The sequence below is a fragment of the Trichechus manatus genome, unplaced genomic scaffold (genome assembly GCF_000243295.1).
Source record: "Trichechus manatus latirostris isolate Lorelei unplaced genomic scaffold, TriManLat1.0 scaffold00061, whole genome shotgun sequence".
Classification (NCBI taxonomy): Eukaryota; Metazoa; Chordata; class Mammalia; order Sirenia; family Trichechidae; genus Trichechus; species Trichechus manatus.
Window position 1 is genome coordinate 12137554 of NW_004443997.1, and position 122449 is coordinate 12260002.

Below are 122449 nucleotides of genomic sequence, written 5' to 3' on the forward strand. Positions count from 1 at the left end.
TGGCTACTCACAGTATATTCAATCATGGGAGTGATTACATTAAAACACGGAGAATCATGGCCCAGCCAAGTTGACACACAATCTTAACCATCACACATTGCATAGGGCTTTTATGGGCATGACCTTTAGGAAGCAGATCGCCAGTCCTTTCTTCCAAGGTGCCTCTGGGTGGGTTCTAACTTCCAACCTTTCAGTTAATAACTGAGTGCATTAACCATTTGCGCCACCCAGGGACTCCTCTTCAATAAATAAATACTCATTATTTATTTTTGTTGGTTTGGGGCTTGTTCATAAGATTCTGAGGACAGGACCAACTTGTGTGTGATGCTGTAGGCAGCTGTCCACCCAATGGGATTTCAGAGTCCTTTCTCCTCCCTATCCCCAAAATACAGCTCCTGCCACTGTGCATCATGCTGCCTAGACATCCACTGTTAGGAGCCCTAGCTGTGCAACAGTTAAGTGCTTAGCTGCTAACCAAAAGGTTGTCGGTTCAAACCCATCCAGTGGCTCCATGGTAGAAAGACCTGGTGATCTGCTGTCATAAAGATTATAGCCTGGAAGACTCCATTGGGCAGTTCTAATTATCACATGGGGTCACTATTAAGTTGAAATCGATTCAACAGCACCTAACAACAACAGTCAACTCTGTGGATTAAGGCATGGTGGCAGATTGTCTTTTCCAAATACAATCACATCAAGATCTCGTATCTCACATACTCTTCCTACAATGTGACTTTGACACACCTCCCATGGAGAGGTGGGTCTAGGTTCCCTCTCCTTGACGCTGGCTAGGCCTGTGACTGTGGTGGAAGTGATGCTATGTCATATAAGTGTCACTCCCTCAGCTAGTCATAAAAGGCAACACAGCTTCCACATTGTTTCCTGGAGCCCTTGCACTGTGCCTTGAGCCACTGTGTAAACAGTCCTTCTGCCCTGAGGCAGTCATGCTCTAAGGAAGCCCAGAAACCAGCTCTTGCAGAGAAAGCACATGGAAGGGCCTTGTGACTAAGAGAAAAAAAAAAGAAGAAATGTCCAGGCAGCCCCCAGCTGCTCCAGCCCCAGCCACCATTTGACTGCAACCACAGAGAGACTGAGCCAGAACCACCCAGCTGAGCCCTTCCTGAATTCCTGGCCCACAGAAACCCCAATACATGTTGTTGTATCAGAGCTCTAAAGTTTTGGGATGGCTTGTTACACAGTAATAGATAACTGATACAAACACAGAATCCTCCTCTTAAAGGAAAGGAAAATTAACATTTGTACCTACTGTGTGCCAGAAACTGTGCCAGGTCCTTTTACACTTAGCGATAATGATGATCACAACAGTGATAATAGCAGCTTCCATTTATTCAGCTTTTACAAGTACCAGGCATTATGTTACGGGTTTAACACCACAGCCCTGAGGGTCCTACGGGTGCTCTTATTATCCCCATTTTCCAGATGAGGAAACTGAGGCTCAAAAAGATGAAATGGCTTGTCCAAGGTCATTTAGTAAGTGGCAGAGCTAGGATTTGAACCAGGGTCTAAGTGACTTTCAAGACTGCTTCCTAATAACCAAACACCTTAAGGGACTGAGTCATTGGGCTTGAGGACTGGGGACCATAGTCTCAGGGGACATCTAGGTCAATTGGCATTAACATAGTCCATAAAGACAAAGGTCTACATCCTATTTTGGTGAGTAGCAACTGGGGTCTTAAAAGCTTGCAAGTGGCCATCTAAGATAACGACTATTGGTCTCTTCCTGTCCAGAGCACAAAAGAGTAAAGAAAGTCAAAGACTCAAGGAAACAATTAGTCCAATGGACTAATGGACCACAGAACCACAGCCTCCATTAGCCTGAGACCAGAAGAACTAGATGGTGCCCGGCTACCACTACCAACTGCTGTGATCGGGATCACAATAGAAGGTCCTGGGCAGAGTAGGAGAAAAATGTAGAACAAAATTCAAATTAATAAAAAAGACCAGACTTACTGGTCTGATAGAGACTGATGGAACCCCCAAGACTATGGCTCTTAGACACCCTTCAAACCTGGCACTGAGCACACTCCTGGAGATCACCTTACAGCCAAACAATAGACAGGCCTATGAAGTGAACAGTAACACCCATGAGGAACGTGCTTCTCAGAACAATCAGCCACATGAGACCAAAAGGATAGCATCTGCCCAAAAACAAAGTTCAGAAGGCAGGAAGCGGCAGAAAAGATGGGCAAATGGAAACAGGGAACCCAGGGAGGAAGCGGGTAGAGTGCTGCCACATTGAGGGATTGCAACTAATATCACAAAACAAAATGTATATAAGTTGTTGAATGGGAAACTAATTTGCTCTGTAAACTTTCACCCAAACCACAATAAAATGTTCAAAAACAGAAAACACTACGGAGCACATTTCTACTCTGACGCACATGGGGTCACCATGAGTTGGAGTCCACTCACCAGCAACTGGTTTTTAGCTCCCAGAACTGTGAGACAATAACTTTCTGTTCTGATAAAAAGTAAAAAAAAAAAAAAAAAGACTGCTCCCTCGCTAAATAATAGATTGGCTCACAAAATAAAGAATATCACTTGTGAATACTGTGGTCCTTTAAAAAATCATCTATATGAGACAAAAGAGTCAACAATTATTTTAAAACAAAGATGAGAAGGTAAGAGGGCAGGGAAACTAGATTAATGGAAACAGAACAACCAGAAAGGAAATAATGAGAATGTTCACGCATCGTGAAGAATATAACCAATGTCACTGAACAACTTGTGTAGAAATTGTTGAATGGGAACCTAAATTGCTGTGTAAACCTTCACCAAAAACACAGTAAAATATTATTTAAAAAAAAAAAAAAAGACTGCTCCCACAATGTAAAATGACCTTTCCCAGCCTAGAAATAGATCCTAACACTGATCACCGTTCACCAGAGCAGGGGTGAGCCAGGGTCTGCATCCCCAGCTGGTCCCAGGCCCTGTCTGTCTTGCCTCTCTGGTCCCAGTGATTCCTCCCCCTCTGGATCTTTCCAGGGATCCCCCCACCGACACTCCCACCTGCCCCCCAGGCCCTGGGAGACAGAGGTAGTAACCTGCCTGCTGAGCTGACCCAGGATGGATAGAGACATCGAGGCCTCGCCCTGACTGGCCTCTAAGTACCAGGGCCTGGGGGAAAGGAGGACTTTGGCTCCAAAGTCAGCAATTCTGGGTCTGCTTCCCCAGGCAGCAGGTGACCTGGGAAGCAGCTAGCCCCACACACAGACACTAGCTGTGGGCCTGACCCTGTATTGGCTGTCTGGACATGGGGGCCAGCTGGGCCACATCCCTGCTTTGAGACACTCCCAGCCGGTGGGGACACAGGCATATAAGTCACCACATTGCAGTGATAATAATGGAATAATGGCAACAAAAATGCTTCCATTGAGGTAACATTTACGTGGCACCAGGCATGAGACTTGGGACTTTACACACAGTGTCATATTTCATTGTGCAAGGACGTCATGAGGGTAAGTACTACCATCATTTCTATTTTACAGGGAAGGAAACTGAGGCTCAGAGGGTACAAGTGTCTTGCCCAACGTCACACAGAAATCTGATGTGCTGGGATTCTAAACATATCATTGCGTTCTCCACCACGATGTCATACACCCCACAGATGGGACCTACAGTTGTACTCTGAAGGTAAGGAACTCCATGGTTGGGGTTGAGGGGCAGCGAGGAGAGTGCAAGACCTGGCAACATGAGCAGGAGTTTGTCAGGTGGAAAGGGGAGGTGGCACACTGAGGGGAGTCCCTGGGTGGTGCAAATAATTAAGCGCTCAGAGGCTAACCAAAAGGTTGGAGTTTCTATTCCCTCCAGAGGCACCTCAGAAGAAAGGCCTGGAGATCTACTTCTGAAAAATCAGCCACTGAAAACTCTATGAAGCACAGTTCTACTCTGACACACATGGGGTCACCATGAGTCAGAATAGACTCAACAGCAACTGGGGGGCATCCTGGGCAGAGGGCTCAGAAGGAGTAGAGGTGTGCCTCTAAGTCCCCAGTGTGTTCAGGGAATGGGGAGCACTTCCAGGAGCCAGAGGGAGGGGAGTAAAGAGGTGGGGATCAAAGATGAAGGCTGAAAGGAGTCCTGGGGCAGATCGGTGAAGGGCCTTGAAGGCCAGGCTCAGAGCCGGGCCCTGCTCTGCGGATGATAAGGAAGTAGGGCCGACTGAGTAAGAGACGTGATGGGATTAGCTGTGTACAGGTTATGGGGTTCTATGGGAAACGCCCTGGAAGAGCAAGAGAGTAGGGCTGGAGGAGTGGCCTGGGAGGAGATACTTGGCCCCAGGCTCACCACCCCCACTCCCAGCCCCTGCACCCAACCTCACCTTGGCCAGAGGAAAGGCAGATAACCAGAACTTGCCCAGAAGTCTGGGAAAACTATGCAGAGCCGGAAATAGATCCCTCCTCAGGACCTCAGGACGGGTAAATCACTAATTCCCATGGCTTAACCTGCTTACCATATTCTTGTTTGAAAAGCGATACTAAACCCCCCTTTGCCACGTGGAGTCGATTCCGACTCACAGCGACCCTATAGGACAGAATACAACTACCCCATATGATTTCCAAGGCTGTAATCCCTGACTGTCAAATCTTTCTCCCGCGGAGTGGCTGTAGGTTCGAACCGTCAACCTTTCGGTTAGCAGCCAAGCGCTTAATCACTGCGCTACCAGAGATCCTTAAAGCATGCTACTAGACGGAAATGCTTAACTCAATTCGGAGGTCTCTCAAATAGAGGCGTCTCTAGCAGGACAGCCAGAATAGTTGTGGGTGGGCGGGGGCTTCTAGGAGCTTCTCAAATACTCATCATTATCGATTACCAGAAGCATTCTGACACCGTCTCGCCCACCACACTCTCAGGAATAGAGCCCCTAAGTTTCACCCTCTAATTGCTTCTTTCCGACCTCCCCTCGTCTTTACTTATCTAGTTTCATCTCAGCTTCCGCTTTCGCAGCAGAAGCAGAACTAACATGGACCTGGCAAAGAGAAGGGTGCCGTGTGGTTAAGACCCTCGGGGACCTCCCGGAAGACTATGCCTTTAAAGGAAAGGGCGGGGCGAGCATCCGGGGGCGGGGGCGGAGGCGTGGCTGTTGCGGGGGCGGGGGAAGGGGCGGTGCCAGCCGTGGCCAGTGGGTCTAGCGGACTCTGCTGCTGGCTTGGATCACGCAGCGGGCGTTGTCGGGGGCGGAAGGTTGGGCAGCGCGGGAGAGCTGGAGGGACCGGGAAGGCCTCGAGGCCCGACGGAATTCAAGTTTGGAGTCTAGGGGCCGGAACCCGGCCTGAGGTAAGAGGAACCTCCCCTCCTGCCTGGGCACCTACGGAGGATCCAGGCACCCAGAATTCAACTTTTCCGTCCGGATGGGGGCACTGAGCGCGGAGAAGTTCCCGGGGTCTCGCAACTAGAAAGTGTAGCCCCCATTTCCTGCCACCGCCCTTTCCTATCTAGTCTGCAAATCTAACACGGGGCCGGCTCACAGGAGGCGCTCAATAAATGCTCACTGGTGAATGAGTAAAAGAAATTGGCGGGCAGTAGAGACGGATACATGTTCTGATCCTCAGGTTGGGGACACCAGGGGAGTGAGCATTTATTGAGTCCCTGTTGTATACCCCCTGACGGCCAGCATTTATTTCCATTTTACAGATGAGGAATTAAAGGCCCAGAGAGGTGAAGTGACTTGCCTAAGGGGCAAACAGCTAGTAGGTGGCCGAGAGTGAAATGGAAACCGGGGTTTCTGTTCCAAGGTGGTGCCAGGTGGAGTCACAGGACAGGAGAGGGAAGAGTCAGTGTCTTCTAAATAGGAGAGGAAGGAGTGTGGGGACAGGGTCATCTTCCCCCGGTCTGTCTTTCCCTCCTCTCTGTACTATCTTCCTCCCTGTCGTTGTTCTCCTCCCCCACACCCGTTACCCTCAGCTGCCGGGACATTGAGAAACGTCCGTGCAAAGAATTACACCAAACCACCGTTGTTTTCTGTTGTTTCTGCACTGCAAAAATAAAACCTGCTCGTTGTTGAACATGTGGGGACGCCAAGAGAAGAGGGTTAGTGTGCCAAGGACTTTTTTTTTTTAGTTTAATTTCTTTGGAAGAAAAATAAAGCCATTTTTACCCTGACATTGAGGGAAGCGGCAGAGGCTAGCATCCAGCCAGCTCCCCTGCTTGCGGGCCATGTGACTTGGAGAAAGTCATTCCCCTCTGGGCCTCAGTTTCCCCATGGAGGAGCTGTTGACTCTGTGACTTCCTACTATGTCACCTTGGACAGGTTTTGAAAGTCTTCTGAGCTCCACCCTCTCATCTGTAAAAGGGGTGGGACAGTAACACCTCCAAAATTGTCCTGAGGACTAGATAAGGGAGACGTGTTGCGGTGGCTGGGAGACTGGCTTGTGTGCATTACCTGGGGCCAGTAACTTCACCTCTGGCTCAGTTTGCTTATCTGTAAAATGGAAATAATAATAGTACTCCCCTGTCTAGGGGCCCTGGTGGTGCAGTGGTTAAGCATTTGGCTACTAACCAAAAGGCATCCAACAGCCACTCCTTGGAAACCCTACGGGGCAGTTCTACCCTGTCCTATAGGGTCCTTGTGAGTCGGAATTGACTTGATGGCAACAGCTTTGGTTTTTTTTGGTTTTGGTCTGGGTGTTGTGGGGATTAAATGAGGTCTTCTGTGTAAAGTGCTTGGCCCATTGTAAGAATAGCAGCATTGCTTAGTATCCTTACAATGTGATGGGCTAGTCTCCTGGGGTCTCCCAACTGGTGGCCCAGAGGCCAAGCCCACCCCCAGAAGTATGTTTTCTTTGTTTTGAGCATTTTTCTAGTTCGCCTCAGTTCCCGCCACGCCCCCAATGCCCGCCTGGCCCCTGAGACGTGGGTCTCTGGATCCCATCTGAAGTCCCTTTCTAGCCTTGCTATTCTGGTTTCAGGGAGCAGACTGGGGCTGAGGGGAGGACTGGAGGTTTCCACGGAGATACCATTGGAGGCCCATGAAGATGGGAGGTATCTAGTCTGGAATGTGGGTTTCTACATTGGCTTTCCTTTAGTGAGGGCGAGGGGGGCGGTAGTTCCTCCTGAAAACATTCTGACTCCTGGAATCTTCCGTGACGCTTTTCTCCTTCTTACGTCCACCCTGCAGGCCACGGGCCACCAGCTGTTTTGAACTGAAATACTACAGAAGGAGAAGTGGCAAGTGAGGTCTGTGGGGCTGATGGATGGCAGGTGGCTGATGGTGGAGACAGTGTTTGGAGCAGGGCCTGGGGACCCCTCTGCAGAGGCCCCTGTCTGCCCCCTGCTTCCAACTGCAGGTGTGAACAAGACCCCCACGGTGGATGTGAGTATCCAGGCAGGAAGCTGGGGTCAGGTGGGGTGCATTCATCCAATTGAGTATCTACTATGTGCCAGGCACTGTGATGAGCCCGGGACAAAAATCCCTGCCCTCATGGAGCTGACAGTCTCCTGGGAAGAATATAAAGAATAGGATAAAGTGATAATGGTGGTAGGGTCAGCACACTGAGGAGCATATTTCCAACTATTTTAGATTGGGTGGTCACAGATAGCTTCTGTGAGGAAATAACATTTGAACCAAGTCCTGAGTGGTGAAAGGAAGCCACCTCTATATACATCTGGGGGACAAGCATTCCAAGCAGAGAGGACAGCAAGTGCAAAGGCCCTGAGGCAGGAATGTGTTCCTAGAACAATGAGGAGGCCAGCGTGGCTGGACCAGGGTGAGTTAGGGGGAGAGTGTTGAAAAGAGGGTGAAGCAATAGTGGTGGCCAGATTAAAAAAGGCCTTACAGGCTGAGGCAAGGAGGTTAAAACTGTTCTACGATAGTAGGGAACCAATGGAGGGTTTTAAGCAGAGAGATGCCAACATCTGATTTACTTTTTCAAGAGATCTCTCTGGCTGCTCTGAGGGGAATGGATTGAGAGTGGTTGAGATGGTAGCAGGGAGAGCAGTGGGGAGCCCCCTGCAGCCAGGCAGGTGAGTAATGGTGGTTGTGGGAGATGGGAAAAAAGTGGGGTTTGGAGTAAATGTTGGAGGCAGAGCAAGCAGGAGATACTGACGGATTAGATGGAGGGGTGTAGTGGTAGGGGAGGAGAGGAGTCGAGGATAGCTCCAGGTTTCTGGGGATGATGGCACCATTGACTTGGATGGGGAGCACAGAGCAAGAGTAGTTGGGATGTTTCAGTGGGAAGCGAGAAGGCTTCCTCCTGGGGCAGGTACAGGCAGCGCCGTTGAAACAGGCTGCAGGGAACTTGCATCATTCTACCCGGATATCGGAGAGGGGAGGAGAGGTCATAGCGGATCTGGAGTATAAGAGGGCAAGGGATTGCTCCAGATGATGTCTGTTCTCCCTTCCAGCTGCAGGGGGCTGGAGTTCTCCAATGAGAATAACAAACTCCTCCCTTTTCGGAGGCTCAGAAGGTTTAGTGCCCACACCAACTTTATGGGGTTACAAAGTGCTTTCACGCCCGCTTTCTGAATCAGGCAAATGCAATTATGCCCATTTTACAGATGGGAAAGTAGTTTGTGGTCACTGTGATCATAAAATTGGCTGCTGTCTCTTGAGCGAAGCAAAACTGGGGTGATCTGTGGCTCGTGCCAGACAATCTCTCCAAGTTATTGAGTGCTTACGCCAGCCCTGTTTCCATGCCATGACCCCTAACCTCCCAAATATGCTACTTGAATTTGAATTCTAGTCTCTGTGTCAGTTTCTGGAGGAACCTAGCCTAGGATACCTTCTGACTTAGCACTTTCACTTCCTGAATTCTCTCTGACAGAATATTCCCACATGTGTTCAGAGTCATGTGCAAGGAAGCTCAGCTTTGGTAATATTGAAAAACAGACGCATGTAAGTGCCTACAAGCAGGGAAATGATTACCTCAGTTATGTACTGTCCATAGGGTGAAATTCTGTTGTTGTTGTTGTTAGGTGCCATTGAGTCAGTTGTGACTTATAGTGATCCTGTGTACAACAGAATGAAACCCTGCCTGGTCCTGCGCCATCCTCACAATCATTGCTATGCTTCCGCCCATCATTGCAGCCACTGTGTCAGTGCTTCTCATTGAGGGTCTTCCTCTCTTTCTCTGACCCTCCGTGCTGCTGTTAAAAAGATTCTGCAGTGAGACAGGGGATGTGAACAAGGGTTCAGGGGCCTTAAACTACCTGGGTTCAAATCCTGACTCTACCACTGAGTGAGCCCCAGGCCGGTACCTCAGTCTCTTTCTCTGTAAAATGGGGATAATCTCGCCTTCATCACAGGATTGTTGTGCAGATTAATTGAGATACATGTTAAACTCCTAGCACAGTGCTTGGTATTTAGAAATCACTCAGTATCTTTTGGCATTTATTATCTTTCTCATCATTATTTCCATTGATACAGAAAGTTGTCCATGATATGTTGGCAGAGGGCTAAGTGGATGAAGCAAATTTCAGAAACGAGATTTAGGATGGACCCATTTCTGTAAAACAAAATAAACTGTATAATTTCCTGGAAAGGGTTAACACACTAGGCTGCTAAGTGAAAGTTTGGAGGTTCGAGTCCACCTGATGTGCTTCAGAAGAAAGATCTGGCAACCTACTTTTAAAAATTCAGCCATTGAAAACCCTATGGAGCACAGTTCTATTCTGACATACATGGGGTTACCATAAATTGGAATTGATGGCAACTGGTTTTTTAATCAGGAGCCGTGGTGGTGCAGTGGTTAAAGTGATTGACTGCTAACTGAAAGTTGGCTGTTCGAAACGACCAGCCGCTCTGCAGGAGAAAGATGTGGCAGTCTGCTTCCATAGAGATTTACAGCCTAGGAAACCCTGTGGGTCACTATGAGTCAGAATCCACTTGACAGCAGTGGGTTTGGTTTTCTCTTTTTTCTTTGTTTTTTTTGGAAAAAACCAAACCCGTCTCACTACAAGGGAAGTCAGCACAACTGGACTAAACCAAAGCTAAGAAGGTTCCTGAATACAGTCAAACACTTTGAGGGATTGAGTAGCAGGGGTAGGGGTCTGAGGATCATGCTTTCAGGGGACATCAAGGTCAATTGGCATAACAAAGCTTATTAAGAAAATGTTCTGCATCCTGCTTTGGTGAGTGGTGTCTGGGTCTTAGATGCAAGGGGCCATCTAAGATGCATCAATTGGTCCCAACCACCTGGAGTAAAGGAGAATGAAGAACACAAAAGACACAAGGAAAATATTAGCCCAAGAGACAGGGCCACATAAACCAGAGACTTCATCAGCCTGAGACCAGAAGAACTAGATGGTGCCCGGCTACCACCAATGACCGCCCTGACAGGGAACATGACAGAGAGTCCCGCATGAAGCAGGTTCAGAAAGGGGGGGTGCAGAACTCAAATTCTAGTAAGAAGACCAGACTTAATGGTCTGACTGAGACTGGAGGTACCCTGGAAAGCATGGCCCCGGACTCTCTGTCAGCCCAGAACTAAAACAATTTCCGAGGCCAACTCTTTGGACAGGGATTAGACTGGACTGTGGGACATAAAGTGATACTCGTGAGGAATGTGCTTCTTGGCTCAAGTAGATACAAGAGACTAAATGGGCAGCTGCTGTCCGGAGGTGAGATGGGAAGCAGAGAGAGTTAGGAGCTGGTTGCATGGACATGGGGAATCAGGGGTGGAAAGGAGGGGTGTGCTGTCACAGTATGGGGAGAGCAGTTAGGGTCATATAACAGTGTATGTATAAATTTTTGTATGGGAAAAAATTAAAAAAAACAAGCCTGTGCTGTCAGGTCGATTCCGACTCATAGCGACCCTATGGGACAGGGTAGAACTGCCCCCATAGAGTTTCCAAAGAGCGCCTGATGGATTTGAACTGCCAGCCTTTTTGGTTAGCAGCTGTAGCACTTAACCACTATGCCACCAGAGTTTCCTATCAGGTGTAGATATAAATGTAGGGAGCCCTGGTGGTGCCATGGTTAAGCACTTGGCTGCTAACCGAGAGGTGGGCAGTTTGAACCCACCAGCTTCTCTGCAGGAGAAAGATGTGGCAGTCTGCTTCCGTAAAGGTTTACAGCCTTGGAAACCCTATGAGGTAGTTCTACCCTGTCCTGTAGGGTCACTATGAGTCAGAATCGACTCAATGGCAACAGGTTTTTTTTAACATACAAATGTAATGAAACTGAGAAACGTCCATAAGGGTACGCTTCAAACGGATCAAGGAAGGGCCTGTAGTAAGAGGTGGGATTATGCAGGGCAGGGATGCAAGGGAGAATTAAAGAGTCTTTATATATTTTCTGATTTTTTTGAAAACAAATATGTGTTCATGAACTACTTATGTTAATTTCAAACACAAGATTATTTTAAAAAATGTAAGTGCACAGTTGGTGCCCAGAGAGTGTGAGGAGCTTGGAGACCAGGTTGGAAGGGGGTGATCTTCAGCTGCCTAGATGAGCCTGGTCCAGTCACCCACAGAGTCTCTGCCCCTGACGCCTCCCCCCCACCCTTCCCACAGTGCCGAGACGTGTGTGGCCTGAACATCTCTGACCGCTGTGACTTCATCCGGACCAACCCAGACTGCCGCAACAATGGGGGCTACCTGAACTACCTTGAAGGCATCTTCTGCCTCTTTCCCCACAGCCTCCTCCCTCTGGCCATCACCCTTTATGTGAGGCCCTGCCCCTAGGGAGGCTGGTGAGGGGGGCTAGTGGCCCAACTGGACACTCACACTTCCTTCCCTCTGGCCCTCCCACCAGGCTATCTGGCTACTTTACCTGTTTCTGATTCTGGGAGTCACTGCAGCGAATTTGTGAGTTTGGCCTTGTGGGCACACCCATTTTATAGATGGGAAAATAGAGTCCCAGCAGGTTGACATTCAGGTGATCCCCAGGTTTGAGGGAAGGATGGGGCTGTTGTGTTGTTAGCTGCCATTGAGTCAGCCTCCAACTCATGGTGTCCTCATGCACAAAGGAACAAAATGCTGCCTGGTCCTGTGCCATCCCCACGATCGAATGTAAATTGGACCATTGTGCTCCATAGGGTTTTCACGGGCTGATTTTCTGAAGTAGATCACCAGGCCTTTCTTCCTAGTCTGTCTTAGTCTGGAAGCTCCACTGAAACATGTTAAGCATCATAGGAACACACAAGCTCCACTGACAGATGAGTGGTGGCTGCACGTGAGGTGCATTGGCCGGGAATTGAACCTGGGTCCCCTCCTTAGAAGGAGAGAATTCTACCAGTGAACCACCATGCCCCAGGATGGGGTTAGGGAACTGGTAATTGTGGAAGCATTCAACTGTTTGCTTTTTCTCCGCAGTTTCTGCCCTAACTTGTCAGCCATTTCTACCACCCTCAAGCTCTCCCACAATGTGGCAGTATCCTTTTGTCCAGGGAGGGAGAGAGCAGTTTGGAGGGAGGCTGGGGGGCAGAGTGGAAGCCCCTGACAAACAGACAGCCCCAGTTGCCTGCGACCCCTGCACTGACCCTCCTTGACACCCTCCCCCCATGGCGTCACCTTCCTGGCCTTTGGGAACGGTGCCCCTGACATCTTCAGCGCACTGGTGGCTTTCTCGGACCCACGCACAGCCGGCCTGGCCTTTGGGGCACTGTTTGGTAAGAGCAAACCCTGGTGGGGTGGGGGCAGGGGCAGCAGGAGGGGGCACAGGGCAGGCTGAGCTGTGCCCACGTCTCCTCCAGGTGCCGGTGTGCTGGTCACCACGGTGGTGGCTGGCGGCATTGCCATCCTACGACCCTTCACGGCCGCCTCCAGGCCCTTCCTCAGGGACATCATTTTCTACATGGTGGCCGTCTTCCTGACCTTCACCGCACTCTACTTTGGCCGGGTCACGCTGGCCTGGGCCCTGGGTGAGCAACCGTGGGGCTGGCGCATCCTGGGCTGATGGGTAGGAGGCACAGGGACTACCTGGGGACAGGGGGCAGCCAGCAGGACATAGAGTCAGGGTTCATTTGATTCTGAGTGACAGATCTGGATCCAAGTCGGCTGGAGCAAAAAGGGAACGTGTTCAGATAACCGAAGTGGGCAGGGACAGAGGCAGGGTGATGATCAAAGTGTTTAAAAGCAGTACCTCTGGGATGCTGACTGGGAGCAGCAGACTTCTGGCAGCAAGCACACTCCATTCAGATGGCTGAGACATCAGTGGAGAGACTATGCACTGAGGGTTAAGACACCAAAGCACTCAACTACTAACGTAAAGGCTGGCAGTTCGAACCCACTCAGCGGTGCTGTGGAAGAAAGGCCTGACGATCTGCTGCCTTAAAGATTACAACCTAGGAAACCCTATGGGGCAGTTCTACTTTGTCACATGGGGTCACTATGAGTCGGAATTGACTCGATGGCAATGGGTTGGGTTTAGTTTTTTGGTTTAAGGTGACCATCAGGATATGCTGAAACTCACAGGGACCAGCCATGGTGGGAGCTGCAGGGCCTGGGAGTGGGGTGACTGGAGCCCAGTAAAGGCTGGAGCCATGGAGACAGGACTGCCCACTTGAGCTGCAGTCATGAAGGATCACAGACCCTGTGGGAGACACAGCACCACAGCAGGGAGACAGTGGGGAAAAATACCCCAACCTCTCCTCCTGCCTTCTGATTTCTTCCTGGGCCTCCCATTGGCTGATCCCAACTGTAGCCAGGGCTTTGATGATGCAGTCATCAGGGTCAGCCTCCCAGGGCACAGAGCAGGACCCCAAACCATAGCATTTGAATGGGGTCCTGGAGGCCGCTATCTATGCCAGGTGTTACCTCCTTTATTGCTGGATTACTAGGGGCATGGGGACGGGAAGATGGGTCAAGGAAGGCAGGAGGGAGTGTGGGGGGCTCAGGGAACTGGCCATTTACCTACTGGTACTGGGCTGGCCTGAGACAGCCACCGCTAACGGACACCAGCAGTAGAACAGCAAGCCCTTGTTCTCTGGGCCCTTCATCCAGGATGCCACTTGGTGACAGCCCGCACCCTGTCTGCAGGTTACCTGGGTCTCTATGTGTTCTACGTGATCACTGTGGTTCTCTGCACCTGGATCTACCGATGGCAGCAGAGGAAATCCCTGGTTTACTCCATGCCAGGCACTCCAGGTAAGGGTCTGAATCAAACACCTGAGAGAGAGCAGATTAGTGGGCACTAGGGCCCTCTGTGCCCCCCACTACCTCCTTCTCTTCCCACTGGCCCTGCCAAGCCCATCTCCTTGACTTCACACTTCACACCTCTAAGGTCCCACCTCCATGCTTTTGCTTGTGCCTGTGAAGCCTCCTCCTCGCCTTCTTGTCCAAGTTCATTGGTTCTTCTTCCTCCATGTTGTTGCCAGGCAGTCTTTCTAAGCGGGGGGTCTCTGCTCACATCCCTTAATGGCTCCCCGCTACCCTCAGGGGGAAATCCAGACACATCTATGTACACAAACACGTCCACAGTACACACACACACTCACACAAATACATGGGCGCACTCACAAATACACATACAACACACACATATATACACAACTACACACAAAACCCATACACACACTCACACAGACAAGTACATATGCACTCACAAATACATAACACAACACACAAACATACACAAATACGTCACACACACCTGCATAATTTATCACGTGCCTGTAATCTGCTAGGCACGTGTATCACTTCATACATTCCTCTCAATAGCACTTTGAGGCAGACGATTACCGTTTACCTTTTGTGGATAAGAAAACTGATTTAGGAGGTCGGGTCCTCCCAGGCCAGAAGGCTAGAGAGGGACAGAGTTGGAGCTCAAACTCTGTTCTCTCAGACCTCAAAGGCCACCCCCCACTATTAGATAATTTCATGGCACTTGCTAAGAAATCCAGAATGAAGAAGGCCTGGATGGACACATGCACCCTCGAAACTGCCCGTCCCAGAAGTGCCCCCTGCAGCGGTGTGTGTGTGGGTGGTGGGGGGCAGACTCCTTAGCTGGACTCACACAGACGCCCCTCTCGTCTGCAGAGCTGCTCTCAGATGCTGAGGATGAACGGGTGTCTTCTAATACCAACAGCTATGACTATGGTGAGTCTAGCACCTGTGCCCAGGTGGGGCAGGGGTGCCAGGGCAAGGGCTGGGGTGGGAGATGCGGGGATGGGGCCATCCAGGCCTCGGCCCCAGGAATGAGTCTCCAAGCCAGCCCAGGCTGAGCCATGGGCCAGGTCATCTGCCCTCTGCGAGGAACCCGGTTTTTCCTCCTCCCCCAGGGTCGAGAGAACTGGTGGCGGGAGGGGGAGGGTTCCTGGAGGCTAAGGGAGGCATAGCCACATGTCTCCCCCACCCTCTGTCCCTCCCATACACATAGGGGATGAGTACCGGCCGCTGATCCCTTACCAGGAGACCACGGCCCAGATCCTGGCCCGGGCCCTCAACCCGCTGGACTACAGGAAGTGGAGGAACAAGTCTATCTACTGGAGGGCCCTCAAGGTGTTCAAGGTAGGAGAGGGGGACCCTGAGGACAGGCTCACAGTGTCACGACAGTGCAGGACATTGGCCACCCAACCTTCTCTGGCTCAGCGAGAGGGGAGGGGGCCAGGGTCTGCTGTGACCCTCTGAGAATAAATCACCTCGGACTTGATGGGGAACCTGAAGCGTGGAGCATGACTGATGGCTGCAGCTGGGGCTCCGCCCCCATGGAGGAAGGAGAGTGCCTGCCCAGGGACAAAGAGGAGGAGGAGGGGACCACACCTGGCTAGGCTGAGGGTATTAAGGTAGGGACATATGTCAGTCAGGATTCTGTAGAGAAACAGAACCAATAGGGGATGTACATATAATATCACTTAATTACATTAACATATATAATATTGCATAATTACATTTATAACATTACACAATTACATTAATACATATCATAATGTTGTTGCTATCTGGTTGATTCCCACTCGTGGGGACGCATTGTGTGCAGAGTAGAACTGTTCCATAGGGTTTTCAAGGCTGCAGCCTTTGGGGAAGCAGATCGCCAGGACTTTTTCTAAGGCGGCTCTGGGTGGGTTCAAACCGCCAACCTTTCAGCTAGTAGTTGAGCACGTTAATGGTTTGTGCCATCCAGGGATTCCAGTGTAATCACAGGGTCCTTATAAAGGAAAGTGGGAGATAGGAGCATTAGAGAAGGAGATGTGCAGACAGAAGCAGAAGTCAGACTGATGTGGGGCCACGAGCCAAGGAATGCGGGTGGCCTCTAAGAGCTGGAAAAGGCACGGAAACGGATTCTCCCCTAGAGTCTCCAGAAGGAGTGCCTGATTTAGGACTTCTGGCCTCCAAAACCGTAAGAGAAGAAATGCATGTTGGCAGCCGCGAAGTGTGGGGTAATTTGTTACAGCAGCAGTAGGGTCCTCATGCAGATGCTTGCCTGGCGCCTGCTCACAATCAGTACTTCCCCAGCAGCAGCCTTGCTCTGAGTAGCTGAGGTCAGTCTGTGTCCCCCTGGCGACACTCTCCCCTCTGCCCACTCAATAGTTGCCCGTGGAGTTTGTCCTGCTCCTCACGGTACCTGTCGTGGACCCCGACAAGGATGACCACAACTGGAAACGGCCCCTCAACTGCCTGCACCTGGTGACCAGCCCCCTGTTCTGTGTCCTGACCCTGCAGTCGGGGGCCTGTGAGTATCCCCTCCTCCACACCAGCCTGACCTCCTCCTCCCCTCCTTCCAGAGCTTTCTTCTCAACACACCAAGGGTGCCCTGGGCCAGTGGTAGAATCCTGGAGATACCCATACCCGGTGCTGTCGAGTCGATTCCAACTCATAGCGACTCTATAGGACAGAGTAGAACTGCCCCATAGGGTTTCCAAGGAGCAGCTGGTGGATTTGAACCACCGACCTTTCCATTAGCAGCTGAGCATTTTAACCACTGCGCTACCAGGGCTCTTAGCAGAGCCAGTGAGTGAGACAAAAAAAAAAGTCTTGATAGATGTATCTGGGCAGTCAAATCATCATTGCCTTTAAGATCAGTACTAACTCCCTAGTGGTGAAAAAGGTGGGGTATGGAGAATTCTAGAATGTTCTATCTGCCTACAGGTTTTCCTATCCTTAGTGTTTTAGTAGGAATTCTCTAGAACCTTTATAACTTGCTAATAGATTGGCAGAGTCAGTGAGGAAGGGTGTGTCTGACTCACTCTACCTTTCATGGAGCGACGCCCATCCATTAGTACTGCCTGGCTGGAGGGTGCTCCCTTGGAGCACAGTTGGATAAAAGTATCATGGTTGATTAGTGATGCCTGCCATGGGGATGGGAAAGGGTAATGGTGGCGCATCGTTTTAGCCGTTCTCATCCTAGTTTCGTTGCCATGGCAAGAAACAGCAAAAGGCTGGAGAGTCTGTTTTTAACATGTCTTTCTTTTCTGTCAAATGCAACTATAGCTTGAGGGCAGGGGCTGTGTCTTTAATTTCCCTGTGTTCCCCCTAGAGTACCTAGGGCAGGTCTGCGCACATAGGAGGCATTGGTGTTGTATCTAAGCAATGGAGTCTGAGTGGTTTTATCCATGGGTCTTACCCCACGTCTCAGTCATTCTGAGGGACCTCAGAAGGCGGTGCTGAGCTGAGGCTGTGGAGGGTACTAGCACCCTTTCTCGTCCCTCTGCAGATGGCCTCTACGAGATTGGCAACCTCCTTCCCGTCTGGGCCGTGGTGGTGATCGCGGGCACAGGCTTGGCTACAGTGACCTTCTTTGCCACATCCAACTATGAGATCCCTAGGCTTCACTGGGTAAGAATCAGGCTCCCCAAGCTGAAAGAGGGAGACATCCTGGCTGCATCTCTGGGGCCCTTTGGCCAGTAATCACTTTCTCTTATGGCAGGTGTATAAACTTTAAAGCCACTTTGAGGCTTTTTGTATCTGTTCAGAGGCTTTTTTTCTTTTTTTTTTAAACTCATTGCAGAGAATTTTTTTACTTACTATTGGATTCTTTTTTTTTTTAACAGCTTTAATTGAGAGATAAATTTACATACCATACATTTCACCCATTTAAAATATAAAATTCAGTGTTTTTTAGTATAGTCACAGAATTGTACAACCATCATCACAATTTTAGGACATTTTTGTCACCTCAAAAAGAAACCACATACCCTTTAGCCATCACCCACCCCCATCCCCGCCCCAGTTCCCCCAGCCATAATTACCATTAGTAATCTACTTTCTGGAGCCCTGGTGGCACAGTGGTTAAGAGCTCAGCTGCTAACCAAGAAGTCAGCAGTTCGAATCCACCAGCTGCTCCTTGGAAACCCTACGGGGCAGTTCTGCTCTGTCCTGTACAGTCACTATGAGTTGGAATTGACTTGACAGCAGTGGGTTTGTTTTTTGGCTTTTAATCTACTTTCTGTCTCTATGGATTTGCCTATCTTGGAAATTTCATATAAACAGAATCATATAATAGGTGGCCTTTTGTGACTTACTTCTTTCACCTAGCATAATATTTTCAAGGCTCGTCCATGTTTTAGCATGAGTCAGAACATTTCTTTTTATGGCCGAATAAAATCCTGCTGTATGGATGTACTTTCTTTTTTTTAACTGTTGCACTTTAATTGAAAGTTTACAACTCAAGTTAGTCTCTCATACAAAAATGTATACATACATTGTTATGTGATCCTAATTGCTCTCCCTATACTGTGACAGCACACTCCTCCTTTCCACCCTGGATTTCCCGTGTCCATTCAACCAGCTCTTGACCCTCTCTGCCTTCTCATCTCGCCTCTGGACAAGAGCTGCCCATTTAGTCTCATGTATCTACTTGAGCTAAGAAGCACACTCTTCACAAGTATCATTTTACGTCCCATAGTCCAGTCTAATCTTTGTCTGAAGAGTTGGCCTCGGGAATGGTTTTAGTTCTGGGTGGATGCACTACATTTGGTTTATCCATTCATCAGTTGATGGACATTTGGGTTGTTTCCAGTTTTTGGCTACCATGAATAATGCTGTTAAGAACATTCATATGTAAGTCTTCACGTGGACATATGTTTTCATGTCTCTTAGGTAGATCCCTAGGAGTGGAATTGCTGGGTCAAATGGTAACTTTATGTTTTAACTTTTTTAGGAACTGCCAGACTATTTTCTGCTATATTAACGAAGAAGCCTCTCCCCATTTTACAGATGGGAAACTGAGGCTGAGTCTCTATTGGGGGCTGGCCTTGGTCCCATCAGTACACTGTTCCCCCCGCAGCTGTTTGCTTTCCTGGGCTTCCTGACCAGCGCCTTGTGGATCAATGCAGCTGCCACGGAGGTGGTGAACATCTTGCAGTCCCTGGGTGTGGTCTTCCGGCTGAGCAACACGGTCCTCGGGCTCACGCTGCTGGCCTGGGGGAACAGCATTGGAGGTGGGTCGTGCAGGTGCCCCCTTGCCCCCAAGCCCAGACTCAGGGCTGGGTGGGATTCTGGACTGAGTTTGGCCACATCATAGCTTTGTGCTCTGCCACATCATAGCTTTGTGCTCCCCCAGCCAACGTTGCATCTGGACAGGGTTGTCCAGGGCATCCCCCAAGCATGTGCTTGGTGCCCACTGTCATTTGGGCATTGAGGTGAGGTGGCCTGGACTGCACTTGTGCTGGGAGACTCTATAGTGGCCGGAGCCTCTACCCCGCTCTCTGACAGGTGGACACTTGGTGGTTCCCTAGAGTTAACGCAGGGCAGAGGCTCATTGCAGACGACTGAGCTGAGCGTGTACATATGTGTGTGACATGCAGGCATTCACACACACATACATATACCTTTCTGTAGCTAGAGCTGCTGGGTAAGGCTAGCCAGCTTGTGCATTGCACAAGAGCATCCAGACAACAAGGGGGCAGGGGGCTAAAATCCAGCCCTCCTTCCATTCACCTTTTTGGGTACCTTTTTCTAATTCACACAGAGGTGCTGTGGGTGCTAGCAGTAGATGGAATTTAGGGGGAAAATTTACGGCAGAGGGTCACCCAATCCCCACAAAGTTGCCTCTGGTGGGGAGGAGTGGGTTAGGAGTATAGGAGGGCATTGTGTCTTATGGGACGCTGTTGCTCCCCCCAGCACTTAGTGGGGTAGTGCCAGGCTCAGGGCGGGCATCCATTAATATTTATTGACTGAATGACCATGGGCGAGAGGGACAGTGAGTGACCAAGGGCAAGGGGGCAGTCGTACTCCTCTGAAGGCCTTTTCTGGTTTCCTCAGATGCCTTCTTGGATCTCACCTTGGCTCGCCAGGGCTACCCGCGGATGGCGTTCTCGGCCTGTTTTGGTGGCATCATCTTCAGTATCCTTTGAGGGGCTGGCGGCTCGGGCTCTGGGAGCCATGGGTGTGCTCCGTGTCCTACCCTTGGGACCGGCTCTTGCTGTAATACCTCGGGCAAGCAACTGGCTGCTTGAACCTCAGGGTCCTCATCTGTAAAACGGGGATATTGGGAGGACTGAGCTCATGGGCTTGTCGTAAGGATGGAATGAAGAAATGCTTGTACCTGGGAGCACCCAGTAGGTGGCCGTAACCCATTGCCATTGAGTCGGTTCTGACTCATAGCGACCCTTTAGGACAGAGTAGAACTGCCCCATAGGGTTTGCAAGGAGCGGCTGGTGGATTCGAACTTCCGACCTTGGTTAGCAGCTGAATGCTCAACCACAATGCCACCAGGGCTCCAGTAGGTATTATTATTGTTAAGGCATTGGTGTTATTAGTAGATGCCCACGTGGTGAGCTTGTGTGTGTCCTGTGGAAGACTCTCTCCTTCTTGCTTGTAGGGACATGCTATGGTCTATATGAGGTATTGGCAGACTTTTTCTTAAAGGACCAGAGAATAAATATCTTTGGCTTTGGAAGTCATAGTCTTTGTCGCAACCACTTAACTCTGCTGATATAAGCAGCTGTAGACAGTACATGAATGGGTAAGTGTGGCTGTGTTCCAATAAAACTTTATCTATAAAGGCAGGCAGTGGGCCAGATTTGCCTTGCAGGCTATAATTTGCCAACCCCTGGCCTATGGAGAAAATGCAGGTATAGGCAGCATGGGGCTATGGAACCCGACAGTTGTCAGTCCCACTTTCAGCGCTGCCACTTGCCCTGGTGTGACCAGGGGCACATGCCTTCTTCTCTCTGAACCTCTGAAATCTCTGTAAATTACAGATGGGCTGGGGTGAATTGACAGTGAGTTACAGCACCCAGGACAGTGCCCAGCACATGGCAGCATTCAACAAGTGGCAGATGCTGTGGGTTGTTAAAGAAAGTAATATTTGTTAAAAAGCACTACAAATACAGCTCTCCCCATGAGCCGCAATGAAAGGGCCTGCGGTGGAGGCAAAACACAGTTAGAATGGGCAGGGACTGCCTGGGGCCCCTGCTGTAGGTAACCCCCAGGCTGAACAGGGCCCTTGGGACCCTTCCATGCCCCCAGGCCTGCTCCTGGCTTTCGGGCTGTGGCCTCTGCTGGCCTCTCAGATTGGGGATGACAAGGAAGGAACCCTGCCTGGAGCACTGTCCCCTGAATACCTCCTAGAGATGGCCTTGATCCACACACCATCACCAGTTTCCCCAAAGGACCATAGGCAGGGCACTTAACCTCCCCTAGCCGCAGTTTCTCCATCTACTGAGTGCTTACCAGGTGCCATGTATTTCTGTCACCTCATTTGCTTCTTATAAACCGAGTGCAGAATGTACATGCCACACCCACCTTTTAGAGGTGCTAGAACTGGATAGGGTCTCCTCCTCAGTTTGTGGGGTTTTGTGGGGTTTTTTTGAGGGGCAAGGAGGGGGAGACAAGGGGAATAGATGGTAAAGAAAGCTGAGTTCTGGCCTCTCTGGGCATCCCAAGCCCCTGGGGTTGAACTTGGTAGGAAGGGACAGCTGTGTGGTTGGGGTTACGGGGCAGGTTGTTGGGAGAAAGCTTCCTGAGCCGAGCTGCAGATATCCTTGTGGGTGTGGGGCTGGGCTGCCTGCTCCACATCTCCCGCGGCCACGTGGAGGTGAAGGTGAGTGGGCAGACGCTTCTGGAAGGAGCCCTGTTACAATGCTATCTCCTCATCCTCTTCTGGCCCTCTGGCCTGGGAGACCATTCAGATCTTTGCAACTTACACTTCCTGGAGAAGAGAACTTGTCCGCACTGAGGATTTGTAGAATGTTTATAAAATCTTGTGCACATAGGGTTGAAAAAATGTACTCTTTTCAGTACACAGAGTAACCACGAGGCAGCTGCGGAGGAAGGGGCAGGAAGGCCTCCGATTTTGGTCCTAGTCTAACCTGAGTTGCTTATTGTATGACCTCAGGGTGAGTTAGGGCATCTCTGAGCCTCAGTTTCCTCCAGGGCTTCCAACTGGTTCTGTTTGGGTTGGAACCCCTGCTGAGAATTTGCATTTCTAATAAGTTCCCAGGAAGTTATAGGTAAGAATCACCTGGGAATCTTATTAAAGTGTAGATTCTGATTCAGGACACCTGTGGTGGAAATGCAACTTCTCCATAGGGGTTCAAACTGGAATGAACCAGTTCCAAGCCCAGCTTTTCTTATCTGGAAAATGGGGCTAATGACTTCTGCCAAGTTTCCTAGGTAAACATGCATGAAGCAGGGGACAGGCTGAACACCATATTCCCAACACTGCCCATATCGGGGAGACTGGGATGAGAGAGAGAAAAGAGACCCCACCTGTGAAGCCAGCCCACAACTGGGGCGTGTGTGTGTGTTGGGAAGGTGTTGGGAGGGTGGAACCCAACAGATTTGGAGAAGGTTCTGGGAACATATTGAGTGGCAGAGCTTCTCACACTTCAGGGGTGCCTAACAATTTCTTGGAGTGCATGAGACTCACGGACCCCACATTCCAACGGGTGGGAGCTTGGAATCTGCATTTTTAATGAGCTGCTGCAGTAGTACAAGGACTCCCCAGGAAACACTGTTCTAACAAGGGTCAGAAACACCTGGCAGGGCCAGGCAGGTAGTATAAATGAGTGGAGGGAGGCACGTGGCCTTCCTGTGGCCAGCGATTCCAATTTTCCTAAGGAAGGAGAACTCAAGATACACAGGTGACCTTTTTCTATTTGTAAAATATTGCTCAGGGCAAACAAAACCCCCTGCAAGACAGATTTGACAGTTGCCATTATGGTATCTTCTGAGAGACTTTAATTTACAGACCAAACAAGGTTAGAATGGGAAGGCAGATGTAGCCCAGAGGCTGGTTTTCAGCCTCAACCCAGAGCCCCGTGCAGGAAAGCACTTGGAATGTTGTGAGGCTGAAAGTTGGTGCTGTCGATGGGAACAAGGTCACCCTCCTCTGTCTCCCGGAGGTATCTGGTTCTGAATAGACTCTGGTCAGCTGACTTGTAATTAGCTGCTGGCGGGACCAACCTTTATAATGGCTCCACCCATAAGCAAATGTTACTTAAGGGCTTGAAAAGTTTACTTTTCTGAATAGGTATAGTGTTAGTTTCTTCCAGCTGCGGTAACCATTTCTACCAGCTGGATTGCTGAAAACAACAGAAATTCACTCACAGTTCTGGAGGCCAGAACTCCGAAATGAAGACGTCAGCAGGGCCCTGCTCCCTCTGCAGGCCCTAGGGGAGGATCCTTCTTTGCGCTTTCTGCTTCTGGTGGCCGCAGGCATTGCTTGTCTATAGACAGCATCACTCCAATCTCTGCCTCTGTCCTCAGTGGGCTTCCCCTCTGTGTCCTCTCCCCTTCTTATGTGGACACCGGTCGTTGGATTTAGGGTGATCTCATCTCGAGATCCTTAACTAATTACATCTGCAGACCCCATTTCCAAATAAGGTCATATTCTAAGGTTCTGGGTAGACATGATTTTGGGGGGATGCTATGCAACCCACTACATATATAATATAAAAGCCGGACAGCCTAGAATCTACCGACCCATCCTCTTAGCGGCAAGGGATCCAGCCTTAGGATCTGGGAGCTATTGTGAGTTTTCTCCCTCGCCTACAGAGCAGCTGACACTCTGGCCTCATTGGTTCGTTTCTTCTGTCTTTCCTTCATCACTCATTCATCATTTTATTTAGTTCCCAATCTTTTCTTCCCTTCTTTCTGGTGGTGTGATGGTTAAGTGCTCTTGGTTGCTAACCAGAAGGTTGGCAGTTTGAACCCATCCAGTGGCTCCACAGGAGAAAGGCCCGGCGATCTGCTTCTGTAAAAGATCACAGTCAAGAAAACCCTATGGGGGCAGTTCTACTCTGTCACCTGGGGTTGCTATGAGTCGGAATCAACTTGACAGCACCCAACAACAGCAACCCAGCAGAGGGTATCGGCACAGGTTTTGCAGTCAGGCCTGAGTTCCAATCCCAGTACTGATCTGTGCCTTGAGCAAGTTAGCCAGTCTCTTGGAGTCTTAGTTTTCTCATCTGTAAAATAGAGTTAATTATAGTACCTACCTGGTAGTGTTATTGTTAGATCACACAGGTAATGCTTGTAATGGTGCAATGCTGGCATACAGTAAGCACTAAATATATATATATATAAAAAACCGAAACCAGACCCGTTGCTGTAGAGTCAATTCTGACTCACAGCAACCCTACAGAACAGAGTAGAACTGCCCCGTTGGGTTTCCAAGGAGCGGCTGGTGGATTCAAACTGCCAGCCTTTTGATTAGCAGCCAAGCTCTTAACCACTGCACCACCAGGGCTCCATACATACATATATATGTGGAAAAAAATGGACATACATGTCCACCATTTCCTCAAAAACCATGTAAAGATTTCCCCAACATTTTATTAGGAAAATTCAAACACAGAACCATTGGAAGAAATTATTACACAGAGAACATGCAGATTCCCACCAGCCAGGTGCTATTATGAACATCTGCTACATTTGCTTTATCACCTGCCTGTCCATCTACCCACCCATTCATCCATCCAGTTTTTGGATGCATTTCACAGTAAGTGATGGGCATCGGTGCCTGAACGCCGTTAGCTAGAGTTCAATATTAAACACGTGTAAAATTGTAATGACATCAGACTCGAGGCAGGGGAGAAGCACCCAGGAAGGTGGAAAAGAAGGTCCCTTTCCTGGCTGCTTCTGAGTCTAGAAACGTCTGGGATGACGACAGTCTGGGTGACATCAAGGTGGGGCAGCCATCCCTCAGGGCTGGCCCTTCACGGGCACCTGCAAATGTTAGACTGTGGGTGCAGTCTGGAGGGGGTGGACTGTGATGGCAATGACCCAGCCTCTCTATTGCTCTCCCCAGCTGGAGCCAGACGGATTGCTGGTGTGGGTCCTGGCCGGTGCCCTGGGGCTCAGCCTCGTCTTTTCCCTCGTCTTGGTCCCCGTGCAGTGCTTCCAGCTGAACAGAGCCTATGGCGTCTGCCTGCTCGTCTTCTACTTGACCTTCCTTGTCGTGGCTCTACTCACCGAATTCGGAGTGATTCACTTGAAAAGTGTGTGACTGAAGCCGTGTGTCAGAGTCCGCCTGGTGGCCTGGGGTGTCATTGCAGGCAGGCACCCAGCAGCCTCCCATGAGGGGAGAATTGGCGATGGAGACCCCTTCCATAGAACCCAAATGGGCATGCAACGGAGTGGATGGGATCAGGGCTCCTGTGGGGTGGTTGTTGCTGCTAAAGGTTTGAAGTCGCTGCTCTGTGCAGGGAGAACAGCCAAGTCCCTCTTCCTGCTAGCATCCAACAGTGCCGTTTCTGATTTTGGACAACACTGCCCATGGACTTTGGAGACTGGGCTTTGCTGTGGACAGAGTTCCAAAAGAAGCTAGAGGCCTTTCTTGAATGATCTCCAGAGCATGTCTGAGGAGGGTTAGAGTTTAGGGTGGGTGGGATGACTGGGTGCCTTCCAGGCCGCTTTTGAAAGACACCTGAAGTGTCCCTCCCGCAGTTACCCCTGCTGCCTTCTTGTCCCCCTCACTGGGCTTTAGGCCCGCTGGAATCTTCTCAGGGCTGATGGCTGCCACGCCCTGGTTTAGGAACCAAGGTGATTACACTGCTGCTTACTGAGGTGGGCCAGGTCCCTGCGCCATCTGACAGAAACAGGATGTGAGACACACCCATCATTCTGAATTTTCTAGAAGCCACATGAATAAGGCAAAAAGAAACAGGTGAAGTTAATGGGGACAGATTTTTCTCTCCCATACAGAAATTTATACATTGTTATGTGACTAATTGCTCTCCCCATACTGTGACAGCACACTCCTCCTTTCCACCCGATTCCCATGTCCATTCAACCAGCTCCTAACCCTCTCTGCCTTCCCATCTCACCTGTGGACAGAAGCTGCCCGTTTAGTCTCTTGTATCTACTTGAGCTAAGAGGCACACTCCTCACAAGTATCACTTTATGTCCCACAGTCCAGTCCAATCCAAGAGTTGGCCTCAGAAATTGTTTAGTTCTGGGCTGACAAAGAATCCAGGGGCCATGCTTTCCGGGGTTCCTCCGGTCACAGTGAGACATTAAGTTTGGTCTTCTTGCTAGAATTTGAGTTCTGCACTCCACCTTTCTCCTGCTTAATGGGGACAGATTTTATTTAACCCAGCATATCCAAAATACCATCTCAGCGTGTAGCAATGGCCACGTGTGGCTCCACGCTGGATAGCACAGCTCTTGGCGTTCCGTCCAGACTCTGCCCCGGCTGTGGGCAGACTCCCCTGCTCGGAACCGTGGGCTTCCCCAGCTGCAAAACGGGTCACTACTGACTGCCGTGCACCTACCTCAGGGGGAGGCCGGGCTGGGGGCTCAAGTGTCCTCAGACCTCAGGTGGGCAGGCAAGAGCACGCTGAGCCTTCTTGCCACAGCCAGTGACCCCGCCTTTTAAGCAAGCACCTCCTGAATTTGCCCAGTAGCCTTATGCTGGCGGAAGAAAAAAGGGACTCTTTTTTTCCAAATAAAAAGATGATTAAATGTGTCAAATATACCGAGAACATCATATACCCAACTCTTCCCAGTTCGTCCTCCCTGCTCCTAAGGCTGCTGGGGGCTCCTAGGACCTGAAGGCTTCGAGGCCATCTAGGGTGGGACTGAGGTGGGGTGATGCATGGCCAGGGATGGGACCTCCCCCTCCCCACAATTCCTGGCAGAAACCACGCGGCAGCAGCCAGATTTACAAAGCAGAGGCTCCTTTATTAATACACCAGAAGTCCGGAGACAGTGGCTTCTCTAGGTAGCAAACGACCCATGTACAAAACCTTCCAGCATTCTCCCATTATCCTTACAAAATGATTGTCTGCATGGTTTGGAGTAAGGCTGGGGCTGGGGAGAGGGGAACGGGAGGAGGGGCAGAAGGACTTCCCCAAAGCGCCTTCCCAGAGGTAAGGGCGGGGTGTGACCTCCCCGGGCTTCTATTCATTCAGCTCCGATGAGGGGGGTGAGAGGACAGCTGGGCTAAAGGTCATCCCAGGTCCCTCGGGGGGAGTCCACAGCCCAGGCTGACACCTGTACCCTGCTCTGTGGGCTGTCTGCAGACTGGACACTAGTGAACACCTGGATAGGGCTGCAGTCCCCATCCTGGACCAGCCCCCCCTACCTGTGAGGCCCCAGCTCTGTCCCCTGGGGGCAGGGAATAAGACAGGGCCCAGATTCCCAGGGTCAGAACCCATGCCCTCCTGCAGCTGTCCCTCAAACCCTGGTTCCAAAAGGCTCATTGCAACATACAAAAGCTAAAAGGCACCCAGTTGTGGAAACACTTTCTTCTCTGGAGAGGGAGGGGGTTTGGCCTGGGGCTCAACGCCAGGCTCCATGATGGCCACCGACCACCAGAGACAGACGTGGAGGCCATGTCTCCTGATTCCTGCAGGAACCTCGGGGGGCCCTCAGGATTCACCATTTGCAAAGGGCTATACTTTTAAAAAGGAGCCCTGGTGGTACAGTGGTTAAAGCACTTCGCTGCTAACCAAAAGGTTGGGCAGTTCGATCCCCAGGAGAAAGCTGTGGCAGTCTGCTTCTGTAAAGATGACAGACTTGGAAACCCTATGGGGGGGCAGATCTACTCTGTCCTACAGGGTCGCTGTGAGCCGGAATCAAGTACAAGGAGTGGGTTTTTGGTGCTTGAAAAACAAACACCTGCGGTGCTCCCCTGCTGAGGGGGGCCAATCGAACATGAGCAAGGCTTGGCCTTGCAGAGGAGAAGGGACTGCTCCCCTGCCCACCCAGCAGCTGTGAGGAGGATGTGGTGGGCAGGGGGCCTTGGCCCACCCCACTGTTCCAAGTCACGGGGAGCAGTGGAAGTAGCTGGAAGCTGGGGTCAAGGCCAGAATGCCCACCCGTAGCCACTTCTCTGCCCACTCCACACCTCCTCATCTCTGCCTCCGGCTGCGAGCCCCCACATCAGGTTCTGCAGCCCAGAAGAACCCCAGCGAGGCGACCTCCTCTCAGCCCTGCTCTGCCACCACCAGCATTGCTCAGGGAGGCAACCCCAGGGGCCTACTCTGGATTCGGGCACCCGCCCTGCCTCCACCAGGCTTGATCTCATCAGGCACAACTCCCACCAGGCACCAAGGGGTTGGCTAATCGAGGGTTCATCTGAGCCCATCTCTGAATCAACCAGTTTCGCCCACTGCCTGCTGTCGAGTCCCGGGGAAGTGGGAGCGGGGCTGACAGGCTCAGCTGGGGGAAGCTCTCCCATCCGCAGGGGGCGTCTCTGTGTTGTCTGCCTCCCTTCCCATCAGGGGACCCAACCACAACAAGGGAGGGAGGAACGGTTCCTGTCTTTAGCAGAATCCTTCATTAACCCAAATGCCTGTCTGACTGAACAGGTAAATGATAAGGAAAAGGGATTTCATCACGAAAGCTTAATCCAGAGGTGGTCAGGGTCATAGCCTGCTGTCCTCCCGGCTGGGCAGAAAGGCCTGGAATCCCAAGGAGGCCGTTGCAGAAGGATATTCATCCACAAGCGTTGAAGCCAAACCAAGTTTGGGAGCGAAGGCTTACAGAGCCAGGAAAGGAGCTCCGTCAGCGCAGCACGGTTTTGCTGCCAGCAGCCTGAACACATGACACCATCCCCTCCATCAGTCTCCACCGGGCCAGGCCTGTCCCTCTCGGGACCTCCTGCCACATTATCCCACATAGAGAAATGCAGGCCTTGGGGATGTACGTTCTTCCTTCCTAAGTGGTTTTGTCCCTAAGCCAAACCCGGAAACCCTGGGACCGGAGGCTGCCGGCTGGGGGAGTCTGAAAGCAGCATTGAGAAGCCGAGCCTGGGGCTGGCCTGTGGAGGGCTGACCCGCCTGAAAAGCCAGCCCTGCTGAGACAAGCAGAATCTTTGCAAGCGGTCTTCCTGTGGAGGGCGTCTCTGCACCCTTAGGTGGTAGGAAGGACTCGCAGTGGTCTGACCCCCCAAACCCAACTGGCTTCTGGAGTTAACGAGAACAGGGCAAGGTGGTTACAAACCAAACCCCATCTTCTTTTTCCTTCTACATATAAATATGTGCATATATATGAATATGTGCATGTGTATATATATATATATATACACAAACACATACACATATATATACACCTATACACACATGATTTCAATACATCGTAGTAAAATAGTACTATTGTGTTATTGCATAGAAGAAATGGCTCTTGCAAGCTGGGGCTAGGTGATGGTCTGGGAGTGCTGACGGCTTCCTGGGGGCTGCTGAGTGCTGGGGACCCCGCCGCTGCCACCGAGCTGTCGTTGCTGTTCCTCCTGCTTCCGCGCGTGCTCCTCGTACCACTCCTGGGGCAGAGAGCAGGTGGGTGCTGAGCGGGCTATGCCCCTCCCAGCCTCCTGGCCAGCCCTGTGCCTCCCCCAGGCTGACAAGGTCACCGCACCATGGGGGCAACAGAGGTCAAGCAGTGCTGGACTCTCAGGCCCGCAGTGGGCGGCAGGGGCACACCTCTGCCTGCCAAGTGAGGGGGACCACCCAGGACAGAGCAGGCACAGCTGCTGGCCACAACCATCTGGGACCCCCTCTCCCATACCTGAGTTCCAGGCACTGCCAGTAGCAGCCCCAGTGGATAATCCCATACCTCCCCGCCAAGCCTTCAGACTCCACTCAAGATGGAGACTGGCAAGCAGCCCCCACTCAGCAGGGGTGAGACTCACTCCCAGGACAGGGGCGGTGGTGAGGGCCTGGGCAGTGCAGCCGCGGATGCTCCTACCTGGATCTCTTCTTGGTACATCTTTAGGCTCAGATCGCTCTTAGTCCTGGATCTCCGTCCCAGAAACACCACAGAATTTTGCTAAGGAAGAACAGAAGCTGGAGGGTCCTCTGGGGCCAGGACCAGGGGCTGGGCCTCTCCCACTCCTCAGGCTTTGGCAAAGGGCCAACCCAAAAGTGTGACACCATTTGAGGTGGCGGACACCAAAGGAGGGACGACACCAAGCTGAAGACCACCCAGTGTCACTGAGGCCCCAGGATGCTCGCGTCTTTCCTCACCTCGTACCGCTCCATCTGGGAGAGGGTCTTGAGCAGCCGGGTGATGTCGGAGGTGGCTCCCCGCACCTCCCTGTAGAGCTCAAGGATGGTGACCAGCTCTTCTTTGGAAAGCTCCTTCTCGAGGGTGATGCCACTGTCCACTGTGAGAAGGGTGGCAGAGTGGGAGAGAGCCCGGGGCTGGGAGCCACCAGCCTGGCCTGGTCTTCCTTAGCCATCCTCCCTGCTGCCCCCGCCGGGTCTTCAGGCTCCCTCTCCCAGCAGAACTGTGGGTCCACACAGCAGCCCCTCTGCCTCTCTATGTCACATCCTGTCCCTCCCTCGGCTTGGGATGTGGATGTCAGGAGTGCTGGCTTAGCCAGCAGCTGACAGAAGACACAAGGTTTCAGGAGGGAGGCTCCAAGACAACAGACAGCTTATGCCACAGAGATTTGGAGACAGTAAGAGGTATAAGGAGCTCTGGTGGCACAAATGCTATGTGCTCGGCTGGTAACGAAAAGGTTTGTGGTTCAAACCCACCAGTGACTCCACAGGAGAAAGACCTGGCCATCTGCTTCCATAAAGATTACAGCCTAGAAAACCCTATGGGGCAGTTCTATTCTGTCACATGGGGTCACTATGAGTCAGAACTGACTCAATGGCATGCAACAGTAACAAACAATAGGTATGGGGCAGTGTTGGTGGAGGATATGAAAGAAAGAAGGATTGTATGCAGAAAGCTGTGCACCTGGAAAACGTCCACCAATTATTAAAGCCAGGATGACTAATACGCTGCAGGAGGAAGTACTGTTTGGCTCTGCAGTGAACAGTATTAACTCGATAACCAGCCGAATGAGCATATTGTTTAGAAATGTGGAGATAACGAAACCAAGTAATAGCTAAGAGTTCAAAGTCTCTGGGAGAAAGACGGGGGTGGGGAAAGGTAGGCTCCAACTAGCCATCCAACCACCTAACCGACCAGTTGCCATTGAGTCAACCCGGACTCACGGCAACCCCACGTGTGTCAGAGAAGAACTGTGCTTCATAGGGTTTTCAGTGGCTGATTTATCGGAAGCAGATCAACAGGCCTTTCTTTCGAGGCACCCCTGGGTGGACACGAACCTGCAAACGTCTGGTTAGCCGTGAGTGCGTTAACTGTTTGCACCACCCAGGGGCTCAACACAGGATAAGGTAATTGCTAGTTTTCACAATAATTCCTACTATTTGGTTTTTCTTAAAGTATGACATGTTTTGTTTTTTATTTTAAAAAACCAGATCATGAGCATTTTTCCATCATTAACGAGTATTTGAAAATCAGGGCAGATAAGAGACCCAGCAAGACAAGCCAGATAGGTAAGCTGAATCATCAGAAGGCTGGACAGCCAGACAGCTGAACTGTCAGACCACCGGACAACCAGAAAGTTGACCACTAGAGAGACAGAGATGGTGGCCAATGAGTGCCCACGGCACCGACTCTGCACAGACCTTCTGAGTCCTGGCTTTTGCGGCTGTAGTTCATTCGGAAGACAAAGGCCTCAAGAATGAAGGCGACGATGATCGTCATCACCACCTGGCCAGAGATGGGAGAGAGAGAGAAGTGTGTGTGCTGTGCTGCTGCGGGGCACCAGACCCAGCAGAGCCGTCAGATGGGACAGCCACCCCTTCCCCTCCCCAAGGCTGCAGCTCCTGGTAGCAGGGTGGCTGGAGATGTTGAAGGTGAAGGAGGAAGAGTACCCTGTGACCCAGGACCTACCATGGTCACGATGTAAAAGGTCATGAAGTAGAGACGGCTCCAGTGGGAGGTCTGAGAGGTGACGCCTTCCTGGGGATAGAGGGACGCAGCCACATGGTGAGCCTGAGCAGGGCCATGTGGCTGTCCACTCAGACCCAGAGCCAGGCATCACCTGGCTTTTTACAGACCTCTTTGATCTGCCTTTGGTTGTGGGGGACAGAGGAGAGGGACCCTGCTCCCTCGGGTCTCACATGTCCTCTCTTTTACCTATGCCCTGGAAGTACCCCAGGACACTAGACTTAGGACGAGTCCAGTCTTCGCCCAGGTGGGGATGAGATGTGGAGAGTTTAAGGACTGGAAAAAAGAAGGCTTGCCACACTGTTTCTGGATGGAAAAGTCACCTCCAGTGGCAGGGGATAGGACAGAGCCTCAGAAGCTAACAGACCCTGGCCACTGGGGAGTGCATGGAGGCAGGGCTGAAAGCCAGTCCAGCGAACGTGAGGGGGCAGCTCCTGGCGGGTACAGCCAAGGCCCAAGGCTCCCAGGGTCCCGCCCACACTGGCCTCCCCGCAGAACACAGCCCAGCGGACTCAGGACCCCAACCATGCAGCGTCTGGGGGACAAGGCACCCCACACAGGGTGAGGGAGACACAGAGCTGGCCTCAGAGGATGGTGGGAAATGCCCAGGAGTTGACCATGATTCTTACCATGATGATGTACCAGTTGTTGACAACTGTGAGCTCGAACAAGGTCACTGCCAAAGGGAAGGGAGGCAGAGAAGGGTCTGGATCAGCCCACTTTCTCAAAGTTAGTGTCTTTCTTTCAATTTCATTGTGCTTTAGGTGAAAGTTTACGGCGCAAATTAGTTTCTCATTCAAAAATTTATACACAAATTGTTTTGTGACATTGGTTGCAATCCCTGCAATGTGTCAGCACTCTCCCCCTTTCCCTTTCCACCCTGGGTTCCCTGTGTCCATTTGTCCAGTTTCATGTCCCTTTCTGCCTTCTCGTCTTGTTTTTGGGCAGGTGTTGCCCATTTGGTCTCATATACTTGACTGACTGAAGAAGCACATTCCTCATGTGTGTTACTGTCTGATTTACAGGCCTGTCTAATCTTTGGCTGAAAGGGGGACTTTGGGAGTAGCTTCAGATCTGAGTTAGCAGGGTGTCTGGGGGCCATAGTCTCGGGGCTTCCTCCAGTCTCTGTCAGACCAGTAAATCTGGTCTTTTTTTTGTGAATTTGAATTTTTTTCTACATTTTTCTCCTACTCTGTCTGGGACCCTCTTCTGTGATCCCTGTCAAAACAGTTGGTGGTGGTACCTGGGCACCATCTAGTTCTTCTGGGCTCAGCCTGGTGGAAGTCAAAGTCAATTTCTAGTGGCCTCTGTCCATCTATCGTCTGTGCCATGCATCAAAATGATGGTGTCCCCATCAGCTAGCTTGGGCTGTGAGCTCTAGGAGAAGCTGCTGGGGCCCGCCCAAGTGCCTGCTCTTGGGACTTCTGCCATTGTGGCCTGTCCCCAGAAGGATGTGTCCTTTGCCTCAGAAGCCCATGATGGACACAGCTGTGACTTGGGTACAGGAGAAGGAGGGTGGAAGCATCCACCCTGTACTGGTGCAGGTCTGGGGTTGCGTTGAGGGCCCCCTGTCCTCTTGAGAAGCTGTGTCCAGCAGGGCCATTTCTCCCCTCTGCCCACCAAGGCCTCTCCATGGAACCAGACACAGGGTTGAGGGGAACTGAACTGGGGGTAGCACAGCACTGTGGCAGTGCTGGTGTAGCTGGTTCCCACTGGGACAGAGGGGTAGCACCCCAGCACTGGGCCGCACGCCTCCCAGCTAAGGCATGAAGCTCTTCCCCTCCTACCCGGAAAAAGGAGTAAGATCTGGGGGCTGAAGGAGCCTTGGAAGCTGGCCTGCCTCCACCCCTACAGCTGGGCACCCCCACCCTCCAACTGGGCCAAAGAGGAAAGGACTGGAGAAAGCGGGGCCAACAGCGAGGTGCAATACACTGGGAATGTCCTGTGTGACAAAGGTGGCATGCACAGAACGTCCCCCCTGTGGTTTCTCAACTCACCGAAGCTGTTGAGGATGTTATCAAAATTATTGAGATAGTAGTAGCCTTCCTCCACCACGGTCTTGTTGCCAATGGTGTGGTTGACCCAGCGGTAGGCATCTGCGACTGTGCTCGTGCTAACCGGGGAGACAGGAGGTGGAAGGGAAGGTCAGAAGCCAATCGTCACCTCGACAGAGGACAAAAAGTCTAAGCAGACCACAGAGGTGGATCTACAGAAAACAAAGGCTATGGCAAGCACTGAAATTACGTCCCTGAGCAGGGCTGCAGTGGGGCTAACGAGCACCCAGGGGCAATCTCTAAGTCACCCCCCAATTCAAGCATCCAGGGACAATCTCTAAGTTGCACCACACCCAATTTCAAGATAAATACACGATAGCAGCAGTGCGTCAGCTGAACTGCCATTCATATTTGTGGTGCCTTGGAATATCATTCTGGGCCTCATCTGGTGCCCCCTTGGACTTGTGCCAGGACAAGTGCCCCCTCTGCCCCCCTCCCCCCCACCGCCCCCACTATGCCTCTGTGTCTTCTGTGCTTGAGGAAGGACACTGGGCCATACTGGGTTCATAGAAACTGCTCGGTGGCACCTCTTCCCCTTCAAGTGGCGCCCAGGGCACATGCCATACCCCCCACACCTTAGATACGCCTCTGGCAGACCAAGCTAGGACCAAGAATCCTGCTGCCTGCCTCTCCCCTGGCTCCCTGTCCGGTCCTCCCTAGCTCTCCCACATCCTGGAGGGAAGGGAGCCCTCGGCTCCTCTCATCTGCTCGGCTCCTCCTGCTATCCGCCTTCACCTGGCATTTCCTTGCTGCTGACTAGGCCTTGGTGCTCGGCTACCAGAGGGGACACTGCTGGGCAAGGGGAAGAAAGGCCAGTGCCTCCTGTGTCCCCCCAGCTAGGCTTTGCTCTGGAGGCTGGTGCTCTGCAGCGGCCCTGGACGGAAAGTCCTCATCGCGGTGTCTTGTACTGTCTCCCGAGTGCACCATGTGCTTTAAGAGGCTTCCCCTGTTTGGACACCTTATTTGCCACTCTCCTTCCAATCCAATGCTTTATGGCTGTCTGTTAAAGTCCATGCCAATGTTTCTAGAAGTCTAGTCCTTGGACCACAGGGAGATGGCTCAGACGGCAGAGTCCGAGTCTCCTGCCAGACACCCTGCATCAAAGCTCACGTGGGGCCTGGAATTTGCCTTTAAGAAGCTCCCCTGATGATTCTGATGCCTTTTTAAAGCCTGTGAACCATGGACACAGGCTTTCGGCTCCTAGCTTAGTTTGATACACAAAACGGCTACCTGGGCCTTTGGAAACTGTGGTGTTATCAGTACCTGAGGCCGGGGGGCAGGTTTAAGGGAGAACAAGGTGGATAAGCAGGAATGGCAGAGCACACTGACTCACTGGCAGCTGAGGAGGGAAGGAGAGGGGGAGGGGGAGGTCCTGGGAGGGCTGCTCCCTGCTCTCTCTCCCTGAACCCAAAGACCTACATGCTGTGTGTCCATCTGTCTTATCCTAACAGACTGCCCCTGGGAGATGTGTCTCCTCCCAGGCCCCCAGCCAGTCCTGGAAAGGAGTGGGAAGATGCCAGGGGACTCAGGCCTCAGACTCCTTCTGGCTCTGGGGCAGCCTCCACCCCCAGCCCAAAGGTTGAGCCAATCCCGCTGGCCCTGCTCAGAGGATGGGAGACTCTCCAATGTGGCCGCTTCTGAGGCCACCTGTCTGACGCAGGGCCTTGCTGAGTGACCTGCACTGAGCTAAGCCCTGAGAGTAAAACAGAGTGACTCCTGGGGCTTTCAAGGCACTGAGGCTCCCGGACATGCTAGGGTCAAGAGGGACAGCTGGAGTTTGTCCAGGATATAGGCTGCCGGGCTGGGCGGGGCAGGGCCGTGCACACTCACTTGCAGCAGTTGGGGTAGAGGATCCCACAGAAGAATTCCATGCCCACGATGGCAAAGGAGTAGTAGAAGATGAGTAGGGTGAGGCCCAGGCTGGGGAGAAGGTCGACACGGACGGGGTGAGCTCAGGGTGCCGGCAGCCTCAGCATCCCCAGACCTTGCCCTGACTGTGGACAGACATGCCCCTAGCCAGGTGCGCCGACTGGAAGTGCCTGCAGGGGAGGGGCCTCACGATTCAGGACTCTATGAACAGATGCCCCTTCAGCAGAGACATCCCCCTTACCTGTGAAGGCAGACTCACAGGTCACCCCTTACCTGTGAATGTAGACACAGGTGATAAGTGAGGTGACAGCTCCCTGCCCTCCCTACTAAACATTCCAGACAGGTCTTGTGGCGGGCGGGATCTTGTCCTCCTTGAAGACCCACCAGGCCCTCAGTTTCAGTCCTTCTCGGGACTCCCCCTGTCCCCCTGGTGTCCCCGACCCCCTGACCCTATGAGGCCAACCTCCCGAGGCCTGGACTGGGGCCCAGAGGCAGGCAGTACCTGGCCATCCGCGGCAGCAGCTCGAACATGGTGTCCAGCACATTGCGGTAACGCTTCTTCAGTTTAAACAGCCTGAGCGGGGGATAAACACGAAGCACTCAGTGATGCAGGGGTGTGGCCTCGGCCCACTGCTCGCTAAACACGCCAGAGCCCCGCCTTGATCCCCACCATGGCAGTGGGATGGGCTCAGGGCTGCTCATCAAGCAGAAGGTTCAGTATCCTCGGAGGGCTCAGGACCCGCCAGCCCGGCACCTCTGCTCAGGTAGCTCATGCACATGTGGCACCAGGACATGGGCTGCAGGGGACTCTTCCCTGAAGAGAGGCAGAGTCACCCTGTTTCTCCTCCTCCGTCCTCCTCGCAGCATTTGACTTGGGAGAAGGTGGCCGTGACAATTCGGCACAGTTCACACATGAAGCCAGGAGGCTCCATGTGGGGCAAGGCCTTGCTCAGGGTGCTGTGGTGTCCCCGAGACAGAAGCAGGCCCCTGCACCCGCAGAAGAGGAGAGTGTGGACTCATGAGTAAGGAAGGGGCGAGCAGTATGGACTGCAGCGGGCATTCAGGCCCAGCCCGCAGGCCGCACCGCAGGGGGAGCAGGCTCTTCTCCAGAAGGACGTCCCCGGGATCACCAGCCACGCCTGCGCCTTTCCTCAGGGAAGGAGGGGAGGGGCGATGGGTAGGCAAGAGGAAAACCCACGCCTCTTAAAAGCGCGAGATCCCCGGTTAGTGAGACACACCATGAGCCGTGTTCTCAGAACAGCCATGTGTTGGTCGATGGAGAGTGCTTTACTGGGAAATGGTGAGACTTGCCTGAGGGTTTTTCCTGACAAGAGGCTCTGCCACAAAGGCATCAGAAAGGGCCGCTGGAGGGGTCTCAAAAGTCCACCTGACCCTCAGAGTCTGTGGCCCTCTGGTCTATGACCTGGGTGTGTTTCTACAGCTGCAGCTGAGACCACCTCAGGCAGCTCACCCCACAGGGAGGTGTTCCCTTCCTAATCAGAGGTGCCTGGGCACAGTGCCCCCTCCTGGTGGAGACACTGACCTCCTGCGGGGCTGGAGGGTGGTGCTGGCCACACAGGGCTGGTGGCTGGTCCCCAGGCCCCTTCCCACACCAGCTCCAGGGCTTTCCCACCCGCCCTCAGCCCACCTCTCCCCACCCGGAACACTGCCCTGTCACCTCAACAGCTGGAGGGGACGAAGGACTACTATGAAATAGAACGGCTCCATGTTGAAGGCCAGAGCCAGCAGTCCCAGGAAGGCGAATACCGTGACCGAGAAGTCGAACCTGGGAGAGGGGGAGAAGCCACAGTCCATTTGGCCCACCCCTAGCCTTCCACACGACTGAGCCACATCCGTGAGCCCTATTCTCAGCACACACACTTCCAAGGGGCCCAGATACAACCCAGCACAACCCACAGCACACGGAGCAGCGGTCCACAGTGCATAGCTTCGGTGAGCCACTTCTTGCCGCCCTGAGGTTCTGATGTTGCCTCGGCCTGGCCCAGGCTCAGTATGTCTCAGGGTTCAGGCCTGAACTCTCTGGCCCTTGGGGCAGAACTGACGGAACCTTTCCTGGCTGCACTGGTCAAGGACAGAGAGGAGGGCCTCCAGCCTCTGCAGCGCTCACCATAGGCCTCTTCTTCCCAGCAGTAAAAACCAAACCCATTGCCACTGAGTGGATTCTGACTCATAGGGACCCTACAGGACAGAGTAGAATGGCCTCACAGGGTTTCCAAGGAGCAGCTGGTGCTAACCTTTTGGTTAGCAGCTGAATGCTTAACCACTGCTTAATTCATGACCTGCCTCTGACCCTGAAGAACTAACTGGGGGCAGGGGCAGCGTCTGTAGATAAGAGTCCCACCTGAGAACAGCTGGCCCTCCTTTAAGACAGCAAGCTTCTGTCCCTCTACAGATACATGCTAAGACCCTGCAAACAGCAAGACACCCATTCTTACTTTTCTTCTTGGGCTCTTCTCTACTTATTAATTTGTTTTACCCTCACGACCTCTCAGGAGTCCAGCCTGACTTCGCAGGTGAGTTAACACTAATGGGCCGAGGATGTAACCTGCCCAAGGTCTCAGTGGACCAAGAAGAAGGGCCACTTGGTCTCCTTGCGGCCACCAGCTTGCTGCTTTACAAGGGAGGTGGTAGAACTTTCTTCCCCCTCTGTGTACACTGTGGTTGTTACAGAAGAAAAAGAAGCAAAGTGGCTGGGGTAGGTATAGGGGGTTAAAAGTCCTTAAAAGGCCCTGAAGAGCCAACCAGCCTCAGAAACCTCAGCAGGACGTGTCTAGCAGGAACTGGCACAGATGGCCTCAGAGACCTGAGATAAGACACCGGCCCTGAGTGTTCCCTGGCCACACGCAGGTACACCAGGAAGACAGGGCCCTGGGCCTATCCTCAGGCCTCCCTCTCCAGCTGCAGAAACTGTGGGTGCTGGGGGTGTGTGTGGGGAGCGCATTGTGGCCGCCATTTGTCTCAGACCCAACCAAGAAGCATGCTGTCCACTTACAGGTTCCATCCCGAGGACAGATACTCAATGGGGCCCAAGCCGGCAACTTTCAGGAACAGCTCTACTCCGTAGACTGTGAACAGGAGGAGGCAGTCAGCTGCAGCACCTACCACATCCTTCCCCCCTGGGCTGGGTTTCCTCCTGAGGCCTCTGCAGGTCTGCAAACGCCCCTATATGCTGCGTGTACTCCCCACTGCACCCACTCACGCCCACACCCCGCTGGAGAACATGGTGTGGATTAGCTGGGGCAACGTGGGTAAGAAGAGAAACACTTCCTTCCCCTCTATGGGAATGGCCCAGCCATCCATCCTTCCATCCAACGAATATTTCCCAAGCCCGTCCTGTGCCAGGCATTGTGCTGGGTGCACAGTGAGCATGCGGCACAGTGCCTGCTCCCACAGAGTGCATGGTCTGGTGGGAGGGAAGGCAGGTAGACAGGTGGTGACAATACAGTGTGTTCAGGGATGTTTAGACTTCAACTCTAGCAGAGAGGGGTGGCAAAGGGAAGAGTGCACCAGGCAGAGGAAATGGTACATGCAAAGGCCCACAGATAAGAAAGGGCATGGGGCACTTGGCGACAGAACGTTGTTCTGGAAGGCTAGAGTATGGTGTGAGGGCAATGGTACTGGTAAGAGGTGAGGCTGAGGAGGTAAGCCATAGGGGCCATGGCCGGCAGGCAGCATGAGTCACACCTAGGATCAGGACTGGAGAACCACTAAAGGGCTTTAAGCAGGAGCGGGATGGGATCAGAATACATTTCTGCTCCATTCTCCTTAAGATGCCCTGTTTTGGAGAAGAGCCATGAGATCCTAAACCAAATGCAAGTTTTCCAACCCAGTGTCAGCAACTTACTCGTAAGAAAGACGATGTAACTCCAGGGCACGTGTTTGGAGAAGAAGTTCCCACCTGTGAGAAAGAAAAGCCATAGCTCAATTGGAACATGGCCAACCAGAACACGGCCAACTGGACCATGGCCAGTCCCAGCTAGGGCTCACCTTTCAGCATGAATGTTTCCACCAGGATCCAGATACCATTGACGGCCACCACCAAGTCTGCAGACAGAAAGAAAGGACAGGTGGGCTTGGGTATCTAGAAGTCACAGCTGCAGAGATGAAGCTCTGGGGGATGTGGAGAGCAGGGCTGCACCATATACCCATTTTGACAGGTGATTTCTTTCCATTAGTGCTTTCACCACATGAGCTCAATCAACCAGTGGTTTCATTTAGAAAACAGGTATTTCTGAACACTCTCAATGTTACTGCGGGGATACCAGTTAAGATGTTTCAGTAAACCCTACAGATTATTCCTAGTCAGTGTAAAAGGTGGACAACAGACAAGGGATTCAAGTATTGAAAACATCTGCTTTCCCCTAGAGGTGTCTGATTTTAAAACGACTGCGTGAACCATTTAGCAGAATTGCGTGGACAATTTTCACCTAGCAATCCCACTTCTAGGGATCTATCCCAATGACGCACTAGCAAAAACACAAAAAGATGTATATACTCAAAACTATTCACTGCAGCACCGTTTGTGACAGCAAAAAAGTGGAAACAATCTAGATGATTATCAGCAGGGGCTGGTTGAATCAACCATGGTACATTCACAGAACAGCAGAGCTATAAAGTGGAATGAGGAACACCTCTATATATTCAGATATATTTTTAACTGGAAAAAGCAAGGTAGAAAAAAATGCATAAAGTATGCTATTGTTCATTTAAGGCAAGGAGATGTAGATATATATGTATTTACTTATATTAAAACAAACCAATAAAAAACAATGGAAGGGTAAACCACAAAGCAAGTTACTCCACTGGAGGAGGTGATGGGAATATAAACTAAACCCTTGTAGATTTGACTTTGGAACCATATGTACACAGTTATAAAACAAAACTAAATGTAAAATGCAATCCCTGGTGGTGCTGTGGTTAAAGCTCTCAGCTGCTAACCGAAAGGTCTGTGGTTTGAGCCCACCAGCTGCTCCACAGGAAAAAGATGTGGCAGTCCACTTCTATAAAGATTTACGACCTTGGAAAGGCTGTGGGGCAGTTCTACTCCGTCCTACAGGGTCACTATGAGTCAGAATTGACTTGATGGCGGTAGTTGTTATTTTTTCGGTAAACATAAAAAATAAAATGAAACATAAACCTGAATGTGTATCCAGTTGGTGACATGCCCACATGGAAAGGAACTATTCCAGCTGACCTTAAAACATAGTGATCTGAAAGTACAGTCCAGGAGTGATATGCCCTAAATTACACAAAGAACTAAGAAAAAAAAAAAAACTTTCTAGTAATTATATCAGTGGGATTGTGTTGGTATTATTATTCTGAGCTATTGTGTGTGTGTTGTGGGATAAAGCAAATGAGTGATTGTGTTAGTGTTGGTGGGAACCTGGGTTTTTGGTGCCAGAGTAAGGAGATCATATGTAAGGTTGATAAAGTTAGGTAACACTCCTACAGTCCTGAATTTGAATTAGAAATATGAGGATGAACTTACAATATAGTTTATCTTCAAAAACACAAAATCCTAGCTCTGTCCATGGAAAAGGCAGAGAAACAATAACCAACCCCAAGCAACGAACACCTCTAGCATTGCAGATTGTGGTCTCTAAACACCATTTCCCATCAAAAGGAACCAGAACCCATTGTCCGTGAGTTGATTCTGACTCATAGCAATCCTTTAGGACAGAGTAGAACTGCCCCATAGGGTTTCCAAGGCTGTAAATCTTTATGGAAGCAGACTGCCATATCTTTCTCTCGTGGAGCAGCCAGTGGGTTTGAATTGCCAGTCTTTCAGTTAGCAGCCAAGTACTTACCCACTGCACCACCAGGGCTCCTAAAAGGAACCAGAGTGCCTTGGAAAGACTGAATCCAATTCAGTCTCTGGATTGGTACTGTTCCAGAGAACTTTCTGTGATAGTGGAAGTTTTCTCTCTCTTTTTTGTCCAATTGGTAGCCATTTTTGGCTACTGAGCACTTGAAATGTGGCTTTTAAGACTAAGGAACTCTAATTTTAATTAGCTTAGATTTAAACAGCCACATGTGGCTAGTGGCTACCATGTTGGATTGTGTGGCTCTGTATATAACTACCAAATTACAGGGAACAAACAACAGCAGAACATGAGAAAACCAAACTGTGTAAAATCTAAAGGATAAATAACCCTGTTTCTTTAACTAAATACTGCAAGAAAAAAAGGCAGGGGGATTGAAGAGGAACCTACAGATTAAAAGAGAGTTAAGAGACATATCAAGCAATCACTCTCAATGGTCCTGGAATTTGCTTCAGAAAAATTTGGGTCTAGAAAGGGGATGGTGGTCCAGAGTGAGAGTCTAGGTGAAATAAGAAAAGACAGGCCATGAGACGATAATTGTGGAAGCTGGGTGATAGGTACATGGATGCTTATTCTAATCTTCTCTCCATTTTTATACATGCTTGAAATTTTCTATAATAGAAAGCCAAACAAATGATTGTAGGAGTAATCTCTTGCCTCTCCACCTTCTAGAACAGCAAAGGACTCAAGAGGAAAGGGACCTAGAGCTGTGACATTTCACACTTACACATGAAATACTGGAAGGCCTTGGACTTCACCAGGATATTAATTCCTATTGGAAGAGACAAAATGGTAAAATCAAAATTTTCATCTGAAAGTACACGTTCACCTACCATGTACTCATGCACGTGGCCCATCAGGGGTTCTATGCCCAGTGGTGATAACGGAAGGGTCTGCTCTAAGAATGACACCCCCACTTCTGCTCGGACCACCTGACAAGACTGCACCGACCGCAGCTGCTCTGGGGCCGGCCTCAGCAGCCTGGAGCCAGGACAGTAGAACAAGCTTTGGTGACCACCACTGCAACTTCAGTTGCTGTTTGCCCCATTCTGGGACTTTATTCATCCACGTAATCATCATCCCAGGGGACTGAAAAACACTCTAAAGAATATGGGAATAACAACTGTGCCCAAAGGCCCAGCAGTGGGAGAACCACAGAAACAGAATTCACCATCTTTGCTCTTGTTCGTAATGGCCTAGACCCAGGCTTCAGGCTTTTTGCCCGAGAAATTCTGTGAGCTAACCATACTCCCACATGGAGCTTTGAAACTGGCGTTAAATTAAGGCACAACTGTTAGGCCAATAATACGGGCATCGTAATTAAATTTTTTTGAATTTTATTTACTATGCAAGCATTAATGGGGATCATATAAGCTACCTATATATTCTGCCACATAAGGATGGTCAAGATACATTATTAAATGAAAAAGCAGGGTTACAGAGCATATATAATGTAATCCCATTATTTTAAAAACGCACAGAAAATAACCAACAGGAGGAAACACATCAGAGATTTAACAGTAGTTATTTCTGGGTGGCAAATTTTCATTTTCTTCTAATTATCTGCCTTTCTAAATTTTCTTCAATGAATATTGCTTTTGTATAAAGAAAAAGCCACGAAGTGTCCTGGCTTGGTTTTCAAGTTACCAATTTTGTTCCTAGTCCAACGTTTACTGCCCTGCTGTTCTGTCTCTCTTACACGTGGGCATTCACACACACACACACATAGATATACCATCTGAACATGCTCTTCAACTACTCCCCTGTCATCTCTGACAGCCTCTCCCAGCGATCAGGGCACCATATTGGTTTTGGGCTAACCTTACCTTTGAAGATGAGAAATGCTGTCCTGGGCAGCTCATCAAACCAGTGCTCTCTATTTTTCTTTGCCTGGCCAGGAAAGGAAACATGGGAGGGGGTATCAGGGCTCCTTCTCTGCTTGCTCAGCTAACTTGGGGAACAATGTAAACACTCAGGGATCTCAACAATTGAGACGGCCAGTGTGCCAGAAACTGCCACGCACTTGCGTTAGTTTTATATAATCCTCAAAACAACTCTGTAGGTAGCTATGATCATTATCCCCTTCTGCAGGTGAGACAAGCCTTGGAAAGGGTCAGTAACTTCCTTGATGTCATCCAGTGACTTCTAGGCCTAACTGAGATCCAGTGCTCTTAACCACAACACTGCCCCACAGATGGAAGGAGCCCAGGGGACACCTGTTCTCCCTGAAGTACACACTGCCAAGCTGAGAGCTGGGCTGTTCTAGTGGGGGAAGAGCTAGCTCTCAGGGTGCCTCCCGTCCTCATCACCCACTTTGCAGTCCCTCCGCCCACTCCATCCCTCTCTTGCCTCACAAGAGCACTCACCTTCCACTTCAAGGCGGCGACTTCGTAGATATCATAAAAGTCCTTCAGGCTGTCAGAGCAGAACGAAAAGGCAAAACAATCAGAGCATGTTCCCATGAGCTTCAGCCTCTCACTGACCTGCCCATGACTACCTTCACGGGGTGAGGGTAGGAGAGGAGGAGGGGACCTCTTGTGTATCCCAGCACATCAGTGAAGCAGGGGATCCTGACCCGCAGCCATTTTGATCTCACCTTTCCTCCGCGTACCATGAATACCTAATCCAGGTCTGCACTGATTTACAGTTTCAATTCCCCCTGGAAAGGCAGCCCCCAGATGTCTGTAATTCTTAGATGGGCAGAAACTTAGGGTCTCTCAGCAGACGACCTACATGGAACAACTGGGCCTGTGAGTTCAGCCCAAACCCAGCTCACTTTCATCTCTGCTGCCTTGTGCATTGATAGGTTTGTGGTCATGAATAGTGCAGGAGACTAACGCTGCCCACAGAGATCTTGGGGTCAGGTTTTTAAGGCTGTGCCAGGCTTGCATGTGTGTGCGTGTGTGTGCGTGCGTGCGTGTGTGCGTCCTTGCTCCGTCCCTCGGGCTCACATGGCTCACCTATGCCTCACTCGTGGCTCTAGGGCAAGGAGCCAGACCGGTCAGTGAGCACATCCCTGCTCCCCAGGCCCCATAACTGCTTCCTGGATGAGCACATGGCTCAGGATGGGCGGTGAGACCCTCCCTGTACCCCTGCCCCACCACCAGCTTCTGCTAGAGCCTCTGCTGGGAACACAGAGCTCCTTTTCTGCTGGCTGGGGGTGGGATGTAAGCCTGGAGTGGCTCTCTGAGGGGGAGGGCCTGCGTGAGCATGAAGCCAGCCTAGGGCAGCACGGGGGTGCAGGAAGCGCCAGGGCGCAGGAAAACACACACCCCAACGAGATCACTGAGCACCTGTATCCTGCTTTACCCTGGATTTTCCAACTTACGAGCCAGTACATTCCTTTTGTGTCAAGCCAGTTTGCACTAAATTTGGGGTAGACTTTCGTCACTTCCAAAAAGAGCCCTGACAAATACAAGCCTATGTGCATAAAGACCTCTGAAGAAAACAAAGAGTCTACCGAGACTCTTTGCCAACCCACCTGCTGGCACCTTTGCAGGCCCCTGCTCCCACTTGTGAATGCCTGGTCTGGCTGCACTGCCCCTCTGTGGCATCTGCTCTTACCTGAGCTGAGGCGTGTTGCTCTGGTTCAGGGCCTTGAAAGTAAGGTAGCGCTCGCCAGCACTCATCCGCGGCTTGTAGAACCTCATCAGGCCCTCAAACTGCCTGTAGGAGATGCCAGCGGGCCTCTGGGGGAGAGGGGAAGCTGTACTGTGGGACACAGGAAAATGCAAGCCCGAGACACCCCTTCCCATGGGGCAGCACTCAGATCCCAGGGCCCTGCTATTGCTCTCCCATGGACTGGGCTCCTGGTCTCCAGAGCCACTGGCCACACCATGCTTAGCGCCAAGGAGCAAGGGAGGGAGAGCCCGGTCCAGCCCCCTTCCAGGCCCCACTCCTTCCTACCCGCCGACTGATGAGCAGGTGGTAGGCATGCTGGATGGCAGTTCGCTTATGTAACAACAAAGACTTGAATTTGCGCTTCTCGATGTCATTGAAGGTGTCAAACACCACGGCCAGAAGCTGTGAGGGAAAAGCAGAGATTTGGCTCCTGACAAGTCCTCAAGTGGTTGGAGGCGGCCCTCTCATGCAGCCGCCCCAGAGCATAGGCTTCAAGAGACCCTCTCCCAGTGCCTTGAAGTATAAAAGTCCGTCTCTAAGTCTCAACAGGGGAAAGCCCTTCACGGCCCCTGGTACATTTTCTGTCTTCAGGTATATGAAAACGGTTGCTATCAAACTCTCCCCAGCCTCCCCTTCTCTCCAACCTTCATCGTGTCCCCGGCTGGGCAGTTTTATAAGGGGAGGAGAAAGCAGTGAGAAGAACATGCCTGGGTTCTAAGCCCAGCTCAGCTCCCTACGGCGGCCGGGTGGAGGCTCTGCGTCCACCCCATGCCCACTCCTGTCCAACCTCGCAGCAGGAAGGGACATTGTTATGCTGGATGGTTCCTCACTCTGTCCTCTTGTTACCTCTCCTGTGAGTCACAGCTTTACGAATGGTCCCAGAAATAAGAGGAAGGAGGAGGCCTGCACTCAAGGGCACAGCATTCTGGAATCGCCTAATACCAAAGCCACGCAAGTTAGCTTCTAAATAATACAGTCTGTGTTACCAGGAGGGTGGGAGGGCAGGGGTAGAAGTTGAAAGAATCCTTTCTGGTAAGCTTTTGTTTGTCTTTCAAAAATGTTTTGAGGGAAACTCTTGTTCTTTCGACCCCTTTGCACAAAGCACTTTGCACAGTGCCTGGCTAAGGCTTAATAAGTGCCAGCTTCTATCATTATTACAGTACGTATTTGCTCCAAGAACGAAAATGTCCCAGTGTATCTTTGTCTTAAAATACAGCTCTATCAGCAGCAGCCTGTCTTCCGAGGTGCCTCTGGGTGGGTTTGAACTGCTAAAACCTTCGGTTAGTACTCCAGCGCTTAACCATTTGCATCATCCAGGCCTGGTAATTTGTTTCCAAAAGGTCACAGGCTTGAAAACCCTATGGAGCAGTTCTACTCTGCACACATGGGGTTGCCATGAGTCAGAAACAACTTGACAGCAATGGGTTTGGTTTTGGTTGGTTGTGTCCTCTTAACCCAGTGCCGCTGAGTCAATTCCAACTCCAAGTGACCCTACAGGACAGAGTAGAACTGCCCCATAGTGTTTCCAAGGCTGTAGATCTTTACAGAAGCAGACTGCCACATCTTTCTCCCGTGGAGCAACTGGGGGTTTGAACCACCGACCTTTTGGTTAGCAGATGAGCACTCAGCCACTGTGCCACCAGGGCTCCTTTAAGTGGCCAGAAAAAAGGATGCTGAGTTTAAGAAATGGAGCGTGTGGTCTGTGCTACTAAATTTTGTCAAACGGACAGCCCAAGTCCTACCTGGTTTACTTTAAAGGGCATATGGTTGTGGTTCAGTCCCTGGGTGGTGCAAATGGTTGTTATGCGCTGGACTGCTAACCAAAGGGTTAGTGGTTCAAACCTACCTAGAGGCACCTCGGAAGACACCTGGAGATATGCTTCTGAAAGGTCACAGCCTTGAAAACTCTATGGAGCAGTTCTACTCTGCACACACGGGTTGAGTGAGAATCAACTCAACAGCAACTAACAACAATCAGCAGCAGAAGCACTAACCAGTGAGGCTTATCGCGGGCTAGTAAGTCCTCCTCAAATCCTTCCCAGGCGTTCCTCAATACCACACTTCACTACCAGTCTCAGACTCCTTCCCCAGTGTGCTGCCCTTGGAGGCCTGGGGCCATCCTTACTTCTCCGTTCCCACGGTGCCCAGCACTGTGAGGCTGGGCAGGCAGGTGGAACCTGAGGCCTGATCACTCACCAAGTTCATGATGAAGTACAGCTCGATGGAGAGGTACACGATGAAGAAGACGCAGGACCAGGGGCTCCGTGAGTAGGACGGCATCATCACATCTGGGAAACTGTATGTGCAGACCGTCACCCACAGGGCCCTGTGTCTGCCTCTCTCCACTTCTCCAAGGACATGCCTTACAAAGGACTTCTCTTGTTCTGCCCTCCCAGCCTCCACCCTCTCCCCTCCACCCAGCTGACTCTCAGTCCATGGACTGCATGGCTCCCCATGCCAACCCGTCTTTCAACAGCAGCCTGGCACCTCTTTGCTGACAGGGGGAGAAGGCCCTGCAGCACCGGCAGAGGGCAGAAGCTAAAGCAGAGACCAACTTACTTGGCCGTAGTCAGAAGGACAAACAGACTAATGATGCTGTTCTCCAGGGTGTTGAAGTACTACAAGGGAAAAGGAGTCAGAGAAACACATGGGGCCAGCTGAGAGCACACAGCAGCCAGGAACAGGCGGTGACAGTCACCTCGCATGCCCTTCCCTCCCTCTCCCCATAGCCTGTCTCCTCCCAAGGAATCCCCGAGGGACGGCAGAGGAATGAGCAAACGAGGGAGGCCATGGGACTCCGCCTTCCTGAACCCGATGCGATGCTTCCAGGAGAAGCAGACAACTGACTTCGGGGCTTTTCTTCCAGAGAACCACAGGTTTGGGCAGTTAGCTTGCCTCTTCTCCATTGTTCTGCCACCAAAATGTTCCAAACCTGACTCTGGAAATATCCCTCTTAGGGAAGGAACCTGCTCAAGTCTGGCTGAGGGGAAACTTGCAGGTACCACAAGCTACGATGAGAAACCAGGCAGGACATCCCTTTCTAGTAGGGTCTGAGGGAAAAGACCCCACGTGAAAGGAAGAGGCAGACACACAGGCTGATTACTTACAGGGTCTGAAGGATTAGTGGAGAACAAGTAGAAACCTAAAAGGTGGTGGAAAAAGACAGAAAAGGTTAGAGCAGAGATCACAAACCCAGATGTCAAGAGGATTGGACAAATAAATGTAAATGAGTGCAGTGGGCTAAGTGAGGGCAATAGGGGGTGGTGGGGACTTTGACACATAGGAGAACGTGTGGTTTGTCTACAGGACCAGGTGCTACTCGGCATCGGATGATTGATGCCATGCGGGAACGCGGCCCAAGTATTGTCAAGTCTATTATGAAAAAAGGCTGGAAATCTGCATCTTTATGTGATTTTAATGCTGGCGTAAATTTTTCAGACCAAACAAAAACACATCTGTAGGCTGGCTTTGGAATCCAGACTGCTGGTTTGCAATCTTCGGTTTTGAGAATATGACAGCCAAGTAACAATTCCAAAGGGATCCCATTGTTCCCCTGCAGCCAAGGTTCCTGGGGTGGGAACACCATGACTCTCCTCCCTCCCAAATCCTTGGAATCCTGACAGGGACAAGGGAGACATCTCTTTGCTGAGAGGTGGAGAAGGCCCTGGGGCACCAGCAGAGGGCAGAAGCTAAAGCAGAGCCCAACCAACTTACTTGGCCATAGTCCAAAGGACCAACAGACTTCCCCCTCAGGGGAAGTCAGTCCTGCTGGAGAAGCACAAATGAAATTCCTTCGAGAGTGGGTGGAGGGTAGGGGGAACTGGAAGCCAGTGGCTTCCTGGGCTGGGACGGGGCAGGCATGGGGTCCCAAGGGACTCAGCCCTGGCACTGGACTCTGGTTGCGATGTCATCGATAATCGCGCAGTGCTAGAGGAAGGACCTCGGGTTTGCCAGCTGTGTACAGGGGACTCCGCCATTTAAGCCTATGTCTGGATGAGCTAGCCACGTAAACTCACAGCCTCATCTGAAGAGGCCAGGCCCCACAAAGTGAGAAAGGATGTAACCCTGCTTTACAAGGGGGTGTGGAGGCCCCGATATCCAGGTATATGCATGCCTTAGAGACACTCTCATGCACGGACACCAGGAAACACACGAGAATGTTCACTGCACAGCTACGTGTATAATGAAAACAGCCCAGCAGCAGAAGGACAGATAAATATTCATACAACGGATCACTACACACCAGCAAAAATAAATGAACCTCATCTCTTCGTTATCAACATGAGTAAACATCAAAAACATAATGTGGAACAAAACAGCAACTTGCAGAAGGAAAACTCACATTATGCAACCATTTATATAAACTTTTTAAATACACAAGCAATACCACCTGTTGCGTAATGAAACGTCGATGTGAAGTAAAAGTGTAAAGACACGCACGGGAATGAAAAACAGGACAGGGGTACATCTTGGGGAAAGAGGGACTCAGATCACGAAAGAATAAAAAGGTGGCTTCCGTTTTCTTTCTAATACTCCATTCTCTAAGCTGGGTGAATGTCTAAAAATGTCAAAGTAAATGTTTCCTCCCCTGTGGACTGGCCTTTAGAGACGCCTGAGTCCTGGGCGTGGGTGACTCACCGAGGATGGCAAAGATAATCATGAAGAAGAGCAGCAGCAGCAGGATGTCCATGAAGGGCGGCAGGGACTGGAAGATCTGCCGCAGGTTCCTGGGGGGAGAGACGAGTAGGCGGGGCATGCCGTCTGCAGCCCCTCGGTGCGGTGCTCCCTGGTCCAGGTGGGGGTGTGCCTGACTCAGAGAATACTAAATCCTGCTACACTGTGGCTTGTGACACTGGGCTTAGTTTTTTCCTAAAGTGGCTTGAGACTCATCCACTCAGCAGGTGACCAGGCAGACCTGGGGCAGGTGCAGTGCTTGGCCACCTCTTCCTCCTCACAAAGCCCAAGCAGGAGGGTGCGCTGAAAGGGGAAGGAGTCACAACGGCTGAACATGTGGCCTTCAGTGCACAGGCCAGCTTCCCTGCACAAGCTGTGGGATACATGAAGCCACCTAGCCCTGGGACACTTGTTTCCAGCTTTGAGGATGGGCACAGAGAATAAATTAACCCACTGCTGTTGAGTCAATTCTGACTTATAGCAACCCTGTAGGACAGAGCAGAACCACCCCATAGGGTTTCCAAGGCGGTAATCTTTACAGGAGCAGACTGCCACATCTTTCTCCCAAGAAGCGGCTGGTGGTTCAAACCCCTGACCCTTCTGTTAGCAGCTGAACGCTTTAACTACTGCGCCACCAGGGCTTCTTAAAGAATAAATTACTAGCCCGCTACCATCAGCAGTACCTAGCCACAAGACTTTCCATATGGAGTTTTCCAAATAAATGTCACCCTAGGCTGTCTGGTTTGAGTTCAGCCCTACAGCCTGGGTGGAGGTGTCAGGAGAGCCTGCTTGTGTCACGTGGACTGTCTGAATTCTTGCTTTAGGGGACAGCTGCTGTATTTGGGCAGATAAGGTTCTCAGAGAGAGGCACCACCTTCTCAAGGCTGCAGGTTGAATGGGAAAGAGCCTAGAGCCGGAGTCATGTGTGGGTCCCATGGCTGAGAGTAAGCTATGTGCTTTATACTATACTGACGTGCAGTACTGATCTTATCGCTAAGTGACTCACAGGGCTCTGTTCTGCTGGCCCAGAGGTTTGGGCCAGGCCATGATAGTGCCTGTCTGACCAGCACTGCCCCCGGCCTTACCGCCGGATGCCGCCACAGTACCGACAGTCCACCAGGAAAATGCAGCGCAGGGCCCGGGTCACCCGCACATGGGACGTCTGCCGTACCAACACCACAATGGCCTCGATGAACTGGACCACGAGCACGGAGGTCTGCGGGGTGGCAGCACAGCATCGTCAGTCCCCCACCCAGCCCTCCTCCTGAACACCCTGAACCGAGGGCTGGAGAGATACTGCCCACCCTGACCTTGAGAGCTTGCCTCCCTCCTTCCATCTCTCTCATACCGCCCACCAACACCCAGTGGCCACCCTAGAAGAGCCCACAGCTGCTGGCCCAGATGTGTGGCCCCAGGAGGATGGACTCCAGGGGGTGCCCCCACCAGCTTGGACTGTGGAAGGGAGGGTCAGAAGGCAAAGCCTCCACTCGACCCTTTTCCTCACTACTTAGCTCACCCCACCTGCACCAGGAAGCTGCCCCCTGAGGTCTACAGCTCACCTCAATCCTTGATTACTTGGGCATATTCTCCTGGACGAGTATGTACTTTTTACATGACACAGTGCCACTGACCTAGTCCTACTCACTCCACTCTCTACTACACGGAGGGAAGGGGTACAGCACGCGGTACCGATCGGCGCGGGCGTGTAAGTCAGACAAGCCTGGGTTAGACGCCCACCTCTGGGATTCAGACCCTATTCTGGCTGGCTCAATGTAAAATCGGGAGAATAATCCATCTCCCTCAAAGGTGACCATGAGGATCAGTACAGAGCTCAGCACGCCCTGGACACTGATTGCATCAGCTCCTGTCAACGTCATCACGCTATTCGAGCCTCTGGCAAGGCTGGGGGCATCGTGAGGACGAAGCCAGAAAAACCAAACCCGTTGCCATCAAGTTGATTCGACCCATAGTGACCCTGTAGGACAGAGTAGAACTGCTCTGTAGGGCTTCCAAGGAATGGCTGGTGGATTCCAACTGCTGACTTTTTGGTTAGCAGCTGAGCTCTTAACCATTATGCCACCAGGGCTGCATTGTGAGGACAGGGACCTGATTTTACACTTCTGAGCCAGGACTGGGCCCATGGGGAGTTCTGGCTTGAGGGCGACGGGAGGAAATGCTGTGAGGAGACAGACAGAAGGACGGATGTATCACCTTGACCATGGTCCGTTTGTGCCGGATGAAGGTGTGGAGGCCCAGCCACCGCAGCTTCATACAGAGTTCAAACACGACCACCATCAGGGCGAACAGCTCCAGGGTGGCGTGGACCTGCAGCCAGGGGGTGTGGAGAAGGTCGTCATCGCCACCCCGCCCACGGTTGCCTCTCTCTTGACCCCGCCCTCTCCCAGGACCTGGAAAACTGCCATAGGACCCCTGCCTGCGTCCCCCTACCCGTGCATCTACCACCCACACCCACACCCACACACATCCGTTACAAAAACCAGGCCCTGGGTGTTCAGAGACATAGCCTTGGCAACATAGTTTTTTCCCAGAACATCTAAACATAACCTCAGTATTCGTGAAACAGACACACTGATCCATACACAGAAGAATTAAGAAGGAGACCAAAGTTATAAAGAAAGATAAGATAAAAATTTATATCTAGCCTTGTTTCCGGAAGGATTTCGTATAGTTTACAAAAGACCCATAAAATACACTATCCAAACCAAAAACCAAGGCCGTTGCCATCGAGTTGATTCTGACTCATAGTGACCCTACAGGATAGGGTAGAACTGCCCTATAGGGTTTCCAAGGCTGTAATCTTTACGGATGCAGATTGCCACATCTTTCTCCTGTAGAGCGGCTGGTGGCTTCAAACTGCTGACCTCTCGGTAAGCAGCCAAGTGCTTAACCACTGCACCACTAAAGAACCATGAACTGGGGGCCTAAACTTAAGAGTTTGTTTAAAAACAAAACTGCGTGGAAAAAAATACCAAGACTTACTTGAAAATCCAAGAGCCCAAGAGAAAAGGGCTGTTGAGCAGACAGGGGCCCCAGAAATTCTCATTGACTCTCACTTGCTCACTTGGACAAAAGGACAAGGACACACAGGGGGCCCCCAAGCAAGCCTCTTTCTACTTTAGGCCAGCTGCAGCTTCCCAGGGGTGGGGGCCTCCTCAGTCGTCCCACTTGTCCCCTGACAAGCAGGGCAGGCCCCAATAAGGGCCTTACATTTAAATGAACATCAAAGCCTTTGTGGTCCGTGCCTCACAGAACTCACTGCCCTGAAGGGACGTCAAGGCCTCTAGGAGCAGATGTGGGCAATCTAATCCAACCATGGATGGGGGCCTCCTGGAGACGCAGAGGAGGGGCAGGAGCTGGCAGGGTGAAGGGACAGCGTGAGGAGGAAGGAGAACAGGTCAGTTCAGAATGGCCGGCGCTGAGGGTTTTAGGCATGAAGAGGGAGAAGCAGGAGGAGAATCTGAGGAGGGAAAGCGGCCTAGTCACGATGGGCCTCGAACCGCCGGCTGGAAAGATTGTTTCTCTAACGAGATAGGCACAAGGCTAAAAAGATACAGGGACCCCACTTCTTCCCCGGCTCCCCGCCTCCCACACATCCCTAGGGAAGAGTGATGAGGGTCATCTCCATGGACATCCCTGGCCCACACGGGATGGTAGGCTGGATGTGAAGACACTGTGGGGCTATGGCTGCCAGGATACACCCTGCCCCCACTGGTGATCACACCCGACTGCCTTTTCCGTTTCTGCTGAGGCTGGATACAATGGTGTGAGAATGTCAGGCCGGTGTCCTGGCCACCATGGCCAAGGTGTGGGCACCGGACTCAGGCGAGGTAAACAGGATGCCACCCCTCCCTGGAAATGGATAGTGAGCAGGGCCACAGTAAGGCTGGGGCACCTGGGCCAGCTGGTTGGGCCACTGCTGTTCCTGAGGCCTCTGTGACCATCCCGTGCTTCTCTGTTTTAAGTCCGTTTGCAGTGTTGCCCTTCTAGAACGTCCCCTCTCAAGCTTGAGTAGCCCAAACCGGTCTCTGTTGCTTGCCCGCCCACAGGGAGCCAGTGGCACTCACATAGATGCCGAGCCGGAGTGCGGGGACAGCGGGGGCCTCACACAGGGAGAGCAGCAGCAGGAGCAGGGCCGTCGACAGCTCCATCAGGTAGAAGAGGTGGTTGTGTGCAAAGAGGTAGGCCGCCAGCGCTTTGGCATTCTTGGGGTGGGTGAAGAACTTGTCGTTATTCTCGCCTTCCTGGGAAAACAAGAGCCACGTGGGCGAACGACCCTGGAGGTGGTACAGCACCAAAGATGTGCGTGCAGTGAGCAGGGGAGGAGAGGAAGGCAGGTAAGAGAGGTTCAGGCTGGAGATGGAAGATGATGGGACATCAAAACGATCCTCTTCACAAAACTGCCCACTGGCCAAGCTCAAACTTGACCACTGACAGGTCTCAAAAGACTTTCTGCCTCTTAAAAAACACTCTGAGGAATCAAAGAGCAGCAGGTCCTGAGAGAAGGTTAAAGAGGGCAGCACATCGGACCCCCTCAGAGGCTGATCTTCACTCTCAGAAAGGCCCGGCTGCTCGGGGGTTCTGGTGTAAGCAGACTCAGCCGGGTCCTGCCTTCCCCACTCCCTCCCCGCGTAACGTTGAGAAAGTTCTTGTGCCTCAGTGGGCCTCAACTTCTTCAACCATTGAGGGGAAAACACTGGGACCTATTCAGAGGGCTACTGTAAGGATGAAATGGGAAAACAATGAAAGACCCTTGGGACAGAGGCTGGCACACAGCAAGCTCCCCCCAGGTGTTAGCTAATTGATTAACAATGAAAGAAAAAAAATGAAGCTAATAACCATACTTAGTCAGACCTTTTAAAATCATCAAGAGCTAATGCACTCAGTTGCTAACTGATAGGTTGGCAGTTCGAGTCCACCCAGAGGTGCCTTGGAAGAAAGGCCTGGTGATCTACTTCTGATAAAACAGCCATTAAAAACCCTATAGAGCACAGCTGTACTCTGACACACATGGGATCGTCATGATGCAGAATCAAACAGATGGCAACTGGTTTTTTTACCCCAGTGGGGTGGCCACTCTGGCTTTGCTCAGGCTTTCCAATATCCCACTTCTTACTTGATGTTGCTATCTCTTTGCTGTTTTCCGTAATTTCCTAACCCTTGCAAAATGCTGGACCTTGTAGACCTACTGAACTCACCCTCAGTTCTTGCCCCCGTAATAGTCATAACAAGGTGGCCAGCAGGGGCTGAGCAATCACCATATGCCAGGCCTGCTCAGTCCTGCTGTGCCGCACTCAGTCAGTCCTCACAACCTCCTGGGCAGGTGGCTACTTGCGTTATCCCATTTGAGAGAGAGTTGAGGAAACCGAGGCACAGAGAGCTTCAGTAACAGCCTGAGGTTACAGGCTCCAAAGGACTCTACTGCACTCCTGCTAATGATGTAGGAATAAGTGACACAGCCCAGGAATGCCCACTTAGGGACACCGGCAGAGGACACCCCCAAGGCCACAGCTGAGCCTCTAACAGGCCCTGCTAAGGTGAGCCCTAGGTGGTGGAAGGTTGTTTCACTGCATCTCTGGAGTTGGTGGGCACAGCTAAGTAAGGGATTTTCCCACCTCATCAGCATCATTACCCAGTAGCCAACACTCACTACTTCCTTGGCTGATGCTTTGCATGCATCACCTTGCTTCAGTGGTTCTCAACTGCAGGTGATTTTGCACCCCTACCCCAGGGCACTTAGTAATGTCTGGAGATATTTTTGGTTGTCACACCTGGGGGTGGTGCTGTTGGCATCTAGTGGGTAGAGGTCAGGGATGCTGCTGAACATCCTATGATGCACAGGATGGCTCCAGAATTATCAGGCCAAACTCAAAAGTGCTAAGGCTGGGAGGCCCTGTCCATTTACTCCTCCACTCACCCTCAGAGTAGAGACAGTTCCTATTGGCTCCACCTCACAGAGGAGGGTAGTGGGCTTAGAGAGGTCATGTGCCTAGACTATGCAGCAACCAGGAAGCGGCGGAGCCAGAATGTAAGCCTGGGTCTCCTCACCCACAGACCCTCTGGAAGCATCCAGCTGTCTCTGGAATGCAGGCACACCTTCAGCTGCTCTGGGATGAGGCCACCCTTGGCACCCTTACAAACCATCACTCCCTGGAAGGCTGAGCTCACACGTGGTCTGCTGACGCATGGGGGAGTTGCACGCGGGAACTGCAGGGCCAGGCTAACAGGAGAAGCGTCTCTGGGCCGTGCTGCAGATCCACCCGTGGTGCCATGGAAAAACCTCTGGCCTGATGAGCTCCCATGCTAGCCACGAGGGGCTTCAGCACGCCGAGGGGCTTCAGCACGCCGAGCCTCTGCGTCATTGTTGGGAAAGCAAGGTGTATTGTCAGTGCCTCACCTGGCACAGTGCCTGCTACACAGTAGATGTTTAATAAACCCAACTAGACCAACTGCTGTCAAGCTGACTCTGACTCATGGAGATCCCATGCATTACAGAGTAGAACTGCCCCATAAGGTTTTCTTGGCTGTATTCTTTACGGAAGCAGACTGCCAAGCCTTTCTTCTGAGGCACCGCTGGGTGGGTTTGAACCACTTGTGCCACCCATGGCCTTTGGTGTTTTATAGGTGTTTGCATAAACCTCTGCTGCAAGAGACCACTTCTCCAGGTCCCAGCCCAGCCTGGAAACTGTCCAGTAGCTTAGCAGGCTGTGAGCTCGGACTTTGGCTGTGGTTTGTTGGGTAATTTTGAGTGAGTCACTTCTCTGAAGGGGGTATGTCGGTCCCTTCATCAGCAAAAAATAAAGGCAAACCACAGACCTGACAGGGCAGACCAGGCGGAGGAAACAAACATCTCAGCAGTCCAGCGGAGGGCCAGTGGCCAGCCTCACTCATCTTGCTGTGGTCTGCACAGAGTCATGGTTTCCAGCAGCAGCCTCCAGGGTGGGGGTAGGGGGCGGGAGGTGGGGGCAAGGGGGAACATTCACAGTGGCCTGGGAAGCTTCTGGTTTGAATGACTAAGAAACACAATTTCTTCCAACCCATAGCCAGGGACGAAGGTCCAGCTTGAGGCAACCACTGACACGGGAGGCAGGGGGCTCGGATTTTAACTATAGGACTTGGAACTGCCACAGAGAAGTGGGGACGAGGTCTCCACCGATGAGAACGGAGCGAAATATTTACCATGTCACTGGATTCTGAGCCAAGACCCCAAAGGAGAACACGAGCCTTGTTTTCTGGCTGCAGATCACCAACTAGATTAGGAAAATAAGAAGCCAGGCCAGCCATACGCGGCTTCCAGGCCTTCGCTCTCTGCTCCCTGGGGTGGGACTTGGTGCAGAAAACGAAGGCTGTCTCGAAACGCTAGGCTCTCAACGGTGAGCAAGCTAACAGGGAAAATCTGGGAGGAGAGGAAGATGCTGGCTCCAGTTAGCCTCAGAGCAGCGAGCAGCCAATTACCCAAGCACACCCACAGCCTGGTGCAGGGGCTGAGCTACAGCTTAGCTGCAAGCACCAGAAGGAAGAGGCCATCTCGGCACCAGCTAAGGCCAGCCTCCAGAAACAGCCACGTACTCCCCTTCACAAGGGCCTGAGGTTTGCTTGGCTTTTGTTTTTATTTTTCACAAAATGATGCAGATGTTTTGGTAAAACAGCTCAAATAGTTCACGATAAGGTAGTCAAATGACTCAAAATTCCATCAGCCAGAGATGCACATCAGTAATAGATACACAGTGTTCCAGATGTGTATGGGTGCCTGTGCGTACACCTACATACAGGTGTATGCAGCTATGTGGGCATACATTTTATTTAAAAATTATCACGATACCTGCCGTTCTGGAACTTCCTTTCCCCACTTACAGACACTGAGAATGGGCAGGCCCTGACCAGGAGATACTCACCTGGAGGTAGATGGCTGCTTCTTGATAATTCATCTCCCAGTTGTGCCTGGTGGGGCTTGAGGGGGAACTCTCACCCCCAGAGCTCAGGCTGGGGTCCTGCGAGTCATTGATGGTATAGCTGCTTCCATCTGCATTGAAGGAGAGAGAGAGTTACTTACAAGCCAGGCTTTAGAGAAAAAAGGCATCATTCACCAGTAAGAAAGTCTGGCGGTCGCCTTGTATGCTCACACATATATCCTATTACATACAGGTCAGCCGTGTGTACTAATGCCGACAAGAATTACTATGACCAGCGGAAAATTTTTTCTTTCTCTTGCTAAGCAAAAAAAGCAAGTGCAAAAGATCACATTGAGTACAGTACATTTTGTGTAAAAAAAAGAAAGAGGAAACAAGAAATCATAGACATACCTAGTTATCGTTATAAAAAGAAATACCCAAACCCACTGCCATCAAGTCGATTCCAGTTCATAGTGACCTAACAGGACAGAGTAGAACTGCCCCATAGGGTTTCTAAGGAGCAGCTAGTGGATTCGAACTGCCGACCTTTTGGTTAGCAGCCAAGCTCTTAACCACTATGCCACCAGGGTTCCAAAAAAACACAAAAACAAAATATGGGAAGGATAAATCAGAACTCAGTGAAACTGGTTAACAACAAGGGGTGGGGAGAACAGGGTAGAAGTGGATAATTTTTACTTTTGGAAGCATGTTAATATTCTACTGAGTTCTGAGTTCAAAAATAAAAATAGCTGGATTTGCTCCCTGGTGCAGGGTCATTGGGTGTTTTCCCTCGGAGCCCTCTTCTTCCAGTGACCCCACCCTGTGCACCTTGGAACCACCTCTCCTCTGCTCCAGATTGCCTGGCTCTGCCCACCTCCATCCCTGGTTCCCATATGTGGTCAGGTCTGGCAATCAGCAACCTCAGCAATCCTGGGCACAGTGATTGGTTCAGGCCTGGGCACTGGCTCAAGCCCGGCCAGTGAGGGCTGAACCTGGAATTTTTTCTGGACTAATTAGAAAGGAAGGAGCCCGGTGGAGCAAATGGTTAAGTGCTCAGCTGCTAACCAAAAGGTGGGCAGTTCGAACTGACCGGCAGTTCCACAGGAGAAAGACCCGGTGATCTGCCTCCGTAAAGATTACAGCCTAGGAAACTCTATAGGGCAGTTCTACTCTGTCACAGGTGGTCACTATGAGTCAAAATTGACTCAACGGCACCCAGCAACAACAATTAGGAAGGAAGGGCTCTTTTCTCTATTGCTGGCGCCTGCCACTGCATGGGGAAAGCTAGCCTGAGAAGGAAGCCAGAAAGAGAACAAAACAGGGAGAGAAATACCTACCCCTTATAACAATAATTACACACCTGGCATTCAGCTGTGCCTGAACTCCACCCCTTAACTTTTCCAAAATCTGTGTCAATCAAGATCCGTTTTTACTTAGGCCCATTTGAGCTGAGTTGGTCACAACTGCCAAGAGTCTCCACTCACACACATGATAAACAGTGGTACCAAGACATGATTTTCAACTTGCTAATTTACTGGGAAGATGTGAATCTAGAATTAAAATCTGGTCCCCCAACAATGCACCCACTAAGTGATGAAGAAGCAAATATTTGGATAATGAGATTTGCATAGTCGGCAAGAAGCAAATGCAAGGCTCATCATTAGACAGGAAGAGGTTGGGAAACTAGCAGGGTTCATAGGGCTGTTGGGTCACAACAGGGTCTTCTGATCTTAAACAGCCAGGTCAGGCCCTCCCATCTGCAAAGCTCCTCCCCATCCTTTTTTTTTTTTTTTTTTTATTAAATGGTTTAATTAAGGTATAAAACCTATTCCTGTCAAGTCAACTTCAACTCACAGCAACCCTCTAGGACACAGTAGAACTGCCCTATAGGTTTTGCAATGCTGTAATCTTTATAGAAGGAGACCGCCACATCCTTCTCCCATGGAGCAGCTGGTGAATTCAAACTGTGTACCTTTCAGTTAGCAGTCGAGCTCTTTAACCACTGCGCCACCAAACCAAAAACCCACTGCCATCGCATCAATTCCGACTCACAGCGACCCTGTAGGACAGAGTAGAACTGCCTCACAGAGTTTCCAAGGAGCAGCTGGTGGACTCGAACTGCCGACCTTTTGGTTAGCAGGCGAGCTCTTAACTACTGTACCACCAGGGCTCCTTTATTAAGCTATAAGGGGCATACAATAAACTGTATATATTTAAAGTGCACAATTTGGTAAGTTGTGACAATAAATATTTATATCCATCACCCCTAAAAGTTTCCTTGTTTCCCTTCTGTCTCCCCCCACATTCCTAGGCAACCATTGATCTGCTTTCTGTCACTATAGATGAGTCAATTGTTTTTAGAATTTTATATAAATGAAATGATACAGTATGTACTCTTTCTGCTTGGCTTCTTTCATTCAGCAAATTATTTTTAATTTCATCTATATTGTATAGTGTATCAATAGTTCACTCTGTTGTACTGCTGAGTAGTTGTCACGGATTGAATTGTGTCCCCCAAAAATGTGTGTCAACTTGGCTGGGCCATGATTCCCAGTATTGTGTGACTGTCCACCATTTTGTCATCTGATGTGATCTTCTTAGGTGTTGTAAATCCTATCTCTATAATGTTAATGAGGCAGGATTAGAGGCAGTAATGTTAATGAGGCAGGATTAGAGGCAGTAATGTTAATGAGGCAGGGCTCAATCTACAAGATTAGGTTGTGTCTTAAGTCAATCTCTTTGGGATATAAAAGAAAGAAGCAAGCAGAGAAACATGGGGACCTCACACCACCAAGAAACAAGAGCCAGGAGAATAGCACCTACTTTGGACCTGGGGTCCCTGCACTAAGAAGCTCCTAGTATGGATGTACCACAGTTCGTTTATCCATCTCCTGTTGATAGACATTTAGATTGTTTCCAGTTTGGGGCACATATGCTTTCATTTCTCTTGGGTAAATAAAAAACCAAAAAAACCAAACCTGTTGCTGTTGAGTCGATTCTGACTCATAGCAACTGTGATGGTTAAGATTGTATGTCAGCTTGGCTGGGCCATGATTCTCAGTGTTTCAGTGTGATCACTCCCATGATTGAATACACTGTTGAGTAGCCAATCAGATGAAAGGGAGTCTCCCTGGGGGTGTGGCCTGCATCTGAATATAAGCAGACATTCTGGCTTTTTGCTCTCTCTGGATCCTGAAGCTGCCTTCTGTCGTCTCATCCCCGGTTCTTGGGACGCGAGCTGTCAGCTTATCTGCCAAACTTCGGATTCATCGATCTTCACAGCCTGTGAGTGGAGCCCTGCTCTCTGACCTGCTGATCTTGGGTTCACCAGCCCCTGCAGCTACGTGAATCAGTAGAAACCTTGTGGTCTTGCCTGCTGATCTCAGAATTCATCAACCGTCACAGCCTGTGAGCGAGAGCCCTGCTCTCCAACCTACTGATCTTGGGCTCACCAGCTTCTGCGGCTGCGTGACTTGGGCAAGGCCTCTACCCTGATCCACGGACTTGGGATGCTCTAGCCTCTACAATCGCGTGAGCTGTTTCCTTGATATAAATCTCTCTCTCTGTATATATTTATACATTACTGGTTTTGCTTCTCTTGAGAACCCAGCCTAAGACAGCAACCCTACAGGACAGAGTAGAACTGCCACACAGGGCTTCCAAGGAGCAGCTGGTGATTCAAACTGCAGACCTTTTGGTTAGCAGCTGAGCTCTTAACCACTGCACCACCAGGGCTCCCTTGGGTAAATAAGTAGGGGTGAAATAGCTTGGCCATACAGTAAGTGTATGTTTAATCTTTTAAGAGACAGCTTACAACACTACCATGTCTTGATTCTGGTAGCTTTGTAAGTCTTGAAAATCAGGTAGTATAGTCCTGACCTGTTCATGTCTTTCAAAGATGAGCTCTCTGTCCAATGCCAATGCGGCAGCCTCTCCCAACTCTGCTCCCAATGCCCATTTGTAAAAGAATTAAGCCTCAGGCAGAGACAGGAGAAGGTCAAACCATCTTCCTCAATCTGCTCCCGTGGACCAGGGAAGCACTAGCCAAAGTGTGGCTCGTGAGTAGAGAGAGCCTTGGGCAGGTGGCTGGAGGGGGCCGTACCCTCATATGCCCATGCCCCATCCTCCTCGACCTTCACACACCACTGCAGGCACCAGATCTGGCTACACAGCAGAGTCCTAGGTCAAATAAATAACCAGTGACAGAGTGGCTGGGGTACAGGCATGGGCACAGATGGCAGCAGACATTAGCGCCACATTCCCACCCTGCATTAAACAGCGAAGTGTCTGTGTGAGGCCCCCTGCCTGGAAGATACCCCGTCTGAGCCTGCCCACCCCCTCCTCTTCCTGGGGATCTCAGCAGATTGATCTGAGCATCTTCTTCCCACCCATTAGCTCTCTCAGCCCATCCCTGGTGGGAAGAAGGCACCTGGCCCTCCTCAATGTCCCCCCTTTGCCCCTCACCATCTATACCCTTAAGCACCACTGGACCAGATGGTCTAAAGCACCACATGGTGTCTTTTAGTGTCCTGGTGCAGGTGAGAGACATCCCCTCTTCCCTAGCACACAACCCCCTCAAAGCCACAAACAATATTTCCGCCCAGCTTCTGAAATCCACAAGGACCATGGAGACAGGGAAGATCATCCTCAGAGACAGAAACTTTGACACCACCTGCTTCACTTCTCCAGGCCCGGAAGTCGCCAGGTCTGGGAGGGTCTGTTCTCTCAAACCCATCCCTACGCCCACCTGCCTTTGTTAGGGCCTCCTTGTTTTCCACCTACACGATGGCACCAGGCTTCAGGCTGGCGCTCGCTGGCCGGGCCTTTACCGACCACTCAGCACTGAGCATTTGCTACAGGAGAATTCTGTGAAGCCTAACTCGCATCATGTCACTCTGCTGCCTACAGCCCTCCAGTGGTTTGCCCTGAATCAGATTCGGACTCCTTAGCAACGCAAGCAAACTCCAAACTGATAGGTGGATCTTCACCCTGGTTCGTACAAGATGGGTTGCACCAAGCACTGATGATGCTTAGAATAGCTGGAGTCCCCGTGTCAATGAACATCACGCCCAAACAAAGACAAACCTGCCCTCCAGGGCCGCAGCTCACACCTAGCTGGCAGGCTGGCAGGTAAGAGCGGACATGCTGTGGACGAGGTCAGGGGTAGATGTCACAGGGATGATGGCTTCTGCTAGACCCACGAAAAGACTGTCTGATGAGTACAGCTGCCCAACCATGGACTGGACAGAGTGGGTTTACCCCTGGCCTCCGGGGGCACCTGTCTGAGGAGGCAGCAAGGCCACATCGCTCAGATCCTCAAGAAGAGGCTCCATGGCCATTGTGGGGATGCTTCTAGAAAGGAGGTTCACACAGCAAGTGAGGAGTTGGACTGGCCGCCTTTCTAACTTGATGCATCTGTGTCTGCAGGTGAGTAGAGGTGGCGAGGGAACCCAGGTGGGAAGATGCAGATGGCCTTAACGACAACGCAGAACCCGTGGTTGCTCTTGTGGGCCAGCAGGACCCGCTCCACAAAGGCCCTGGCGCCTGGATCTTGCTGGTTACTACAAGCACTGACTGCCTCACTGTGTGGAGAAGACAATGGCCATCTTCCCAGCACACAATTCCCTCCCACAGCAGTTAACTGAAGTTCCACAAATCTATTCAGCCCAAACCATAGCAACTCACTTCTGATGAAATTGCAAACACAAATGATACGACATACTCTGTGTGCCAGCCATGTTGTTGCTATTAGCTGCTGTGAAGCTGGCCGCCATCTCACGGAGACCGCGTGCACAACGGAATGAAACGCTGCCTGATCTGCGCCATCCCCATCATCAGTCGTGGAGAAGACCACTGTGATCCATAGGGTTTTCACTGACTAATATTCAGAAGTAGACCATCAGGCCTTTCTTCCTAGTCTGTCTTAGTCTGGAAGCACCACTGAAACCTGTTCAGCATCCTAGCAACACACAAGCCTCTACTGACAGATGGGTGGTGACTGCGCATAAGGAGCACCAGCTGGGAGTTGAACCCAGGTCTCTCACATGGAAGGTAACAATTATACCACTGAACCACAGCTGCCCTCTAGATGCCAGGCGTATGTATACATATATATGTAAAGTTCCATCCTCACAACAACCCTCTGAGGTACTGTTATTATTCCCATTTTACAAGTGAGGGATAGAAGCACAGTGAGATCGGTGAACCTGCCCAGGGTCACACGTAAGGAAAGTGATGGAGCCAAGGAAAGGACCAGATCTGTGCTGTGAACCACAATGCTAAGCCACAAAGCAGTGTTACTCCATGGTGGGCAGAGTGGGGTGGGCCGTGAACAGCATGTCACCATCCGTGATAGGATACGTAAGGGAATTAGAGTTGGCGTTTAGAAACTGGCAAGGAGCCCTCATGGCGCAGTGGGTTAAGCGCTCAGCTGCGAACCACCAGCCACTCCATGGGAGAGAGATGTGGCAGTCTTGCTTCCTAAAGATCACAGCCTTGGAAACCCTGTAGGGCAGTTCTACTCTGTCCTATATGGTTGCTATGAGTTGGAATCGACTCGACAGCAATGGGTTGGGTTTTATAGTAATTGGCATTGCTGGAGCATTTTCTTTTTCTAGTACAGGCACTCCCCGGGTTATGAACATCTGGCTTGTGTACAACCCGTAGTTGCGAACCAACTCCTGTAAAGCCTATTATATCCGTAAAGTCTATTAAATTAAAATTCAAGCTACATACAATGGTTCATAATAACAAAACGGGCACTACTTTGTGACTCACATCAAAACACTATTATTACTGTATTATTATGTTACTTTAATGTTTTTATGCATAGAAAGGTATGCTATATACTATATACTAAGAAACATTTGCCTAAGTGACGTTAGATTCAAACCTTACCTGTCTCAATTTACGTATAAATTCGACTTAAAGACAGATTAGGAACGGAACTTGTTCGTCATCCGGGGACTGCCTGTAATTCATTTTCATTGTATTTTACAAAAGCACAGGTCCTCTAGCAGAGGAAGGCTGAGAAGTACTGCTGTAGAGCTTTCCTGCTTGGTTTTGGAGTACTTTCAGCAGCTGGTCTTAGAAACAATGACTTTCAGCTCCGGAATGGATCGTACAGACCATTTAATTCAATGCTCACCTTTCAGAGTTGGGGAGACTGAGATCCAGGGAGGCCTGAGTCTAGACCTAGCTCTGTAGCCAACTGGCCCTGCTACATGGGTCTCCTGGCTCCCAGCCTGGAGCTTGCCCAAGACAAACATTTACCATTTATCCATCACTGCAGAAATGTAGGGGGTGATCTCTGTGAGACCAGTTTAGCATCTATGACCAAAAAACAAAAAAATGACAATCTGCCCTTGCATAGACTGTCATTCCCATTAGCCAGAGCCACGAGGGGCTAGGCGATAGGCAGGAGGCCGCAGTGGGTGGCTGCTGGGAATGTATTTTCCCTGACCTACAGAGACGGAGTGCAACAGCTGCATCAACAGAGGATCCTGGGACAGGGAGGGCCCTTGGACGTGAGGTGGCTCATTCCTCGCAGGACTGTGTGCAATGACACTGGCTACACAGGGACCATAAGGTCCTACCTCTCACTGGCTCCACCATGACCCTTTGCAAACCATCTCTCCCCTGGACTGTGCAATCCGTTCCACGATGCGTCCCCTGCTCCCTGTCCTGCCCGCCTATGATCTAGTCTCTACATTGTCAGAGAAATCCTGCTTTGTTGTTGTTAGGTAAACGCATTAGTAACTCATCAGATTACAATGATACTTGAAAACCCTAAGGCAGACCATATCATTCCTCTGTCCCAAACCGTGTTATGATTGAATTGTGCCCCCAACCCCACCCCCACCAAATATGCATTGTAATTCCTAATCTCTATAGTGTTTATAATCCCATTTGGGAATGGGTTTTCTTTGTTATGTTAATGGGATGGTATTAGTGTAGGGTGTATCTTGAGTCAACCCCTTCTGAGCTATAAAAGAGCAGACTGAGCAGGCAGCAAAAAAGCAGAGATGAGAGAGAACAGATGCCATGCCACATGGAGATCGCCAAGGAGCCAAGGAAAAAAAGCTGAAAAGAGACAAGGACCTTCCCTGAGAGCTGGCAGAGAGAGAAAGCCTTCCTCTAGTGCCAGTGCACCCTGAATTTGGACTTCCAGCCTCCTAAACTGTGAGAAAATAAATTTGTTTGTATAAGCTGCCCACTCGTGGTATTTCTGTTACAGCAGCACCAGATAACTAGGACACTGTGCCGCAGCCATCCGTCTCCCTGAGAAACACCAACGTCCTACCCATGGACTTAAAGGTCTTAGGAAATCTGTCCCCACAACCTCGGTCGTCACTTCATTCCACTCAGCCCCTCGCTCCAGCCACACTGGAACATCCCACCTGAGGGCCTACGCACGTCCAGCTCCCTCCACCCTCACCAGGTTTTTAAGTGGCTGGCTTCCTCACATCTTTTACTTCTCTCCCCAAACACCATCTTACCAGAGACTGTCCTTGATCTCCCCCTATAAAGCCAGCCTGTCACTCCCCCCCACCCCCACTACTCTATATTCCTCACAGGGTTGTATCACCACCTGCTGGGGCATTTATTGACTTGTTGGCCTGTGCCCTGAATGTCAGCTCCATGAGGGCAGGACTCGTCTTGTTCCCTGCTGCATTCCCTGCTGCATCTCCAGGGCCCAGAACATGCCTGGTACCATGTCTAAGTGCTCGGTAAATATATCCGAGTTGAACTGCAATAGAAGATCTTGCCCTGAAGATTCTGCAGACTCCCACGGAGCATTTAAAGGAGGCCAGTGAGCTGGAGGGCAGAAAGCGGAAGCTGAGGCAGGGCTGGGGGTCTCCATGGAGGGTGCAGACAACCTTGGAGTCAGCAGGGAGAACCCAAGGGTGTTAAGAAGGGGCGTGACATGATTTCTGGGTGTTTTTCAAAGATCATTCTGTTAAGGGTTTGCTGAAGACTGTCTATTTTGTGTAAGAGTAATTTGGGGCAGAACTGTAAAAAGAAAAGAAAGGAAAAATTACTCAAAGAGCTGAGGAGAAAGAATAGACTTCTCCCCTCCCCGGGCAGACTTTGTTCAGCGTGTCTAACCATTCAATCTTTGGCTTTCTCAGAAAACAAAACTTAGCTTGCTGATGAGGTCCAAAAAGGCAAAGTACAAGAGCTTGTTTGTGGCTTTTAAAAGGGGGGTGGGGGGTGCTGAAAGGCCAGAGGTGACGTGAACCTCGGAGGGGCTTTTCAAGAAAGCCACAGGTGATTTCTAAGAGCCTCCTTCACGCCCAGGCCCGCGTGGCTGAACAGCACATTTAGAGATTATACAAAGGGCGCATATCAAAGGCGGGGAGCCGGAGGTGCCACCCCGTTTCTTCTATAGATAACCTCACGAGGTGGTGGCTGCTGGGGCTGGCCAAGCTTCAGAGCACTTCAGTGCACAGCCAGGCGGGCTATGGCGCCTCACGGGTTCTCAGACCCTGCCCTGTCCGCTCTGCTCCGACCCTGCTTCGCACTTCCTGGGCGGGAGAAGTGGCCACAGAAGCATGGAAAGGCTCCAAGTCCACGTATTGTTCTGGTAGAAGGTCTGATCAAAGGCTCAGCGGCTTCCGAAATAAAGGACAATTCGGCTTTGCTAAGAAGGGAAGGCAAGAGGGGAAGGGGGCAGGTCAGCAGTAAAAGGGCCCAGGTGGGGACCAAGTCCGTGGGAGATGGAGCGCCAACCCGTATGCTCAGATGAAGCAGCACCTGGGGCGAGGGGAGGCCCTGCTTGCCACGGGCCTGGCCTCCTCAGCACAAGTTCCACAGAGCAGGACACAGGATTGGTACAGGTCCTCTGACTGGTCACCGCAGGACACAGAGCCCAGAGAATAGTCCGTCCCCACCTTCCCGTCCGGGTTCCTGGATCACACCTGCTCGCTCTGCCCAGGGACCTTGGCCCGGGGAGCCTCAGAACCCAGAAGTTGTTAGTGTCCCCCTACCCGGACACCTGGTGCCCTGCGCCAGCCAGCTCCTGCCCACTTCCCACTAGAAACACCAGCTCCTGCAGGTCCACGTGGATGACAGTGCTCATGTCATTCGGGATGTCCTCCACACAGGAAGAGCCACCAGCACGGAGAGGTCAGGTCAGCCCCACAAACTGCCCCCAAGGCCCGAGCCCACCCTCTGGGGATGGGGACCAGACCTCTCGGACTTGGGAGTATAAGCGACCACCTATTTGGGCACCATACTCCCCCAGCGTGGGATGGGCTGCTCCCGGCGTGCTGGACGGGCAAGGATGGAGTCGTACCGTACGGGCCCAGCCCACTGAGATGGGATGAGCTCACCACGGGGCTGTCGGGGAGGAGGCCTGCTACAGCCTCCTCCAAGAAGATGCTGGCCGGCCCTCGCCTCTTCATTCCCGCCTTTCCTGGGAGGCAGCTAGGCTGGAGACTTGGGAGGGGAGTAGAGAAAACGGAAAGCAGAGAAAAGCAGAAGCCATCCACCCTGGCTCTCACGGCAAGGGAGTATCTCCCCTTTCCGGAGGGGTTTTAAAAACGGCCGGAGGAAGATGACCAGGAACAATCTTGGCAACCAGGAAGATCCCATTCTGCACCTCGAGGGGAAGTTCCACAAAGGGAAACATTTTGTTCTGTGCTCCTGGTACCCTGGGCAGAGAGCGCTCATGTGACAACCAGACCAAGAGGGCAGACTGGCCGTTTCAGGCCTGTGGACTTTTGCCACTAGAGGTTTATGCCCCTAACTACCCTCCCAGAATCATAGCCACCCGCCCAGAGAGGTGAACATAAAAGCACTCCGAGGAGGAGGGGAAGAAGCAGAACGAAACTGCTGAACTAACAGGGATCAGAATACAACAAAGAAAAGGTTGTGACTCCAAGTGCACCCCAGTCCTCAGCGCAAAGGACAGGCAGCCGAACCGGGATGACCTGTTTGCACAGATGGTAACGCTTTCGCCCCGCTGATGTAACGGGGCCCAGACGCTCCCTGCAAAACAGCTGGCTGCTTTGCATGCAGCCTCCAAAACGACCCTGCAGGGACTCCAAGGTTTCCGTTCGCTGAAGCACAGCCTGCACAGTGTCCTGGTGGTGCCGGTAGATAGAAACAGTCTCCATATGCCAGCCATAAAGCTGTGCAAGGGAGGGGAGCGAGAGCGCAGGAGGGGGGCTTGAGGGTGCCCACGTCCAGCCTGCCCAGGGTCAGGCTCGGGATGGTGGGCTGCCGGGCCTTCGTTTGGGGCGTGGGACCAGAGGTTGCTTTGGATCCAAGGCCTACAATCCCCTGTGGGAGGTAGCTCTGATCAGAAAGAATACAAAGCAGCGACTGTTGCTGGGTTTATACTGAGGAGCCCACTCCCTTTCAATGCTCTCTCTTTTTCATTCTCTTCCAGCTGCACAGCCTCACACATTCTCTAACACACGAACATGTACACAGGCACACACGTGTGCATGCATGTATACACATGCACACACAGACACATGCACACACACACCCCTGCACATCCTCTGCAGCCCTGGACACCTGAGTCTACTCCTGGTTGTGCCCTGCCCCCAGCCCCAGTCCATGATCTTAATCCTCAGAGCCTCAGTTTCTTCATCCATGAACTGGGACTGGTGCCAAGGGTGCTCCGGCCATCACAGAAACAAACGTGAACACTCACAGAGCACTCTGCACCCCCTAGAATCAGTGTCCACCAAGATGACAACAAGCTGTCGTCCAGCCGTTTGCCAGTTGTTGTGGAGTGCTCCCCTCCATGGGAAAAGGCTCAGAGAGGACAGGAAAATGAGCCAGCGTGACCCCGCTGGTTTCACTGGCGTGGCGTCTCGGTGGTGCTTCTGTGCTGGCCGGCTCTTTAAAGGCCCAGGATAAAAATCGGGCACAAGATACAATGCTGAAAGAAATCACAGCGCACATGACCTTCTGCTTGGGCATTCTCTTTCTGGTAAGTGGTTCCAAGACAGCATGGGAGGTAGACCCATGCTATCAGAGCCTGTTCATAAAGGCTCTGAACCAGGGCAGAGCCCCTAACACATACACACACCTCGACAAAGGCCAGAACCGGCAGGGAGCCCTCCCAGTTGAATCGCTGGCCTCAAGCCCAAAACCTGTCCTGCCAAAGGCTTAAGGCTGACGAGGAAAGCAAACGACAGGCTCAACCAGGTCAAGCACTGTTCTGGAAAGAGGGGCTCTGGTTTCTGCCGGTGCTACCTCCAACTTTGTTTCTGGCCAGTTGACAGGGACCTAATGGCCAAATCCAGGGGATTCCCTGCAGATAATGAGGTCAGCCCTAGAGGGGCCTTGAACTGCAGGGAAAAGGGCTGGAGGGGGGAAGCGGTGCTGCAAGAAGAGTTGCGGAAAGGCAGGAGGGGTGAAGGTCGGAAACGACAGGCTCTAAGAGTAGGGGCAGAGGAGTACAGGGAGAGGGAGATGGGCCAGGAGAATGAGCGCATCTTAGTAACAGGGGTAATGATTACTGCTCAGCATGAGATGCCACAGGGCATCCCAACGCTGCAAACTTCACCTTGAGAGCAACTCTCTAGCCTTAATAAATAATCATGGCTGTAATTTGGGGGAGAAAAAGGAAGGGTGGACTTTAAAAGGGCTGCCCTTCTATCTGTAAGCAAATATGGCTCATTTGAGGTAACATTTACTTAGCACCTACTAAAGGTCAGCAATTCAAACCCATCCATCGGCTCCACAGAAGAAAGCTCTGGTGATCTGTTCCTGTAGAGATTACAGCCAAGAATACCTTATGGGGGGAGCCCTGTGGAGCAGTTCTACTCTGTAGTACATGGTGGGGCGGCCATGAGTCGGGATTGACTCGATGGCAATGGTTTTTATTTTATTTTTTTTTTTTTGGTTTACTACATACCAGGCATTGTGTTAGGTACTAGAATTTGAAACAATAAAACTCCTGGAGTTCAAGGAGGAGGAAAAAGAAGGAAGGCAATTCTAGTGTACTAAAAAGATGTGACAACAATCGCCTGCTAGTTAATGGGCAGGTCAAATTTGCCAGGGGTCATCCCAGTCATTTTCATGGTCTAATGCTCCCAAAAACAGCCCAGTGGTGCAAATGGTTAAGCGTTTGGCTAACCAAAAGTCTGGCTGTTAGAACCCACTCAGTGGCTCCGTGGGAGAAAGACCCAGCGATTTGCTTCTGTAAAGATTACAGCCTAGAAAACCCTATGGGGTAGTTCTACTCTGTCACATGGGGTCATTATGAGCCATAATCAACTCAACGGCACCCAACAACAACAATTCTCCCAAACACCCTTGCCGGGAAGGATAAGTATGTCTTGACATTGCTGTGCTCCCACCCTCCCCCACCACCCCGTTGCTGAGGCAGAACAAGAACAAGTGGTTTGCTAGATGTCAGCAGGTAACTTCTCCGTGAGGCAGGCCATCATTTCTCCTTCAGTCTGTGAACTTTCAGGTCTAACTCGTCCTTGTATTTTCTGCTCGTGTGCCGCTGGGTTTATTATGAAACAAACAGCTTTCACTACCCCCACCCACAAAGTATTTACTGAGCACCAACCACGTGGAAAGAGCTTCAGGTTAAAGACTACCCACATCTCGAAGGCCCTGAGCAGAGCACACACACGCATGCACATGCACACACACGACCACAGAGGCACGCAGACTCCACTGGCTGCCTAGTGGCGGGTGCAGCACCTGTGTGAACATCTGTTCCATATCCACTTGGAAGCATCAGAAATGCTAATTGTGAACCACGCAGGGACGAGGAAGGGAACGTAGAAGAACAAATGGTGAGGCAAGGCTTTTTTTTCTGCACAGGGGCACTCCTAGAGCCCCGGTGAGAGGTCAGCAGATGACCAGTGCTCAGAGGGACAAGTCTGGCTGGGAGACTCAACATACATGAAGGCGACTGATGTGTCAGCTGATGATGCCCACTCAGCACAGGTCAAAGGTTCACTTTAACCCTTACTGGGAGCACCGGGGCTGGCTGGACTCCGCCTTCATGAATACTGGCCACGCCCCAGCATCTGCTGCAGTTGGCTCTGATCAGAAGGGCAGAAGCAGGGGCAAGTGGCCGGGAGGCACGAGCACCTTGGGGAAGCTACAACTGGGAAGATGTCTACCTACTGCAGAAATGTGGACGGCCTAGGCACTGGTCAGCAGTGCCACTTCTCCAGGGCCTGAGCTTGCCAGGCGACTGCTGACCCTAGAGGAGCCAGCGGGGGGCCTGGAAACCCTGAGAGGTCAGTGGCCAGGCACTGGACTCAGCCTGCTCTTCTTTTCCTTGGTTTCTCTTTCTGTCAAATGGGAAGACAGCCTGAAAGAGGCATCACGAATAAAGAAAAATGTGATGGGAACCAAGAAGGGCCCTGAACGATGGTCAGATGGGGCTGCTTGATCGTAATTACCCCTGTAATGCAATGGGGATGGCAGTCAATTACGGAAGTTAACCATTTAACACAACAGGATCCTTAATAAAATGCAAAACAGCCGCTACCATTCAGTTCTGTAAGAGGGCAAAGAATTTAACACAAGGAAAAAAGGGCTCAAGTCCTCAAGGCAAGGAATCTTAGGTTGCCTACTCGGGGGCTCAGAAAAAGGGAAACATTGCTACTTTGTTGAAAATGAAGCCTTGCTAGTCTATTATCATTTAGGAGCCCTGGTGATAACAGTGGTTAAAGCGCTCGACTGCTAACTGAAAGGTCAGTAGTTCAAACCCACCAAGCTGCTCCACAGGAGAAAGATGTGGCAGTCTGCTTCCGTAAAGATTACAGCCTTGGAAACTCTATGAGGCAGTTCTACTCTGTCCTATAGGATCACTATGAATTGGAATCGACTCGACAGCAATGGGTTTGGTTTGGTTTGGATAATTTCCCTTTACTAAGCTGGGACTGCGATATGGTATATAAAATTTCCCAGGTGATTCTTATACAAACCTGAATGTAGATATCCGTATTCCCACTTTACAGATGAAGAAACTAAAGCTCAGGAGCTTAGCTCCTCTTTCAAGGTTGCAGCTACCAAGAGATAAAGCCAGGAATTCAACCACCCAACCTCTGCTGAAGACTGTGAGACTTGAAGAAATACATTAGCAGATGGCATCACTCCCCCAGCACACGTGCATTCCTAACAACCCAACGTACAGTTCTAAGAATTCTCCCTGGCTACCCCAACTCCAGGCTTTGGAGGCCCTAAACCCCCAGGACAGTGTGGGATCTCCAGTAGGAAACAGCTCGCAGGACAACATGCAGCAAAACCAAACGGGCCAACGGGTCTGGGGGCTATGTGGACGCTGGTACTGAAAAAATCCAGACTCCGTCGATGCTACCAGACTAGCTCCGGGGTGAGCAGTAAAAACTGCATTTCCAAAAAACAAGGCAGGCCAGCCAAGTGTGAACAGCCGAGCCCGCAAGAAGAGGGGGCCCTGGAGAGTCACAGAGAGAAGACATCACGCTTGTCGATGACCACCCACAAGTGAAAGCAGGGGCAGCCAGCAGCTTGGAGCGGCTCCAAGCCATTAGCCAGTTCTGAGCACAATAGCTCTGCCCAAGCTGATTTTCAGCGAGAGCTAAGAGAATGAGGAAAAAATAAAAAGTAAAATCCCACTCTAACAGAAAGAAACTAAAGAGAGACAGGAGGTCCACGAATGGTGGAGTGGTGGTGGGAAGGCCCAGATGTGAGGGAAGGTGGGAACCAAGCACCCCAGGCTGGTACAGCCATTATGGACACAGGTGGGCTCCCAGATAAGTACAAAGTGCTAGAAGTAGAGACCTACCCATCCTAAAGGAACCCTGGTGGCATGATGGTTAAATGCTTGGCTGCTAACTGAAAGGCTGGCAGTTCAAAGCCAGTAGCAGCTCCGTGGGAAAAAGGCCTGGTGATCTGTTTCAGTAAAGATTACAGCCTAGAAAGCACTATGGAAGTTCGGTCACATGGGGTTGCTATGAATCAGAATCGACTCCATGGCACCCAAAACAACAACAACAACCCACTCTAAAAGTGGGCTGCCCCTAGGGGAAGCCAGGCCAGGCCCCGCCTGGGCTATTTCTGATCTGGTCACGTGTGCATGAGTCTCCTCGTCACCCCAGATGGCTCCCGGGGCTGGCTGAGCTGTGACAGACGGAGTTACCCAGGACTTGGAACCTGTTTTGGGAACCTGGTGACTCACCCCCAGCTATGTTACTTCACATCTATTTAGTAAGTGCCCAGCATATGTGTAGAAAAGATGCAGTCCTTGCCTTTGCAAAACTGGTGATGTCAGAAAGAGGCATGGTTGTATACCACATCAGTGCCCAAAACAGCAATCACCCACTCAGGTGTCACACTGGGTTGGGGACTATCCATTCCTGCCCTGTCCAACCAGGCCACCTCAAATGGGCATAGTGGAGACATAAGAAAGAAACCCACGCACAGCTTAAGCCCTGATTGACAGGAACATGATTTATAAAATCCAAGCTGACATTGGGTGAACTAAGGAGGATTATCCACACTGGGAAAGGATTCCTTGCCAAACCCGGCCCTCCAGCTCATACTTTAAATTACAGACTTCACCCAAATTCCGATTTCACACAATCTTTAGGAATCCATCATTGCGCAAAGCAAACCCCAACTTGGCACATGAGACATTAATCACATATATCGCATGTGGGTGCTGCGGGCAGCGGAGCAGAGAGGATGAGGCTTCCACGGCGTCTTCAGAGAATGGGAGACTGTGGACACACAGCCCCGACCCCACTCGCTCAGAGAAGGCTCCCTGGGAGAAGAGGACAAAGGTCTTCCACTGAAGAAAGATGAAGGGGAATCTGACAGAAGCAGTGGAGACAGAAGCCCAAAAGGAGGTTTGGTAGTGGAGGTGGATTAACTAACTGCACAAAGAGGGCATGTGAGTGGACAGAGCCAGGCTCTGTTGATTGTTGGCTCCAATTTCTAGCATGAAGTAAAAGGATGGAGGCTAGGCAGCCGGGAGTGTAACTGAGGCATGATTCCTCACAGCCTGGAATGTGCTGGGGCCACGGCAGGTTTCAGGAGCCAGGCAGGGAAGGTGGGTCTGGGCACTTGGTCTTAAAAGGTTTCATCTTTCTTAAACCTTAAACCAAAAATATCCCCTGAAGTCTTCTTTAAGCCAAACAATAGTTTAGCTTAATTAGTAAAGAATGTCTGCTGTGAGCATTGTGCTCTTTTAAAGAACTATCTATGTGGGATCAATGGAGTTCTGGTGGCCCAGTGGTTAAGAGCTCGGCTGCTAACCGAAGGGTTGGCAGTTCGAATCCACCAGCCTGCTCCTTGGAAACTCTATGCGGCAGTTCTACTCTGCCCTATAGGGTCACTATGAGTCAGAATCGATGACAACAGGTTTTCGTTTTTGGATGTGGGATCAAACTGACAACAGCAACTAAAGAGTAGACAGGAACCTTAGGGGGCAGTGAGTTATGTTAACGGGGGAGGAACGACTGAGGAAAGGAAGGTGAGAATGGTTGCACAGCTTAAAGAATGTAGTCAGTGTCAGTGAATTGTACATGTAGAAATTGCTGAATTGGGTATGTTCTGCTGTATATATTCTCAAAAACAAAAAATAAATCATTAAAATGAATTAATTAAACCCCAAGTTGGTGGAAGAACACAAAAGGAAAAGACTTCATCTTTCATTCAGTTCAAGAACTTAGCTAAACCCTCACCAAGTGAGCTGGCCTGTTTGTGGGTTCTTATCTACACTCCGATGTTACTGAAATCATCAGGACTACCTGAGTCTGAGCAGAGAAATGCTTCCTCTAGGCAAGGCCTTAAAAAGACGTAGTAGCAGAGCTCTGCAATTAGACAGCAAGAGCACGCCACAAACTACTCCTGACCTGCTCAGGTGTCTGGTGGGCACGTGGTGGCCCACCACTTGCTGAATGAACAACCCCTACTGCTCCACTGTCTGACTGAGCAGATCCCTTCCTTCTCCTCGCCTCAGCTTGCACATCTGAAAAACGGGATAAATCTCACCTACTTCATAAGCATTATCACGCATGTTCTTTATAACTGTGAGCTGCACTTGCTGCCTGTACCAAGAGGGTAACAAGAGTGGCTCTGAGGAAGACTTAGAATTTAGGTGGCATGAAGGATTCTCTGATTTGCAGCTGCTGGATTCATTGTCGCTCCAAGGAGCAGGGTCGAAACCCGTCGCTGTTTGTGTTTACTGACATAAGGAAACACAGAACTTGTGGGGAATGTTTACAAGTGTTCCAAAAGCACAGAAACTGGGGGGCCACCAGAAAGTTTACCTAGAAGGTTCCCTAAACATAATCGAGTCTGTGGTTCAGTGGTAGAACTCTCGCCTTCCATGCAGGAGACCAGGGTCCAATTCCCAGCCAATGCACCTCATGCATAGCCACCACCCATCTATCAGTGGAGGCTTATGTGTTGCTATGATGCTGAACAGGTTTCAGTGGAGCTTCTAGACTAAGACGGGCCAGGAAGAAAGGCATGGTGATCTACTTCTGAAAATGAGCCAAGGAAAAACCCTGTAGATCACAATAGTGTGATTCACAACCTATCACATGGATGGCTCAGGACCATGTAGTCTTGCTCCGTTGTGCATAAGGTCACCGTGAGCTGGTGACAGCTAACAACAACATGGAAAAACAAAACCCTCCACTCATTGCCATCGAGTCGATTCCAACTCATAGCGACCCTATAGGACAGAGTAGAACTGCCCCATAGGGTTTCCAAGGAATGGCTGGTGGATTTGAACACCTGACCTTTTGGTTAGCAGCCGAGCTCTTAACCACTACACCACCAGGGCTCCAAACCCCTAAAGCATGCCTCAAAAAATAAACAAAAAGACATTGCAGCTTCTAGAGCTAAAATACATAAGGAAAGAGACTGGAATGAAACAAATTTTTTTTTTAATCTAAATACCCTAGTTCTTTTCCAAGATGCCACTTCCTCAAAACATGAAGGGTGGTTGGCTATGAGGACAAATCCCACCTAGCCCTCCTTTTCTCCACTAGGGCAAATATAGGATATTCTGGCTTTATCATGAAGACTGGGAGGCAACACTTCCTGGCTGAGCAGATAGAGGACTTCCTGATCAGCCTCGAACAGAATGGCTTGTTTACCGGGGTTGCAGGTTCGCCTTCATGTCAGCCATCAGCCAAGAACAATGCAGAAACTTATCTGAGGGAAACATCCGAAGCCATGCCTTTTTAATCAGGAGATTGGTTCTAGTACTTCAAGTTCCTATCAGATCCTAAGTGTTTGGCATGGTGAGTTCTTTCACTAACTACTTCCTCCTGGTCAGATACTGCTTCTGATGCTTCTGATCTAAGAGACACACTCTTTGCCCCAGGCCAGGTGAGGCTGAGAAAGTACTAATATTCTTCACTATTGTCCAGACATTTCCTAAGTGCCTTTTATGAACCAGAAACTGCACTTCAAGGCTGTAGAGATGAATAAGGCTCAGTCCAGACCTGGCCCTGGGAAGGTTCAGAGCCTGGTCGGGGAGACAAACATAGAAAGAAAAATGCTTAATCTGGCTCCCGCCACTTAGAACATCCTGGGGGTTTCCTTTCCACAGCCTCCCAATCTCCAGGGAAGAAAACAACCCCCTACTCAGGGCCGGCTGACCCCAAGGCGCCTGAGGAGGGTAATTGTGGTGGCAGGAGGTGGCATCTAGAGTTGGCAAAGGGTCAGTAGGCAGACACTTTGTCATCGTGTCACTTACGGGCCCAAACACATTTAGTAGCTCCCATGCTGTACTCGACCAGGTCTAAACTCCTCATGGGTATTCCAGGCTCTTCATAAAATGGATCTGCCTGTTTCTGACCCCCCGGCCCTGGTAATACAGCTGCTATCCACCAAGGGCTCACCCTAGAGGCACTGTGCTGTTTGAGGTATGCTGTCTTGTGTAAACCTCAGAACTGCCCTATAATGGAGTATTATTAGTAGTTTCGTTTTACAGATGAGGAAGCTGAAGCTGCCCCCTTAGACAGCACATGTACCCCCAGCGTGCCCCACGTCCACCACGCCACAGGAAGCCAGTTCTCCAGTCCTAATTTCAAGGAGGAAGTACGGCCAGAACGCTCCTTAGAAGCAAAGATGGTGAGACTTTGTCTCACTTACTTTGAACATGTTATCGGGAGGGACCAGTCCCTGGAGAAGGACATCATGCTTGGTAAAGTAGAAGGTCAGTGAAAAAGTGGAAGACCCTCAATAAGATGGAATGACACAGGGGCTGGAACAATGGGCTCAGACATACCTACTATCATGAGGATGGCACAGGGCTGGGCAACGTTTTGTTCTGTTATATGTAGGGATGCTCTGTATGAGTCAGAACCGACTCCACGGCATCTAACAACTTCAAGGTCACATTCTCCAAACCAGGTTCTCCTGAGTGATTTGGGGAGAGGAAGAGCTGCCCATTTTTGCAATTAGATAAGTACCTCCAACAAAGTACAGACCACGCAGAGTTCCTGGTGCAAATGGCACCCATGGCCCCAATTCAGTTATCCAGGCTGGTCTCCATGCATGCTCACCTGCCACTGGGAGCCACTGACCTCAGGGGGGGTCGCCCACCCCAATGACCCCACCCAGCTTCTGAGTCAGCTCTCAAACCCCATTCCAAGGCATCTTCTTTGGCCCTTCCTTTCCCATTCCCAAATCTTCACACCTGCAAGTTTCCACTCTCAGCCCAAATTTTCCTGTTTCCACCATTACTATGAAAAGTTTAACCAGATGTTTGTGCAGAGAACAAGTTGGGGAAGGGCATGCATCAAGGAGAAAGTCATCGTTCTCCTGGATCAGTGACACCATGGCTCTTCCTTATCATCTGGTGCTCACTTGCCTGTGTCATCTGGCTTCTCTGTGATGATCAGATACAGCGTTTACCATGCAACACCATCCATCTGGCTATTTTTACAATATGAAAGGGAGCTCCAGGTATGGAATCCCAGTTAACAATAACATGCCTTATAAGACATCTTTTTTTTTTTTTAAAAAAAAAAAAAAAAGGATAAAGATAGAAAGCCAAGTTCATTTTGGAAAATAAAATACAGACTTAAATTCTACCTCTTGCACAAAGCTTTACTTCATGGCGTCTTACGGCATCAGAGTTAAAAGCACCAGGGGTAAGTTCAACCTCTCAGGGCCTCAGTTTCCTCTTCTGTAAAACGAGGACGCTGAAAACACCTACTTCACAGATCTACTGGGAGGACTGGATGAGACATCACAAGCCACGAGAGCTGGACACTGGCTGGCACGTAGTAGGGGCTCAATACTGTGAGCCATTATTACTACTGTGTACAACTTCACTCAAAAGAAGCCCTGGTGGTGCAATGGCTAAACGCTCAGCTGCTAACCAAAAGGTTGGCAGTTCAAACCCACCCAGCGGCTCCAAGGGAGAAAAGACCTGGTGATCTGCTGCCGTAAGATTACAGCCTTGGAAACCCTAAGGGGCGGTTCTACTGTGTCACATGGGGTCGCTAGGAGTTGGAACGGAGTTGATGGTGCACAACCACTTTGCTCAGCTTGGAATGACGGGGGCTCAGGGTTGGCATCTGGAAATGTCTAAATTACGGAACATGGCAAAGGAGTAGGAATGGGCTCCCTGAGCGTGCAGGTGGGATATGGGTGGTCTTGGGGCCAATGTCCCCCACAGGCTCTGTCCCTTGGTGCTTCCTCTAAAGGAGGCAGGTTTCCTTCCTAGGCCGTGGTGCTAACTGAGGTGGTCCCAGGAAGGACACTTCAACCAGAGGCTACCAGAGGCACACTGCTATAAGCCATCAAAGCCCTCCCGTGTTCCCTCATTGACTTGGAGGCTGTTCTGGCTCATGAATTGCTCTCAGAACAAATGCAGACTTAGACCTCCCTACAGCAAGCCGTGAACAGAGGTGCGACAGGCACTCCAGCCTGCACCCAGCTGCCGCTGCTGCCATTTAGACACAGCAGTGTTCTGTGTGCAAAAAGAAGAACAGCATTTCATGGCAGGGGGCCCGAGGCAACAGACAGCATCACCCCATGAAGACGCAGAGGGCCGAGGAAGGGAAAGTCTTCGAGTCTCCATCACGAGGCTCAAACCCAGCATGCCGGGTGCTTGCTCATTTTAATTGGTGCCACCGCTGGTCTGGTGACACCCAGCATTCTGCCTGGGCAAGGCCCTAAAAAAGCCAGGGGAATGACTACAGCGGAGCCAAATGCCCATGCTTCCTGGGAGCCTGTGAAAATCTAATTGCTGTTTGGTCTCCAGCTGTCATGCTGCCTCCGCTTCCCAGCTGGGTGGTGGCTACCAACTGGGCCAGGAACAAGGCAGAAAAGGGTTCGGATCATGGCTGGGATCGGGATCTCGGCTTGTGGCGCATGTTCCAAAGAAGCAGCCCAGTCTCTGGCAATGACAACACCCACGACTGGCCAGGTACTTACTATGTGCTGAGCACAGCGTGCATCACACATGATCACCCTGAATCCCCTATAGCCCCACTCTACAGATGAGGCTGAGGCCTGGGGAAGCCAAGCTCCAGATCAGCTAGCATGGAAAGCCTCAGGCTTGACACCACAGCCCTCATGCTTACCCACTCCTCCACCTGGGACATCACAAGTGACAAAAGCTATGAGAGTCCCTTGGGCTTCACACTTTGGCAAGTATGCTAGGACACTAGGTCCAGCGAAAGAGCCACAGATCCCGATTTCTGTGATGGAGAGTCTACCTTGGGCTAAGAGTCCCTCTCCTCTCTCCAGCCTCATCTTGGCCACGTCTGCCCCCATGCCAACAGTGCAGGCCCATGCTGACAGAGCCTGGTGCCAACCAGCCCTGTCTGCATGAGACTCTGGAAAGGGAGCCAGGGCTCCACGTATTGGCCCCCTGCAAGGGGGCAGTGACTTCCATATTGTTCAACACAGCACTAGGTCCAAGGTAACTCCTGATGGTGTGCCAGGTGTCAGGGGGTCCTCTGCTCTGTTAGTTTCTTGGGCCTTATCCCTGCAGGGCTTGTCACCTGGAAACCATGGGCAACCAAGCTCCAAAGGAGCCCATGAGAATAGAAGTGCCCTGCTCAAACCTTGACCACTCCCCTGACCCATCCTTTCTCACCCAGAAAGGGCATGTGGTGGAGGCCCATCCTATGCAGCAGTTGGGCAATGAGAAGGCAAACACTGAGTGTGGCCAAACTTACCTTGGAAAATCCCTATGTTGCCCACGATGTTCTGATTCTCTCAACGTAGTGGTCTAGCCCACTGCCTGATACGAAATGCGGGCCATGGACTATGTCTAAACCGCACTGTAAAAGCCAGCCCCACTGACTGTTTTCAAGGTTATTCCTCATTTCGGAGCTTTAAATACCTCTGCTCATACCTGCCTCCTTTATCAACCTGACACTGTTCTGCTGGTGAGTCGTTCATTAGCATGTGGCCAGCCACTTTTACGGCCCAAAGATGTTTTGAGTCTTGGATAAAATCCATCCTTGCCCATAGAAGGAGAAAAATCCCCACCCCACCCTACAGTTTCCTACAGAGATACGGTCCTAGCAAGGTCAAGGCTGCAAAAGACCTCTTTAAAATGTTAAAAAGCAAAGATGTCACCTTGAAGACTAAGGTGCGCCTGACCCAAGCCATGGAGTTTTCAATCACCTCATATGCATGTGAAAGCTGGACAATGAATAAGAAAGACCGAAGAAGAATTGACGCTTTTGAATTATACTATTGAATATACACGGACTGCCGAAAGAGTGACCAAATCTGTCTTGGGAGAAATACGGCCAGAATGCTCCTTAGAAGCAAGTATACTTACTTCAGACATGTTATCAGGAGGGATCAGTCCCTGGAGAAGGACATCATGATTGGTAAAGTAGAGGGTCAGTGAAAAAGAGGAAGATCCTCAACAAGATGGGCTGACAGTGGCTGCAGCAATGGGATCAAGCATAACAATGACTGTGAGGACGGCACAGGACCGGGCAGTGTTTTGTTCTGTTGTACAAAGGGTTGCTATGAGTCGGAACCCACTCGACAGCACCTAACAATGACAACAACAAGGTCAAGGCTGTAGCACAGGTCATCTCTAGCACAGGCTAAAGGTCATAGGCCTTGCAACCAGGTTCCTGGGTACATGCATCCAAGGGAAGGGCAGGAGGATGTAGGTGGAGAGCCAGAGGAAGGACTCTGCAGTGGCTGCTGGGTCCAAGGCTGAGGTCCAGGCTTGATCGACACAACACTCATGCCCTTAGAAAGCTTGCTCAATTCTCACTGGCTCATACTCATATCACTGCCAACTCTGCTAAAGGCCTCCATCTGCATTCTGCCAACTTCTCACTACCTCAAGGGTTTACATCTACCACAGACTGGTGGCGATGACAGTGGCCTCCAGGACAATCGGCTGCGTTGGGAGAAATAGGACTCAAAGCACCAGTTAGGAGAAGAGGCAGGAGGGGATGCCACCCATCTCTGATGAGGGCCCTCAGCCAGCCACTCCCATGAGCTCCAAGCCTCAGAAACCCAGCTAGGTTTGTTTCAGCCATCGTGTGTTGAGTACCCACACATTGGAGGCCTCGAGCTAGGTGACACAAAGATGAATAAGGTCTTGCTGGTGCCTGTGAAACTCAGGGCCTGGCAGGTGATTAAGATGGTTAAACAAGTAATTACCACACAGTCAGCTACTTGTAATAATAGAAGCCAAATTAAGACACCAAAGCAGGAAAGGGCAATGAGGAATTACCTCTGTCAGGGAGGGGAGGTTCAGTGAAGGCTTCAAAGAAGAGATGGCATTATCAACAGGGTTTTCAACCAGTTTGTTCCGGTTCCAACCTCTGCAGAGAATTTGCATTTCCACCCCAGATATACTGAATCAGAACCTACACCTGAACAAGATCCCCAGGTGATTCTTACATACAATAAATTTTGAGAACTACTTCTCTGCCAGTGGTTCTCAGAACTGGTCCCTAACTAGCAGTATTAGCATCACCAGGGAACTTGTTAGAAACGCAAATTCCAGCAGGGGTTCAAAACAGGAATGAACTAGTTCGAAGCCCTGGTGTCTTGCTTATTTAGTGCTGCTGTAACAGAAATACTACAAGTGGATGGCTTTAACAAACAGAAATTTTTTCTCTCACAGTCTAGGAGGCTAGAAGTCTGAATTCAGAATGCCAGCTCTAGGGGAAGGCTTTCTCTCTTTGTCAGCTCTAGGGGAAGGTCCTTGTCATCAATCTTCCCCTGGTCTAGGAGTCCTGCCCCATTAACATAACTGCCACTAATCCCACCTCATTAACATCATACAGATAGGATTTACAACACATAGGAAAATCACATCAGACAACAAAATGGTGGACAATCACACAATACTGGGAATCACGGCATAGCCAAGTTCACAGATTTTGGGGGACACAATTCAATTCATGACACCTGGTTTTCAAGACAAACTGGAGCTCCTGAGGAGACAAGAGGCTGGGCAACACATTTCAGGCAGAGTTACCGGCAAGGCAGAAAGGTTTAAGAATGCACAGGGTATTCACTGAACTGTGAGTAATTTGATGCTATGGGATGAGGCATAAAATGGGACCAGTCAAACAAGAAGGTGTTAGAACATATAAGGCCTTGTACGCCAGCTAAAAAGAGCTCTGGTATCACAGTGGTTAAAGTGCTTGGCTGCTAACCAAAAGTCGGTGGTTCAAACCCACCAGCCGCTCTGCAGAAGAAAGATGTGGCAGTCTGCTTCCATAAAGATTACAGCCTTGGAAACCCTACGGGGCAGTTCTACTCTGTCCTATAGGGTCGCTATGAGACAGAATTGACTCAACAGCAATGGGTTTGGTTTTATGCCAGCTAAAGAGCTTGGCTTGTATCCTGTAGGAGATGAGAAGGCCTTGAGGGGCTTTAATCAGGGGAAAGTTCCAGGTTGGATATGTGTTTTACACAGACTGCTAGACAGCAGGGATGATGGGGAAGGGTGCCTTGGGTTGAAGGTCAATTCCAAAATCCAAGCATGAAATAACAATGGCCTGAACTTTTTTCTGTGGAGAGGCCCTACCATTTCTCCCAGCCAGGCTTGGTGGAGCAAACCCACAAGTTCTTACAGGTTTTAGCAAATGACCCAGGTAAGAGAGAAAATAGAGGCACTAATGCACAGTGCAGAAAACACAATTTTCCTGGACAGTGTTGATGTATATTTTTTTTCTTAAGAAACAAGCCAAAATAAGCCACTGACTTTGCCAATATAAGAACAGCTTCACTTGGGACCTGTCCAAGGTCAGGTTGATTTCCTACTCATCAAGGTCCAGCATCAGTTCAAGAACTTGATCTTGACACAGAACTGGGTTGCTTTTCCCAATTTTACACACAAGAGAGCTGGACATCCTACCATCAGCACTGATACTTTGGAAAGACTTAAAAGTGACACCCACAACAACCAGGATTCCAGTTTAGAATCTCGTTGTTATGGGGCACCATCGAGTCAGTTCTGACTCATAGTGACCCCATGTACAACAGAACAAAACACTGCCTGGTCCTGCACCATACTCAAAATCGTTGTTATGCTTGAGCCCACCACTGCAGCCACGGTGTCAGTCCATCTCACTGAAGGTCTTCCTCTCTTTCACTGACCCTCTACTTTACCAAGCATGATGTCCTTCTCCAGGGACTGGTCTCTCCTGGTAACTTGTCCAAAGTACGTGAGACGAAGTCTCACCATTCTTGCTTCTAAGGAGCATTCTGGCTATACTTCTTCAAAGACAAATTTGTTCATTCTTCTGGCAGTCCATGGTATATTCAATATTCTTCACCAACACCATAATTCAAAGGCATCAATTCTTCTTCGGTCTTCCTTATTCATTGTCCAGCTTTCGCATGCGTATTAGAATCTTGGGCCTGGCTATTTCCAGACTTGATCCACACCCTTAGTACCTCAATGCTTTCTCCTTCTGTCCTGTCCCTTGTTTTGGTCAGGGAGTAACTGCCTCCCTCCCTGGGGGTAGCCTCCTCTGAAATGAAGTCTGTGTCACGTTTACACAGAGAGTAGAAAGATCAAATAGATGCTTCTGCTTACTAGCTGTGTGACCTTGGACAAGTTACTTAACCTCCCTGAGACAGTTGCCTCCTCTGTCAAATATGGATACCAATAATAACAGTAACTCTATTTTGAGGTTATATGACAAGATGTTGTTGTTAGGTTTGTCGAGTCGATTCTGACTCATAGCGACCCTATAGAACAGAGTAGAACTGCCCCATAGGGTTTCCTAGGCTGTATTCTTTATGGAAGCAGATCACCAGGTCTTCCTCCCACAGAGCCACTGGGTGGGTTTGAACTGCCAAGTTTCTGGTTAGCAACTGAGCGCTTAACTGTTGTGCCACCATGTCTCCTTATACAATGAGATAATATATGTAAACACTAAGGGCCAACATTCACATTTCTTACAGGCCTATGAAGACAAGGAGAAGGAGGAAGGAAAGGATTTTCAGAATCAGACAGTCCAGAGTTCCAGTCACTGCTCAAACACTTGTTGGCTGTGTGATCTTGGGCAAGTTACTTAACCTCTCTGGTCCGTAATTTTCGCCTCTGTAAAATAGGGATAATACTACCTATCTTGCAAGGGTAACTTAGTGAGATAACAGATAAGAAAGAGCCTAATACTTAGCTTGACAGCTCCAAGGCATTTAAGAAAACCAAAAAAACCAAACCCATTGCCATTGAGTCAATTCTACTCATAGCAACCCTACAGGATACAGCAGAACTGCCCATAGGGTTTCCAAGGCTGTAATCTTTATGGAAGCAGACTGCCACATCTTTCTCCTGCAGAGCACTGGTGAGTTCAAACCACTGACCTTCTGGTTAGTAGCTGAGCACTTAACTGTTGCACCACCAGGACTCCTTGGCATTTAAGCAGTGTTCCTAAAATCAGAATTGCTGCGTTCTCAGCCCCGAGTGGAACTTAGGGAAAAATCTAGTTTATATTCTAGCCCTCCTGGACCACAACTGACCAGCACCAACTTTGCCACCCTAGATGGGAAGAACATGCAGAAACAAGGAGGGGCCAGTCTGTAGGGAGCCAGGCCTCCTCATGCACTTCACCACCAAGGAACACTGCTCTCCTTCATTACTGCCAAGGGAGGCTGCTCAGTGCCCTGTAACCCAATGTGCTCTCTCTGGACAAAGGAGATCAGGGAGCCAGGCTCGCCCTTCCCTGCACCCAAGTGTTTACACTTGTGAAGCGGAGAAGAGCAATACCCCTCTGTCCTGGCTGAGGACAACTGGCGGACAAGTGGAACATCCATCTGCTAAGGAGACCCCAAAGCGCTGGCCCCCGATGTCTTAGGACCCTCCATAAAAGGCAAGTTATTTTAAGCCTCTCCTGAGCCTGAAACCTGAGCAAATGAAGCAAATGGCTTCGGGACAAAGACCAGAAAAGTTTTTAAGGCCTCTCATTCCGCCAGAAACACACTTAAAGTTATAAAAATTTAAAGCTCACGACCTCTCTTGGGTTCACTTTGTGCTAGGCTTTGGTTTAGAGGAAGACAAAGCAAAACCCAAAACCCTCAAATCAATGGCTCATTTGAGCGCATCAACAACATTCACAAAAAATGCCTGCTCTCTCCCACTCTGTCCTGGGCACTGCAGGGGCTGAGCTCGGGCGGACAGAAGCAGTCAACTCCACTTCCCTGCCAACAGTTTTAGATTGGGACAGACTGAGGCTGGTGTGGAAACTTGTTTCTTTTTTTAACAGGGAATGGGGCCAGGAAGCTAGCCAAGGAGCAGGTTAGACTGAGGCCCCAGCCAGGCATCCATGGTCAAATCCATGGTCAAATCCAAGGTATCTCAGGTGCAAGGAATGGATGCAGGTGGCAGAGGGAGGCAAGGGCTCCAAGAGGGCAAGGCTGCCCCTAAAAGCATCGCGAAGCTGGGTGTGTAGATTGGGAAACCCCAGGGTCTCCTGGGAGTCTTTTCAGTGTCACGGCTTAGGAGTCCAATGTGGGTGTGAGGCGACAAGTATACATCTCTCCCACAGACCACAAAGCCCACATCATCTCTCATCCCCAGCCCATCCCACTGTCTTACTTTTGCTAGGCAGTTCCTCTTGGGCCAGTCCGTTGGAGGGGGCCAGGGGGGCGCTGCCACTCTCATCCAAGGTCAGGATCAGAGGCACGTCATCATCTAAGCTCACAGCCATGGTCTCCTGTCCTACAGTCCTCAGGATGCGATGGCCAGGGCTTTAAGTAGTCTCAGGTTTGATGCCCCTTTCCAAGCCAATGCCCCCAAGGTGCTCCTCAGAAACTCCTCCATTAGCGGCATCTTCTAGGGTTTAGGGGATATAGAAAGAGAGAGAATTATTCAAATACAACCGTCACTGATGAGAATGTTCTGGAAATAGATAGTGGTGGTGGTTGCACAATCTTGTGTGCATGCTAAAAACCACTGAATTGTACACTTGAAAATGGTGGATTTCATGGTATGTGAATCATATCTCAATTAAAAAGAGTATTACAGTAGAACACTGTTAACACACACACACACAAACCCTGCAAGAACATACACTGAAAAGTTAAGAGTAATGAAATTTGGAGAATGAAATTATGGCTAATATGTTCCACCACCCTCCCTATACGTGTGTGTCTTATAAAGATTTAAAGATTTGGAAAAAAATATATAACCATTAAAATAGTATTGGTTAATACTCTTTTTTTGAGTACTATGTACCAGGCACTCTTCTAGCCCCATGAGATAGAGAGGATTATTATCCCTCTTTTACAGAGGTGGAAGCCTTAGACACAGAGGGGTTAGGTAACTTGTGCAAACACCCATAGCTAGAAAGCCAAGCTTTGAACAACACAGTCTGATTCCAGAGCCGTGCTCCCAGCCACTACCCTACAATTCCTCTAAGAAGCAGCCTTGGTATTTATGCAGCGCCTAGCGTCAACGACCTTAGCACGCCAGGTCATCGGTTGTTATTAGGCGCTGTTGAGTTGATTTTGACACCCCATGTGACAGAGCTGAACTGCCCCATAGGGTTTCCTAGGCTGTAATCTTTATGGGAGCAGTCTGCCACATCTTTCTCCCGCGGTGCTGCTGGGGAGGTTCAAACCGCCAACCTTTTGGTTAGCAGCCAAGTGCTTAACCACTGTGCCACCAGGGCTCCTTTCCATTTCCCCTTAGGAGGACCAAAGGAAAAGCAAAGACTCAGCAGATCTGACTGCGGACCTTTGAACTTGAAAACAGCTGTAGGTTCCTTCCTCCAGCTGTTGCCTTTTGGGCTCAATCAACTTTGCCTCCAAACTGATCCACTGAAATGACAACCAGGCAACTTAGTTCGTTCACAGAAATCATCAAAATGACTCCAGGCAGACCCTAGTGCATTAACAGGGAACTTCAGAGCTTCTTAAAACAAGGCAGCAAAAGTAAATACCGTTCTACTTGCTGCAAGCTTCTAACTCTGCCTGGCTAACTTCCTGTGAGTTTAAATTTCCTCCCAATCTGGGGATTTATTTTGCTTCTGAATCTCAGTAGTGACGAGGTAGAAGAGGAAATACCAAATAAGACACCACCAGTAAGCTGTTTTAGAAATTATGTGGGGTTTATTTTGTTTTTTAACCTTTTACCATTGATACTTTCAAACACTCACAAAAGTAGAGAGAATATGTAAATGAACTTCCTTGCGTTCACCACCAGCTTCAACAATTACCAACATTTTGCCATTCTCACCTGTGTTTATTTTGAAGCTGGGAGACTATATAAGCCTTCTTAACTCATCAAGAGGTTTCCTAATTTTATCATTATCGTAATGGCTACTGGCTTTGTTGGTTTGTACGACTGCTTGCTTGCATGGTCTTAGCTCGGTGGGTTCTCCCACTACAGGGAGATCTGCCAATGTCTGCAGCCATTTGTGACTGTCACAACTGGCAGGAGGGAGGGAGGGTTGCTACTGGCACCTAGTGGGTAGAGGCCAAGGATACTGTTAAGCATCCTACAATGCACAGGACAGCCCTCCACAACAAAGAATTATGAGGCCCAAAGTGTCAATGGTGTCTGTTGAGAAACCCTATCTTAGCCAATATTCCCATTTTATAGACGAGGAAACTGAGGCTTAGAGAGGTTAACTGAACTTGCCCCTTGTAAGTAAACAACAGGGAAGTAATAGAGTCCAGATTTCAACCCGGTAGTCTGAATTCAGGGACTCTCTCCCTTTAACCACTACCATATACCTCTTCCCAGAACCAGTGCCCCACTGGATTCAAAACCATCGTTTTAGAGGGGAAAAGTTGTGCCCAGACAGGGGAAAGGACCTACCCAAGGTCACACGGTGCAGACAGAGCTACAGCGCAGAACTCCTGAGTCCTAGCCCAGTGCTCCTTCCCAGTGGACTTTGCTTCTGCCTCTATAGAACACCCAGGAGGGGAGGGTCAGCCCTGGGGAAAGGGGATCAGCAGCTGTCCCGTCACCCGCTGGGGCAGCCTGACCCGAGAATGGGCCCAGTGTGGGGCTGCCTGAGGGCGCCAGGAAGAGAGCTGGTGGAGAAGAAGGAAAGCGCAGAAGGGCCAGTTCCACGTGTTCCCCACTCTGGGCCCCAAGTGGGAGCCGAACCAGGGGGCCAGGGGAGAGAAAAGGGAGTGCAAAGCGCCGGCGTGGGCTGGAGGGAGAGAAGCACGGCGGTGATTTCCCTGCAGCCCGCCAGGACCCCTCCTGCCCGCCCCCACACTCCGATGCCCAGAAGCAACCTCATACTCAGCGCCTTCTGACCTCTGCCCTCTGCCCTCTCCCCCAGGCCAAGTCCTCGCGTCCCCCGGATTCTTACACGCGCCGCCCCAGCAACCCGGACCACGCGCCAGGGTCCGCACAGAACAGCACAGCCCGCTGGCGCCGCCGCCAAAGCTCCGAGCCCGGAGCTGTTGCAGCCGCTGCCGCCGCCGTCGCCACTTCACTCGCCGCCACTTCAGCCGCTGCCACCACAGCAGCTGCGCCAGCGCTCCCATCCGCCGCCTACCGTCTCCTCCACACCGCTGGCCCCGCCCCATTTCTCTTGTGCCGCAGTCTATTGGCTAATTGGGTTGCTATGCTGAGCTATGATTGGTCGAGTCTCAAGTCCTTCTCCAGTCTTCGCCCACTGTCCGAGCTAAACTCCCTGCCACCTCCTTGGGAAGGGGCGAAACGAAGAAGTTCCGCCCCTTTCCCCTCCCACCACCCCGCCTTACTCGTTTGGCCCAACCTAGAGGGAGTTCCGGCTCTCTCAGTTGGTGGAGAGTTAGCGAGGCATTACTTCTGATTGGTCAGACCCCAGGAGGCGGGATAAAGTAAGCGAAAGAAGTAATTGAATGGTGGAAAGGAAAGTCAGTCAGATGCTGAGTCTCGCCTCCTGAGATTGGCGGGTAACCTAGCAACGCTGGTACCTCGGAGGTAAACCGTGGGTCGAGAGACCTGGAAGCCTGAGAACAGGTGAGTGGCCAGGTGGGTGAAGGAATGGAGGTGAGGGGGAGATGTAGAATGAGGTCTCGCCTGCCCTCCTTTGGATCCCTGAGGAATAGTAGCCCGCACCCCATCCTGTCCCAACCCCAAAACCCTACTCTCCGGCCCGTCTCCCCTCTATTAAGTGGAGTCACATCATAATTTATTTCAAGTCAAAAATACAGTCAAACATAGGTGCTGGGAGTGATACGGTGGTTATAAATCCCCTACCATTCCACCCAACGATCATATGTTCCAGGGTGCATGCGATGAAAGGCTTCTCACATGACTGAGCATTTCAATTACATAATTTTGATTAGGGTTCCTGGTGGCATAGTTGTTAAGAGCTTGGCTACTAATCAAATGGTCGGCAGTTCAAATCCACCAACTGCTCCTTGGAAACCCTCTGGGGCAGTAGTTCTACTTTATCCTATAGGGTCACTATGAGTTGGAAATGACTCCACCAATGAGTTTGGGGTTTTTTTGTTTTGTTTTGTTTTGTTTTTTGGCAATTTTGATTACACCAATTTTTGCCTTATGTGCCCACTTTAGAGCCTAACTGCCATCCCCATCCTTAAAATGCAATTTCATTGCACATACCTCAGACAAAGGGTTTGTTGTGAGGATTAAATGAGATACAGCAATGAAGAGCTCAGCAAAGCTAAGCAACATAGTAAGTGCTCAGTAAATTGTGGCAAGTATTATTGTTATTATTAATTTTCTAAAAGCACATCTGGCCACGAGTCTTCCAGCTTAAAACAGCTCCAAGGAAGTTCTCTCATGTCATACCTTAAATATTCACACGTTCATCAAGTATTTAATGAGTGCCTACTAAGGGCCAGGCACTGTTCTAGGTGCTGGTGTAGAACAAACAATAAAGCAACTTGACTCCTCTCCTCATGGAGCTTGCAGTCTATGGTGGGAGATAGACATTCATCAAATAACATACAGATTAATGTGAAATTACACCTGTGGACATTCACTTCCTATGATGGAATAGGAGGTCAACACTCTCCTTCTCAAAAACTAGCAACTACGAAGCTAGACAAAACTGTCGAGGGCTATTTCAGCCCCCTGGAAATCGACCAAAGGCATACAACAAGTTGAGAGAGCTTATTCATGAAAACTACTGAACTTGGAGTTGGTGGTGCACTTAACTGGGGCTGCTCCTCTTCCCGCTCACCCAAGTTCTGTCAGCATGATAGTTCAACAAGGGCAGGGCAGGCCATGAAAACCAATAGTTTCACTGTCATTGCTCACTTGATTTGGAGTGTTGTCAGTTAAAGTAGGCTATGTTAATGGCAAGTAAACAGGGAGGGCCAGCAGCTCTGGTTGCAGCATTATTCATAATAGCCCAAAACTGGTTATTGCTGTGCTAGTTGCTGTCGAGTCAATTCCGACTCATGGCAACCCCATGTGGGCACAGTAGAACTTCTCCATAGGGTGTTCAAGGCAAGCTGATCGCCATGCCTGACTTCCGAGGCGCCTCTGGGTGGGTTTGAACTGCCAACCTTTCGGCTAGTAAACGAGCACTTAACTGTTTGCACCACCCAGGGACTCCTCCTGGTCCCAGAGGCACGTCTAACTCAACCACATACAAATCTGAACTCACCACCTTCTGTCCCCACCCACCACTCCACTCTTCAACCTCTGCTTCTCTTCCTGTCTTTGCCCTTTTGGTAAACAACCATCCAGCAAGCAACCCAAGCCAGAGAACTGGGCATCATCCTTTATTCTTTCCTCTCCCTCATTCCCTGCGTATAGAAGCCTTGGTGGTGCAGTGCTTAAAGCTCTTGGCTGCTAACCGAAAGGTCAGGGGTTCAAACCCACAAGCCACTCCTCAGGAGAAAGATGTGGCAGCTTCCGTAAAGATTACAGCCTTGGAAACCCTGTGGGGCCAGTTCTACTCTGTCCTATAAGGTTGCTATAAGTTAGAATCAACTTGATGGCACACAACGACAGCAACAGCATTCCCCACAGCCAGTCCTTCACCTCATCCTGTTGATTCTTCCTCCTCAATATTTGCCGAACCCATCCACTTCTCCCCATCATCACTGCCTTGTCCCTGGTTGAGGCCACCTCATCTCTCTTCTGGACCTCTTCACCAGCCTTCTAAACCTGACCCCCTTGCCATCTTGCACCTGCCAATCCTTTCATCACACTTCATCCCAGGCTGCCAGTTTGACCGTGTCCCTTGCTCCCTGCTTAAAACATGTCCGGGAGCCTTCAATTCCTCCTCCTGAGTGAGGGAAGCTGTTTTGACCAAATTTTCTAACCCCATCAAGTCAGGGTGGCTGCCTCATTCCCTGGTCCTCCAGTAAGGTGATCAAGAGGAAATGAAAATCATAACCAGGATAACCAGGCCAGGACGGAACAAAAGACCAAGTAGTCGAAGTGGTTGGAAAGTTAAGAGTGAGAGGGGGTGAGTGCGGAGGTCACCGTTCCATTATACCTTGTCTGAATTAAAACAACAAAAAAAAGTTAATTGAAGGCAAGAATCTAACCCACCCATTCCGTTTCCCAGACTTCACCCTGCACCCAGAAAGCTAAAAATGGCCTTTTGATTGAAAGCAGCTGCAGAATCAAAGCGTCCATCCCCCTGCCTCCACGCTGGCCACGCTGGCCACACTGCCTGGAGCACTCTAGACAGGCAAGATATTCAGCCCTGCCTCTGGGTGCGGCATTTCCTTGGGAACACATTTGAGGCATATGTGGTCAGACACAGATGCCTTGGTTTTAGCTTAGGGTTAATACACAGTCTCAGCGAAGAATGAAAAGGGTGGACCTAGCCTGCTAAATGGCTACATTTCCCCCGTGCACTTCCTTTGTGCCCATGAGGCCAATGCATCACCACCGGATTTGTGCCTCCATGTGTAATAATCATCATCACTCACGTTTGAAGAGGGCTTTTAACTCTCCTAAGAGCTTTCCCATCTATTAAGCCATCCTTCCTCCACACAGCTCCCTTCTGATGTGGCTGGGACAGAGGTTATATCCCCAGTTGCCAGAGATAAGGAAATTGCTGGTAGTTATTCCGGGAGCCCCCAGCAAGGGAGGGACAGGTAGCAGGTCTCCTAACACCCAGCTTGTGATCTGATTTTGATTCTGCAACTGATGGTGACTTTATATAATACAGATATCCAGCAGGGCTGGGCTGGACTTATGAACAAGCCTGACTTTGAACCCGGATGCAGCACTGGACTCGGGGGTGAGGAGGCCGGGAGTTTCATAGCTGAGTAAGGCCATTGTTACTGGAAGTAAGTAAAACCAGTGGTTCTAGAGACTTTTTTGATTGTCACAGCTGAGGGTGCTATTGGCATCTAGTAGGTAGAGGCCACAGATGCTGCTAAATATCCTCCACAGTGCAAGACAGCCCCCCACAACAATGTATTATCTGGTCCAAATGTTAATAGGACAGAGATTGAGAAACTCTGTTCTAAATTGATATTTTCTTGCAAGGCAAATGCTCCACACACACACACACACACACACACACACACACTTTTTCCCTTCAGGCCCTAGTTAGTGGAACTAAAATCTAAAGTGATTAAAAATCAAGAACATTCGAAATACAGAGCAACAAGGAAAAGCATCTCTTTGACCTTAGCTTTCAAATAATAGCAGCAGGTTATTTCCTGCAGCCAAATACCTTTAACAAGAGGGCTTTTGAACACAGAGGTTTTTTTTTTAAAACCAGAAACCAGAGAAAGAAATATGTTTTCCTTCTCAACCCAGCGCACACGTGTTTAATTACAAAAGAATGCTTGCTACGTGCAATGCACTCTGATATTTTTCTATTCGATTCCGTTTATTTTTAACACTGGTCCCAACGGGCGAATTGATTTCACCACCCACTAATGGGTCACAACCTTCAGTTTGAAAAAGGCACCTCTTCAACGTAATATCCGTCAGGGAGAACCAGTCTTTTGCATTTGATAAGGTTGTGATTTAAATATATATATTTTTTGAGTGGGCAAAGTTTATTTTAGAAGAATCTAAATTCACTGCTAGGAATTCTTCCTTCTGTCTGAAGCAACTTAAGCAATATTCTCTACAGTGGAATATAAGGAGGAAGAAACATTTCTCAAGTTACACTGCAACCAAAAGAGGAATTAAAAATTTGTAAGAAGGAAGAGACTGGAAAGCAAGTGGTTTAAGGGAGCATACGCTGCCTCCATCGCAAACAAAAAAACAGGAATAGTGTAGACATCAGCAAAACTAAAACAGAAATAGTAAAAAACGGTTCCAGTTTGGCTCTTTGTAAGCCCTTCTGTTCAAAATGTATACATTATTTTGAGGAAAATTGCATCTCCTATTTTAAGAAGTATTCAGATGTTAATATTATATGAATTTTGAAATTGTGACAAAAAAGAGATCCCTGGGTGGCACAAACAGTTTGCACTCAGCCACTAACCTCAGGGTTGATGGTTTAAACCCACCCAGCAGAACCAAGGAAGAAAGTCCTGGTGATCTGAAGCAGATCACCATAAAGATCACAGCCAAGAAAACCCTAGGGAGGTATTTTACTTTATAACACATGGGATCACCATGAGTCAGAATCAACATGACAGCAACAGATTTGGTTTGAGTTTTTCAATGAAAGCTAACAATATTGAGCCAGAATCACATTTAATAGAACATTTCTACCAAGTATGGGTTCCGCTATTGTCCCATTTTACGGATGAGCAAACTGATGCTTCAAGAAGTTAGTTAAGCAACTTGCCCAAAGCCGTGTTACAGCTAGGAAGTGCTGATGCCCAGGGATTGAATCCAGATTTGTCTGACACCAGAACCCACAAACTTAATCACTGTGCAATAGTCACGCTTTCTTTTTCATCTCAGAGATGAGGGCCCAGAAGGTCAAGTGCATTTGCCTGGGGCCGTAGCTTGGCCAGTGGAGAGCTGTTCATCATAACCAGTGGCTTTGAAATCTGTCGCCTGGAGCACATTCTCTCCCATCCTCCATCACTATCGAGTGTCCTCTGTCTCCAAAATACCAGAATAACATTGGAGCCGGCCACCACTGAGCCGTCACCACAGACCAGACCCCGTCTGTTAATTCCTCCAGCATTCACTGCTATGGCTCCAGCCCGGGGAGGTTCTGAAAACCAAACATAACGCACAAAACATGGGTTCTTAAAAAGGACGCAAGAGGATTGGGTAGTAATTCAGAAGCGGTGATAGCCGGCTGGGGGTTGGGGGGGACATTAAACTATGAAAAAAAATTAGATTTAAATATTTCATTCTAAAATTCCAAGCCCTGAGTACAGAGATGAGAAACAACCCAATAAGACAAATCTTGGCCCGCAGTGTTCACTATTGAAATATGACTCCATTTTCTGGCTCCAATTCAGAACATAAGGCGGTCCCCGGGTTAAGAACCTCTGACTTACGTAGTAAAACCCGTAGTTACGAACCTACGTCCGTAAAGCCTATTATATTAAAAATTCAAGGTACGTACAATGGTTCATAATAACAAACGGGAACTACTTTGCAATGCACATCAAAACACTAATTATTATTACTGTATTATTATGTTAAAGATGTTTTAGTGTATCTAGAAGTGTTTCTTTAATTTTTTTATATGTAGAAAAGTACACTATATACTAAGACAAACATTGGACTAACTGAAGTCAGATACAAACAGTACCTAACTATTTTGATTTACGTACAAATTCGACTTAAAGACAGACTTAGGAATGGAACTCGTTCTTAATCTGAGGACTGCCTGTGTATATTTTGGAAATTACATTATTCTGTTGTGCATGGAGTCCCTGGTTGGAGCAAACAGCTGCGCGCTCGGCTACTAACGAAAAGGTTGGCTGTTCAAATGCACCCAGAGGCACCTTGGAAGAAAGTTCTGGGGATCTACTTCTGAAAGATCAGCCAGTGAAAACCCTATGGAGCACCATTCTACTCTGACACACTTGGGGTTGCCATGAGTCAGAATCCAGCCAACAGGCAACTGGTTTGGTATTTTTGGTTTAGTGTGCCTGCATTTCCCTGTGAGGAAATGGGCCCATTGGTGAATCTGGGTTTGCCATCTCTTCATTTATTCAGCAGTTGTTTATTGAGCACGTCCTATGTGATAGTTGCTTGGGATAGCAGTTTTCATCATGGATTTGCTGCTCCTTTGCAGCTCATCATAGCCCTGGTGGCGCAGCGATTAAGAGCGTGGCTTCTAACCAAAAGTTTGGCCACTCCTTGGAAACCCTCTGGGGCAGTTCTACTCTGTCCTATAGGGTTACTATGAGTTGGAATCGACTCCATGGCAACAGGTTTGGTTGGTTTTGGTTCGAAGCTCCTCACTTTCTCTGCTCTGGACTTGGAAGCTCAGAGAAAGTACTTAGAAAATTCTAATTCTGAAGAAAGCTGGATACATGGTTTGCAGGCTAGTGAGATCTTCCTGAGGATAACAGGAAAATTCCTGCTGCTTCAAAGGTAAAACCTCTGCCCATTAGCCCAGGAGTCTCTGGGTGGCGCAAACAGTTAAGTGCTCGACTACTAACTGAAAGGTTGGTGGTTCAAACCCACCCAGAGGCACCTCAGAAGGAAGGCCTGTGCTTCCAGAAGGGCACAGTCATGACAACCCTATGGAGCTCAATTCTACTCTGCAACACATGGGGTCGCCATGAGTCGGAATCAACTCAACAGCAGCTGGTTTGGTTCATTAGCTCAGCAACTAGGTAGTGGAATCAGAGCTAAGCAGCCAGGGATCTATACCCATCAAGGAGCCGCAAGCACAGCATTGGGGTGAGGATGAGGCAGGGGGTGTTAGGTCCTAGGGTAGCAGGAGAGGGAATCATACCTCTCAGAAACCTGACACAACTGTCAAAACCACATGAAATCAGCTATGCAAATCGTGAGAACCACAACACAGTTTTATTCTATCTGCAGTCATGCAGAAGTTGCAAATGTTTCATCAGGATAAAAAATAAAAACAAAGACCATGAGCTCCATCGCATGCAAAAACTTCTCTCTGCTGTGTACCCTGAATCATTCTATCTTAGTGCTCTTACATTCCAGCTGAAAGCGTTTTTGTTTTTGTGTCAAGCTGTGGGGAGTGCCAAGAATGGAGCTCAGAAGACACAAAATCTCAATTGCAGCTAAAATCCATGAGGGAATGCTTACGTTGTCTAGGAATCCTTGCACTGTGAATTGAAAGGGAAGGCTGGCACTAACGGAGAATGTGTTTAGTTGGTTTTGTTGGTTCAGTGAAATCTAGTTTTAGGAAGAGATGTACAAAAATGGTGTAAAATAACATTCAGTCCCATGGTGAGAAGTCATTCCGTTTTCAGGTCTCTCTTAATTCTAATTACACCAATGAAAGAGTCTCAGTTTGGCATCAATATATTTTTAACATCTCTCTATTACTTGCTAATCTTGCTTTTTAACTACAGAGTTCTGGTCTCAGACTCAGCACTTTCCTGGGAAATGGTACCTAACCTGTTTTTGTTAGCCACCATCAAGCTGACTCACGTAAAACAGAACAAAACATCACCCAATCCTGCCCCATCTTCATGATCTTTGGTATACTCGAGACCATTGCTGTGCCCGCTTTGTATTTTGAGTGCCTTACAATCTAAGGGCTCATCTTCCAGCACTGTACTGGACAATATTCTGTTGTAAACCATAGGGTTTTCACTGGCTAATTTTCAGAAGTAGATCACCAGGCCTTTCTTCCTAGTCTGTCTTAGTCTGGAAGCTCCACTGAAACCTGTCTCTTATGGGTGACCCTGCTGGTATTTGAAATATTGGTAGCATAGTTTCCAGCATCACAGCAACACGTAAGCCACCATAGTTAGACAAACTGAGAGACAAGCTGTGGGGTACCTAGCTAAAATGAGCTAATGTCAGGATATAGACATTGTTGTCTTCTATTTGAGGAAAGTGATAACAGATTTTCCAGTTACAGTGGAGATGTAAAGTTTTCTTTTTAATGAAAAGTACTTAAGAATGAAAGTATAGTTAAAGAAACAAAACTGAGTTGTTAACAGTACAGCTTGGTCTATAGATTTGGCAGAAATCATGAAGGTGATATTCCAGGAGAGAAATTGAAGTGACTCTAAGGCATCTTTCCTGACCCACCAGTTTTTCTGCTTCAAGCAGTGTGGTGTCATGTTACCCGACTGTTCCAGATTGAATTGTATCTCCAAAAACTATGTGTTGTAAATCCTAACCTCTATGCCAGTGGTTTTAATCCCATTTGGGAATGGGTTGTCTTTGTTAGTTAATCAGGCAGGATTAGTGTAGGGTGTATTTTGAGTCAATCTCTTCTGAGATATGAAAGAGATTAAACAAGCAAGCAGAGTAGAGATGGGGTAAGATAGATGCCCAGACACATGGAGATCTCCAAGGAACCAGGAAGCAGAAGCTGAAGAGACAAGGACCTTCCTCCAGAGCCGACAGAGACAGAAAGCCTTCCCCTAGAGCTAGCGCTCTGAACTTGGACTTCTAGCCTCCTAAGCTGTGAGAAAATGAATTTCTGTTTGTAAAAGCCATCTACGGTGGCATTTCTGTTATAGCAGCACTAGATAACTAAGACACCAACGATCCCCAATCCCCGAGTCGTGATCAGGTATGAAGAGCATCTTGGTAATTAGTTGGTAATATGTTCCAAAGTATGTGTGTCATTGACTCAAGAACATAAAAATCAATGAGAGCTGAATTAAGGCTTTTCCTAAAATAACTTAGTCACTCTCACTCATTTGCATTCTGATAAGCTTTCTTAAGCGAGGAGAAAGAAATAATGAGGTGACAGCTATATTGTTGCAAACTTATAATCCTGAGTGTGTTCATAGGAGCATGACACTAGGATGAACACCATGTGGCAGTAGAAAGAAAGACGAAGCAACACTAAACCCATTGTCGTTGAGTCGATTCAGACTCATAGCAATCCTATAGGACAGAGTAGAACTGCCCCATAGGGTTTCCAAGGCTGTAATCTTTACAGAAACAGCATGCCACCTCTTTCTCTTGTGGAATGGCTGGTGGGTTTGAACCACCAACCTCTTGTTTGGCGGCTGAGCTCTTAACCACTTCAGAACCAGGGCTTCTTCGAAGCAACTCTGGTGAGGTGGAAAAAGCCCCATTCTCAAGCTCAGACTGATCTGGCTTCGTTCTGGTCCTTGCTACCCTACAGGCATATGGTTTACGTATCTATTACTGCATAACAAACAACTCCAAAACACAGTGGCTTAATACAATACCACTTTATTTGCCTAGGATCCTGTTGGTCAGGAATTTAGGCAGGGTTCGGCCAGGCGGTTCTTCTGGTGGTGTCAGCTGGAGTCACTTACTTGGCCATATTCATCTGGGACTGGGCTGCCATGGAAGGTCCAAGAAGGCTTTACTCACTTATCTGATTCCTCGATCTTCCTCCACATGGCCTTTTTTTCTCCACATGACTAGCTTGGGCTTCTTCACTGCACAGTGGTCTTGAGGCAGTTGGACATCTTACATGATGGCTGGCTTCCAGGAGGGAACATTCCATGCAGTGAAGGGGAAAGAAACTGCAAATGTCTTAAAGCCCAACCTTAGAAGTTACACAGCATTACTTCTGCTGCATTCTATTAGCCAAAACAAGTTGCAGGGCAAGTCCAGATTAGAGGGGAAATAGACTCTGCCTCTTGATGGAGGACTGGCAAAGTCACATTGCAGAAGAGTATATGGGATGGACTGGTATTTGCCATTTTGAATCCATGATCTATCCTGAAGTACAATGCTGCCAGTGATAGGATAATATACATACGCCTACAAGGGAGACCAGTTAATGCGACTATTATTTAAATTTACACACCAAACTTTAATGCCAAAGATGAAGAAATTGAAGATTTTTATCAACTTCTGCAGTCTGAAATTGATTAAACATGCAGTCAAGATACATTGATAATTACTGGTGATCGGAATGTGAAAGTTGGAAACGAAGAAGGATCAGTAATTAGAAAATATGGCATTGGTGATAGAAACAACACTAGAGATCACATGATAGAGTTTTGCAAGACCAACAACTTCTTCATTGCAAATACCTTTTTTCAACAACATAAACAGTGACTATACATGTGGGCCTCAACAGATGGAATACACAGGAATCAAATTGACTACATCTGTGGAAGAGACGATGGAGAAGCTCAATATCATCAGTCAGAACAAGGCCAGTGGCCACCTGTGGAACAGACTATCAATTGCTCATATGCAAGTTCAAGCTGAAGCTGAAGAAAAATTAAAACAAGTCCACGAAAGCCAAAGTATGACCTTGAGTATATCCCACCTGAATTTAGAGACCATCTCAAGAATAGATTTCATGCATTGAACACTAGTGACTGAAAACCAGACAAGTTGTGGGACGGCATCAAAGACATCATACGTGAAGAAAGAAAAAATTCATTACAAAGACAGGAAAGAAAGAAAAGACTAAAATGGATGTCAGAAGAGACTCTGAAACTTGCTCTTGAACGTAGAGTAGCTAAAATGAATGGAAGAAATGATCACGTAGAAGAGATGCACAGATTTCAAAGAGTGGCTTGAGAAGACAAAGTAAAGTATTATAATGAAATTTGCAAAGACCTAAAGTTAGAAAACAAAACGGGAAGAACATGCTCAGCATTTCTCAAGCCGAAAGAATGGAAGAAAAAAACTCAAGCCTCGAGTTGCAATATTGAAGTATTCTATGAGCAAAACATTGAACAACACTGGAAGCATCAAAAGAAGATGGGAGGAATACACTGAATCACTGTACCAAAAAGAATTGGTCAACATTCAACCACTTCAGGAGGTAGCATATGATCAAGACCTGATAGTACTGAAGGAAGAAGTCCAAGCTGCACTGAAGTCATTGGCGAAAAAACAAGTCTCCAGGAATTGACGGAATACCAATTGAGACGTTTCAACAAACTGATTCAGCGCTGGAGGTGCTCACTTATCTATGCCATGAAATTTGGAAGACAGCTACCTGGTCAACCGACTGGAAGAGATCCATATTTGTGCCCATTCCAAAGAGGGTGATCCAATGGAATGTGGAAATTATCAAATAATATCATTAATATCACACACAAGTAAAATTTTTGGAAGATAATTCAAAAATAGTTGCAGTAGTACATAGACAGGGAACTGCCAGAAATTCAAGTTAGATTCAGAAGAGGATGTGGAATGAGGGATATCCTTACTGATGTCAGATGGATCTTGGCTGAAAGCAGAGAATACCAGGAAGACGTTTACCTGTGTTTTATTGACGATGCAAAGGCGTTTGACTGCATGGATCATAACAAACTATGGATAAACATCGTGAAGAATGGGAATTCCAGAACGATTAATTGTGCTCATGAGGAACCTGTACATTGACCAAGAGGCAGTTGTTCGAACAGAACAAGGGGATACTGTGTGGTTTAAAATCAGGAAAGGTGTGCATCAGGGTTGTATTCTTCCACCATACTTATTCAATCTGTATGCTGAGCAAATTATCCTAGAAGCTGGATTATATAAAGAAGAATGGATCATCAAGATTGGAGGAAGACTTATTAACAACCTGCAATATGCAGATAACACAACCTTGCTTGCTGAAAACGAAGAGGACTGATGAAGATCAAAGACTACGGCCTTCAGTATGGATTACACCTCAACATAAAGAAAAAAAAAATTCTCACAACTGGACCAATAGGCAACATCATGATAAACATCATTAAAAGATTGAAGTTGTCAAGGATTTCATCTTACTTGGATCTACAATCAATGTCCATGGAAGCAGCAGTTAAGAAGTCAAATGATGTATTTCATTGGGCATATCTGCTGCAAAAGACCTCTTTAAAGTGTTAAAAAGCACAGCAAAGATGTCACTTTGAGGACTAAGGTGCACCTGACCCAAGCCGTGATATTTTCAGTCACCTCATATGCATGTGAAAGCTGGACAATGAATAAGGAAGACAGAAGAAGAACTGGTGCCTTTGAATTATGGTGTTGGCAAAGAATACTGAATATACCATGGACTGCCAGAAGAACGAAATCTGTCTTGGAAGAAGTATAGCCAGAATGCCCCTTAGAAGTGAGGATGGCAAGACTACGTCTCACATACTTTGGACATGTTATCAGGAGTGATCAATTCCTGGAGAAGGACATCATTCTTGGTAAAGTAGAGGGTCAGCCAAAGAGAGGAAGACCCTCAACGAAATGGATTAACACAGTGGCTATAACAGTGGGCTCAAACATAGCAACAATTGTGAGGATGGTGCAGGACTGGGCAGAGTTTTGTTCTGTTATGCATAAGGTCACTATGAGTAGGAACCGACTCAACGGCACCTAACAACAGCAACAACGTATGGGATGGAAGATATTGTTGTGGCTATCTTTGGAAACCATTATACCACAGCATATTAATTAAAAATCTTCAGAACCTTAGTTTTCCCACCTGTAAAATGGAGATGATAATACCTACCTCATAGTTGTCTTGAGTATTAAAAGAAACAACTATACTTCCTCCAGCTTATGGCTAAAATTTGAATAATAAAGAGAAATGAAATACTGTATGGAAGATACCATGCCAAGAGAGGGCCTTAATATTATTTTTACAGGACTTCTTGCCTCATCTCTCCTCATGTTGCCCAGTATCAATCTAACCCCAGTTCTCACCACTTCCGTATATCCTCCTTACCAGATTCTGGCATTATTTTTCCTTCTCATGAACCTCCTCCGCTCTGTAATCCACTGAGACATCAAAGCTAGTGATGACCCTTGCCCCCATCACAGCACCAGAAATGCTCCTGACTTCCTGAATTCTCTCCAGCATCTCTACTGAGGCTATTGAGGCCATGGTATATACGTATGGAGATTTTATATATATATATACACACACACACATATATAGCTCAGCTGTAAAATACACCCATACTATCTATCTGTATTTGTTGTTGGTAAGTAGACGGAATGCTATAGGAACTGAATCTTGAGCACATCTATTCTCTAGGTCTTTTCACTTGACAGGACTCATTGAAACCAGGAATCATTCTACTCTGTCCTGCATAGAAGCCCATCTTAAGATCGAGAGACTAAACAGAACAGTGGTTATAGGGTGCAGGCTCCTGAGACAACTCACTTAGGCTGAAGTCTCAGCTCTGTCGCTTACTAGCTGTAAAGTAACTGGAATCACTTAACTGCTCTCTGCCTCGGTTTCCTTGTCTGTAAAATGGAGGTACTAATAGCAACTACCTCATAAGGTTGTTGTGAGGATTAAAGGGGTTCTTTCCTGTAAAGCACTTAGAACAGTGTTTGGTACATAAAAAGTTCTCAAGAGTTAGTGAATACTAAAATGGCATTCCTTAAAATGAGATTCCCCACACACACACCCCAGTTTTTTGAACACCTTCTGACTTCTTCATGTACCACTGTTGGATTTGTGGGGTAGTTATAGGTATGGGATTTTCTTCTTCTTTTTCTCCCCAGGGGGAGATATATCACTTTCCTCAAACCTTTTTTTTTTCCCAAAATGTTCAGAGAGAGAGAACATAATAAAATGTCCAACAAGCCTATTTGAATGAAGACGAGGTATAATTTGCATGATAAAGATATATTTCCATTTATAAAGTTCATCAGCAGAATTAATGACAAATAAAGAGAAGATCCAATTAAAGTTCCCCATCCATTAACAGTCTTGCTTCACTCTCAGGGCAGAAATTTTAAAAGGGGAGGCTTAAGTTGGAAATGATTTAAATAACCAGGTTGGTGGCATTAAAAAGGAAGTGAAAGGATCATATTAGAATTCAAGGAAAAGAGATTCTCCAGCGACTTTTGTCATCAGAGTGAGATGCATTCCCCCCCACCCCCGATCCTAGTCCACCGGCTTTTTCTTGTTCACCCAAATGAGCTGTCAAGAACTGATGGGCGTCATCATAATCAAAGAAAACAAGTTCGCCCTTTAAAGCAAAAGAGGTAATTTGGCTGAAAGCAAATTAGAAACAATTCATGTAATGTTGCATTTCCAGCTGCAATTTCTGATGAGTTTAGGCATTTTGATTTATGCCTGAGAGCTTTGGGGGACAATGGGGAGAAGTGCGTTCATTAAACACTTTGTTCACCTCAATCCTGTGGCCACGGGGCAGAGATCCTTCATGCTCAGAGAGGCAGAGGAAGCTCCGTGGCTGTCCCTTAAACGTTGTCAGGAAAAGCCTTAAAGAAACTCACAAGATCAATTGGGGTGTGGATCAGAGAATGTCCTTCTATGGCCACAGTCCTGAGTTCCCAAAGAGGCTTCTGAGATTTGATGCATTTTGGCCAAGGAACCAAACATCCTTAGCACTTGGTCTAGACTGCCCGTCTTCTGCATTGATAGTCACTTCTTTGGTTCCTCTCTTAGGCTCCTAGTGCTGCTGTAACAGAAATACCACAAGTGTGTGGCTTTAAAGAAGAAAAATGTATTTTCTCACCGCCTAGGAGGCTAGGAGCCCAAATTCAGGGTGTCCGCTCTAGGGGAAGGCTCTCTCTCTCTGTTGGCTCTCAGGGAAGATTCTTGTCTCTTTTGGCTTCTGTAGCCAACAGGCAGCAATGTCTGTCTTGTGTGTCAGGAAGGTAGAAGGTTTTCCGGAAGCCCCCATTGGCTTTACTTCATTACCTTGAACTGTGCCCATAGCCACCCCTGACTGAAAGGGAGGCTGAGAAGGTGAACATTAAGTATCTCCACCTCTACGGCATAGGCAAGTGTGATCGTTTTCTAGGGCTGCCAAGTAACAAGATAGCACAAACTAGGTGGCTTATAAGCACAGAAATTTATTGTCTCAGTTCTAGAGGCTAGAAGTCTGAAGTCACGGTGTCAGCCATGTTGGCTCCTTCTGAAGACTCTGAGGGAGAATCTGTTCCATGTCTTTCTCCTAACTTCTAGTGACAGCTAGCATTCCTCGTCACGCCAGTGTCTGACTCTGTCTTCACCTGGCTGTCTTCTCTCTGTATCGTTTCTGTGTCTCTTCTCCTCTTTTATAAGGATACCACTCATACTGGATCGGACCCACCATACTCCAGTTTAACCTCATGTTAACTGATAACATCTGCAAAGACCCTGTTTCCAAACAAGGCCCATTCACAGGTACTAGGCTTAGGACTTCAATGTATCTTTTGGGGAGATACAATTCAATCCATAACAGCAGGCAAGAAGGAAGGGGATTGGAATGAGGGTGGTACCTGCCATCGAGGGGCCTGGCATGAGAACCTATAGTGAGAATTTGACCCAGTCAGAAAGCCCAGCGAAGGCTTCCTTGAGGAAGTGACATTTGAACTGAGATCTGAGTGTAATGAATGAACTTGGTGAGGAGGAGAGAGAAGATTGTTTCAGGAAGAAGAAACAGCATGTGCAAAGGCCCTGAGGTGGAAGATATATGATATCCCAACCTATCTACTGGTCACCAGCCTTTTTCCCTATACATCAGCCATTGCAGCAGATCTTTCTCCAAATATGATTTTATCCTGTTACATTCTTGCTCAAAATGAATCTCAGTATTCTACAAGAATGGAGCCCTGGTGGTGCAGTGCTTAAAAGCTCGGCTGCTAACCAAAATGTCAGCAGTTCGAATCTACCAGCTACTCCTTGGAAACCCTGTGGGACAGTTCTACTCTGTCCTATAGGGTTGCTATGAGTTAGAGTTGACTTGAAAGCAATGAGTCTTGGTTTTTGGTCCTACAAGATAAACCCCCAAGTCCGCACTCTGATGTTGAAGGCTGGTGATAATCTGGGCCTACTTCATGAATACAACCTTAACCCATTTCTCCTGTAGCTGCTGGACCTTCATGTCGGCATGTTTCATATCCCAAACTAGGTTTATAACTGAGTTTATAACTAACAGAGTTTATAACTCTGGGAGGAAAGGAACCATATCTTGCATCTATTTTGTATTCCCAGGGGTTCAATAGATACCTGAATGAATGGCTACATGGATGAACTTTTTATAGCAGGGAGGAGGAATAGATATGGGCAGACCAGTGAAGAAGCTCTTTTAATCATCCAAGTGAGAGATTATGAGGCCCCTTCTCAGGGGCAGAGAGGCTGCTGAGAAGGAAATGGATTAGGAGCTGCTATGGATTAAATAGGGAGCCCTGGTAGTGCAGTGGTTTAAGTGCTTGGCTACTAACCAAAAGGTCAGTGGTCCGAACCCACCAGCTGCTCTGCGGGAGAAAGCTGTGGCTATCTGCTTCCATAAAGATTTACAGCCCTGGAAACCTTATAGGGCAGTTCTACTCTGTCCTATAGGGTTGCTATGAGTTGGAATCAACTCAACAGCGTGGGTTTGGGGATATAATAAACCCAAAAACCAAACCTGTTGCCGTCGAGTCAATTCTGACTCATAGTAGGACAGAGTAGAACTGTCCCATAGGGTTTTCAAGGAGCGGCTGATGAATTCGAACTGCCGACCTTTTGGTTAGCAGTCGTAGCACTTAATCACTATGCTACCAGGGTTTCCAGGGTGTATGGTAGTAGTTTTTATTTATTGAGCCCTCAGTGTTCAGGCCCTGTTCTAGAAGCTTCCCATCGATCCTGATGATTCCTGTTTTATGACTGAGGAAACCCAGACTCAGGGTGATTAAATAACCAGATCAGGGTCTCTCAGGAAGGATTTGGACTCAAGGGGGGCTGCCTGTAAAGCTGGTCCTCTTCACCATTGTGCCATGTGGGCAACATAAATTGTTGGTTCTGATTGGTGCCATAGATTTTTCTGAAAAAAATTTTTTTTTAAATAAGCTTTTTATTTTGTAGCAATTGTAGATTTACAGAACAATTGTAAAAATAGCACAGAGTGTTCCAGTATGCCCTTCATGCAGCTCCCCCTAATATGAACACCTAACACTACTGTGATTAAGAAAATAACATTGATACGGTATTCTTAACTAAACTACAGACTTTACTCGGATTTCACCAGTTTTCCCACTAATGTTCTTTTTCTGTTCCTGGATCCAATCTAGGATCCCATGTTGCATTTAGTGAAAGTTTTTTTTATTATTATTTTGTTTTGAAGTCACTGTTTATCTGCACACCCCCCACATTTGTTTTTAAATCAGTACTTAAAAACCAGTGACAATGTGCTGAGCTGGCCCTAGTCCTGTTTGCCCTTAGATCTATCTCTCACTCCTCCCCTGCTCTGCTGTGTCTCAGGTTGCTGATCCTTGCAGGCTGTTGTTTCCCAGGCCTCCTGGTCAGTTGGCTTCCCATTGGGTTTGGCCAATGGGAGGCACTGGTTTTGGCTTGGAGGGCGGGAGAAAGGGAGAAACCGGGGTCTCTCTCCCCTGTCTGCTTTGAGCTGTGTTCCCGGCAGTGACTGCATCTCCTCTGCAGTTCCAGCTCCTCCTGGACAGGAAACGGCTGTGGTTCCAGTGTCCCCTGGGTGACCCTGTTTCACCAGCTCACCACCTCCTCCTTCTGTGGCTGGCTTGGCCTCTCAACTCCTCCATCACCTGTGTAACCAGTTCCTTGTGGTTAAATAGAGTTTAAATGCTGTATTTAAATCCTGAGAGCAGCAGCTGCTTTCCTGGTTGGTCCCTGAGACTTAGTCCTCAACACTTAGTCCTCCTGCCCTTGAGGCACTAACTCAGTCACAAAGCGGAAAAACCGCTTCTAGCTCAAGGTTCTGTGCAAAAGCTCCAGAGCTCCTAAGATGCATTCTCGTGACAACAATTTATGGCCGCTGTGGCCATACTGGCACAGTGGTTAAGTGTTTGGCTGCTAACCAAAAGGTTGGCAGTTTGAACCCACCAGCCACTCCTTGGAAACCCTGTGGGGCAGTTCTACTCTGTCCTATAGGGTCACTATGAGTGGGAATCAATGGCAACAGATCAGTCGATCGGTGGCCATACTAGCCATACAGATGCCTCAGGACTCTACTAACAGCTCACTCTGTCCTTTCTTCAGGGTTGCCAGAGAGAATAAAAGCGGGAGACCCACACAGGTTACCGAAGTCTCAATCTCCCAGGGCATTCCAAGGCAAAGAAGGCTGCTCACAGAATGGCTTTGGACATTGTCTCCGTGGCCCCCCTCTACCAAGGCCCTGACATCAACAGAATAAGGCTGATGACAACAGAGGCATCCAAAACGCCAGCCTCCCCACTCAAATCCTTGGTCCCATCTAAGACCAAACTCACCACCATCGAGACCAAGAGGATCATGTCCGTCCTGGATGAGGCCATCTGCAAGGTGGAGTTGGTGACCCTGCTGTCAGACGTGGTAGCCAATCAAGCAGCTCTGGAGGGGACGCTGGGGGAGGACATCATGAGGGCAGTGAGCGACCATGGAGACCTCTGCAAGAGCCTCCTGGACAGTGTCAACGACCTGAATGACCAGGAAAGGCAGGTGCAGGAGTTGGAAGACATGGAGGATGAGAGGGGGCTCAGAGACCTGCTCCTCCTCATGGAGGAGCAGAAACACAGCCTCCCACCACTGATGCGGCAGATCAAAGACTCCACCAAGAACATCCTGCGGCTCTTGCTCAATAACCCCCAGGCTGCCAGGCTCCTGCAGATGCAGACGCTGGGCCGAAGTGCAGAAGCCCAAAGTTTTATCGACAGCCTGGTAGAACTCCGTGGTTTCCTGTTTGAGAAGCTACTCACTAGCCCCATGGAGGTCAGGGACCAGACCCTGTTCATACAGGATATCAGTAGGCGGAACAGGAGGAACCAAGAAAGCGTGGAAGCTCTTGAAAATGAATTGGCAAAAAGCCTTAAGAACAGGGATGCCGAGGTATCGCCTCACAGTATCTACTGGGTTATGGGAAGAGCCACAGTGAGTAGCAGAAATCTTTTGGTGGTTAGGTTTTTCCTCAACAATTTAAATGTTGTTGTTGTTAAGTCGAGTCAATTTTTTCGACAGAGTAGAACTGCCCCATAGAGTTTTCTATGTTGTAATCTTTACAGAAACAAATTGCTAGGTCTCTGTCTCCTGCTGGGTGGGTTCGAGCCACCAACCTTTCAGTTATCAGCTGAATGCTGAACCATTGTGTCACCTGGATTCATAGTGATTTAAATAGCTTTTTCATCCATTTCCTTCACAGATATTGTTTTGAGCACTTACTAGGTGCCAAAAAACCCATTGCCATCGAGTTAATTCCAGCTCATAGCGACCCTATAGGACAGAGTAGAACTGCCCCATAGGGTTTCCAAGGAACAGTGGATTTGAACTGCCGACCTTTTGGTTAGCAGCTGAGCTCTTAACCACTGTACCACCAGGGCTCCCACTAGGTGCCTGGCCTTGTAAATAAGCCCCACGTTGTCCCAGCCTCATGGAGTTCACAGTCGAATAGGGAAGGTAGGTATTAAAGAACTGATTTTGTTACAGTTGTGAGAAATACAATGAAGGGTAAGTGCAGGGTGCTATAAGGGAGTGTCACAGGAGAACAGAACTTAGACCGAAAGGACCAGGGACAATGAAGCCAAGATGTGAAGCAAAAGAGGGAATGGACCAGCCTGGGTATAGATGGAGATACTAACGTTTTCTGATAAGCATTTCTGGAGCTTGTTTACAAAACAGCTCCATCCCCACCCCCCATTCCTGTTGTAGAACAGAGGGAGGACAAGGGACAAGCCAGGGGCTGACCTCAAGGGAGAGCCTGGTCTGCAGGGTGTGTTCCTCTTCTGCCTCAGTGTCTCTCTCTGCCAGCTGGGCACCCCTGCTGGGCTCCAGGTGGCAGAAGGCTTCTGTGCTGATCCAGACCTGTCCAATGGCCTCGTTCGGCCTGCCTGTGCCCCTCACTCATGTCAGGAAACAGAGGTGGTGGGCAAGACCGTGGGCGCTGCCCAGACAGACCTGCCTGGCTTCAAACCCTGGCTCAGCTACGCAACCCCAGCCAGACGACGCGCCATCCTTGAGCCTCAGTTTCCTCATCTGTAAGGCAGGCTGTCCCTGTCTGCCATGGAGGGTTTGCAGGGAGGGTTGCATGAGGTAATGACGCAAGTGGTGTGCTGGGCCCTGAGTGAGCGCGCACTAATAGCCGAGCTCCTGGGACCATCATCATCCTGTAGGGATTAACGGAGCCCCTGCTCTTTCTGGCCCAGGTGGAGAAGGAGAACTTTGTGATCCAAGAGCTGAAGAACCACCTGCACCAGGTGCTCAAGTTCTCGGAGAACAGCCTCCTTCGCACCAAGCAGGAGGCCGAGAAGCAGCAGAAGGCAGACTTCAGGGCCTCACAGGCCAGGATGGCCAAGATCCAGCAGGAGATCCTGATGCTGCGCATGCAGTACCACAACCTGGTCACGGAGAACCGGGAGCAGGAGCAGGCCCTGAGGAAGGTGCCCCGGATGGAGGGGAGAGCGGGACAAGGGGCCATGGGGACGGGAGGGGCAGGACTGTTCCATCACTCCCGGAGGTCCAGCAGTGTCGGGCTGTGCCAGCTGCTTGGGAAGCACCGGAAGGCCAGCAAGGAGGGTGCAGCAGACAGGCCTGGGGACTGGGGACAGGGAAACCTGGGTCCTTGTCCCAGCATTGCTGCATACCAACTAGAATGCTGCAAGCCAGTTAGAACACCTGTCTTGCACACGACTGTATCCCCAGCACCCAAACAGTGGCTCGAAGAAATAATTGTGGCATGAATGAATACCTGTGGAAAACTGAGGCTGAAGCAGACTTTCTAGAAGGCTTAATCTGATTGAGCTCAGGATCTCTGAAAGTCTCTGACACTTATTGAGCACTTATTATGTTCCAGAAACCATGCTAAGTTTTGTGAGTCTCATTCCGTCCTTTTAACAGTCCTCAGGGTGACTACCTTTATCTTACTCTTCATCTTACAGATGGCAGAACAGGCTCAGAGAGGTGAGGGAACTTGCTGGTAAAGGGTGGAGCAGGGATTCAAACGTAGGTCTCTCTGGCTCCAAAGCCAGAATGATCCCTTTGAGAAGGTCAAGGCCCAGGGGCATACTGCAGGGGTGTGCTCTGAAGGTGAGCATCTCAGATGGAAAACAGGAAGCCTGGGAGAATGAACTTCTTCAACACATTGTGAGCACCTACTGTGTGCACAGAACGCTGGTTTATAATGTCTGGTTCTGCCAGTGCTGTCCTTTTTCTTCTTTGGAAAATAGAGGTGACTATTCCTGACTCCCTCATTCTTCGCAGAATACCATGAAAATAAATTTCACTTCAAGGACTGGAGCTCCTAGGGAGGCACTCGAAACTCAAGACGTTATTGTCTGGGCAGGAGCACAGAGTCTCCCTGGCTTTGGGGAACTCTTGGCCTCCCAGGTCTTGAACAGCTGGGGGTAGGGGGCAGACTGAGAGCCACAAATTCAGCGGCTCCCAAAGCCTGGGGCTTAGAGCTAAATCCAGCCCCGTGGCCCTCACTGCCCAGCCGGGTGACCTTGGGCAAGCAGCTTCTCCTCTTCAAGCCTCAGTTCTCCCATCTGTAACTTGGGGATAATCACAGGGCCTATCTCTTAGATGGTCGTGGTGAGCCATGGGGGCAATAACAAAAACAGCTGTTGTTTGCTGAGCATTGTTCTGTGCCAGGCACCAGAGCCCTTGATGCTCTTGGGCATGGAGGCCTGAGAGAATGTTCTGTAGTCAGACTGCTGGCTTCAAATCCATGACTTACACGCCTGAACCTCAGTTTCCTCATCTGTGTGACACAGACAATAGAACTGACCTTTTTGTGAGGATTCAATACAGCGAGACATGTAGCGCTCCCACCGTGGGGCCCCGTGCAAAAGTTCCCAGAGCTGCCTGTTGTTAACATTGCTGCGTCCAACAATGACTATGTGATGTCTTTCTTTTTAGAAGAAATATAAAGTGGAGACGGAAATAGAGAACTGGATCCAGAAGTACGATACGGAGATGAGTGAAAAGCAGGTATTTGGCACTGAATTTGGCTCTTTCAAGACCCTCTAGGCACGAGAGGGGAAATCCCAGGATGGGCCGTGGTTTGTGCCAGGTTCTGAGCCCCCAAGAGGCCCTGCCCTGGAATGGGGCCTGCAGCAGGCTCCTTCCCCGCCCCCACCCCCCCCCTTTGCTCATGGGTTTGTCCAACCTAGGGCAGAGGGGCCAGGTGGGCAAGGAAGAAGCCAGAAGCCCTGAGCCACTAGGAAGAGAAGCGCCTAGGCTCAGCTTAATGATCTTGGCTCCATCTAGTGCCCATACCCCATACTCCTCTGCTTCTCAGCTCGGCCAGCCCCCCACAGCCGGGCACACCCCAGCTGACTCAGGCGTGAGGTCCTCTACCATGGCACTCAGCCATACAGCAGGTTCTCACTGAGCCCCTGAGATGTGGCAGGTGCTAGGGCTGTAGCAGTGAAGACAGGAAGGTGTCACTTAGCTATGTGACCTTAAGGGACTCGACCTTCCTGAGCCCACTCCTGCATCTGATCAACAGAGGCAATGACACCCCTCTCGGCGCCATGGTGGGGATTAAATGACACACTGTTGTCACAGGTGCTTGTACCCAGCACAGGGTCTGGCCTGGAGGAAGTGCTCAGAGAGAGGCAGCCTATGAACCTGGGTACTCCTGAGTCCCCAGGGACAAGAAGGCCCAGGAGCACTGGAAACAGCATCAGCTTCTGAGTGCCCGAAGCCAGGAGTGCTATTCAGAGAGGGCGAGCTAGGGCCTTGCTGTGCCTGACTGTGCGGGCCGAGGGAGGGGAGACTTTGGAGACGGGTGCTGGAGGGACCCTGTCTACTCAGCTCTATGTTCTCTGGAAGGGTTTCACTTATGGTAGGTGCTCAGTAATCCTTAGCTGAAGGAAGGAAGGAGAGAAGGAGGGGAAGGAAAGAAGGAGGGGAGGGAGGAAAGGAGGAAGGAAGGAAGGACAGGAGATAGATGTAAATTACAGCAGGAAGAGGCTGCAGTTAGACCTAAGGAAGAACTCTGGGACTCGGTCACCTGAGGAGATTCTAGAAATCCCCCTCTGGGTGTCTTTGTGGCAGCAGCCTCCCTCTCTTGTATCCCCACTGTGTGTCCAGCATCATGTCTAGTACATGGCATCCATCATGTCCTTTAACCCTCAAAACAGCACCCAGATTGGGAAGCCCCTCAAATCGTGGCGGAGTTGGATTTGAAACTCAGTTGCCCAACTCACAAGCCCATGATTTTCTTTCCCATTCCTGAAAGTGTTTCTGTTGGGTCTTGGCTGGAGCTCGGGTGAACCCCATCACCTCTTAGTCTAGGTGGGTTGGGAAGGGTGAGGTGCGTTTGCAGGAGCGGGGGAGGCCAGCTCCCAGCCTGGTGACCTTGACCCCCCAGATGGAGTATGAGGAGCTGGAGGTCGTCCACAAGGAGGAGAAGGTGCAGCTGGACGAGCTGAGGCAGAAGCACGACGTGCTGGTGGAGGAGTTCTCCCAGATCCGCACGGAGCGGGAGGTCAACTCCAGGAAGAGGATGGAGGCTGAGGAGCAGCTGGTGCGCATGGTGCGGGCCGCCACGCTCATCCAGGCCATGTGGAAGGGCTACCTGGTCCGTTCCATGCTCAGGTCCAAGAAGAAGAAGCGGGCCAAGGGCAAAGCAAAGGATAAGGGCAAGGAGAAGCCCAAGGGCAAGGAGAAGCCCAAGGGCAAGGAGAAGGCCAAAGGCAAGAGATGAGCCCTCCCATCTGGGAGCCCACGCACCTCCCTCCCAGAGATCAACCAGGAAGTCCCTGGAATGGAGAGGCCTGTGCTTTATGGCTTTATATGATTATTTAAATTAAAAAGCATTTCAAACCACATTTTAAACCACAAATAAACCTCTTTACCAGAGCTGTGTGTGCATTTGTGGCCGCCAGATTTCCGTGAGGAGCGCGAAGCCGGGGTGGCCACTAGTCACTGTAGCCTCCGTGGGAAAGCAGACCTGCCCAGTACCAGACGCCATCATGGCTGCCGTGGCCATGTCATCAGCCCGGATGAGCGGCTAGGGGGCCGGGAGCGGGGGTATTATAGCTGTTGCAGGGGAGTACTCCAGGAGCAGGGCCTCGGGGTTTCACACTGCCCACACAGGGCCTGCTCTGGGATTATGAGCTTGCCGGAAACTTCTTCCCCCTCCAGGACAGGGAAAGCACAGCAGGAGTCCAGGGATCACAGCCTGCAGCCTGATCCTGCCTTTATTTGGGGCCCAGGTTGTTGAAATGTTTTTAAATTAGTTGCTGGCATTTAAAGAATCAGGGTCATCACACAGAGATCCGTTTTTCTGCCCTCTCTGGATAAATCTCATCACCTGGGCACCCCGGGCCTACATTCCCACAGGCAACCATTGTCTGTCTTCTAGAACTGAGCGACAGCCTCTCTGCAGCTGCCCCAGTCCCCACCACTCCTGACAGCCTCCCAGACATGAAAGCCTTGAGCCAGTTGTCCCTTATCTGGGCTGTTGTCTCCTTTAGTACAGGTGGGAGAAAGAGGAGTATTTCTAGCCTGCATCTATTAAAAACTACGGAGAGGGGAAAAAGACAAATGAGAGTTGGATGTTTCAAGGAAAACTGGAAGAGTGGGGCCCAATTCTCAGTGGAGGTTCTAGAACGTCTAAACGTTGTACATGTTTAAAATGCAAAGTATGTCTGTGCCCAAAGAATGCAGTTGGCCCACTCCCCTGGTGGCCCATCTGACCCCTGTAGGCATTTGCACGTGACCCTGCCCAACAGCGTCCACTGCCCTTTCCCCTCCCCAAGGCAGAGGTACAAAACCAATGATGCAGCCTCCATTAGGCTCCTTGGTGCTTCCTTGCGGGGAGATAGGGGCAAGGAGAGGCTGCAAACCCAGCCCCCACCCCCAGATCAACCAGGGCAAAACATTGGGGGTTGGGGGCAACTCCGTTTGAGCAAAGGCTTTTGTTATCTTTCCTAAGTGATCCCCTCCAGGGCTAAGCAGCTACAAGCAGCAGAGCCAGCGGGTATAGGCAGCGCCCTGGCATGGGGGTTAGGGGGTGGTCTCCCTCCTGAGATCCCCAGATGCACAGGTAACATTCTGTACACCTCCTCCTGGCTTAGGCAGTTTTCTGAAAAGGCGGGAAATGCATGCACATATATATGATTTCAAAACAAAGAACTAAAGTCCCTATTCCGTGCTCAGGAGGGACCAGATGACCTACCAGTCATTGGCATTAGCTGGAAAACAAGGACAGGAGGGATCCAGTGTTGCTGTGCCCCCCAACTCAAGTCACCCACCAGCCACCATGGTGATTTCTGCCCCATCCTCGCACTCCCTATTGAATTACTTAACTTCGTTATTTAAATCAACTCAGGTTGAACACTGGTCTTATCTTAAGAAGAGAACATCAGTAAGCATCATGATTCTGATATATTTAATACACACGAAAATACAGGAGTACTTGTTCCCCCGAGTACTACCCCAGAACCTCTTGCGTCCCCGTGTCCACTATGCCTGGGAGTCTCTGGGGTCTCCAGACTCGGCTGGAAATGACTCCTGAACTGGAAGCTCGGCTTGAAGTGGGGAAAGGAACTTTTGGTCCTGGCTGGCTATCATACCATTTAATCACAGTCGGCGGCAAGACGATGTTGTGGGCTTGGTGGGGGAGCGAGAGAGCCCCTCCCCTGGGGGCACCTTGGTTGGCACTGATACGGAGTGTGGCTAAGACAGGAGAGGCATCTCAAGGATGGCCTCCCAATCCACATCAAGAAGCAACAACAAACTGTCAGAATGAAGGGAGGCACTGCCCACCCGCTTTCTCCCCACCACCCCCTGGGTGCTTCTCCCATGCCTGGGAGACTCCAGTCTGGGGCCAGGGGCTAGCAGGCCCCTGTGGCAGGAGAAGCCGCGCCCTTCGCCATGACCCCACGGGCAAACTCAATGCCAGGACCAGGAACCTCATTTCCAAGGGGGCTTTGGTTTCTGCGGGGCCCCACCTCGTCGGGGGGTGGCTGGCACTGACACACTGATGGAGTGAGCCCTGGGGGTCAGCAGGGGGCTCCGGAAGGTCACCCCTGACAGGGGAGACTTGGGGTCCCGAGGCCCATTGGCATGGGCTGCACTGGTGGGCGGGCAAGCGGTGCTGGGGACACTAAGGTTGGTAAGGGACTGAGATCGTCCCCGCCATGGAGGGTCTGGAGCATCTAACCCATCTGAGGGCAGCTTCTGGGAGTCTGCCGCCACCCTGGGCTCTGTCTTGGAGGCATCGGCTGGGTGGACGGCTCGAAGCGGGGTCTCCCTGGGTCGGGGTGAGTGGCTGCCCCTGGGAGTAGCGGGGGGCGTCCAGAAGAGGGCACGGAGTTTCGCAGCATCGCCCTTCGCCATCCATGAGGCCTCCAAGCCAGTGCCCCCAGGCCGGGGGCCGAAGAGCGACTCGTCACAGTAAGATGGAGTGTGGCTGATCAATCTGGCAGAGGAAAGAGAAACAGTGAGCTGGGAGAGAAATGACCCCTAACACCTTAACACTCCCTCCTGCACCCACAACAGCAGAGGGGGTTGCCTGCAGATCCCAAGTCCCTGTCGCCCAGCCTGGCACCACAGCAAGGCCACAGCCCCTCAGGGACCCTGCTCCCCTGCATCCTGCTCCAATTCCCCAGCATGAGCCCCAGGCCTGGCCAATCAGGTTCCACAGCAGGGCTGTCACAGGAATGCAGATGACTATAGTGAGTACAGAGTGCAGCTCCCCACCCCGCTACCTGTATTTGTTCTTCTTCCTTGGTGTGAGGGTCGGGGTGCTGCCCCTGGGTGGGGTGCTCTCACAGCTCCCTTTGGCCCCTGAGGCCTGCGACGCTGCTGCGTTCATCCCCCTGGTTCTGTTGGCCTTCTCCACCCAAGGCGGGTCGAAGTCTGGTGGGGGGGGCCGGGTACCCGCAGGGCTGCCAAACAGAGTCTCATCCACATATGATGCCCTGGCCTTGAGCCGGTAGCCGCCCCGGCAGCGGCGCTGAAGGTGGAGGGTCTGCATCCTGCTGATGGCCAGCTCCACGGAGGTCCTCATGGCTTACACTGGGCATGCTCTTCCCACCAGGCCCTGCCTGCAGGGCTGCCTGTGAAAGACGATGGTACCAAGTCAACAGCAGTGCTGGTGAGGGAGACTGGTAGCTCCCAATCCCTCTGACTCCTCTGGCTGAGTCCCACAAGCAAAAGGGTATAATTCTCCCTCAACCAGTCCTCCTCAAGTGGGAGCTGTCAACCCCAGCAGCATTTTGGCAATCTGCTGGATGTCATAATGGTGGGGGGTGGACCACTACTGGCAAGTATTTAATGACTGAATAAACAAATGAATAGGATGGTTTGCCTGGATTCTGTGGGTGCTCAATAAATATTTATGCAATGACTAGGAAGATAAAAGAGAGATGGGGTTTGTGTCCATTTGAAACAAACTATGGCAGGAGAAGGAAACAGGCAGTCCCTACTGACATATCCTGTGTATGTTTAAAAAGGTGGGGCTAACGACAGCCAGTATTGACTGACTGACTGACCACTTACCTCCTTCCAAGTGGTTGATAAGCATCCTCTCATTTAATCCTCTCAACAGCCCTGTGAAGCAGCTTTAATTATGTCCATTTCACAGATGATAAAACGGAGGCCTCAAAAAGTGAAGTCACATGTGCAGGCCACACCTAGAAAGTGGTGGAAAGATTTCAATCTTTTATGAATTGAGAGAGGTCCCTCGGTGGTGCAAATGGTTTGCGCTTGACTACTAACGGGAAGGTTGGCTGTTCGAACCTACCCAGGATTCAAAAGAAAGGCCTGGAGATCTGCTTCCATAAAAATTACAACCAAGAAGACCCTGTAAAGCACTTTTACTCTAACAGTTTTACTCTGTAATTGTCATGAGACTGAATCCAACGAACCCGTTTGGGTTTTTTTTTTTGGTATGAATCGAGAGCCTCCGCACTTAACCACTCTACTATTGTGGGATCGCTCCCCAATTCTCCGCTGCTCCCTGGTTAATGCCCCAGCTCTCCACATTCCTGAGTTAGTCTCTTACCTGGGCATCTCGGCTGGCAGCGAGCCCCCAGCCCCCGTCTCGCGCGACCCCTCCCCACCAGGTCGCGAGGCAAGAGCACCCAGTGCGCACTATGCATCTGGGATCGCAGTTCGTTCGCTTCCGGGAATCCCGGAGCCCAGACCGCCCCCGCCCTCAGCGCGGAAGCACTCACCCACAGGCCCTAGCGACGTGCGCTCAGCGCGCGCATCCAACAACAACCACGGCGCAGTGGTGACGACACAGCCGGAACCATTTCTGCCCGGGGGGCGCCCCGTTCCTGACGTCCCCGGGACCTCCTAAAGCCAGGTGAGGGTCCTGTGGCCAGTCGGGAGCTTATGTACCAGCCTTCCCGGGGCTGCAGGTAGGGGCCGGGGTGCAGCTGGACGCACAGACCGAGCCCCCCTCCCTAGCCGAGCAGTTGGTGCGGCCCGCAGGCTCCGCCCCCTCTGTCTCCGCTCGCGAGGTACGCATGGCGGCCGGCACGCGCCCCGCGGCCGGATCCCGGTCCCGAGCGGCCATGGCCCAGTGGAGGAAGAAGAAGGGGCTCCGCAAGCGCCGTGGCGCGGCCTCCCAGGCTCGCGGCAGCGACTCGGAGGACGGGGAGTTTGAGATCCAGGCGGAAGATGACGCCCGGGCCCGGAAGGTGGGAGAGTGGGGCTGGGAAACGCGTCGGGGCACGTCTGCGATCTGGACGCTCGGGGCATCGCCGCCACGGCCTCAGTTTCCCCCGCTGGAAAGTGGGCACGGCTGAGGGTGGGGGTAGAGTCCGCTTGCCCGACGCCAGGTCGCAGGCCCGTCGGCCTGAGCACGTGTCTCGGGGCCTGTCAACTCCAGTCTGGAGGGTCCAGACGGCTGGAGACTCCCGGTACCGGGGGCCGGTGCGGTGTCTACCGGTATGCTGGCGGACTTCTGATAGCGCGCTCCTCATTGGCTACCTCCTGCCAAGGAGGCGAGTCCTAGCTTCCATTCGTCCAATGAAAAGTGCGGGTGAGGATCTGACTTTGTGAAATTGGGGGATTCTTGGGAGGTTGCTTTAGCGGGAGAGCTGAGAGAGTGCCGCCCCCAAAGCTCCGGAGAAACTAATGATAAATTAAACTTGGCACTTCTTGAGCGCTTACTACGTGCCGGGCCCCAGTGCTGAAAGATTTTTACATGCCGTATCATTCAGTCCTCACATCAACCCTGTGATCTAAGTACTGACACTCCCATTTTCCTGACGAGGAGACTGAGGCCTAGAGGGATTAAAGAACTTGACCAAGACCTCACAGCTTGTGAGTGTCATGTTGTTGTTTGCTATCCGCTCGATTCCGACTCATGCAGAGAGGGGGACTACACTCCTTCAGAGCAGGGGCCAGATGAGGCCTTGTTCCACCGTTTCCCACCGCAGCCTCATCAGGTGCCTGGCACACAGTAGGTGCTCTATAAATGTTTGTGGAGAAACTGCTAAAGGCACCGAACAGCACAGAGGGCAGAGATAGTAGTAAGCGCTAAAGAAGAGGAACCCACATAGTCGTTCAGACCCAGGGCTTTGTCGTGGCACAGCCCTCGTTCTATCTGCCCCAACCCTGTACTGGTTGTGGGACGTAGGTTGTTGTTGTTAGGTGCCGTTGAGTTGATTCCGATTCATAGTGACCCCATGTGACAAAGTAGAACTGCCCCATAGGGTTTCCTAGGCTGTCATCTTTACAGAAGCAGATCGTCAGGTCTTTTCTCCCTTGAAGCTGCTGGTGGGTAAGGCAGGTGTCTTAGTCATCTAGCGCTGCTATAACAGAAATACCACAAGTGGATGGCTTTAACAGAGAATTTTATTTCTTCACAGTAAAGTAGGCTGAAAGTCCAAATTCAGGGCGTCAGCTCCAGGGGAAGGCTTTCTCTCTCTGTCAGCCCTCTCATCAGTGTTCCCCCAGACTAGGAGCTTCTTCACGCAGTAATCCTGGATCCAAAGGACACGCTCTGCTCGTAGCACTGCTTTCTTGGTGGTATGAGGTCACCCTGTCTCTCTGCTCACTTCTCTCTTTTATATTTCAAGAGATTGCCTCAGGACACAATCCAATCTTGTAGATTGAGTCCTGCCTTACTAACACAACTGCCAAGCATCCTCATTAACATCATAGAGGCAGGATTTACAACACAGGAAAATCACACAATACCAGGAATCATGGCCCAGTCAAACTGATACACACATTTTTGGGGGGAGATAATTCAGTCCATGATCAGCTGAGCGCTTCACCATTGCGCCACCAGGGCTCCTTTTGTGGGACATTGGCAAAAGTGCTTAACCTCTCTGTGCCTCAGTTTCCACATCTGTAGAAGGCCGGTGATTGTATGTGCCTCAAAGACGGTCGAAAAGGTTAAATGACACATTCGTCCGTTTATGCCCTTGTTCGATGAATACTGCTAGGACACTTATGTTCTCGGCACTTTGTTTTTGTGTGCCTAGAGCAAGAAACCCAAACCAAATCCATTGCCGTCGAGTCGATTCTGACTCATAGGACCCTATAGGACAGAGTAGAACTGCCCCATAGGGTTTCCAAGGAGCGGCTGGTAGATTCAAACTACTAACCTTTTGGTTAGCAGCCAGACTCTTAACCACTGTACCACAAGGGCTCCTATCTAGAGCAGGGGTTGCAAATTTTTCCTACAAAGGGCCTGGTGGTAAATATTTCAGGCATGTGGGTCGTATGATGTCTACCTTCTTTGTTTGAATTTTTCAAATCCTTTAAAAAATGTAGAAACCATTCTCAGTCCATGGGCTGTATAAAACCGGCTGTGGCCTTGACCTAGAGAATCATAGTGGAAGGAACATAGCCCCTGAGGCCAGCATTCAAACCCCTGAACCCCACTTGGTGGCTGTATGACCTTGGGCAGGTCACTTCCCCTCTCTGGGCCTCTGTTTCCTTCTCTGTAAAATGGGCATAATAATAGTGCCCACCTCACAGCCCTCCCAGGGTTGTGGTGAGGATTAAGTGGGTTAATTTATATGACTGTTGAGAGCAGCACCTGACTTACAGTGTCCTATCAGTTTTAGCTTATTATTAATTAGTGCTCCATAAATGTTATTTCTGAGAGGAAAGGGAAAAGCCTTATAGTCTGCGAAGGCTCCGCAGAGGAGGCATCCACGTTGGATTTAGCTTAAAGGACAAGTGGGACCTGGACAGGCAAAGAGGAGGCCAGGGGAGAAAGAGGCCAGAGTTGGAGCAGGGTGATGAGTCAGAAAGGAGATTGGGGAGGCAGCCAGGATAGCTTGGAAGAGTCATACCTTATGCATAGTAGCTGTTTTGATTGACTCCTTACAGTTTTTAATTTCGAGAGCTCTGAATGACAGGCCAGGGTGACAATGATGATGATGATGATGATACCACCAGCTGTGTGCTGGGCCCTACTCTAAGCTTTCCACTTACCCATTTAATCTTCACAACAACCCTTTGAGGCAGATGCTCTTGTCATCCCCATTTTCCAGATGTGGAAACTGAGGCTCAGGGAGATTAAGTCACTTGCCTGAGGTCTCACAGCTGGTGAGTGACAGAGCTGTGATTTGAACCCAGGCAGTGTGTCTCCAGAGCCCACATTCTTCTGAACCTCTGGCTTGTCCTGGCCCTGTCACGGGAGAGACAGTCAGCAGAGAAGTCACGTGATCTGTGAGGAGAGTCGTTGGCTTGCATCGGGGAGAAACTGGCAACAGGACAGCCCCTTCTCCTGCCCCCAGTGGTCTCGTTGTGCCTAGAATGATGTTACCTCTCTGTTCTTCCCTCCCAGCTGGGCCCTGGCAGACCCCTGCCCACCTTCCCCACCTCGGAATGCACCTCGGATGTGGAGCCAGATACCCGGGAGATGGTGCGAGCGCAGAACAAGAAGAAGAAGAAATCGGGAGGCTTCCAGTCCATGGGTGGGTGAGCCAGGCATCCAGGGGCCTTATGGGAGCAGTGACAGGGGGTCATCATACCCTCTGCACTCGATTACTGATGTCTACTCTGGGCCCAGCACTGTGGTGAGTGGTCGGGAGGCCGAGGCAGCAGACATGGTCTCCAGGCATTCAGGGCCTGACACATAAGAGAACAATTAGAGCAGGACTCAGAAAAGGCAATGCTAGTGCAGGAGCGGGTAAAGACATTTGGAGACTGTCTTAGTTATCTAGTGCTGCTGTAACAGAAATACCACAAGTAGATGTTTTTGACAAAGAGAAGTTTATTTCCTTACAGTAAGGTAGGCTAAAAGTCCAAATTGAGGGTGTCAGCTCCAGGGGAAG

General features: G+C 50.0%; 5 protein-coding genes across 6 annotated transcripts in view; 3 read left to right on the forward strand and 2 right to left on the reverse strand.

Moving 5' to 3' along the window:
- The first annotated feature begins 5177 nt into the window (after positions 1-5177).
- SLC8B1 (solute carrier family 8 member B1) lies at positions 5178-26085 on the forward strand. The gene is made up of 17 exons (XM_023733779.1): positions 5178-5298; positions 5926-6051; positions 7139-7333; positions 11473-11625; positions 11714-11766; positions 12274-12331; positions 12464-12569; positions 12654-12821; positions 13939-14046; positions 14938-14997; positions 15278-15408; positions 16429-16570; positions 17552-17673; positions 19124-19277; positions 20101-20181; positions 21819-21883; positions 25094-26085. Exons 3-17 carry the CDS (start codon positions 7211-7213, stop codon positions 25289-25291), a joined length of 1722 nt encoding a protein of 573 aa, XP_023589547.1. The 5' UTR covers positions 5178-5298; positions 5926-6051; positions 7139-7210; the 3' UTR covers positions 25292-26085.
- Positions 26086-27765: 1680 nt separating this feature from the next.
- Positions 27766-87230, reverse strand: TPCN1 (two pore segment channel 1). Its single transcript, XM_023733780.1, has 27 exons — positions 87002-87230; positions 58012-58139; positions 54184-54360; positions 52310-52423; positions 51184-51314; positions 50063-50151; positions 48532-48566; positions 47984-48042; positions 47621-47720; positions 45710-45826; positions 45368-45492; positions 44170-44218; positions 43630-43693; positions 42531-42575; positions 39969-40025; positions 39826-39879; positions 38974-39046; positions 37639-37746; positions 36463-36534; positions 35922-36011; positions 34035-34150; positions 32667-32713; positions 31981-32049; positions 31713-31797; positions 30252-30391; positions 29974-30054; positions 27766-29548 (listed from the first exon to the last, which is right to left on the reverse strand). Exons 1-27 carry the CDS (start codon positions 87111-87113, stop codon positions 29426-29428), a joined length of 2460 nt encoding a protein of 819 aa, XP_023589548.1. The 5' UTR covers positions 87114-87230; the 3' UTR covers positions 27766-29425.
- A 21117-nt stretch (positions 87231-108347) lies between these two features.
- IQCD (IQ motif containing D) lies at positions 108348-113895 on the forward strand. Its single transcript, XM_004379123.1, has 4 exons — positions 108348-109079; positions 110390-110623; positions 112101-112172; positions 113560-113895. The coding sequence occupies exons 1-4, from the start codon at positions 108348-108350 to the stop codon at positions 113893-113895; spliced, it is 1374 nt and encodes a 457-aa protein (XP_004379180.1).
- Positions 113896-115446: 1551 nt separating this feature from the next.
- On the reverse strand, positions 115447-118380 carry RITA1 (RBPJ interacting and tubulin associated 1). Its single transcript, XM_004379056.2, has 4 exons — positions 118204-118380; positions 117699-117832; positions 116906-117256; positions 115447-116616 (listed from the first exon to the last, which is right to left on the reverse strand). Exons 3-4 carry the CDS (start codon positions 117205-117207, stop codon positions 116109-116111), a joined length of 810 nt encoding a protein of 269 aa, XP_004379113.1. The 5' UTR covers positions 117208-117256; positions 117699-117832; positions 118204-118380; the 3' UTR covers positions 115447-116108.
- Positions 118381-118672: 292 nt separating this feature from the next.
- DDX54 (DEAD-box helicase 54) overlaps positions 118673-122449 on the forward strand; it is a 19159-nt gene continuing 15382 nt past the window's right edge. For both annotated transcript variants that reach the window (XM_023733781.1, XM_023733782.1), the window contains exons 1-2: positions 118673-118846; positions 121960-122089. In XM_023733781.1, the coding sequence (XP_023589549.1) occupies positions 118673-118846; positions 121960-122089 (304 nt within the window). The remainder of the gene's footprint in view (positions 118847-121959; positions 122090-122449) is intronic.

Bases quoted from the DNA above. Each gene is read 5' to 3' on its own strand.
- IQCD (XM_004379123.1), top strand. From the start codon at position 108,348: ATGGCTTTGGACATTGTCTCCGTGGCCCCCCTCTACCAAGGCCCTGAC. The intron at 109,080-110,389 runs GTATCGCCTCAC...TTTCTGGCCCAG, and splicing joins TTAAGAACAGGGATGCCGAG to GTGGAGAAGGAGAACTTTGT. The intron at 112,173-113,559 runs GTATTTGGCACT...TTGACCCCCCAG, and splicing joins CGGAGATGAGTGAAAAGCAG to ATGGAGTATGAGGAGCTGGA.
- RITA1 (XM_004379056.2), bottom strand. From the start codon at position 117,207: ATGAGGACCTCCGTGGAGCTGGCCATCAGCAGGATGCAGACCCTCCAC. The intron at 116,617-116,905 runs GTAGCGGGGTGG...TTCCTCTGCCAG, and splicing joins AGGAAGAAGAACAAATACAG to ATTGATCAGCCACACTCCAT.
- SLC8B1 (XM_023733779.1), top strand. From the start codon at position 7,211: ATGGATGGCAGGTGGCTGATGGTGGAGACAGTGTTTGGAGCAGGGCCT. The intron at 16,571-17,551 runs GTGAGTATCCCC...GTCCCTCTGCAG, and splicing joins GACCCTGCAGTCGGGGGCCT to ATGGCCTCTACGAGATTGGC. The intron at 17,674-19,123 runs GTAAGAATCAGG...TTCCCCCCGCAG, and splicing joins AGATCCCTAGGCTTCACTGG to CTGTTTGCTTTCCTGGGCTT.
- TPCN1 (XM_023733780.1), bottom strand. From the start codon at position 87,113: ATGGCTGTGAGCTTAGATGATGACGTGCCTCTGATCCTGACCTTGGAT. The intron at 47,721-47,983 runs GTAAGTTGGTCT...CTGCACATACAG, and splicing joins GTCCTTCTGACTACGGCCAA to TTTCCCAGATGTGATGATGC. The intron at 44,219-45,367 runs GTAAGAGCAGAT...CTGCTCTGACAG, and splicing joins AGCAACACGCCTCAGCTCAG to CCTGAAGGACTTTTATGATA.